General features: G+C 38.9%; 8 protein-coding genes and 1 long non-coding RNA gene across 12 annotated transcripts; 5 read left to right on the top strand and 4 right to left on the bottom strand.

Moving 5' to 3' along the window:
• Positions 1-11711: 11711 nt before the first annotated feature.
• Blimp-1 (PR domain zinc finger protein 1) lies at positions 11712-28203 on the top strand. 2 transcript variants are annotated; one of them, XM_071697089.1, is made up of 8 exons: positions 11712-12739; positions 15973-16185; positions 17724-17843; positions 18699-18824; positions 18935-19061; positions 20305-22218; positions 22709-23050; positions 23292-28203. In XM_071697089.1, exons 2-8 carry the CDS (start codon positions 15979-15981, stop codon positions 23450-23452), a joined length of 2997 nt encoding a protein of 998 aa, XP_071553190.1. In that variant the 5' UTR covers positions 11712-12739; positions 15973-15978; the 3' UTR covers positions 23453-28203. The 2 variants fall into 2 exon arrangements, with proteins under 2 accessions (XP_071553190.1, XP_071553191.1); XM_071697090.1 differs by having other exon boundaries at positions 11713-12739; positions 15973-16143.
• Positions 28204-28592: 389 nt separating this feature from the next.
• On the bottom strand, positions 28593-32594 carry LOC139767634 (protein FAM76A). 2 transcript variants are annotated; one of them, XR_011717190.1, is made up of 7 exons: positions 32135-32594; positions 31256-31320; positions 30955-31168; positions 30146-30282; positions 29730-29973; positions 29320-29654; positions 28593-29198 (listed from the first exon to the last, which is right to left on the bottom strand). XR_011717190.1 is itself a non-coding variant. In XM_071697092.1 (7 exons), exons 1-6 carry the CDS (start codon positions 32228-32230, stop codon positions 29421-29423), a joined length of 990 nt encoding a protein of 329 aa, XP_071553193.1. In that variant the 5' UTR covers positions 32231-32590; the 3' UTR covers positions 28593-29141; positions 29417-29420. The 2 variants fall into 2 exon arrangements, 1 of the variants encoding a protein (XP_071553193.1); XM_071697092.1 differs by having other exon boundaries at positions 28593-29141; positions 29417-29654; positions 32135-32590.
• A 911-nt stretch (positions 32595-33505) lies between these two features.
• Positions 33506-39484, top strand: LOC139767633 (stromal membrane-associated protein 1). Its single transcript, XM_071697091.1, has 8 exons — positions 33506-33984; positions 34552-34685; positions 35392-35559; positions 35696-35897; positions 36072-36341; positions 36431-36696; positions 36786-36929; positions 37120-39484. The coding sequence occupies exons 1-8, from the start codon at positions 33645-33647 to the stop codon at positions 37234-37236; spliced, it is 1641 nt and encodes a 546-aa protein (XP_071553192.1). The 5' UTR covers positions 33506-33644; the 3' UTR covers positions 37237-39484.
• A 743-nt stretch (positions 39485-40227) lies between these two features.
• Positions 40228-40808, top strand: LOC139767636 (small ribosomal subunit protein eS28). Its single transcript, XM_071697095.1, has one exon. The coding sequence runs from the start codon at positions 40297-40299 to the stop codon at positions 40492-40494; it is 198 nt and encodes a 65-aa protein (XP_071553196.1). The 5' UTR covers positions 40228-40296; the 3' UTR covers positions 40495-40808.
• A 415-nt stretch (positions 40809-41223) lies between these two features.
• Positions 41224-43147, bottom strand: Mrgbp (MRG/MORF4L binding protein). Its single transcript, XM_071697093.1, has 4 exons — positions 42762-43147; positions 42295-42416; positions 41672-42026; positions 41224-41579 (listed from the first exon to the last, which is right to left on the bottom strand). Exons 1-4 carry the CDS (start codon positions 42865-42867, stop codon positions 41425-41427), a joined length of 738 nt encoding a protein of 245 aa, XP_071553194.1. The 5' UTR covers positions 42868-43147; the 3' UTR covers positions 41224-41424.
• An 847-nt stretch (positions 43148-43994) lies between these two features.
• Rpii33 (RNA polymerase III subunit RpII33) lies at positions 43995-45422 on the bottom strand. Its single transcript, XM_071697086.1, has 5 exons — positions 45203-45422; positions 44981-45125; positions 44629-44836; positions 44336-44542; positions 43995-44269 (listed from the first exon to the last, which is right to left on the bottom strand). Exons 1-5 carry the CDS (start codon positions 45286-45288, stop codon positions 44085-44087), a joined length of 831 nt encoding a protein of 276 aa, XP_071553187.1. The 5' UTR covers positions 45289-45422; the 3' UTR covers positions 43995-44084.
• A 266-nt stretch (positions 45423-45688) lies between these two features.
• LOC139767626 (reticulocalbin-2) lies at positions 45689-49405 on the bottom strand. Of its 2 annotated transcripts, XM_071697085.1 has the most exons (5): positions 48954-49405; positions 47977-48242; positions 47323-47470; positions 46796-47251; positions 45689-46704 (listed from the first exon to the last, which is right to left on the bottom strand). In XM_071697085.1, exons 2-5 carry the CDS (start codon positions 48197-48199, stop codon positions 46533-46535), a joined length of 999 nt encoding a protein of 332 aa, XP_071553186.1. In that variant the 5' UTR covers positions 48200-48242; positions 48954-49405; the 3' UTR covers positions 45689-46532. The 2 variants fall into 2 exon arrangements, with proteins under 2 accessions (XP_071553186.1, XP_071553185.1); XM_071697084.1 differs by lacking the exon at positions 48954-49405 and having other exon boundaries at positions 47977-48551.
• LOC139767630 (uncharacterized) lies at positions 48356-90082 on the top strand. Its single transcript, XR_011717188.1, has 3 exons — positions 48356-48460; positions 49629-49751; positions 89364-90082. It is a non-coding gene; the product is annotated as an uncharacterized lncRNA (long non-coding RNA).
• On the top strand, positions 80773-84296 carry LOC139767605 (uncharacterized). Its single transcript, XM_071697049.1, has 2 exons — positions 80773-81044; positions 81819-84296. Exon 2 carries the CDS (start codon positions 81842-81844, stop codon positions 83195-83197), a length of 1356 nt encoding a protein of 451 aa, XP_071553150.1. The 5' UTR covers positions 80773-81044; positions 81819-81841; the 3' UTR covers positions 83198-84296.
• Positions 90083-121896: the final 31814 nt, after the last annotated feature.

Genomic DNA, 121896 nt, shown 5'->3' with positions numbered 1-121896 from the left:
TTACAAAGCGCGCGACGGGCATTTGATAGAGTCTCAATTTTCTCGCGGCCGTTCCGCGCGCGTTCGATAACCCCATCCTGAAAGCGAGAAACGTGTGCGTAAGATATAGAAACACTTGACCTGCCTCACTCTCTCACGCCACGTCGAGCACAATACCCGAATATATATAACCGACCGTTCTTATCTGTTCGCGACAATTTCTCCATTTCGACGTACCACGTGCTACTACCAGCGCGTTATCAGTTTCGTCTGGGAAATTTTATAACGCACGTGCCAGCCATCGCGGAAGCTCAAATAAAGGCGCTCAAACGTACATTATACAGCGCTTACATGTTTTTCAAGTCTTATCTGTGTTGTTTAGTTTTACTAATCTCGACTGTTCTTTCATAATTTTATTCTCGCACTGCTCTTACATAATATGATGTCTTTTGACAATGAATGTTATAATTTGAAAATTGTAATTGAAAAGTTTAATGGAAAGAGCCGAGAAATAGTATATAAGCCCATTTTTCAATAAATATCTATATTTAAAAAATTTTGAATGATTTGTTTTGCGGAACTGTTAAATTTCAATTAATTAATGTTTCCATAAGAATTATTAAATTCAATTACAAAAAGATACTTTTTTGCCATATATAATACAAAAGTAATTTAAAAAATAATACATTTTTCAACATAATTTTAGATGTGATTTTAAAACTCGGTCTTCTCTATTCCTGACTTTTGTGCCACTTTGCTACTTGCGAAAAGTCAAATATTCTACTTTAGCTTAAGTAAAGGAAACACATCGACACCGGACACATTCAATCGACCTACTTTATTCTAATCAAATAATAATCATGCAAATTCATTAAAGTCATACGCGACATGTCGATTTTTATAGAAAGATAAAGTTAATTTCCTTTTTTAAACAGAAATTTTGCGGTAAATTTACGCACAAATTCATATATCATTTAAGAGTTTAAGAAAGATAATAACAGTTAAAATATACGGAATTTGAAAGTTATTGCATTAAAAAAACCAGACATTATGGAACATAAAAATTACATACAAATATAATTTTTGAAATTAAAGAATAGAACATAAAATATGAAATTGGATTATAAATTTTAAAACAATAATTATTAAACTAAATAATTATAAAGTTAAAGCGTGGAATTAAATTAAAATTAAAAATTGTAGAAAATTAATGTATCTAATAATTTTCAATATACTGTCTCATCTCTTTCTCTCATCTCTCTCTCTAAGATTTCAAAAATCTTGAATTGGAAAAATTATGGAAGATAAGAAAGAAAAAGTGCAGGACGTTCAATTGGCAGCACGCCACGACGAGCAAGCGTGAACGCGCGCAGCCCATTTCGGAATGAGGATGCCGCGCTGGTGTACCGGTTAGCGCGGCACGAAGTGTGCTATTACAAAATAGGTTATGCAGCGCGCAAAGAGAGTCGGGTTCAACAACCGGCGAGAACGGTGAACCGTGAGGCGCGCAGCCCGGTAGCGAAAATGATATAGCGGTCGTCCGTGACTGTGCGCGCTCGCTCGCTCGCGCCAGCAAGTAGAGAGAGGCGCGCTTTGGTCGGCCGCGAGCGAACGCCGCCGCGGCCAAGAACCGGCGGCGGCGGCCGACCATGAGTACGCGCGATCACGTGTCCCCATTGAAAGCGGCCGTGCCGTACGGCCCGGCGTCGAGCGGCACTACTCGCCGAGGCCGGTGCGGCCGACGTCCGTTTCCACTTGTACTTTTGCGAAACGGCGCGGCGGCCGCGGGGGTCGATGTACTCGCGGCCGAAGGAGATCAGTTTCGGCGTGTTCGCCATGCTCTCTCGCAGGAGACGACGTTAAAGAGAAACATGCGGCAACCGAACGGAACGGCAATTTGTTATGTCCTGAGGCACCATGCCATACATTTTGGATCTCTTTCGAACAATGGAATTGCTTCTGAATGATTGAAAAATTAGAGAAACACGGTCAAGCAGACATATAAGTGTGAATATGTACGAATTACTCGGACACACACAAACCATAGTTAAAATATATATTACTTTTTCCTAAAATAAATAACATTATGGACAAAGTCTAAAATTTAAGAGATTTTCAATATTTCTCAAAGTTTTAATGAATCTCATCTAGACCTTATTATCTACAATACTTAAAATAACAACTTCACAATAATTTTAAAATTGTTTAGATTATATAGTACTTCCTGTACTATGAAATTCATTAGCGCAAAATAATTATTCTATTATATCGTAACGCGCTTAAGGAGGGCATCACATCGCGATTAGTGAACTACATCTTGTCTCGCTCCCATCATCCGTTGATCAAACGATGCTCTCCTTTTGCCGTTGCCATTGTATAAGGACCTTTGCGAAAGCGAAGTGCACGTAAGAGCGACACAGATGTAAATTACAAGCACGTCGTCCTTTTTAAGCGATTTCTATTTCCCTAATGCACTCGAGAAATGCGAGTAATTCAAAGTTAAGAAAATCCATGCTTTACAAATCAAGACTAACAGCTTCTCCTATATTTATGAAACGACTCATCTCGAACTCCTTTGACTATTGAACGTAAATATATACATGTAATTACAATTGTACAAAATATACATCAAATTGTATTAGTGTGAAAAAAAATTATCCCGGAATGATATTAAAAGACATTTAAACAAAACCTACTATTTAATTATTGCAAGCCTCTTCAAAGAGATTACTTTTTTTTCTATTGCTCTATGGCGTTTTTTTCTATTGTTGAAAGCAATTTTTAAACTTTTTCTTTTCAGTATTTCTCATTGCTTCTGCCAATTTTACTTGAATTTTGGCACAATCAGCAAATCTTTTCCTTTTCAGCTGCATTTTTATTTTGGAAATAAAAAGTCGCACGGAATCAGGTCGACAGGGGAAGTAAGACCTCCCCTGGTTTTATTCATGTCATTTTTTTGCCAAAAACTTCTAGACAAAGAAAAAGAGGAAGGAAAGAGAGAAAGAGAAAGAAGAGAGAAAATGTATCAGCACACTTCCTGCCCAGCAATTTTTAACAGAAAATAACGTGTCTTTGGTCTTTCATTTATTTTCCCGATCTGACTTCATGCGGCTTTTTCTTGTTCCTAAAAATAAAAATGCAGTAGAAAGTACTAGAAAGGGAAGATTTGCTAACATCGCCGAGATTCAAATAAAATCGCTAAGACATTGAAGAGTGTTGAGAAAAGGGAGTTTGAAAATTATTCAACGGTAGAAAAAGCGTTTGAATTAAATCATTCTGAAAACGATTGTAATAATTAAGTTTTAGATTTATATATAAATGTATTTTTTTAATACAATCCCAGTAAGTTTTGGGTAATATACCTATAATATACATGCATATATTTCAGAGATAAAAATTTCGGTCTCTGAAAAAAAATACAAAACACATGATAAAAAATTTATAATCTCACTTAACGCTGTTCGAACTGTATCTTTCCGTAAAGCGTAAAATGTTTTGTTAATTTATAGAAGTACGGACTTTAGAAAGGAAGATTTAAATATATATATATATATAGTAGCATTAAAGATTTTCGTGAGTGTCACATATTTGAAAAGCAAAAAATTAAACAGAGATTAAGATAACAATAAAAGATTAAACACGCAAAATTTGCGCAGTCTCAAGAAGGAGCTAGAAAGAGGCACTCGTCGTTCGGAGTAAGAATGCACAAGAGGGCAACATGCGTGCGTGCATATATTCTCTTATATAATATGCATAAAGAGAAAACGCAGACACGCGTGACAAGGAGGATCCGGAAGAGACTCGTGATAAGAAGATAAGCGAGTCAGCCGCCTCGAGCCTTACCGAAAACGAATTCGGTTTTACTTTTGGCCATGCCATCTCCTGCTCCTCCTTTTCCACACTTCCTCCTCCTCCTCCTCCTCTTCGCCGTACAACGGTGCTTTTACGCACCTGTACACGCATAGACTCGCGACGCGTGCATAGTGTGGGGCCCACGTGTCTTACTCGCCGTGTCTTCACGTATTCACGCGTTTTACGACCGTTCGGCCGCGGCGCACGGCGCTGTATGTACCTGTACGGTACTTTCGGTATATACACAAGGCGCAGGTATGTACAGTTAGGCGAATGACGTGCTCTCCGTCCGTTGGTTCTGTTTCGATGCCGGAACGTGGTAATATGCAGGGCCGAATCGCGGAGACATCACCCGTGTATGCTGGAAAATCCTCTCACGTTACGCACACATGCACACGTGCTGTGCAACCCCGCGCGATTGTATCTGTCGCCGTTGCAAGTAAATAATAGCGGTACCGTTCGTGCGCCCAATTCACTTCGGTTGATGCGCGTTCTCTATGACGACGCGTTCGGTTTTTCGCGTTTGAACGCGCCTCACGTCATCTTCAAGGATATGAAGAGCTGACCTGCAAACCGTAGCATTTGCCACGGTTGCCGTAAAATGAGATAACTGAAGAGAACTGCTTACGATTCAAGGCAGTCCTTTATCGGGAATTAATATTTTCTATTGTTTTCCTTATTTCTAAGAAAAGATCTATTGCTAAGAAAATAATAAATTCTCCGTTTTTACTCGTCGTAAAAATTCAGCATGAAGATTCGCGCTTCGTATTGTATTATTAAAATTAAAAGATAAAGTAATTATAAATTTAAAAAAATAATTATTAATCATTAATTGTTAGTCTTAATATTGTACATAGTAGCATACGTGATTATAATTATTTTTTATTTACATATACAGTAATACTACGCGGAAAACTTGTTATGAGGAATTGCAGAGCGATGATAATATCAAGAGAGAACGTTGCTCGATGCAGCGGAAATTACGCAAATCTACACGCGTTAAAGTTTGTTCACCAACGCGATACTATTTCTTCAACCGCTCTCCTGCGGCAATACACATATTGACATATTGGATGTTTTAAAATCTCACAATTATCACTTCACTTAAATTGATTAAAAATTAAATCTATAAACGTCTTCCTATAATTTTTAAAATCTTTAATGACATATTTTTTAATAATATTTTAAACTAAATTTTCATTGCACAATTTTCCGTTTCAATGATGTATAAGATTCCGTTATTATTTTTCATATCCGAAGAAATCTAGACATCTCGGCGTCTTTCTTAAAAGACAAAAAAAGCAAGAATCCGTGTAGACAAAAGTAGCGACGATAGTTCCGGGACACCCCGTATACGCTATGCAGGCGCGAAAGGGGTCCCCTATGGGGGTATCGGAACCTCGTTACTCAGTGCACCATGCCTATGGTGTGGTCCAAGTCCAAGTCCAAGTAGACCTCCAAGTGGGACAACGACCGGCAGAGACCTTCTTTCAGATCCGTGGCGAAGAGAGAATGGAGAAGGTGCCGTGGCGAACGAGGAGAAAGAAGGACGAAGCTCACTCGGGTGGGATGCGGGGAGAGTGAGGTTGGTCGAGCGGGGGGGGGGGCGAGAAGGTGGTGGCAATCGCGAACTCACTTTGCTAATTCACTTGCTCGTTGCTTTTCCGGTTTACATTTTGCTACCAGCCGGGTACGACGGCCTTTAAAAGCCGCGCTCGGCCGACTGGAAAACGAGATTTTCAATGTTACGCGCCGTGAATGAGAACTCGCCGAAATCGAACACGCGGATTTTTCGCCCGTCATTCAAAAATGGCGAGGATATAGGGCAGTTTATGAAAACGCGCTACATCCTGATGCTAGAGCATTTAATATGTTTCTACGGTTCTTCGTATACGCAAAATCTATGAAATAACGACTCTTACTTCGTTTCTCGCAAATTTAGATTATATAAGGTACGTAGCTTGAGTTTTCGTCCTCCAGTTTAGATTGATATTTTTCTTATTCGAAAATATTGGAATGGCTTTCAAATTATAGTCGATCGAAAATCTAAAATTAAAATTCAACTAAGTAAATATGTAATATGTTATGATTGAGACAAGAATATTTTTCTTAATAATATTTTATAACGTAAAAAATATTTATGAACATCAAGATCCGCGAAAATAACAGCAAGTTTTTCTGCAAATCATGAGACGATTCTTTAGATGCTGTCGGGATTGCAACTGTCGCGAGCAACACTGGACGTTTAGACGGGAAACTTTTTAAGTGACAGGAAACAACAACCGATAGTTCCTTGATGCTCAGGATGCTAAATATTTCAGTGAGTTTCCTGCTTGAGGCACCGTTATCGATAGGCAAGAGTACACAAAGTGTCCAAGCAAGTTAGACAGAAGCTAGATTTGGCGTCGTTAAATCGGCTTCGTAATAACGATATTTTATTCGCCGAAAATTCCCACCATTGATATTGAAACACATCAGGCATTTAAATATCATCAGATGAATAGCAGAGATTGAAATGTGTAAATTAAAATTAAAATCAGCAAAGTTTGAAATTATCGTAACAAAGTCAACCAGACTTTGTGCATTAAATACTTTCTTGAACTTTCTTCTGTTTCGTAAAATAGGAGAAATTATTCTAGCCAACGTTTCAATTAGCGTTTGCCAATTTTTAATATCTATAATAGCGGATGATGAGAAAAATCAGGGATTTTCCCGAAAGGTGGACAACTGGTTTTATATATATAATATATATGTGATCACAGGCGCATCAAATATTCGTTTCATGTCCTCCGCAGTTAAGAAAGGTCTGGACGTCTGTAAGAAGGTCGATGCTTCACCGACAGTGCGAGAGGTCGATGACCCATAAGGCTTTGAACCGGGACATGTTGCGTTTAAGCTTTTTGTAGAAAGTGCTGTTACTCCGCGTTACTTTTGTATTAAAGTGAATCCTCGCCGGCCTGCCGCGGAACAATTTACCGTTTTTCGCGTGCGATTCGTCTCACTGTGGCGTTTCAATTATTCCGCCCTTCAACTTGAACATGCACCTATGTGAATGCACACGAGAATCCAAGCTGATCTATTTGCGGTGGAGCAGTAATATTGGAAAGGCAAAATTATGCATTTAAAAACACATTAAGCTATTTAATTCGAGATATTAATGATCCAAAAGAATTGAAAGGGTGCAGCCCTTTCTCTTTAATCGGATCCTTATATAACAAGCATATATTCCTTTTTTAATATACTATAATAAAATTGATAAATATATTTTTTAAAATATATTTATAAAATGTTCTCCTAGAAAATTTATATAATATAATATAATATAATATTTATATTTCAAAATAATATTTTTTGATGAAAATCAAAATACTGAGATCTATAATTACATTTCATTAAATATAACAGGACTATATAATTGAAATAATCTCAATAATGCGAAATAATGCATGCCATGGAATCAAAACATACACGAAAATATGAAGAAAATAAGCATCTTGTTTACATTTACTACTGTGTAATTACTACATTTACTACTATGTAATTATGACTTTCTTAATTAGGTAAAAACAAATATAGCTATATCATACGTTCCATCAAATCAGAAATTCAATGATACAATTTCGTAGTTGAGCTCTAAGGACATCTCGCGCAGCAAACAAATTTCTCCCCGTTATTCGCTGTAATCTTTACGCACACGCAATCTACTTGATAAACACGCGAATATACGTACGCCGGACGGTCCGTTATATACTCCTAAAGTAACAGTTACGAGTGCGCGGAGCGCGGAGCGCGGCAGGCGTGCGCGAGGGGAGGCGAAACACCTTGCTTCGATCCGAATGGGTTCCATGGAAACGACGTTTCCGGTTCACATTCGGTTTTCTATCCGTGGTAGCCGCTATTACGCGTCTGATTAGAAACCTACGAGTGACGTGCGACATGTCGCCGTCGCCGATTTTCCGACTTTTTTTCACGCGGCGTCGTGCCATCCCAATTTCTCTCTTAATTGAAAATCGATATTTTTATATGGGATTATACAAATTTGCGGATGAAATAAATTAAAGATGCGCAGAAATTATCTTTGGCACCAATAGCTGAATAAAATATTTTTGTTTCATTGCATGTGGAGATTGATCGAAGATCTCGAGAGCGAGAAAAATTAATTTTTATTTGGCGCACAATTATTTTTATATCTTCAAGAAAAAATTTTAATTAAGTAACGTTGTGATAATCTTTTTAAGGAAATTTTAATTTGATATTCTATTTAATTAAGTATGAATTATCAATAAACATTCGTTTTTCGAAGAAAATTTCTTTAATTCATAATTTAGAGATTATTAAGAAGTTAAATATAAAATCTATCAATAAATTTTATTTTATTTATAATAAATTTTAATTCAATCGAAAGGCGGACACATTGAATATTAATTCGTCGGTTAACTTTATTTAGACAAATTTATTTTAGAATTTATTTTAATGATGGGACATTAAAATCAGATTGTAATAACAATTATAGGTCGTAACAAAAATTTCCGATTTGATTATAGCATCACTGCGATGCCAACGTCCGCGGCGACGCTCGGATTCTGCATCCGAGAGTATTGACCTACAGAAAACGAACTATTCTGAAAGTTTGCAAGCGCCGACGTTCGACTGCGATTCGTGTGCAAGAAGCGGTCGTGCCGTAGGAAATTAATATATCTGGTACACAGTCGTTCTCCTGCCGAGGAGAGAAAAGATCGACGACCCCGAGGAACGTATCTGGGTTAGTAGTCGTCGGCGATTCAGGCGGAAACTTCTTTCGCTAGGCGGGACTGCCGTTGTCGACTGGCTCGCCATCGTGGAAATCGCATCGAAGCGAATCGCACGTGTTCCTCCGTCGAAAAGTGAAATTCGGCATGAGCGCTGTCGTATCGCGTATATGCCCACGCCGAAATTTCGTCACACTGGCGGTGGAGGAGGTGAAGGAGGAAGAAGAGGAGGTCAATGGCTTCGTATCGCTACAGCCATATAATCGTAGCGTAATACGAGAACATTGTTCACACATAGACCGGATTTGCCACGGTGCATGTGTGAACGACACATTTTATTGGCACGTATAGTTCTGGGTCTTTATATTTACTTTATTTTATTTATTTATCTATATTTGCAATGCTTTCTCTGCGTATGAGAGAAAACATACACTTTTTTTAATGATCGCTCGCCACGTTTAACAATCGGTCAAATGTAAATTTTGTAATGGGAGTTTGGAATAAAATACATAGTCGAAACAGCGTTGGAGAAAAAGTCTTGCTCGCAAATAAAATTCTACAGTTTGCTCGATTTCGATAAAATTGCGAATAAATCATGTGTAACCCAATATTCTATTAATATCGGGATCGGGTACAACGCCAATGAATTATAGCGCTGGTGCTGAATCGTCCTGCGGTGAATATGTATTTTGCTGCTTCTGTTCTCTATTGAAAACCCCTATTCTTTTTCCGTATAAATATAAATATAATAAATCATGACACATGGGTTAATCGCTAAATAATGTTGAATTTATACGTTTTTGTGAGTATTATATATGTGTATATATCACATACTATATATGTACCAAGAATATGGTTAATATCAAAAAAGTGTAATATCTTTTATTATTCGAATTTATTATTCGAATTTTTATGACATTTAAATCTAGAAACAATGTTTCTCCATTTTCTCAGAATTTTATAGTAATCGACTTCTTTGTATTTCTTTTTCAAATTAATGATTGAATTTGTCGAAGTACGGATGGGCCCCCGGTGATCGCTCACGTAACCTTGCGCGATATGATCGAGAGACCGGTCTTTCGGATTAGGGTTCGAGAGTTCCGAGAGTTCGACGACCTTGCTTCCCGATGTGTCGCGATATGTGTCTACGGCCTCATCGACTAATCTCGCGATGATTCGAAAAAGACTTGTCAGAATCGCGCACGTTCTCTCGCATAGTCGAAGTGAACGGGGTTACCGATCTCGAATGGCCGTGACTCTGGGCCAGGGTCTGGGCCAGTCGGATTCCACGTACTCGGTGATCGCGAAGTCGACGCGCAAAAAACCGACCGAGGATTTGTATGCCGGCGGCGCGCGAGCATTATGTGTACCGTTGCTGTCTTCGTATAATTCGATAATAAATCGCGATAATAAATCGCTTTGTACGCGAAACAACGATATTCGTACAATAATTGCGATCGAGCACTGTCCTTATCAATTAAATGAGCCGCGCGTTTAGTTCGCAAAATGTTTTATAACGTAACTCGAGGGAAACTATTAATATTTTCATATCTTTCGCTATCGTCATCTTTAGATAATAATAAGCTTTCTACTGATTTGTATGTGTGCATCGTACATAGTCGCTTCATGCACCAAGTCGTGAATGAGAATAGATGGTTGGAGGGGTGGTCTGAAGTAGTCGGAGGGGTTAAACGTACGTTCTCTCCCGTAAAGGGGTTACGAGAGGGCGCTAGACAAGGAGAAACGCCGAGAGAGATGCACCGAAAAAAACATGAAAATAGCAAGATGAAAATAGTGTAAACAATAGGTGACAATAGTACGACGAGAAAGATATTTAAAGAGAAAACCATAATTCCTGAATTAAGACTATACAAGTCTCGTTGATAAAAATTAGAGAATATTTAATAATTGATATAAAGAGATGCGCATTTTACAATGAAATATAATATTTAGTTTATTATCAATAAAAACCAATACGTCGATCACAAATCCTTTTCTGAATTTCTTCAACTTAAAAGTGGTTAGAATTATTTTTTATATTAGCATAACATTTAAGATAATATTGAGCTTTTATATTGACGTGCCAATATTTTCGAATATCGAATTTCGAATATTAAAATTTCCAATGACACTTTTCATCCGACTGTTAACCGAGTTCCTCCTCGATCTTCTTTCTGCTTCTTACAATCGCAAAAAGTTATCTGAAGAATTAAACTTTGAAACCGAACGGCGCATGTCTTCTGCTGTCGTCGACAACGACGAGGGATGAACAAACAAGCGCCGCGATGATGGCAAGAGAAAGGGAGAAAGCGACGTATGGAATAGGGGTAGTGCGCCAAAGGGTTTGGTTGCACGCGCGTCGAAGCGGGCGGTGGGTTGAAAGGGGTAATGGAAGACCGAAGAGAGACAGAGAGGGAGACGAGGAAGCTATAGCGATAAACGACGAGACAAGGATGCAAGAGGGAAATGCACGAAAGAAAAAGAGACGGGGAGGGGGGGAGGAGGAGAATGATGGTAGGGGCGAACGAAGAGCAATGAGCGGGGAGTGGATCGGGGTGGTAGACGAGGTTGGAAAGTGGCGTACGGTGAAGCGAGACGCATAGAGGGAAGAACGGGAGGATTCGGGGTGGCGAGGACCGAGGCAGAGAGAGAGAGAGAGAGAGAGAGAGAGAGAGAGAGAGAGAGAGAGAGAGAGAGAGAGAGAGAGAGAGAGAGAGAGAGAGAGAGAGAGAGAGAGAGAGAGAGAGAGAGAGAGAGAGAGAGAGAGAGAGAGAGAGAGAGAGAGAGAGCGGGAGAGAGAAACGGGAAACAGAGGGAAAGAGAGAGAGAGAGAGGGGAAACCTCTGGCAACGGGTCGATCGAAAGCGCAGCGCAGAGAAATGCACCACCTCTGCTCTGGTCTGGCAGCTTTGCGGGCGCACCACCGCGTCCGCGTGCGTCAGAAAGAGAGAAAGAGAACGACGGCGCGAGAGGGGGAGAGACGGAGGAAGAGGGAGAGAGAAAGGAACTGACGGAAGCGGAAGGGAGATCGACGTATATCCGCCGACCAATACCGACGCAGGGGGAGGAGGACGAGAGGAGAGCCAAGCCGAGTCGCGTTGGGCTAGGTCAGGTCTACCCGAGTTCCACACACACCGCGCTCTCTTGCGTGTGCCATCCCGTCGAGGAGAACCACACGAAGGCGGAGGCGCAACCCCTTCGCGAAAGAGAGGACCGTCGCGGATTCCCAGTTTTTCGCGAGTGAGTTCTCCGTAAGCGCTCCAGATTTTTCAAAAGGAAAAAAAAAAGAAAGAATTCGCGCGTCGCGTTCGTCAGCTACACGGTCTTGACAGCGAGAGATCGGTGCCGAGGAGTGTGAAAGCCGGTGATAGTGCGCGTCGTCGAATGACGCTTCGAGAAGGGTAACACGAGAGAGATACTCCGATCGGTGGTGAATAATCGCTAGTGTTGACGCGCGTGTGTTAAGCCTTAAGCCAGAATCGATTTGCTCTCGATCCGCTCTCGAGGAAGGTGAAGGAAGTAAAAGAAAAGTGAGAAACGGCTTTCCGAGTAGGAGATTCCGATCGGCGATTCGCTCGGTGGCGGCGGCGGCGAGAATTGGCATTGTTGACAAACAACGAGAACGAGCGCGACGACGACACGGACCAGAGAAATGTCGGCCGATCGGTGGGAATCGATTGCAATTCCCTTTTTCCGATGTCCTGATAATCGATAAGCGTCGTCGACGCGTAGGTGGCCGCGTAGGGACCGCCTAGGCAGCGAGAGAGCCGGGGCAGCGATCGGCCTTACCGACGTAATTTCTCGCCCTCGTCCTCCGTGCAACCCTCGGCGCGATATCAGATCGAGCTAGATAAATGTTGAGGGTAAACGGCGCCCTGCGTCGCCCGCTAGCGCGAGGCCAGGAGGAACGGGCCCTAAGTGCAACCGGGGCCGGCGCGATGCCGGTCTCCCTGAGGAACCACAGGATCACGTAAAAGGCGGCCGCCGGTTTATAGAGCCCTTCGTACCGCGCACGCACGGTCGCGCAACGGCGAAGGGATCGCGACGGAAAAGGGTGTTCTCCGGGTGATCCAGGGTGGTGAACCTACCTACGTCTCCACCTCGAAGAACAACGCTGTCGTCGTGGAGTTCGTCTGGTGGCGTCCGATGCACCAAAAGCCGTGAGTACCATAAACCCGGCTCGCGACGTTAAGATTGCAAAGCATGAGGAAGGGAGTATATTATGTTCAAATTAGAATGCTATAAGAGTCAATGTAAGTCCAAAATAAAAATACGGTTTTTCGAGTAGTCCTTTGCTATATCCTGGAATCTAAAGTGAAAGATACAGGGATGCACGCAGCCGACATTGCCGCCTCGGAAATAACGGTGGTGAAAAAATGGAGTTCTGTGTAGAGCTCTTCGCTATTCCAAACTTGACACACACAATGGTGAAAAAAATAAGTTCTCCGATATACATAATACGTCTTCTTTTCATGTGCGGATAATTGTTTTAATAAAAACTACACGAGAGAGAGCAGTAGATAGATGGATTCGAATAGATTTATGGAGTATTGCGAAAGGATAATAAGAAATTGAGATAACAGATATTATTTTCATTACAAAAAGATTAATGATTATAAGTAACATAAGAGAAACAGAAAAATTCGTAACGCAACGCGTACCGCGACCGACCAAAACACCATATATATCCTTTCGCTAGGGGATCGATCCTGTCGCGGCTGCAATTTCTGCGATGTTGCGAGTGCAGCGATCTTTTGTGTAAAATGTGATGCATTGCGTGTTATTTGAACAATTTTTTGCAGTTTTCACATTTTCTGTTTGGGAAGTGCAAGATGAAAGATTCGGAAGGAAGAGAGCTTTGTTATAATTTGTGTCGAAATAAAATACCGGTGTGTCGACAAAAATATTAATATAGAAGTAATTTAAGTTAATTACTATTGAGAAACAATCGATTAATTCTGTGACATAAGAAATTAATTCTTCCGTTTAAACCAGAGTAAAATAGATACATAAATAACTGAACGTTGATGAAACATAAATATCACACGGGATATGGAATAACAGAGAAGGAAATTTCTGCGTCGGAACAGAAAAACTCATTATTACACTGAGAACCCATTACGTTGAATCAACTAAATCCTTGTTTGGATATGGGCAAACAAATTCTTTAGTTCACATTTTTTTTTTGAGGTTATTAACTCCGGGTGGAGTTATAGACGCCTTCAGCCCCACCTTTGGGCTATATAGCAATTTAGTTCACATAACAAAAAATTTGGTTAACATAACAAAAATGTTTTAACATAACTAAATTTTTTGTTATGTAAACCAAATTTTTGTTATATTAACTAAAGAATTTGTTTGCCCATATCCAAACAAGGATTTAGTTGATTCAACGAAATGGGTTTCTCAGTGTATATTCGTGCTTTCAATATTTTACGAGACAAGAAGAAATAAAGAAAACTTAGGACTTTGGATACAAAAATCCCAAGCTTCAAAAAAGCATCTGTAAAAAATGAAATTGTACAATGTTGATTTAAAAAGGATCGTGAAACACACTGCCTAAAAATCACGAAGCTTTCGGGATGTAAATTTACATTTATTACGGTTCAGCGAAAGAATTAATCTCGAAAATGTAATATCTATTTTGTAAGAAATCTATTTCCCCGAGAATTCGGGAACGTGATAAAACGCTTTTGGTCGGAAAATCGCGTCGAAAGCATACGCGAGCGAGCGGTTTGCGATATCGGCGGTGCGCGATTTTCATGGAAATCGAAATCCACCGGGTAGCGAAAACCCTCAGCGGGTGGTAGCGGACGGGGAGGACTTCGGAGTTTATGCCCCCGTCCGCCCTACCGCCCCCTGCTACTCCTTCCTTTCTCCCTCCCTCCCACCCCTGCAGTCGATCAATGCGTGGACGGGTTTCACTTTCGCGGTGTTAAAGTGTTGCACCACCGCAAATTGAAGAGTTGGCACTGTCGAGGAAAACTGGATCGCGGATCGCGATTCGTTCAATGACATTTTCCATACCAGCAATTATTTGATATTCGGAAAATTCGTTGTTATACTAATTTGATGTTTTAACAATCTTTAGCTGCACGTGTGAACGGATGAAAAATTCTTTGGAATATTAATTCGATGTTTTAACAATCTTTAGGTGCACGTGAACGGATGGTATTATTCGAATTTATACGATCATTGATTATACGTTATTTCGAGTGACTGTCTAAAACAAAGCATCGAGAAACAATTTGATTACTGACCGTTAACTTTATTTCATTTGTTACTTATTTCTACATCAATTTGGCCGGTTCCAAATAGTTCGTGTTTCGATTTGAGTTTATTGCAAATTTGTAATTTCCCGGAGTTGCGCGAATGCTTGAAGCAAGAAATAGAACTGAGCACCGCCAGGACTTTTAATTATTCCTTCGATAACGATCGCGCCGGTTAACTTTTGCGAGACTTAATGATGACGCTTGAGCTTAATCGAGTGTTTGCTCGACGATAAAAATAAAAAAAACGTAAATCTATAAAAAAAACAACATGGGTAAAAAATAGTGGGTATCAATGACGAAGCTTCGATTATTCATTCGAGGTGTTATTGAACGAACAAGAATGGAATATACGAGTTTGCTTCCTAGAGACCATTAGCCAGTAGGATTGAATAACTAGTGGTAGATAACACGCGTGTGACAGCGATATATATGATAGAATTAATAATCTCAGAACATATCATAAACATTCGAAGCCTCCTTAATGTATAATCCCCGCTTAAAAGGACATTTAATCCGTCACTCGACGATTATACATAGCTTTTCGGGGATGCCAGAGGGATAAATTAGCTTCTACTATTTACTAAGATTATGGAAGAGTTTCTAAGCTCTAAACGTGACTTCTGCTATAATTCATAACGATGACATTTAAGAGCATCTTGCGATAAATGTATGGCACGAAACATTCCGTGGAATATTTGTTACTTTTGTTAACCTAATTTATATAGTCTTGTGCATTGTAAATGCATCAGATATACCAAATATAGTAAATAAATACATTGTTAAAATAAAAAAAGTTACACTATTAAATTCGTAGTATCAAATTATACTCAATTTCAGTCATTTTTAACTGTTCCTCTAAGTCGCCACTGTTCCTACTCAATATGTTGTTAATTTAACTAGAACACTGTTAACTCAACTAAACCAATGGAGTTAAAATAATACTGTTTTGTGTTAAAATAACAAATTCGACATATATGGTAGTTGAAAATAACAAAATGTTATTTAACTCAAGGTATTGGCTTAAATTTTATCCTTTAACATCTAACAGTGTAGCAAATATTTTCGCGAAATTTTCCCGATGTCAAATCAAATTAACAAGAATTTTCCGGTTCTATTTGCAGCGAAGGATGGAGGCCAGCGAGTGGGATCACGCGACCTTGAGGGAGGAAGAATTCGAGCAGCATGCCGTATATTTGGTACCGGATGTGTCGGCATCGCCAGGCGATACCAATCGTGCGGAGGCGTCCTTGCCACGGAACCTGGTCCTCAAACCCTCTCAGGCCCTCAACGATGTATGTTCTTTCGCAGAAGAAACTTATTCCGAAATTACCTCGGTAGGCGAGCCGCATATTTAGTCGCGAATCGCATCGAGTTATTAATTTCTTTGCGTCAGTTTAATTCTTTAAACTCGCGCAAAATCACGCAAGAAAACTGATAATTTCCAGAAAAAGACGTAATGTCCTAGAGTAAAACGCTAAGCGCTATCAAATTGCAGAAATTTTAGAACTTAAACAAATATATTAATACACGCGAGTAATATTAATCGCGTGTGATATATTAAACTACAATAAGTACTAATGGAAACCTGGAGATAATCAGACTTTTAGTCTCTCATCCATTAGAGTTTTCCCTTTCTATCTGTTATAGTTTGTAATTTATAAACAGAATCTTCCAATACTAATTACAATTCATTTAACGTAACTTTGGTTTTACTCAACAGAGTATATATATCATAATTTTTAGGAAGTAATAATTTTTTTCAATTTTTTCAATTTCTCATCAAAAGTTTTCTTGTGAAGGGAGATAAACGAAAGATAAATGCATGAATTTCAATGGTTGACAAAGGAAAATAAGTTTTTTAGATAGGTTTTAGATAGATATGACATAGAATATGTAGCATGAAAAGGCGTTGGCCGAACGACGCCATGAAATCAAACTTGACCGAGAGACGAGAGGCTAATTAACTTACGAGGCATGACCTAGAGGCGAAGTCGAATCGCGTTACACTTTCCTCAGCGCGGCGGGAATCGAGAACGTTCGGTGTAATCGGCGCGAAACTTTTGCTCGAAGCTTTGTCTCTACGTCACTTACGAAATTTCGAGTCCGGCGTAGAAGCCGAAACGTTCGCGAATCGCAACGATGTAATACATTGAGGAGAAGCGCACGATGGGCTAATCGACGTTCGTCAGTCGAGCTTCCGTTTGTCAAAAGAGAAACAAAAGCATCGGAAGAGCGCGCTGGACTGAAAGCACCGAAGAGTTAAATTAGTTTTGCCGAATGGACGTTTCTATGCAATAGGGTGAATTCTATTCTATTTCTGAGTCGGAATGAAAATAGGTTCTATCTTCTGCCGATATCCGCGTATTTTAACACAACGCTGCGATAGGACGGGCAATGAGAATAACGGAGGAAGCAAACAATGCGCTTTTACCAATCACCGATCATTTTATACATTTTGGTAGTTTTTGCGATTTCCTGAAACGAAGCTTAAAGACATGAAGAAAAATTTTTCGGCAGCGCAATTTCTCTGCCGAACTTTGAGTTGCGAATCCATTATGTGAATTACAGAATTGATTTATGATTCCAAATTATTCAATAAGTGCAAATAACTATTTATAACTACTTATTAATCTTTTTTACTTTAATTATTTTTTGCAAATTTTTACAGTACCTTTTATCAAAAAATAAAAAATTGATCAAGTTATAAAATATTAAATCTTATTGGGGAGAATTTTCAATTATAAAATTTGATGTGTGGATGTATAAATTACGAGATGAGAACTAAGAGGCTAAATTGATATTTAAGCTTTCAAATATGCATCATCCCTCAATTTCAGTCGACTCGATTAATCGGAAATTACGTATGTGACAGGTGTTGGGTGTGTGGAGCACCGGTTACATCCCCAAAGGGACACGTTTCGGCCCTCTGGTCGGCCAGGTGTACACGAAGGATTCGGTACCGGCAGACGCGAACCGGAAGTACTTCTGGCGGGTAAGGCCAATTTTACATCTCTTATTCAACCGAGATATTTTCAGATTACGCGGCGAATAACTCTTCGCCGAGGCCGTTAACGTAGATAGATTCGACAGAACGCCGGTAAAAATTAAAAAAAGAAAGAAAACGTAGAAAAAAAGCTAAGATGGAAGGAGAAGCCAGCAAAGACCAGAAACTGGTTTCAACCGATCTAGCAAGCCTTAAAGCGAAACCCGCGAGAAGCCGTTGATGCCTCGTAACTTATCAATTCGTTACGACGATTACTTGGTTCCTCTACGATCTTCGCATACACACGATACATACAAATCGTGATGAGATCTAACGAACGCGAACGTTAACCAGCTTTTTAGTGTTTTCTTGTAGTAATAATTCAGCGTTTCATAATCATAATAAGAAAATTTGTGCGTATATATTTGTGCGATAAAAAAAGATTATACAGAATAAATATAAAGATTTGGATTGTAAACTTTTGAATTGTAACCCTGATTGAAAAAATAGTTTCAAGCACCTTTGATAATTATGGTCATTAGCAAAATACATTAATAATTACTGACAACATGTTACATTATTAAGAATGGGCTAGCAATGGGCGAGCAATGTTTAGCGTCAGCTAAAAATGCTATCCAAACTCTAAGAATATATAAAAAATTTACACGATTTTTAGATATTCATTTTTAGATATTCAAAAATTTATGTTATTTTTTAGATGTTTATATTTTTGGGGGACATGAGATTGGAACATATCTATAAACAACGAATATGCCTATAATTAAAAATTCATCAATCGTAATAATATTCTCATGGAACCGTTTCAATCATCGCGAATATAAAAATGATTTTCGCATTGTCCAGGTATACAAGAACAACGAGCTGTTCTATTACATCGACGGTTATGACGTCCAGAAATCGAATTGGATGCGTTACGTGAATCCCGCCTACTCGTCCGAATCGCAAAACCTAATAGCATGCCAGTATAAGGTAAAGCAATTTTGTGCAGCGCATCTTGCGAAGAAGTATATATTTTTAATCACGTCTAGATTATACGCGCAGGGAAAAAGCTTACAATTGTTGCTATACCCGTGTTTCAGATGAACATTTATTTTTACACGATCAAGCCGATATTACCGCATCAAGAGTTGTTGGTTTGGTACTGCAGGGAATTCGCGGAAAGGCTCAATTATCCGCTGACCGGTGAGCTGATGCTTCAGAGAATACGTAAGTAGATTTATATTCACCTCAAGTTAATATAACGCTGAAATTAAATCATAACATGGAAGTTTAATGCGCAAATCGAAATCTCGATATACCGCTGTCATTTGTAACAAATTAAAACGATTAGTGTTATAAAGAAGCTATCGCGAGAGGCGCGAAAGCTATCGTTTATAATTTGTATTATATTTCACTCGATTATTCATGTACTTCTTTCAAAATATTTTATGATATATCTGTGTTTATAACTAATCTTCTCTATAAAATAGAAATTATAATTACGTAAATAATAACTGGTATCATGATACAGTTTAATCAAATTAAGATTGTAAGAGAAGCTATATGTGCCATCATCTGTGTCCACTCATACAGCAGAGAACTTTTCAGCTATATTGAAGCGATTTTACAAGTTACAGTATAATATGTTACAGAAATATGTTAGACATACAGAATAGCAAAGTTACAGTGAACTTACGACAAATTCGTAATTGTGCACTCGACTATATATCTCCAATAGGTCTTATACATAAAATCCTAGCATAACTTACAAGCAGCACGGAACAAGCAGGTAAGTGTAAGACAATAGATACGTACGAGAATTGTTCCAAAATCCATATAGTGCAATCGAATGTCCGTATAATAAAATGCTATTTTGTAAACTTGTCTGTATTGTGAACTAAAAGCTCGTAAAATAAACCTTTTCTGTGCTGCTTTTTCACCCTTTATTACATTTGTTTCTGATCATGTTAAATTTTATTTTGCGCATATGTCATCGGAATGAGAATGTATATTGAGGGGAAAGTTCATAATAAAGAGGTTGTTTGATTCCAATAAATTCACAATACGATCGTTCGACCGTAGTGGAATAAAATAGTAAAATTTATTTAAATAGAAATAAATAAAAGGCGACATTTTTTTTGTTCATATGTCTGAATTGTAATCTTTCTATGCTGTATGGGTTGTATCCAATTTTATTTAAATATACTCGCGTAATTGATCAAACGTACTATGTAACAATTATCTACAAATTAACTGATTCGAAGATGGCAATCGATGAAAATGACCTTTTAATATTAACATGACATATACAACAAGTAAATATCTATGATTTTGGTACAGATATATTCGTTCATGAATTTTCAAAAGATAGTCGTAACAACAGTACAATTTGATCAGTTTCGTAATTTCACTGTATAACGATATTTATTATTGAAAGGATTTTTATATATTCATTATCAATTATTTTCAGGACAACAAGTACAACAATCAACGCTACCCACGGAAATTTCACCCGCCGTCGACGTGATATCGCCACTAAAAGACTCTTCGATCTACGAGAGGCGTCAGATGACGCCAACGGATGGTTCCGTGAGGTCAGACGAGGGTTATCACTCAAACGGCTATCACGACGAAATCCTGACACCACCTGAGGAAAGCAGTGAGTCTGACAGTGAAAATAACTACGTGCTGGATTTTAGTAAGAATGCCAAATCGTCAGTGTGCAACGATGAGATTCTGAAGCAAGACAACACTGCAGCGAAGAACGAGTACAGAAAAGTCAAGATCAAGATCTCCAAGACCTACGGTAACTTCCAGGCGACGAAAGGTATAGCTGACGGCCCGACGAAGGACAAAGACCAGGAGATGTCCAGCCGGGCGGTCACCCCGGAACTCCAGAAGCCGGTATCACCTATCATCCTGCAGAAGAGCACGGTGCTGTCGACCGTGCCTGAGGATGAGATATCCGAGAAGAACATGAAACCCTTCTACGAGCCGGAGGTCAAGGGTGGTAATCTGCCGATGTCCGGCAGACCCGTCTACCTAGCCAATCCCAGCAGTTCTATCCTGGAAAACATTCTGCTGCGTAACAGCACGGACAACAATAACAATAACCACAGCCATCATCATCACAATGGCGGCTCGCAGCAGCACCATCAGCATCATCAGATGCATCATCAGACTCACGTAGACTCAGTGACGCCGCCACCCTCCAGCCCCACCGAGATGGCGTATTCTTACAAGAAGTCCCATCGTTACGGAAACATTCTACCCTGCAGCCCGGACTCCAGCTCAAACTTGCCCATACAAACAGACTCGTGCGTGAACTCGACCAGCGGCAACGGCGGCGCGCTATCGAGCATGCAGAGCCCCACTGGCAATCTGCACTCCAGCACGGGAGGAGGACTGCATTCGAGCACCGGCGGAAGCAACGGCAGCCTGCCGCCGCATCCCGGAAGTTTGCATTCGTCCAGCAACGCCGGCGGCAGCATACATTCCAGCACGAGCGTGCTCTCGTCCAGCACGATGCTGACGTCCAGCAGCAGCCCGCATTCGGCGTCCACGACGAACAGTTGCCCGCTCAAGCGGAAGACCAAATCGCCGTCGCCGTCGTCAAGTCAGAACGGCGTACCTACCCCGACGACGATTCTTTACTCCGGCAGCTCGGGGGCCGCCGGCTGTCAGATCGAGTCCGCCAGTCCGGTTTACCCCAACTCTGCCGGCAGTAGTAGTAGTAGCAGCAGCAGCAATCAGAGCATCTCGCCGATTTCGCCGATCCAGTCGCCCTCGTCCTACAGTCCGTACGGTAGTCTGTACGGTCACCAAAATGGCTCGCTGCACCACAACATGGGCACGTCATTGTCTATCAATTGCAACGCCTATTCGCCCACGCCAAGTGGCAACGTTGTCTACGAGAGGACCACGGACGGCAGGCGACTGGAGGCCACCAGCAGCGGTGGCCATCAGCTACCCACCTCGTCGACGATGCAAATCGACAGTAACCAAGCGTTGATTACTGGCACGCACAATCTTCATCTCGGGCACCATCCGGGTCTCACCATTCATCCCAACTCCTCGTCATCTCTCAACAGATACTCGCCGGCGAGCTCCTTGTCGCCGGACGATCACGGTTGTTCCCAGAGCGGCGCCCTCAGCCCCAACTCTCAGGGCTCGAGGGGCTATAGGTCGCTGCCTTATCCGCTCAAGAAGAAGGACGGCAAGATGCATTACGAGTGCAACGTCTGCTGCAAAACCTTCGGTCAGCTATCGAATCTCAAGGTACACCTGAGGACGCACTCCGGCGAGAGACCCTTCAAGTGCAATGTTTGCACCAAAAGCTTCACACAACTCGCGCACCTCCAGAAGCATCATCTCGTGCATACTGGTAAGCTTACTAATCCGAGTATTAGTCTTGATGTAATTGTCGGAATAACAATCAAAGTAGTACCTCCATCTTTGTATTTCATAAGATCTTTGCTATGTATAGAGCGCTTAGTAGATTTATTTAAAATCTTTATAAATTATTTATTGTTTTTTTTAATTGATATCTAAAAATTACTTTCCTTTTTGTATGTATGTACAGTATATCGAGTTTGCAAAAATCTAATAAAGGCATTATGTTGCAAATCATAATATTATATAACTTTATTAGTAATATCAGGTAACTAATTGATATGTACAATATTTTTTATTCTTTTGTTCACATCTATTGTATGTATATTTCCTACACACAAAACAAAGGAGGTATTATTGTGACAAACAAGATTTGCTTATCAAGAGTTCGATCAAGACACAAAATATATTATTATCAGATCTACTGCCAAATATTTTAGACAATAATATATTTATACATTTATTTGTCAATGCGTCCTCAGGTGAAAAGCCGCACCAATGCGAGATATGCAAGAAGAGGTTCAGTTCGACTTCGAATCTGAAGACCCACCTTAGATTGCACTCCGGTCAAAAGCCGTACGCCTGCGACCTTTGCCCCGCCAAGTTCACCCAATTCGTTCATTTGAAACTGCACAAGAGATTGCACACAAACGAACGACCCTACACCTGCCAGGGTTGCGACAAAAAATACATTAGCGCGAGCGGCCTCAGGACCCATTGGAAGACAACGAGCTGCAGACCAAATAACATCGAGGACGAGCTCGCACTTGCCGCGGCCGTGGGTTCGCCGACGTATTACGAGTACGGTCCTGACATGAATGTTGGTAAGTACGAACTCTAGATCTACATCAGATAGGTCTACAATCAAAGTAGAATGAAGAAACAGCTTATCTTTCGTTGTTGCACGTCGCTAAGACAATCATAAGGAAGATTCATATTAATAGGCAAGCTTATCGACAAGTTTAGGACCTCGGAAAAAATTGATCGATTATTCAAAAGTAGAATAATAAATACGTTAGGTATTAGATAAGGGGATAACACTGGACGGGCATATTATCCTTGCAGGAAATATACCCAAGGAATGCGAGTTGGAGCACATCGATAATTACGACAGGCATGGATCGACGCATGGCCCGCACTCGACGTCACTCCACAACCTGGAAAATTCCGTGGGCCGACCGAGCGTCATAGAAACATCCCAACCACACATTATCGAGTGTACATAAGTACATCACATAATGCTACATAACTACATAAGTCGCATGATGGGGTATGAGCCCCCCTTCCGCTCGGGCGCAAAATGCAATCGTGGAAACGTAAGAGAGTCGCTCGCAACTGACCAGAAAAGAGACCGGAGATAGGAGCTTTCCCTCTCTGGAATGACAGTAAAGAACAGAGCATATGATGTCGCGCGCGAAATCTTCGCAAGTTTTCCTTCTTAATTTCGATGAAATTATGGTAGATTTTTGAAAACGATAAAAAAAATTTGAGAATTTAAACTCTATTTGTTGTCTCCATTCTGGAGACGAAAAATAATTTTTCTTGAAAACATTTTATAGTTTTAAACACATACACATAATACTATAATAAAATAATATATTTAAAAAATTTTCTTTGTTACTCTCATCATCTTCAATTTTTATAATTCTGGAATTTTGATGTTAAATTACGTTAGAATAATTTTAAAAACTAAACTTAAATGTTAGTAGAAATAAAGAAAAGACTCTAGATTTTAATTATTTCATTTAATCTGTTTTTTTTTTTTTTTATAAAACCGACCATATTTCATCAAAATTTGAGATGATTTGTGAATGATTCCTCAAAATAACGAGAAAACGTAGGAGAAGATCGTAATAAATCCGTAGAGTGATCGATCATTGTTAATTGCATAATAGAAGTTGTTTAATCGACTGATCAACAACCGCCTAATTTTTTAGCGGACACTTTGTTGTTTTAATACCTAAGATGATATGAAAAAAAGGGAAGATGGATTTTTCCCAGGAAAACCGACGAAGTTCTGTCTAGAAACGCGCATAAAGTTCCTTCCTTGTAAATTATCCTTGTAAATACTCGTTTCTATATTTTTTCTATCGTAGCGTTATCAACGAAAGGGAGAGTGGTGTTCGAAATAATTAGGTTTAATCGCTTGAGAAGATCGTAATGCTGTCATTTCAGGAGAAATAGGGAGGATGCTCGCATAAGCAATGGTACCAAAGTCACTCGAATCTCTCGATTACTCTTCCACGATGCATTTTAGAATTGCACGTCGAAGACGCATCATGATGAATGAATTCCCAATGACTCGAATAAATGTTAATCTAAAATGCCTCCAGTTAAATAATCTTATACAGTAATTTTTTATGTTTTTTACATTGCGATTTTCCTTTTCTCCGTGTAAAAATATCTGTGTATGCAAAAAGATGTATTATTATTTCTTAATTCATTCAATGCTGTATTTATGTGATGGAAATCTAAAATTGAAAACTATTAAAAAATCAATTTTAATTGTGTAAAAATTAAAAATGCAAGCTATTAAGAAAATTAATTTCAATTTTGCAAAAGTGATTCAAGTCTGATTCAAAGTTTATTTCTGTTAGACAGATTAATTTAAAATAATTTAGCAAGATTGTATTATATGTATATTATCGGAAGATCGCGATGATTGTCACGGCGTTAAATACATTGCGAAAACTAACTTGAAATATATTGCAGGCATAATTCTTAAAACGAAATTTCAGTCTTCGACGTGCTAAGATTTTAGGTCGGTGTGTAAAATGGCGGATTTTGTCGGCACCCGTCATAATATTCGCGTAATATGCGAACGATCAACAGCAAGAAACAACAAGTAAGACTCGAACAACTAGTGACGACACGACTGCAACTATACGAGACCTGTACCTGTATATATATTAATATTACTATTAATTATTCAATAATTTAAAAAGAAGTAATATAAGGAGCTCTAATTTATGAATACCTTTATACATATATACATATAAATATATATACCTATATATGTGTATATACATCCGTGTGTGCACATGTATATGCGTATGTGTACTTGTGTGTATACGCACATACATGCGTGCATACCGTCGTCGTCGGTTGGCGGACGGTAGACTGCGCTTTATGTTAACTTCCGCGAAGTAAATTTTATTAAAGATTTTATTAATGATATTAATTTATTGATGCGTGTGTAAAAAAGAACGTTGAAACTATCGACGTGCGCTTGTGTTATACTCGTGTTTTGTGAACACGATTGGCATTTATATAAGTTATATACTATAACTTTGTTGGCACATTGAAAGTGCCCTTTCTTTTAGCATCCCTAAGCAAGAGATTTTAGATTTACGATAATGGTCGTGTGTTAATATTTATCAAAATTTTACGTCGATAATTTATTTTCTCGTCGGTATATAATGGTGCATAGCTAGCAATGACGAGACTTCGCTCTTTTCGGGGTTTAATTACGGAATGAAGTGATACAAATAATCATATACGTAAAATCGTGCGCCGCAATTTTTAATCGCGCTTATTATCTCCGTATTTTTTTCGGCCTTCGATAAATACGTCCTCGATAAATACATACGTATTTTTAATATTGCTATTAGCTTCCACATGCTGCATGTTTCTATTTATTTCAGCTATGCTGAATCTTTCTTTCTTTAATGCTCATTAACTAAAGGAGGTTGTATTTTGTATAAGTTGGGTTTCGATCGCAAAAAAATATCTCCTTATTATCGTGCGGTTTATTGAAGATACCCGTGTAGCTTTAAACTATCAAAATTTAAAGGAGGAGAGGACAATCGTCCGTAAAATCGGAAGTTATGATAGAAAATCTAGTCAAAACGTCTTGAGAGAACTATTGTGCAATTACGGCGTTTCTTAAGAAAAATGTATATTTCGAAATCGAGTTAAATCTTCGCGGAAATGATTTCTCAAATCTCTCGCGTGCGCGAATCAATTCTTCGATTACGTCGTGCTTCCTCTGTACATAGTACAGAAAGTTTAAAAGCTAGAATTAACGAATTGTCGAAAATGCTGTCCTTTCCCGCAGCTTCCATTGATTTTACGCAAACTCGGCGAATTCGTACTTCCATTAACGCTAAGCTAGATCGAACGAGTTAATTCTGAGCGCAGCTTACCGTACGTGGTACGAAACAACTCACTCTTACTGAGGGACGACTCTGGGGTTTCGTCATCACGGAAGGGCGGGGACGGAGAGAATTTTTTAACGAACGATAAGAATTTTTAAACACGATATCGAGATCTCCGAGTCGTCGTTCTGTAAAGATATTAATCTTTAAGGACGTATCGCAGACTGATATACACACGGCTATCGAGCGTTTGTGAGATTTTTAAGGAGTCACGTGCATCGCGATACGATTCCGTACGAAGCGAGAGAGAGAGAGAGAGAGAGAGAGAGAGAGAGAGAGAGAGAGAGAGAGAGAGAGAGAGAGAGAGAGAGAGAGAGAGAGAGAGAGAGAGAGAGAGAGAGAGAGAGAGAGAGAGAGAAAACGAGAGCGAGAGAGCGCGAGAGTGAGAGAATGTGCGATTTTCAAGAATGCAAGAGTGTATTAACATTATCGTTCTAAATTTCGGCTTCCTTCGCAAGATCATCCCCCGAGGCTTCGGTTTCGCAAGAATCTCCCCCTCGCATCCAGACGTTGCGACGCTACGCCGCAACAATTTAAATCCAAAGAAATCCCGTTTTTAGCTGAATCCTTCATCTTTCGGGACGTAGCGGGAATACGCGACCACTATTCTCTCCCCTATGCCGAAACCGCGCGGCTCGCGTGCGAGATCCTTACGAAACTGACGAGATCCTCGTTTCTCCATACCCCGAATTACCTATTACCCTCGTACTATTCATCATCTACCCGCCGGGCACCGTCGAACGCACTCGAACGAAGAGTCTCCTCCTCGACTGTCCCGGCAATTATACCTTAATAAGTTTAACGAGCGTTCGAACTGGGTCTCGCGAAATCGAACGCGAGACGATGTATCGTAGATTCACAAGGCCTTTACACTGATTTGCTGATATACCCTTTAATAACCAGGCAACGTGGACGATTCGCGGGCATTCTACGGGATGCCGAGCAGTGAAAAAGTTTCTGTACAATGTAGCGTACGCTGTACTAGCGATAGTATTCTAATGACGCTGCCCTGATCACGCTTCAGGAACTTTTCGGATGTTGTATGAGGAATCTGCGCACGCAGCGCACGTGCTCTCAGTATCGTTCTATAAGGTGCCCACCTTACAGAACGACGCTGAAAGCACATCAGATGCGAGACAAAGTGGAAGCAACGACCTAGGAAAACATTTTTTTCAGGACTCGTTACACAATAATATCGCAATTACAAGCAATAATGGAAAAATTTCTTTTGGTGACGGTCGCGGATTCCTAGTGACGTTCTTCACGACCGGTGTTCGAGCATCATTCTGTACATTGCCTTCGATTCCCCGCCTTGCCTGTATTTTGAGAGCACTATTACGAATAACGAAGTTAAAACGGAGCTAGAGGAGAAACCTAGGTGCTTAGGACTTTGAACACTAATAGCGATACGGGAGAAGGGAGCAGCACACAGCGCAGCGCGTAAAGAGGCAAAACGGTGAAGACCATGTAAATATATACGCTGAAAGTAGAGAAATATCGAGAGGAAGCGACAAGCGCGAGGGCGACTAACCGCCTCAAGAACAAACAAGCAATATTTAGTTCTTATCATCTCGTAATAATTAAACGATAACGATCCAACTGTACCGTGCACGCACACGCGCGCGCACGCGTGCACGCGCTCGTACGTATTTAAACGACTATAAATTAAATGTTAATTATCCTTACACTTCGTATACATATATATATATATATATATAGTGAAATTGTTACGCATTTATTATCATTATAATTATTGAATAGGTAATGCTCAATTAGCATTTGTTTCTTAAAATAAAGAATAAATATATGGCTGTTGGATATTTATATGCACATATCACTACCACACCTACATATATGTCGTTATAATCCGATATCATTTAAGGTAAATGTACCAATGCCTGGACACCTTCAACATTTTAGTTTTTAAATAAGTATAACGCGAATTAAAATCAAAGATAAAAATATAATACAAATACAAGAAACATATTTTTATCTTTGATTCCTTGATTTTAATTCGCGTTATAACTTATTTAAGGACTAAAATTATAAAAATGTCCAGATATAGATACGTGTCCAGGCATTTACCTTATATCCTACCGCTCATGCTTGAAATGATCCAAGAGTCACGATAACGATCACACTCGAGGAAAAAAGAATAACGAACGACGTGGACATGGACGTGAACTGGATATGTGGAACCATGGGACAATAAATTTTTCAGCTTTTATTGTAAATTGATCTACAAGTCATAATATCCTGATTCAGCGTTGTTTACATCATCATTATCATAAATAATAAAATGCAACAGCTACGCTGCCACTTATTGTTTCCACATACATGTACAATCAATCCGAGTTTGCCTCGAAATCCCCACCAATGGTTTCGTATAACTTCGTGGCATAAAACGGGATTTGTGTTATTCAAATTTCGCTAGTCTTTCGCCATAAAAATCAATACCTCCGGCGAACAAGTCGCACAAAACTGGCAGTCGCCGAAAAATAAAGGGGGGGAGAAAGCTATTTCTAAATTATCATATATAAATTTTTTACTTGCATTATCGATCTCCCCTAAACGGAGATACGAATACGACCTTTCTCTGATGCACGTTGAGAGAATAATATACATTCCTATAGTAATTAGAAAAATAATACAATTTCGCCTTGTTAATGGAAACAATTAACTATATGCATAATGTATAATCATGCATGTTTTATATGGGTACGGTCATTTGAGTATGTTGTCACAGCTAACCAATTCTCTGGAAACAATACGAAAAATGGGGCTTTTCATTTGCAAGATATATCGGGTGACGCGACTTTGGCTGCGGTCCACTTGACGCTACAAATGCTTCGAAGCATTCCTCTTCTCTTTTCTTTCAATGAAGAAAGAAGGAGAAGAACGCTCCAAAGCATTTGTAGCGTCAAGTGGACCGCAGCCTTTATGTCGCTATTGCGAGTTCGTTTAATACATATTAATTTGTTCCATTAAAATGCGAACATTCTGAAGACGACGACGAAATTCAGATATACCTACCTTATCAAGGTATGGGACTGTCTGTTCCACTCCCACTGTTGGTCCCAGCTTCCGTTTTGGTGGCGGCCACCCTATCACCTCGCCTGGACGTTTTCGATAATGACGCTACTTCCTTCAACAAACTAGAGATCTTGTGCTGCATGTTGGAGATCTTTGTCTCGTACTCTTTCTCCGAAGCTTTCATCTTATTGCGCAATTCTGTTTCGGACGTGAAGTTCTTCGCCTTCAGTTCAGTAATCTATAATCAAAATGTCGGTTACGCATTGTCCACTTGAATCGTTTCTAGAGAACATCCAGAAAATCTTTCACTTACTTGTCTATCTTTTGCTAGTAATTGGCCCTCTTTCTGGCTGATTTGCTTTTGAAGATGCGCTATCTTTTCTTTGAGCTGCGTGACCGCTACCACGTGATCCGAGCTGTTCGGATCATGAGGGTCATGAACGCCGACCATCCGTGCCGCTTTCACGGGTGTAGGACCGTTTGTGTCTCCGCCTTCGGATTGCGGCGGCAGCTTTGTCACATCGACTCTGTGCGGTCTTTTATTGTGGCCCTTCAGTCTGCAACAGAAAGCATAAGATAAATAATTAAGAATTTAGTTGGTACAGTTTAAAATGTGTATTTATCGAATATGCATGTCGCATGGAACATGTTTGGAAAAAAATTGTGATGTACACGCAATATTAAGGCTATCAAGAGTTACCTTGTGATATTATGTATTTGGATAATTACTTTTGTTCTTTGTGCTTCGCAGCTCGCTGTTGCGCCAATTTCATATGCGCTCTTCTTTCTGCGTCCGATTGCTTTGTCTTGGCCAACGCTCGTTTATACGACAGTGTACACAGCCAACATAATAACTTGCCGTCTACCTAAAAACCAAAACATCACCGTAACCGATTAAGTAGCATTGCGGTAGAATAAATTCATTACCATGTACCAACAAGAGAGAGAGAGATAGAGAGAGGTCTTAGCTGTAGAAATTACACTTGATGCTTATTCGCTCTCTAAAAAAAGAAAAGAAGTCGTGACAGGAAGTCAAATGTATGGACTCAGAAAATATAAGTATCATAGCGAAATAGCATACACAGCTACTCTCAATTATTCAGAATAATAAGAGGGATAATAAAGTGTTGTATTTAAAGTCTTATTAGTTTGCTAAGAAATATGTGTATATAAATCTCACTAAAAATTAATTTATTACATACATAAATTTAGAACACAGTATTTATTATTGTTCAAGGAATATTTGAGATATCAAACTCTAAAGAATGAGATCAAGAACGTAATCACATTGTAGTAATTCACAGTATGTCAGATTTGAGAAATATAGTCAAGTATTCATATCAAGTATGTATATTCTTAGAGAAACGGAAGTGTTGTGTCAGTGTATATAAACAACAAAAAAGAAAAAACATTAGGGAGAAAAAAGATAATAGTTCTCAGTATAAAATCTGATTTTTATATCGGCAGATACATATCGCACAGCTAGAGATCGTCTCCTTCAAATATTGAGAGCTACAAGCATACCGCCTTTGCATTACCTTCTTATCTTCATCCTGTCTGTCAAAGGCACACTTCTGCTTGCATTGCTCGCACGTGACCGGCGGTCCATAGCGTTTCTCCGAATTTGTACACCGTTGGCATTTGCTACCGATAAATGCAGCAATGGTATTGCAGTACTCACAAGCTGACGGCTTTCCATAAGACTTGACATTTTGCTCACACTTTTTACATATGGTGCTTGTGTTACCTTTTCTGTGGAAATAATTGCAATACAATTTTGTCCCATTTTATAGGCAATTTTTATAAGAGAGAACAGAAGCGATTTGTTTTCTCACTTACATGGTTTGCTGGAATTCTGATCTGCAGTATGTACATTTTACTACAGGAAAGGCTCCCCTGCATTCCTATGTAAACAACAAATTTTTCTAATTATAAAAACTATAACAATATTGTTAATTTATTCAATATCTCTTTAACTTTTCCTATTCTCAATATCTTTTACAATTTAGTATTACACATTTACAATATAGTGTAAAATATTCTAACAAAATAATCTTGATAATAATCTATCTAAAAAATATTTATTTCTAAGCCATGTATTTCAAATTTCTTAATCCAAAAAACATTTTTTCACAACCACGCTACGATGCAATAAAGAAAACTAAAATCATCACAAATACAATAATATTGTTTATTTATTAAATATTTTTATTTCAATTTTTCATATTCTTCTAATATTTTTGCAACTTTTATAACTTGCTGTTATGCATTTATTTACTCCGTAGTAAAATATTCTAAAAATATAATCTTGATAATAATTTACAAGAAAATTAACCTCCTAAGAAATATTTTTAAGTCACGTATTTCGAATTTCTCAATTTAAACAATATTTTCTCGCAGGTAATCACGCTTTATACCGCACAATAAAGAACTAAAATTATCCGAGTGCTAAAAATGCAATTTATTGAATCGAATTGAAATTTCCTCTCCTCAGTTACATATGCAACATATTTACACAAAACCCATCGACCCATGACGCGTCGTGGAAAATTTTATCGAGGGAAAGAATTTCATCCCTACGGCACGTGATAAGTCACATTCTGTTCCACGGAAGGTTCGAGCAACATGAGGAATCCTTCCGGAATCCTCTCGATGCCACGGATTCGTCGCGTCGATTTGAGACCGACGAGGAACGGACGGAGACCGCGGTGTGCGTACCTTACACAATTGTTGACCGGGCGATAGGTCCTCGAAGGGATGCCTGGAGAAGCACCGGGAACATGCAAAGAGCGCCTGCACATTGTTGGTGCTCATCCTCGGCGACTACTCCGCGATCGGCGGCGATCACGACTGGCGATACGTTGCCGGACAACGGGACAACGGGACAACGGGGAGAGGCGGTAGCCGCGGCAAGAGACGCGATATCGAAGATGGGGAAAGTCACGACGCGTGGCACCCACGCCGTACAACCGGACAAGGAGACGCGGAGTAAACGTAAAACTCGACGATGACAACGCGGCAGAACGATTATCCCGACGAATCTCGATTGCGACTGCTACTCCGGCGGAACCGGTTGTTGACTTTCACGTAGCCATCTGTGACCGCTGCGACGGAGCAACATGGCCGACAGGCCGACCGTGGCGGCGGAGGTGGCCGTCCGAGGACGCCACTGCCGCCCGCGGCCACGTTCAGACCGATGCGATCGGCGCTAATGGCGCGACGCGCGGCGTTTCGAAAACCATCAAATAATCCGTGGCAATCCGTGCACTTCATGTGCACAGCTGAAACTGGTTTTCGTTGCAGCTGCATTTTCGTCTTCTTTTATGTCTATTTCTATCAATGCAGATTAACTTTAATTTCGGTTTAACTTACTTTTTCAAGTTTTAAGAATTAGAAAAAGAAAAAGATAAAAAGTAAGTTAATCGACATTAAAGTTAATTTGAAAGGCCTGTTCTTTTTTGCTGAACTTCTTGCACAGTTCATCTTTTCTCTTTTTCCCTCCAACGAGAAAAGAAAAAGAGGAAAGATGAATCGTGCAAGAAGTTCAGCTAAAAAGAACCAGGCCTGGGGTCCGTTCAGGTCCGTTCCGTTTCACGCATATGCGCGCATTTATCTATAGCATACGTAACGTTTACTATAGAAAATGCGCGCATATGCGTGAAACGGAACGGACCCCTGAAAGAACGGTCAAGTTAGATCGTGATGTCAGTGTAGCGAAAAATTTGAATGAAAAAATACTTCTGATCGTTTTAACACGTACACTTACATTTAAAATATTCCGAAAAAATATCCTTTTTTATTGATAGTTTAAATAAATTCGTAAAATGAATTAATTAATGTAATAATCTAATACGAGGCCTAGTCATGCAGGTTTATGCGCAGGCGGATTTGATAGCTTTAAAAATTACGATAGATAACTTCGAATCGGCTTATCAATTTTTATTCTTCTGGCTTGATCCTTGAATTCATTCACAGAGAAAAGTCGCAAGCTGATTGGCCATCGCATGGATAACGAAAACGGAGATAACCAGATAACAGAGATAACAGAGATAAGAAAGAATTCGGTCGATCCGCGATCGCACAGTCAGTTTTAAAACAATCTCATGGTGGAAGAGCAATCACCATGAACAATCCCTCGTCTTCGTGGAATGCTAATTGCTAATTGTCGGTAGGAGGATCAGTCGGTAATCTCGCTGGATAAACGACGTGAAATTTACCTACGACCAGAATGATACCACGTCAACCGCGCGACTCTGCTGCCGGGGCAAATGGGAATAATGGGATCTCCGCGGTGCGGAATCCGTTACGTGGTCGTACCGTCGCGCCGCGCTCTTGTCCTGCTTGTCCAGCGTTATCGCGGGGAGGCGACACCGGGGTGTCGCGGTCGCGCGTGGTCCCCGAACCCGTACTCACCGTCACCGATCCCTTCGCGAAGACGCTCCCAACGAGAATGACGTCCCGTCACGAGAAGGAGCGCGCCAAGCAGATCCAGGAGAAATGTCAGAATCTCCTGACGCAGATGCTACGCGACGAGGATAACAAGTACTGCGTCGACTGCGACGCGAAAGGTTTGTTCTCCGTCGGCCGCGGACACGGATGCGCCTATCTCCGCTTCCCCTTCGAGGAGTCCTCGAATCTCGAGCGTCGTTCCCTTCGCGTTGGACGTGCCGTCCGAGCGCTCCTTCCTGAGGGTCGACTCGTCGATATCGATCACGGGAACGACCTGCTCTGTATAACGCGCCGAGACGTTATGGATTTTTCATTTCCGCGTGACATATCTGTCAGCGCGCTGTCACTCGCCAATATCGTCAAGGTCCTCCCGAATTTCACATTAATTTCATCGGGTATCACCTCGAAAAAAAAAATCAGAGCGCGTTCCTTTGTGCGCCTCTCTCTTTCCCTCTTTCGAGGATCAGTGGAAAAAAACGCATCCGTTGTTGCGCGACTTGATATGTCATCGAGTGTTGAGAACTTATAATTAATAGTCATGAATATTAGATAGCTCGGTCGGCATGATACTGTTATTGATAGTTGTTTATCGCACTGCATGTGTGCGTCGAGTCTCCAAGCGAAATGCGTGGATGAGAGATAAGTAATGGAATTATTTATGTCTTTGATGAAATTACATTTCGCAGGACCAAGATGGGCTAGCTGGAATTTGGGGATTTTCTTATGTATTCGATGTGCTGGTATTCACAGAAACCTTGGGGTACACATAAGCAAAGTTAAGTCTGTTAATTTAGACACATGGACACCAGAACAAGTAGTGGTATGTAACAGACATATGGTTCATAGTTTTTTAATGGAAGATGATTTTGTTTACTTATTAAACTTTTATATCGAAAAATATCTAAAAATGTTAAAAATTTGTAAACTCATATTGTGAAATAGAATTGGATACAGTTATGCAATATGATTTGAGCAACATTTTCGTGATTTTTAGTTCTGTATTGATTTTTGTTCTGTATTGTGGACAGGAGTTTTTCTAAAAACGCATATAACATATGGAATTGTATTTGAAGAGGATTATAGTTCGGTCATTATATTTAAGATAACGTTGATAGATACAGAATTTTATTTCTAATGTTTGCGAAATTGCTCCAGTGGAAAAGTAAAATTTTGGAGTTGGTTCTGCATTGATAGAACTGCATCCAATTAATCTTTCGTAAAGAAATAGATATAAATAATTTATAATATTTGCTTTCTATGGAAAAATGTCAATTTTTATAATATTTTTCGTATTATATCTGAGGTTAATTCTTATTTTTTTATAAGCTTTACATTTTAAATGTTTTTTTTAAACATTTTATAAATTTTAGAAATAAAAGAAATATTTCATATTTTGAAGCTCTGCTTTTTTTAAATTTTTATTTGTTGTCATGTAACTTCGATAATTAATATAAGAATGTTTTAAGCATTTAAAAATCAATATCTAACTATATGTATAATGAATTTAACTATGTTCAACTTTCTAGAGTTTACAACAAATGGGCAATTCTCGTGCCAGAGCAGTCTACGAAGCCAATCTTCCAGATAGTTTTCGAAGACCTCAAACGGATTGCAGCCTGGAAAGTTTTATTCGGGCAAAATATGAACATAAAAAATATATAGCTAGAGAATGGGTGCAACCTCCTTTACCAAAAGTACGATTATCACATTCTATTTTAATACTTATCTCTTTCAGTATATAATATTATATATAAAAATGTATAAATGTTAAACATGCCAAAACTTGATGATATTTTGTTATATACTTTAACTAATAAATAATTTTCATAGGTAAATTGGGACAAAGAACTTGATGAAGAAGCCGAAAGACAACGTAGACGAAAAAAGGAAAGTACGGAAGCTACATCGACTGTACTTCCACCTGTAAAAAAGCCGGAAGTAGTGCCTCAATTGCCAAAACCTCGAAGTTCTGTCAGTCCTAAATTGGGCAGAACAAAAGAAAGTTCTGCAATCCTCGATCTCTTAGGTCTTGGTATGTTTTTTATATGTTTAGAATGTAATCTCATTTACTATTGCTTTAATGTAATTGTATCAGAGTATAGTTGCTTCTCGTACAGAGAAAATTGCATTGTATATTCTGTGTGTGTAAATTCTGTCACTATAATTCATGAAACATGAGCTTTCTTCACGTCATTGTCATTAACAGATGCACCAGCAACTAACCAAACAAATGTAAATGGTTCTGGAGACGACGTATTTTCTTCCTTTTTGTCTGCACCGCCTGCTTCGGTAGCTTCAACTGGAAATGACGCTTCTAATGGAAGTAAAACAACCACTATCGCAAGTAAAAGCGAAGAGGAAAGCTTCTTTAACCAACCGACTCCGCTACCTCAGGAAAAAAGCAAGATGACAAAAGACAGTATTTTAGCATTATACGGTACTCCGAGTCATCAACCAGCGATTTATGGTGTCTCAGGTAATGCATAAGATAGAAATGTGCAACATTAATAAGATTGTATAATTAAATATATCTCATTATGTTTTCTAACGCGTGATATATTTCAGGGGGAGTGTATCCTCAACACTCCTTACCATATAAACAGCAAATGCCTAATGTGGGTGCATTTGGGCAACAAAGCTCTTTGAATCAACTTGGCCAACTTCCTACGCAAATGCCGGTTACAAATCAGATACCTGTCAATCAAAATCAGATTATAGCGAATCCTAATTCGATAGGTGTTATAGGAGCCAATCCTTTAGGCTTGCATATAGGACAAATGAATCAACTAAATGGTGTACCTAATGCTGCCATTACAATGCCACCTCAAATGGTATATATACATACGTTTCTTGCGTGATATTGCTAAATACGTTAATAATTAGTCTCTTTTTATACTTCGTTTTTTCTCCGATTTCACAGATGATGCAGTTAGGACAAAGTAATGTTGCTAGCAATAATGGATGGAGTGGAATGCTGACACAGAATATTCAACCAGCTCCCGGCAGCAATCCTTTCTTTAATTTAACAGCACAGCAACAACAAAGCACTGCATTTGCTGCTCAGGTATGTAAATTTCAACGGTGTCTTGTGCAATTTACGTAATCATATTTTCCAAATTTATGTAAGTATAGTTTCCACAATTTACGTAATCATAGTTTCCACAAGACATGGATATAAATAAAGTAACAAATTTTCGTCGAAACATAATTTAAACGAAATTAATCTCATTTTTATGACATAATCTATGTTTCAGTTGCCACAACAAATGTCGCAGATGTCCCTGGGCGATATGAACTTTGCCTCTACGACGGGCAAGCCTGCCACTGCCGCGATACCCGGGCAGACGCTTTCCACCAACTTATGGCAGTAAAATTATTGCGGATATATATATTGTTAGCCTGTTGATTATCTCATTCAGTGTTGTGTACTAATGTCGACAGTTTATTATCCAATGTAATAACGTTTCCATGTTCACCGATTGGACATTGCTTCGGAAAGTAATAGAACTGACGATGGGGACACAAAAATGAAAAAAAAGAGCATCTACTCGAGAATGCTGTCTCAACACATAAATTCAATGTTTATAGTGCTTCAAGTAAATATATATTTTTGTTTGAAAGCCTTCATCAGCTTTCAATGTTACTGTTGGGGGAAAAAACCGAAATAAAAATAAGACAAGTCTTTGACTGAATGTAAGAAGTTCTTTGTGTGACACTAAATATGTACCTCATGGTGCAAATTATGTAGCTACAATAAGAGCTTCTTGTAATTGCGATTATAATATATGCCAGGGTCCATTTACAACAAAGTATTCATTCGAGTCAGTAGGGAGAAACGGTACAATTTTGATTAATTAGTATTTCGTTGCTATGATTGTTATGCTAAAATGTGTTCGTGAGTGTTATTCGTGAGAGTTATTCGTGAAAATGGAAATGCTGCGATTGACGTAAAGTAAATTTTCTCGTATTGAACAGCATCGAAAGTTGAATTTACTGGAATTATACCGATTTCAAACGCTGATTCAAATCAAGATGTACACGAATATGTACAAGTTTCGTTAGAAACGTAAAAAGACTTGGATCTTCAACTTATTTTTAAGGTATATCCGACACGTGCAATATGTGTCTACATTTATTCTATATTGGTAAATAAATACAAAATAATATAAATGCAAGATATAATGCATTTTACATTTGAGTAAGGTATATAATATATTACTGTTGCGACAATGATTTAAATAGTTCGGCAATTTATTATGAATCGCGATATCTACGAATCGTGAGAAAAATTCATAAGTCACACTGGTGCTAAGAATTCCGAAGCATCCTGATTGAGTACGTCAAATTTTAGTTAAGTTGAATTAATATATAAAAATCATACCTTCTATAAGTGTTCTTTTAAAAAGAAAATTTTGAGAAGATACTTTGCGATTTGGCACGTAATTAGATAATATATACATGTATAATTTATTGCATAAATTATTGATTATGCTTGTCTATGTATTATCATGAAACGATTACATATTACGAGAGAGAACAACAGTTTTTATTAATACATTATTCATATGCGGAGATAAATTTATTTAGTATGTGGGAGGCACTACTATACTTAGATGTACAACCTGTCTTTCAAAGTACCGATAATGATGATTATGCAGACTATCTAAGCATTGCGCACATTTTCTCATTTACAGGTTCTACGTAGGGTTACAGTAATTTACAATAAGTTAATAAGTTCAGGAATGTGAATGAAATAATCTTATTCTTCATGATTTTATGTTACTTTCAACGACTTGATTGCCTATACACAAAAGTTCAAATCTAATTTCCAAGGAACCTGTAGTCGAGAAAAAAAGAGCGCGGCACATAAGACACTGTATATGGATATTGCAAAACGCAGTATTTTTGACAAGTATTTGCGTTAAATGTAAACGGATAAATCACTCTAAGTGATTCCTGATAATCAATGAAAGCTATACCAAGAGGGACTTAAAGGAAGCTCATCTTAATTGTTGCCTACAGTATCAAGCTGTTATTTATATGAATTATTATTATAAGTGATTATGAAATAGTGTACTTGTGTCAAAATATAATGACATTTTATTGTAATTTGATTATTGTATTATTCATCACTCGCGAAACTTGAGCAAGATGAATAAAACTTACGACATTAACAGACGCGTTTAAAAAGACACGTTAAATCTGACAATACGTTGCTGACGCATCTCTCTCAACAATCCTAAATTTTTAAAAATTTTAAACTTATATATATGTTAATACCATTTATCACATAACGCAAAATGTTAAATTAAAAAAAAGTTTTAAGTAACATTTTTTTGAAAAAGCAGATTAATCTTTCTGTGAACCTTTTTGGACGTGTTCCGTTTGTTATACATAAAATAGATAATTTCGGTATATTGTAAAAAATATGTACAGATATATTAGATATGTTATTCGTGTGAAAACGATATAGAAACACATATTTCTCTACAGTTTCAAATTTTGACTGAGAAGCACGGTCCTGATGAGAGAGAGGTAGAAACGCGGCGAGTAGTGTGTATTCTATAATATTTAGCTGTATGATAAAATTTAGCAAATATATGAAAGATATAAACAGCATTAACTTTATCGAGCAGTTAATTCCATTTAGCAATTAATAAAATTTTGAAGTATTATAATTCAACTTAAATCTAATCGAAATAGAAAAATTACGATCTATTTGTACAACATAAAACCCTACGTATCTTCGGATTTCTATTTTTACATTTAATCGTACGATATCTTTTTAATAAACTATGTCAAAGTTTATAAAACTCGAAGTAAAGCCAAAGCTCTGACAATTGTATTAAAATTTTGAAAACGAGATATTAAGTCTACAAGAATTTGGCAAATACGACAAATAGATTTTGAAAAACTATAATAACGTAATAACTAATTAATTTATTAATATATCGATTTTGATAAAGAGATACAAGCTCTTATTTATATCAACGATGAAAAATCTAACGACATATGCTAATAATTTTTATAAAAAAGAAAATTAATTAAAAATCATTAATAAGTTATTGCAATTTCGATTTGTATTTAGTTACTTGCGACAGCAATCGATAAATTCAAATAAATATTTCTTGCAGTAATATATAACAATTATTTTATTCCTAATGTTTAATAATTTTATTTGATCTCGGTAAATATAAAATTTGCGCGCATTTATCTATATTCTATAGCATACGTAACGTTTACTATAGAAAATGCGCGCATATGCGTGAAACGGAACGGACCCTGAATTACATTTATAGACAGTACAGTGGCGACTCACCGGAAGTGAGTCGAGAACTCGAGCGTTTGTCTACGCGTGCTGTCGCGTGCTCTTCCATTTGCGCCAGACACCTTTTCCAAGTCGCAATCCACGTGTGAGAGAGGCGATCACTATGGATAAACCAGTCGTTTTGGCGCGCGTTATCAAGGTCTTGGGCCGCACCGGTTCGCAGGGGCAGTGTACCCAGGTGAAGGTGGAGTTCCTGGGCGAGCAGAATCGGCAGATTATCAGGAACGTGAAGGGACCGGTACGAGAGGGCGATCTCCTAACCTTGCTCGAGTCCGAGCGCGAGGCGAGAAGGCTGCGATAATGCGGGGCTTCGTTAACGCCGAAAGGAAAACCGGTCGCCAGCCGTCACCGCTACCGGACCTCACCAGCTACGCATTTCCCGAACGTGGATCCCTCCCACGCATGGATCATGGATCGTGGATCATGGATCGTGCATCGCAGATCATGGATCGTGCATCGCAGATCATGGATCATCGATCGTCGACAATGGGCATTCCTGACATCCGAGTCTCTAGAGGATGCTGGAGGATCACGGAACGGGATCACGTTTTCTTGGAAACATTCCTGACGCATGAGAATTCCACTTTTGCAATAAATCTCGGCTGGTAACCACAAGTTTCGGTGTTGTCATTGTGTCCCCTTCATCGAACGTAGCTTGTAAGATACTTGCGATGAGAACCGTAAACTGAACACTTCTCATAACTTAAGGATTATTGGTACAATATATCTGTATTTGCTACCTATCTTTTGCATTTGTTCTTTTATCCGTTTTTCTCTTAGCGTCAGAACACGATTACATATATATTCAATTTTTACATTTTTAAAATAGCACAGATAGATATTATTGCTTTTAAGGAGCGGAACAAAAGAAACATAGAAGAATGTACGAAATGTAACTACACAATTTAAAATATTCTGAAATTCGAATAGTATTGATTCAATTCTGAATATGGAAATTCCACGTTTTTTAGTAGATGTATCAAAAGTAAATATTTTATCAGTATTAAATACATCGACAAAGACAAGGCTGTTTAAAAAGATATAGATGATATATTTACAGCACATAGTATAAATTTTTTATAAAGTCAACTTAGTCTATATATACATCCATGTTATTAATAGACAGTATTAATACACAGTATCATATTGTGATAATTTTATACGATAAATTATGCAATTAAGGCTCTTAGTAAGACAAAAGCAATAATGCCTTTCTTATTAACGATGACTGTTATATTCTTCTTCGTTTCGGCGGAGGTGTATCGCGTGGACTGGAAGAAGCTTTGGAAGAACTATCCACGCTTTGTCGAGTCGGTCTCTTCGGGATCCTTTTCATGAGCTCGCGACCAGATTCGGAATCCTTACGCTCCTTCTTTCCATTCGATGCTTTAAAAGAAATGGAAATACAATTTGCGTGCAGCTAATCTATTGAAGAAATTTACTAAATAATTGAGATCAAAATATGTTTATTAAAATACCGCTCTCTTCCGAATCTTCCTTCCCTTTTGAACGACCTTTCGAAGATTTATGTTCTTTCCTTGCCTCTTTTACATCCCTAAACTTATCCTTTTTCATATCTATCTCCTTCACATATTTCTTCATCTCTTCTTTTTTCTTTTCCACGTCTTTGGTTCCTTTAAAATCACGCAAGACGCTATCTTTCTTAAAACTCTCTTTCATGTCCTTTTCCTTCTTAATCTCTTTATACTTATCCCTCTGTTCCTTTAGCTTCGTCTCTAATTCTTCCTTTTTCCTAGGCCTTCCCACAAAATCTGTCTCCGGTAAGGAAAAATCTATCTCATGACCGGGAAAAGGTAAATCTTCCATGTCATCCTATCAAAAAATTTAATTTATTTATATACACACACATCACACAAAATATATTAAATGTATTATATTGCATTCAAAATAATCTGGTAACTTGTTTATCTTGATATATCAAATAAATCAAATGTAACTTTATTTAAAGTAGACAGATTCTATTATAGAAAAAGTAAAATCATTCAAAAATAAATTAATAAAAAAAACTGCTCTAGATTCCATAATTTTTTATGGAAAAGCTTTTATCTGAACTCTTTCATTTCTTTACATCGTCACTTACCAAAGCCATAAGGTCGTACATGGACTCCAAGTGATCCCAAATTATTTTCAACGGAACATCTTTGTGGATGGCAGCACGAAATTTTTCCCATATACACACCATGTGGAAATATTTATTGATACCTTGCAATTGAACAATCCATTAAATTATGATTTCAAAGTATAGTGATCTTTTGTTAATAAATTTAAAATCACTCTAATTAACTTAATTGACAATTAATTCAAGTAATATCTGCAGCATTCTGTTAGCATTAATTTTTTGTTATTTAATTAATATATAAAAATAAAAATTAAATTACGGATTCTACAATCTGAACAGAAATCTATTAAGTTATATATAGTTAGAAATTTTGTTTTAATTAATTAATTGCTGATTAAGTTAATTGGAGTTAGGTTGAAATTGCCCGAACATAGAGAGGCGAGGTCGAGGATAAACATAACCTCCCGTCGCCGGCTTTCGCGTCTTACCGACTGGCTTATGTCCATTCATAGCGAAGAAAAGTTGGATCTCGTTCTCCACGTTCCATTCTATCTCGTCGAACGAGGTTTCGTTTTGTCTCTCTTTAACAGCCATTTTAATAAAATTCGCTAATGTTATGCGCTCGAGATTGGCTCTTGTAAGTTTAAACTGAATCAATTATGTAAAACGCTAGATATATTATAGTTAGAGATATATTCCCGTATATCGTATCAGCGATTTAAATTGTTACTCCGATTATTAAAACGCATCGCATGCAACAACTGTAACGACTTAACGCTTGTAAATCGCGTGTTGACACTTCGAAAGCATCAAGCTATCGATCAACAGAGAGAAGCGGACTTTTTCGTGCCTTTCGTGGGACCGTCGAAACTGTCGAAAGCCCCTGTACACTAGCGCCAGTACATCCATTTTCGAAATTGGTACTATTATGTAGCCATGTTCATTTTCCGACACTGCCGATAAAACATCTTACATCATTTTGGTGCGCGTCCGTGCTACACCTGCAAAAGTAGTAGTGTTTTATACCGGAAATAAGTTGGCGCTGGAAGTTCATAGTTTAATATGAATTATAGCTCAAACGATTGCTCCTCAATTGCTCCTTCAGAATCAAAAATTGCTCCCCTTTCAAAATTAATATTTTTAAAAATATTTACAAAAAACATAGAAATCAAAATTTTCACTCCAAAACATATTTCTAATAGCTTTGTGCAACTAAATCCGGCATCAAACGATTGCTCCTTAATGCCCCATCATTACTTTATGCCCGTTCTAGCTAGACTGGAGGATGATCTCACCCTGCGTTCCGTAACGCGCATTTATCTATAGTATACGTAACGTTTACTATAGAAAATGCGCGCATATGAGCGTTACGGAACGTGGCCTGAGAGAGGCCATCCCGGCCTTTTTCGTGGGACCAAAATGATGTTTTATTGAGTGTCGGAAAATGAACGTGCGGCTACGTAGTACCAATTTCGAAAATGGATGTACTGGCGGTAGTGTACAAGGGCTTTCGACGATCCCATGGGTCCCACGAAAAAGGCCGGAATGGTTTCTCTCAGGCTTCTCTCTGCCATCGAACTGGTCGAACTCCCGTGCGTGTCAGTGTTTGTAGCGTCCTCTTATTAGCTTCCCAGACTCGAATTTTCGAAAATACTCGACTGCGATTCTCTAAATTAGGTTACTTTGTGAAATTGGTATATCGAATCATTTATAGCGCACACTACAGATTTCCACATTTTATTTTATAAGATATAGTGTTCAATTTTTCCGATTTTAGGTATTCGATATTAAACACAAGCTACAATTTATTTTTAATGATGAATGCTCAATGCATCGCTTTGTACTTCGTGGCTCAATTGTGTCTGTAGATTCGATAATTTGTTTTTTAACGCTGCGATCCCCATCATGACGATGTTTTCAGGTTTCAGGGCCCCGCTGCTCTCCACATTAAAGTAATACTTGTTCGGTTTGGCTTCCCAGTTAAACGGTGCTTCATCTAAAACATATATGCTATAAGTATAGCTATAAAAAATTTTGGATTTTTACTAGAACTTATGCTCACATTGATCCTCCTCTAATTCACTGTACTCCGACTTGGGCCACTCGTCTGGTTTGGGATACAAAGTATGCCTCATAGAATTGTCCGGATCATATTCGAAGCTTACACCGGCGGTTGGATTCCACTTTGCATGCTCCTTTCCGAAACCTTTCTTTGCGTACGCCCTAAGTTTCAGTTCCTGTCCTTTTCTTAGTTTCACTATCAAGATCTCTGAAACGTTCCAAACACAATCATCGTAATTCCTTTACTTCTTTTTACGATAACTATAATTAGCACATGAAAAATAAGATACCAACCATCTGTTTCTCCATATTCGCTCGCATCGTCTTCTCTGTGTCTGGATGTCACGGGTAGCACTCTAGGATCGCTCGACTTGAAATCCGCGGTGGTCACATGCCTGGTTTGATCTTCGATGCATTTAACATCCAGAGTGAATTCCACGCTACATTCTGGACAGAAATCCAAGCACTGGCAATCTCTTGTATATTGTATCCTGTCAACCACCTAAACAAGGAAAGTTTTCTCTAATAATACAAGCCATGGTTTACCAGTGCTGTCTCTTTTTAAATCGTTGAAATTTATTTGCATTTTCACATTTTTGTTGAGAAAAATATATTAAATTTTTGACAAAGAGATGTTGATACATACATCATCACTGATCAATGGTATCATTCCAATCCTATGCGCCAAGAATTCGTCGCTCAAAACAGTAGAATTAGCTTCCAGTTGTATCCAATCAATGGCCATAGTCGGAGTTTCGGCGATAAAGACACGCCTCATGCTGTTCGCAACGCTGACGAGGAAACATTAATTGTAAATTAATTTACAGTTGCGTGTTTTGATACCACAGCTTAACCTAACCTATCTCACCTTAATTCAGTATCTTCCACTTGAAATTTAACATTTTCCTCGGTTAAATCCGAAATATGGACCGACGGTTGATTAGCGTACGGCATTTTATTTTGACAGCTTTACAGTTACTTTTTTCCTGTTTACTTACGGGAAAAAAAGGTTATAATAAATTTTAAAACACGTCTCGAATAGAGTCTCGAACTTTTCTCTGTTATACCAATAGTCAATAAAGTCAATACGCAAATACGCGCACGGCCGACGGGCGCAAGAATGGATAGTAACGACATCTGCACCAGTTTAAATATATATATTATATCATATATATGTATGTATGTTAAATATATATGCGTTATGTTTAATTGCTTGTAAAGAAATAATTTTAAAAATAAAATTATAATTGTTTTCCCATATGCGTAAACTACAAAACAAACTCGGAAACACAGTTTTAAACTTGAGGACATATTTATGCACGAGAATTTTTTTTTTTTAAATAAAGAGAATATGAAATTGTTAAAATATTTTATTACAATTAATCAATGCGTATATTATTTGTCGAAGACCTGTTTTATAAGAATAATGCACACATTCCTTTAATATCATCTACACTGAAATCATCTTAATTTGTCGCGAAATCAAGAAAAAATAGTGCTATATACGATACATACCACATACATATGTAAAATTCATGTATATGAGTGTATGTGTGTATTACATTATATATATATATATATATATATATACAGTATAACACATTGATGCAATTCAAACTTAATGACGCACTATATGTAATTACAATAAGAAATATTACTTTTGTGTGTGTGTGTGTTGCCTTAATATATTTTTCTTCCCACATTCTCTATTATGGCACTCATGTTTGATAAAAAGTGGAAGACGATGGTTCGTACGTTACGAATCGTCGTGAATGTACTAGATGTGTAAATTTCGTTAGTTTTGTATGTGCAATTTGTCGCTTAAAAAAAATTTATTCTAATGACTGCATAGATTAAAGATAAGGCTTGAAAGGGAGATGAAGAAAAAAATATTGATAAATATACTGCTCAAAACAATTAGTAGAACATTTCCTCTAATAAATTTATAATCTAGTTCTAGCAAATCTAGTAGTTTTTGAATATATTTTTCATGATTTTGAAGTCCAATAAACACGTTTATACAAACATAGTATTTTAAGCGTTTTGGATCCAAATATAGATACTATATAGAATTCTTTAAAAGAATGGTCTTGTTATTGTCTTGAGCAGTGTATTAAAAATATTTTCAATCATACATATCTCGAATGAGTATTATGAAAGATAACACAGTATTATCAAATCAAACTGATCGCTGATTTTCAGAGCTCATCATTAAAACGTTCGATCTCTTGCAAATGATCACCATAGTCCGTCGCTTCGCTACCTACGAAAGCATCATGATGATCCAAGATCTCGTCATAGGATAATCTATTATCGTGATCGTCATCTGAACCCGCAAACAGATGATCCACTTCGTCGTTTGCTATTTCTCTGAAATAAATGTCGACAAAAAGTTATGAAAAGGAGTGATATTGGATTATCATGAAATTTTATAACATTTTATGTATTATAGTGTACTCACTCATTACTTGGGACGAGCCAAGAAAGAATTTCGTCCGCATCGAGTCTGCCGTCTCTATTCTTGTCATGTTCAAAATCAAATTTGTCCTTTTCACTCAGCACCCATTCCTTATCTTTTGACTTGGCTCTGTCACCAATAAACTCCTGGAAACTAACGTATCCATCTCCATCTATATCTTTGTCAGCCAAGGCTTGCTTCAACAAGAGTGGAAACATTCTAGGTGTCTCCTCAGGATGTGTATAAGCTTTGAACTCCTCTGCATCTAAATAACCGTCTTGGTTCAAATCGGCAGCCTCGAATGTCTGCTTGTCATCTTGGATCAACTTATCGTCAAGAGCCAGATCTTCGGGATCGCTGCCGTAAGTGTCTTGCAGAATTTCGTCCCAGCTCACTTTACCATCTTCATTCGTATCAGCATCATCCAAGCGATCCTCAGATTCTTCTGCCGACAGCATGCTGTTTACAGAATTTAATTAACTAATGTCTTTCAATAATTGAACAAATAAAAATGACATCAACGATACTACCTAAATGAACGCAAGATCCAAGCTTTTAACTCGTTCCTCTCTATATACTTGTCCTTATTCAGATCCATTTTGGTCAGTAAAATCCCTAGTCGCCTCTTTGATTCTTCTATTGGAAGTCTGTCAAATTCTTCAGCTTCCTTTACGCTTCCTTCACACAAGAAATAAAATATTCAAGATGACTAGTATTCAAACAAAGCAAGTGTATTAGATGACAGTGAAACAGTTCTCATCTTTGTCCTTGTTGACAAAGAAACTAATTATTCTTAAAAGGAGCTTTCAAGCTTCAATAAGACAAAGCGATATACGGAACAAGCTACAAATCTTCTATTGGAAGTCTGTCAAATTCTTCAGCTTCCTTTACGCTTCCTTCACACAAGAAATAAAATATTCAAGATGACTAGTATTCAAACAAAGCAAGTGTATTAGATGACAGTGAAACAGTTCTCATCTTTGTCCTTGTTGACAAAGAAACTAATTATTCTTAAAAGGAGCTTTCAAGCTTCAATAAGACAAAGCGATATACGGAACAAGCTACAAATCTTCAATTATTATTCATAAATACTGAGGCAAAATATGAAAGATTCACAAGGATGTCAAGAGAACTCTAAAAGTTGGTCTTGGAAATTGCAACGTATCCAGTCATCTCATTCGCACCTAGGATGGCTTCGTGATCGAACTCCTGGTGATGCTCGCCCTCCGTGTAGTGGTCGGCATCCCGGGGACTGAAAGCACCGTCCTCCGTCCTCTCATTGCTGTCGATTTTGTTGTGCTGATGTGTGTGGATGTGCGCGGAGGCGGTGTCGCCCAAGGCTGGCAGCGATGCGGCGAGAGCGACGACAAGGAGCAGGAGAGGTCGGGTGAATGGTCGGGCAGCCATCGCGCGGCTTCTGGGAACGGCGGGGCGATTGAAAATAACGTGCCTGTAACGTTTATACGGGCAACGTGAGCGCATAACCTTGTGTCACGTCGGAGCGAGCTTCAACAGGCGCCGCGCGGCGCTTTGCCGTGCTTTGCCGGTCGACTGACGTTATGATGGTGACGTTCGGCACTTCGGAGGCTATCACGGCATCACGGCGGATATTATTGATTACTTTCCATTACGCATGACGCGACGATCGCACGAGGAAAATTTTCACGAGTAGGTATACTTCGTGTCCTGAAGATTGTTTTTGAAGCGGCGGGAAATGTACACGTTGTCTGGGCAGTCTGGGAAATGCGTGTTTGCGATGTTTTTCAGGTTAAAATATGGAAAAAAGATTGAAAAAATACTAGATATATATATACAATATTCAGTATTTTTTATATTGTATATTTCATATATATATTTAAATAACATATGAAATATACAAAAGTCACGTTAGGTTTACTTGTTTCAATTTATTATTCGCAACGTTCTAATGTCTAAAACCTGTGGTTTCTACGAAATAATTTAATAATTAATTACCACTTATCTCAGTGTCTTTTCAATTTATATCAAATGAACGAAAACCTAAAGCCCAAGTCTAACTTGGCAGCACGTTATAAAAGAAAAGCAGAGGAACGTTGCCTCAACGACAACGAAGAAGTAATAAATAATATAAAAATCGAATATTGAAATATAATATATACGAGTTAACGCAACGCTTTCGTACCTTTGAACGCGGCGCCACGCCTGCGCAATGACCGGTCGACTCCGATTGCTCTGAATATGTTCCTTACCGCGCGAAGCCGTTCTCGCCGATCGCTCTGATGTTGTCAACTTTTCACGGTTTTCGAATTTTACGTTACGAGTCGCGACGCAGCTTCCGTTGTATGTGGACTGACGCCGCTACGTGCTGACCCGAATCGCTGAGCTCTGTGGAAAATCTTGCCGAGTGCCAGCGCGGAGGCCGCCGAACGTGTGCCGTTTGCCGTTTTTCGCGCCGAGTCTTCACCCGCGACGATCGCACGAGAGCGTGTCGTCTCGAATTGTAAGTATTTAACTCGCGTCGCGTACTGAGTGAACGAGTGACTGTCGTGGTGGCGTCGGGTGTCGCGTATACCGCGGCAACGAAAGGGAAGCGATCTCGCGCCGGGCAGTCGCTTCCTTAGTCGTGACGCGTGTGCGAAGTCACGATCGCGTCATCCGGGGGATGGAGGCTCGTGCCGAGCGAGCGCCGTTCGAAAATAGTCGGGGCATCGGCTATCGACGTCGCGTATCGTCGCGTCTATTTTCAACCCAGCGAGGGTGCACGCGCGCGCGAGCGCGAACGCGAACGCGAACGCGCGCTCGGCGAACCGGCCGATCCTCTCGAGCGCGTAAAAATCTAAAGTTTCTTTATTTACAGTGCCAGATCGATAAGGGCGATCCAGTTGAACTCTCGGCGTGGGCGGACGCGTTTGTCCCGGCATCTTCTCCCTGCGTCTCCTCCAGTTTCGTCATGACGGCCGGCTCGTCGTAGGAGTTATCGGTGAGTGAATTTTCCGTTTCTGTCTTTTCTCAATTTGGGCATAACGGATTGAACGTTGTGCTCGCAATATTGCAATGTCGCGATGCTCAATATATCTGTAAAATAAAGGATTATCGGCTACTCGAGTATAAAATTTCCTACTTGCAAAATGGCGGTTGCGAGAAATTTGAATTCGTGAGAATTGCAAGCCGCGCTGATTCAAATGCGCGCGAGTTGCTTCTGGGATCGTCATTGATTAGCACTGTCGGTAAATGTTACGAAGTGGCGACAGCTTAATTTTTAGTAAGTGTTGGTCGATAAGAAACGTATCTTTTTTCGACTGTCGATAGTTCACCGGTATGCGGTATATCATTGAATATGACGATTTTTTTTATGATAAAATATATATAAATTGGAAAATGCTTTTAGTTGGTAACACAGAAAAACGTTCTCGTATATATTTAAAAAATATTACTTCCGTCGTTTAAAATCATTTACTCGTTATAATGAAGAAATATACTTTTACATTATATATTTTACAGTATTTTCCTCATATTTTTATGCTGATAATATAGATTTGTGTATCATTTATTTTTGAATTATTATAATGAATCGGGATTATTATTATGTAATAAAATTAATCTGTTTCTGCAAAGAAACAGAACGGAAAGAAAATATATAAACTTTTAAGTGTATGTATCACATGTAAAAACTTCGTAACTGCATTATTTTTTAATGACAGAGTCTTTGGCTAATTTAGAATTCATTTTCTTTAAAGAAAATGTCGAGGCATCCATTGTTCCCAGGTAATTAACGATCGAAAATAAATAACTTCTGAAGAATTAAACTTTGAAGAAAAATAGATAATAAAATTATATCCTCCATATTATTTTCTGATAAATATTTTATTTTAACAGATTTCTTAATGCTGACTTAAAAAAATTGTGATAAATAATGACAATTTTTTACATTTTTGACCTGAGAAAGAAGGAATCTAAATTGGTTACTTATATATATAAAACGTCTGTTATTAAAATATGATGCTGTGACAGAATGTAACATTCTATATATTTTATATAATTCTATGTATTCTCTGTATAGACATTTTATATATTCTCTAGTGACATGCTATATATTCTCTATATTATATATAATTTTGCATATATTTTTTGCATATATTTTGACATATGACATTATACATAACATATATGTGCAGGTAAGAAATTAATATTAGTAAAATTACACAACCGCGTGCAACGCAAATTACGTACCACTTTTTAAATGTAATTTGAATTAATTTCGCGTCGAATCTTGTCACAGCCTTGCTTGCGCATTTACATTATTTTCATCGCATTTCCGCAATATTCCTTTTATTATGTTAATTAAATTCTGAGCGTATTAATCTCTCCCGTATTTACCGACACGCGGGAACTCGAATATAGCGCGAAATCTGTTAACGGCTATGATTATTGAAATATGCGTTTAATTTCGCAGAGCATGACGCATTGATACACGATATTTTACGTTTAAATATATATTCCGTGCCAAAAATTCGGAATTGTCGCTATCTTTTGTGTTCATCGGCCAATCGTATGTAGATTTATCAAAGGGCGAGCGGTCAGAACTGATTGGCGAGACGGAAATACGGCTGTTTTGCATCAACGTACCGAATGTAAACGGGCTTCCGGTCTTTTCTGGGGTTCCGTAAAGATCTAGGATCAAAGGAGTTCAGTGTTGTCTCTCTTATCTCGAGGAGATACGGTTCTGTTTTAGATTTTACCTCGGAAAATTCTTTCTTGCGTTACTATTCGCTTCGAAGCCCATTAGATATGATATTTCATGAAGTATGCACAAATATGCAGTTAACAGAGGGGCGATTTTTCTTCGATCCGTAATAAAATTCGACCAGTTTCGCATCGCGAATATCTCTATTTGCGTAATTTCTCGCGTTTCGTTCCGCCCGAGCGTTCTCGCGATGAGACGGGGATCTACGGCGACGTGCTTGTATGCGGATAGTTTCTCGGCGGGGTAAGAGAGATATCGAGGAAACGCCAATGCGAACGGGCGCGTTGCGGCGTTCCTTCTGACATTCAAATGTTGGCCGCCGCCGACGAAAAAGGATACGTACGAACCCGACGCCGCCTATTCATCGCTCAAAGGGATCATTTATCAACATATTTGATATGCTCCCCACACCCACCCCCTTTCTAGACCGATATAGCAAAGAGTCGCGAGCGCGTTACTCTCTCTCTCTCTCTCTCTATCTTTTTCTCTCGTGCGCTTTCTGTTCGCTCTCGGCTTCCATAGAAATAATATGCTAATCGCGCGAAGGCGGAGTTTAAAAAGTGCTCCGATAAATTCTCGAGACTTTTGACGTAATTTCGTCCCTTCTCACCGCAGCCGCAACGTCTTCCGAAAGATTCTTTTTGCGCGCGCTTTCCGGCGTCTTGAGAGAACTTTACCTTACCGCGTAACGTGCCCCCGCTATACATATATCATCGGAAGGATATACTTTTGCTCGTAAGAGATCCTCCTAGATCCCTGCATTGCGTCACGTTTAGCGATTCTCTTTTTTTCTCGATCAAAGTATCTCACCAACAAGTAGAGAGTATAACAGACGTCTCTGCAATAAATATTAATCGGTGAAAAATAACAACAATCTGATTTTTAGAAAGCTGGAATTAACTTCATAGTACTGCAATTAGATTGTTATGTCAAAAACGTTTCTTGTTGGTTTTCTAAAATATCGTACGTTTGCGAGAAATTTGTTTACAACGCACGAAGATTCTTCTCTCTGCAGCTAAAATTTCTCAAGAAAATATATTCGCATAAGTTTGCTTTTCAACTCGAAACGAAAGTATTCGCGGAATAAGTAGGAAAATTGAGTTACACGCCTGATCGGTTAACAAAACCTCGTTGAAAGTCGAAACCTTCCAGTTTTCTGTACGCGAGCGTGCTCGTGCGTGCTCGGAACGGCGTAAGTGATTGACGCGGAGCGCTAAGATCATTTACAAATCCCCTCATCGGCACTTATGCGCGCGGTGACGCATACGCACATATTTATGCACCCCTGCCTCTTACATGCCGCGGCCTCATACATACATCGGTCATATTAGCCGCTTTTGCGGTTAACCTAAACGCCTCGACGTCGACAAGAGACGTTCGTTTATTTAAAAGCGCTCGTGTTTCATTGAAACTCGAAATTAGCACATCCGACGAAGATTATAATAAAGTAAACATTACTTTATATTCTTTATTATATTTAATATTTCTTGTATTTGTCTCTTTGTTCTCTATTGCCACGAAAACTGACTTGGCCCCTTCTTAACGCATCTTAACAGCCTTTTTATCGCTATTCTCCGAAGTAGTAACAAAAATCTGTCAATTTTGCATCGTCATTGATCGTCATGGATGTTTACGTCGGACTATAATCGTCCGAACGTTTAATTTCGAAGCGCCACGTCAGCGAGAGACACTTTCAAGCATATTGAGACGAAATCCGCGGCCGAGATCACCATTTACTTTAAGCTCTCCTTTCCATATTTATCTCGATCTATTTCATTACGGCCACTTCGGGCGTTCCTTCTTCCGTCTTCTTTTCCGCCGAGTGTCTTTCAGTTAGGATTACGACTCACTCTCCCGGGTGAACGAATGGCCGCACGGTTATTAGGATCACCACCGGCGCAGATTGCTTTTGCGCGAGCCCAGAATTTATGGACGGCGTTGATAAAGTCCCATGGAATCATAATCGAATGTCTTTCACGACGATCCCGCTGGAAAGTTCCCCAATGTGACGACGACTGTAAATTCCTCATCTCGTTGGATTTGCTTTCTTAAACAGAAAGAAAGTTGCGAAATTGATTTCTAATTTGATCGACGATGATCTAAATTTGTTATATATACAATAAGTTTATGCATTACACACACATATTTCTTAATGATAATTTTATACTACAATATTAATTTATAATATTAGAAAATAAAGTAGCATCTTTTTATATTTGATATTAATGATTTTAATAGAAAAAAGTAATTTAACTTCAAGTATACGATATAATAATTTTGAAAACAACGCAGGCATGGATAAAATATAAATATATAATTTATAAAAAACTACCATATATTAATATATTGACTATATGAAGATAAAATACAATAGTTATATTTTAATTTTTTAAAATAATTTACATATTTTTTGGTTTTATAATGTAATAGTGATTACTTACAAATTGCGATTTTGAAAACGTGAAAATTGTATCTTCTTTGAGATTTTTTAAAACTATTATTCAATTCCTCTTTTTCTTAAAAATAAATCAACATATCCCAAATACGTCGAACAGTATCTACCATAGTATTCGAGGTTTCTTCCTTCTCTCCGACGGGGCATACGCCCCGCGATTTAAGTCGTCAACTTTTATGGGGGTAGTTTTCGCGGAGACGGTCCGCGACAAGCCAACATAAAAGGGGGTGGAAGTTTCCGGTAATATGGCGTCTTCTCGCGGAATATGGCGGCAACTGTATACAAGAGATAGCGACAATATTGAGGCGCGCGAGAGCGCTCCAAAAAAATACCGAGTTGACCCTATAAACTTGCATGCGTTACAACGTCAAGATCGACGTTCTTTCTCAATATTTCTTTTTTATTTAATAATTTATTTATACTGTATTTATCACGTAATTATTGACGCAATTATTTTTACGTAATACAACAAGTGGAACGTATTTTTATATGGTTACATATTTATAAATGCAGAGTGTCTCAAAACTATTGGATCTTTTATTTAAGAGAGTATTCGATCGATCTTTTATTATCTTCCTTTAGCGATAAAATCCAGAAAGAACGCTATAATACTATACTAAAAGAGACAGAAGGTATATAGGAATAAATCTTTATACACAGAATTTCGAGATGTGGAAAGGATATCATAAGCTGCGTAAACATCCTTCTCGTTGGTTGAATAGGGGGTAGAGTAACTGCACTCGATGATCGTGGATTAACACAGGGATTGCGCTGAAGTGCGCCTTCCTTCGCAATCCGTTGATTGCATCTGGCATTTGTGTCACGCTCTTGAGCGTCCGGCCGATATGCCCGGACAAATTGGAAATTGGTATTCAGCCCGTTGCCCACTGCTGAACGGCCAGACGGATTTGCGAAGGAGCACCTTAGTCCTCGGGTACTGGGCAAGAGTGCTCGTACGTGCTGGTTGTGGGCTGCGGAGTAAGCGACGTTAAAGTTGCTCAAATCGCTTCTCGACGACCGCCTAACGCCGGAATACCAACGGAAAAGACGGAAATAAACGGAGCAAAACGGGTCTTTTCCATTACAGATCCGTACGACTTAAAAATTTTTTTCATCAAAAGAAAGAATGCAAAAGTATAGAAAAGTGTCAATAAAAGAGTGCAAAGTAGAGAAAAATCAATAAGAAAAGCATGAAAGGCATTCGATAATTATAGCTAGGTGAATATAGCAACATACTTATTATGGAATTATTCTGTATAACATAAATTATTATGTGTTATGCGTTAATAAAAAGAATTTTTAGTCCAGGTAGGAACATGATAGAAAAATAACTTGAATAAACTATTGCGTCAGAAATATAACTTGACTGCTTATAAGAAATATTTTAATATGCATAGTTCTTCAAACAAAACAATTTTGAATAGAAACAGGTATTGCGTTTTACAGGTAAATTCGGGCTCATTGCGCGCCGCAGTGGAAAAATCCACGTATGTTCGGCCAAGTAGAAATAATCGCTAACAGGATCCAGTGTAATTTATGATCGACCCAATTACGCTTTCTCTCCGTACCCATTGTTGGGCATATTTGCAAAATGCAATTCATATAGTGTTATTCATTACTCTTTATGCGGAATTAAAACGGAATATATTGCATTAAAAATTTTATGCGTACAAAGACATAAATTATAGATAGGGGAGACCGGGGCTAAGCCGACACTATTTTTTCAAAGGCAATTTTTAATATTTAATTAAAATTTTTAGGCAAATTCAATGGTACATATTTAAAGAGTGTTTCTTCAGGTACAAAATTGATTCAGGAAGTTTTGCTGTACGTCGCTTTGTTTTGCCGCCAGGAAAGGAAAAGTGAAGCGAAGACAAATTTTCGAATTGAAAAATGCCGGGGCAAACTCGACACCCCGCCGGGGCAAACTCAACACTTTGTCTGATCGACACAATTTGATCTGGAACTTATTTTTTACTGTCTGAAAATGAAAATACATTGTTTATTGTGTATTTAAAAAGTACAAAAATTCGGAATAAAGTAGCTAGAACAATCATTTAAAATAATGAGAACAAAAATTGTTGAACTTTCAATTATCTTCATCTAAACTCATGTCTGAAAAACAATTAATGCAGGTAAACTCGCGATCGGACGTGCGCATACATTTGTCATGAGCCATACGGCTGCATGACAAGCATCGTTTGTTACTGGGAGCCGACGAAACGGCGTGGTGTTGACTTTGCCCCGGACGTCGTTTTTCACTTTTGTCACTTCAAAAACATGAAAATTTTGAAAATATGCAAAAACGATTATCGGATTCATATAGAGCATCAAATTTCCCATCAAAATCACTTACCGGTAGATTCGCAAGAGTAAAGTTCGATGAAAGAGTAGACATTTTCGAGAGATCAGAAAAATTACTTTTCACTATCAAAAACGCTTATGTCGCGTTAAAAATTACACTATAACTCAGAATTTTACCAAATTCCGTTGATAATACTGGCACATAAAGACGCATTTACAGTAGGAAAGGCAAGTTTCTACGATAGATTTAAATTGGCAAAAAGCCTAGTGTCAAGTTTGCCCCGTTGTCGGCTTAGCCCCGGTCTCCCCTACTTGTCGATCTTCAAAATGTTTGTTTTTTTCGTTTTATCTTACTTCAACTACAAAAAGAGTTTATTATTTTTTATTTAAGTAAAATATGTTATTAATGTATTAGAAATTATATGGATGTAAAACATCGGTATTGATATATTATAAATTCTAGTACTCTTATACGCGCATTTTTTACTTTAATTAATTAGATCATATATATATATATATATATATATATATATATATATATATATATATATATATATATATATATACATATAATATAATGAAAGGGAATAGATAAAATATTATTTAATATATAAATTTTTAAGAGTATTATTTTGACGAGTTAAATTTTTCAATAGAATTGTTCTCATAACCTATATAAAATATTTGCTATATTATATATTTCGTATTTTATTGTCACGAGTAAATAAGTACGAAGTTATTTTTGTGCTTTTGAGGCATCAAAATTTAAATTTACTAAAACCAAAGCGAAATTATAATTATATATTAGGGCTTATATATAGGAATTAACATATATTATATTTCAATATTTAATTTAATCTCTGATAAATAGGTAAACTATTAAACACAAAACAAAAAGATTACTATGAAAATAATAACTTTTAACACAGCAAATAAATATGTAGAATCTACATGAAATCTTATATAATTTATATAATTTTCATATAAGCAATACATTAACTGCATTTTACAACGTAGCCGAAGATTTCATATAATCTCAAATTAGGTCACTGAGATTTATTATATTATAAAGTATAATTTGCAAATATCTCTTGTTCAAATATCTCGTTTTAATATAGTATATAGAAGAATACTTTTATGTTGTCAAAAAATTCATAAAAAATTAATAATTACTTATACAAAATAATTAACAAGTAAGGTATATGATAGCATAAATAATTAACCGATAAGCGATAATTGATTAATGAGTGATAAAATTTAATGATAATTTTTAATATGATTTTTTAAAATATATTTAGTGCTATCTGCAGAGCTTCAAATTACAATAAGTATTATTCTGATAAAAATGTTTAAGAATATATCAGCATTGTGGGATAAACTTGGATTTAAGGCGAGAAGCATTTACGATAATATCGCGAGACAATCGGCATTATGCATTTCGCGGAAATTATGACGGTGTCTTGCAGCGAATTTTGCCGACGACTGTACCCTGATTTACTTCCAACCGATTCGCCAGGAAATCGAATTACCCCCGCGGCGAGCACGCGGAGAAACCTCGAATTAAGAAACACTGAGACCTGCGGAAAATATCGACGCGATATAAATCAAAGCCTCCTAGAAACCTTCTTTTTCTCGTCCCTATTCCACATTCGTTATTGGCGGTGGCGATCGATAACCGTCGCGCGGTTCGTCTCGCGAAATGAATGCGAACGTGAACCTCGAAATCGTTCATTTCTCGGGCAATCGAAGAAACGACTTTAATGCTTGTTACTGGTGATTTTGCGATCGCGAAACGCATCACCGACCGCGATAGACGAGCACGTTAATCGTCGGCCATCAACGCGGCTCTCGCGTTCTGCTTCCGTCCTCGAGGCAATCGATACGTGAATATCCACGGAAATTTTATGTCCCGGAAAGGAGAAACATCTAGACAGTTAAAAACTTGATTCGATTACCCATAAAGTATCCTCGTTCGGCATTCTGTTTCTGGGATACTTAAGTAGATTTTATTTCGCGTGTTTTACGACCACCCGTCGCACTCCTTCATGTGATTCGGAATGTAAAAATTTTCAAATGTGAAAAAAAATTTCGAAAAGAATACCTCTATGTATTATTAAGTAAGTTGGCTATTATGAAGGAATTACAGTTTTGACGTTAGTGTTTTCTTTATTTTCACGAAACCTAATCGCAAATTTGCGACGTTCAGTTTTGCGTGCTGAAGCCGCAAGAAGTTCCATCGTCGAATCTTTGTAGATTTTAAAAGTGAAGCGATTCTTTGATTACCAAAGTGACCTTTTTACCTCTTAGCGAGTTTAAAGAGCCGGGGCACTCTCACGGATGTGCCAAGTTAGGAGGAAATACGGGGTAGTGTCCTTTAGAGAGATCCTGTGCTTAATGGCGCTGAATCACAGATTGCGCGCACCCCTAAATTTGAATTTATTATCAACCCTTGCCCGACGGAGTGCCGTGCGGTGGCGGATGGCGATCGTACGCCCGAAAGAATAATTTTCTTTCGTTGCCAATCGTCAGCCGTCTGTTCCGTCGAGATCAGAGAGCTTAAGCTTCTAAATGCCGAGATCATCGTTTTCTTATCAAAAGCAGCAGCGGGTACCTCCAATTGATTTCGCGGAGTTTGTCCCGAGAAATTCATTTGTTTTGTTTGTTCCTCTACATATTCGTGTACACAGTTTTAGTTTATAGAGCTTCGAAACCATATGGATATCTTCAAAAGCCTTTAAAATAAAGTAGAAGAATATAAGGTATTATAAAGAAAGAAAAACTATACGCCTAAAATACGCCGTTAACGAACAAATTGATTCCTATTATAGTAAATGTTTACTTGATAAAACAATATACCTCGGAATAATTCTTTTCTCTAATTTCAACATCCGCGGATGTCCCTCAAAGCTAATTGTTTACCAGTGCATTTATTCCGAACACGCAGGCGACGGCTAAATGAACACGTTAAATGAAACGACACTTAACGCGGTTGCTGAGCACGTTGCATATCCGAACGAGCCGTGTCAAATGAATGCTCTCGCAGGCAACGCCGAGTCGACCGGAAGCGGTCTATCGTCGATCGCCGTTCCGTTCGATCGGTTCCGCGGCGCGTCGCGGAACGGCTCGGCGGAACGGCGCGGCGACGGGACGGGACCACGGGCTGATAAATCCGACGTGTGTATCGCGTTGGCGCGATAAATCAATTATAATATTCCACGGCTAGTTTGGGTTATATCGGTTATTAGTAAAATCCGTCGGCATTACGGAAGGCAGCCACATATATCCGTCGATCGTTTCTCCCTAACAAATTTCGTGTTTTCTCTCTCTCTCTTCTCTCCTGCGGATCTAATGGCGAAGAACGGTCCATTATCTGCGCGCTCTCCTCTCCAACGATATATCAAAATATTCTGTAATTCTAGTATTAATTTTATATATGATTGTTAAAAGAATAGTAACGTAACGTTAGTAATATAATAAGCCTATCTTAATTTATGTTTTTAAAAATAAAAACTTTGTGTTAGAGAAATATTATATTATTTATATTGTACATTATCTTATTAATATTATTATTAGAACTGAATATCACATATTACAATAGGGAATGGATTAATTTATTTAGAAATTCTCTGAATTATAATAACTCACTTCAAAACTCTTTCATATGTGAGACCTTAAATCATATATCGCGCCTAATGGATAATCCGTCATTATTCCTCTCTTCTCTCTTTTACTTCTTCCCTTCCCTTCATCTCTCGTTTGTTTCGCTCTTTCTCTCGAGCCTACCTCACTATACATTATGTCCTCTCAACCCCGTTCTTCTTCTCTCGCTTCGATAAATACGCGATCGGCCACCCCCAGCCAGAACATCATCGGACGAACCTACGGATTCGCACTTCGGTAACGCCCGGCATTATTCACCCTTTATTGGATTTACCGATTCTTCTCGCGCGAGTCGCGACAACGCGAAACGCGCGCGCGATGCACCGTGACGCTTCACTGCAACGACCGCGCGATCTGTAACAACGTAGCGACGTTAGCCGATCGTTACAAAACACTGGGGGCATAAATCCTTCGCGGTCCTTTCCGTGGCGATGCGCAGGGCGGAAGGAGGCCGATAATGGTTTTCAGACTCGCGCCGCGGTTGATGCGTCGCGACAGTCGCTCGCTCCCGAGAAATGTTTTCTGCACCCGTCGCCTGACATTTCCACCCCGTTTTATGTACTTACAATGTTCTTGTATTCTCCCGAACTGAGACAACAGTCAAGTAAATGTGTGAAATAGATTCCGCGTAATAATCGATGAATGTATAGAAATGTCACGGTTTTATTGTTGCGGATTAAAAGGAATCTAAATGCTAAATATAAAAAGGATTAAGATTTAGTTCAAATCATTTGTTATGTGATTATCGATAAATATCTCAAATTATTATGTTATGTCTGGACATGTGAAGCTGCCAGTGTTTGTAATAAGGCATCTCGTTACGAAAAGCAAGTTATGGGCATAACGAAATTTCCCGGACTGAATCTTTCGCGTATTTTTGGCGACGATATGGGAAAGTAAAGAGGGTTGGTTCGGCACTTCCGAGTTATTCGTCCAGATCTAAAGATTTGGAACGCACCGTGTATTCGCATTTGCATACCCCGCCGATTCCGCCGGTGTCTCCCGTTCCCCGCGACTCTTCTACACGGTCCACGACTTAGTTCTTTCCGCCGTCTCCGATGCAAATTACAATATTCCCGTGCCGTTCGTTCGGATATGAAAATATATGCGACTCCCGATAAAAATAGGATACGCGTTCCTCACCCTCCTTCGCGCGGCGGAACAAAGGAACTCCATTTCCATCTTTCGTGACTGCTTACACCTGTGCCCTTGCCAACACTACTCATTATGCTTTTGTTTCTTATTAACTCTTTTATTCAAATTAAATACTGCACGCATTTTTCACATCTCTAATATTTTTATAAAATATTTATCATAACTAAACATTTCAATTCTTTAGATACTAATGCTATTAAATTGGAGCTAAATCGATAACTAATGTTACTACGAAGATACATTTTTTCTCGCTAATTAAGATAATTGAAAAGGTATTGTATTGGAAAGAAATGCATATAAAGTTTCTAATTTTATAGAACATTTTTTGGATGTAATTACAATTTCATCGAAGTGATTCAAGTGTTTTGTGTAATTAAATAAAAAATTTACATATTTCTTTCTAAAATAGTATTTTTACTCTTTTTACGATGGCAATATAATTTTCATAGATTCCTATTCAATGCGATTACTATTACGCGAAAGGCGTACGTGAGTCGTAGCTTTAACGCAAGGGCTTAAGAATGTAAATCGGGCTTTGCAGCCATTGAATCACGCGAAGCGTGCTATGCAGGTGTGCAAATCTTGGCGCGTTTTAAAAGATTAAAATTTTACTCGGGCCCAATCGGTTCGCGCCATGCTAGAGATCGCACCTCGCGCCCGCTTCTGCAGAATAATGTTTCCCACGCGACCGATAGGGCGACTCCCCAGGCAGAGTCGCTTCTTTTTTCCTATGGCAATATTTAGATAAACCTCGCTACGTGTGCCGACTAGAGAGCAGGTAGAAGAGATATGTTGTAAAACATTATGTATTACCGCCCCAGCGGTCTCATTTTATTGGCCCGTAACAAACTTTGCCTCGAAACAACCATTTTCTCATGGGAGTGTCTGCCAAGACTGGACGCACAATATATAGTTAAAAAATATTATTTTTATTACTTATTTATTAGAAATATTTTTGAATAGCAGTATTTTTTAATTAATAATTAGTAGTAATCGTATTTATCACGCAGGTACTTGGTGAAATATTAATGTAATACTTTTTCTATTTTATACACCAATACCATTTAATACATTTAATATGTTATAAACTTATACTATTGTGTTATTTTTTATTTACTATAAGAATAAGTGCACAGATATTAATGATATTATCAACTAAAAAAATGTCTCAACTATTTTGACGCTGATTATACAACGAAATCGCGGTGCTAATTCGCAAAAACCTCCGCTTCGGTGACGAACGATCTAATTATTTTCAGACTTTCCTCATTAGTTACCCGCCTCTTCGGCGGTCGGTACAAATCGTTTCTTTTGTTCCCGACGCGTCGCGCCGGCGGGTTATCTAAATCGCGTCGAATATTTCCGCGGGTAGGTCCGCGGGAGATCCGCGGCGACGGCGCTCACCGTTATTCCCGTTAAAAAGCATCTCGCGTATCAATTTCACGGGACAACGCGGTGCATCGCGGGTAATCCGGCGTGGTGGATCGTCTTTTTGTTCCTGGCCGCTTAATATTGCTTGTCCCGCCGTAATCTCCAACCCCCGACACCCTGTTACACCCCGTGCCATCCCCCTCGCTGCTGCCCTCCTCCCTCTCCGCGTTTCGCTCCACTACGTCCCGCTGTCCTCTACCTCCACGTCGCAATAGCGTAGTCGAACTTTTCCTTCGCCAGTAATCCTCTTCGCGCGTGAAGGCTTGTATTTTTCGCGTGCATACAGATGTGGAGAAATTCGATGCAGTCAGAGCAGTGCGTCAGTCTTTCGTGATCAAAGGCTATGGAAGCAGAATAAATTTAATTGTATTAAATCGATAGTTTCTTGGAGATTATGACAATATCGAATATGAGAGAAATTGAATAGGAAGCGTTTTAAGACAGAATAAGTCCCTATCCATCTTGACAAAATCGCAAATACAATCGAGACGACTTATAGACGCGCGGAACGTTAATGAGCTAGAAAAATGTAAAATCCACAAATTAACTGTTTCTTACTTTCGTTTATGGTTTTTCGTGAAGACGCTACACCGCGCGCGCCGTTTTGCAGCCGGCTCGCCTGCGATGCGAACCGCTACACTTCCGCGGTACTTAACGTAAGTACGCCGGGACTTCGGCGAAGAAAATAAAGAAACTACTCGCCGCGCGCTCTCTCTCGCCCGGTCCATCCCTTTCGCCACCGCCATCGTCTCACCCCCCTCATCTCCTCGTTGCTCCGTATCGCGGGACAATGTTATTTTACGGCGTGGTGAGTTTGAGCCTCTTTCATCCGGCGACACGGTGGTCGTTGCGATGGCGATGGTTGCGGCGCGGTGGTTTCTAGCAAACCGCCACACCCTCGTGACTGCCTCCGCCTCTACCTCTGTCTCCCTCTCTCTCTTTCGCTCCCTCACTCCCTTTCTCCCTCTCCCTGTGCAACGTTTAATCTGATCAAGCGCGGATTATATCGGACAGCACGCTGACGAGGAGAAAAAAAATCGTTGCAGCGCGACAAGAGACGATCTTGTGCGTCGTGTCGAGCTTCCGGCAAAAGCGCTGTTTCAACTATAAATGAAGTACAGCATTATTTCATGAAATTAGAACGCCTTACGTTGAGTCAATTGGACTTCGATATTATGTAATCGTTGTAGTTTAAAAATTGTTTAAAAATTTTATATTTTTAGGTCGTTATTTGACGAGAGTCAATCTGCAATGATTTTATGTTATAAAGCTATTACCTCTCTTAATGTTTTTATTTATTAAATAAGAAACTTTTTGCAAACTAATTTTTATAGATGCACACAAACAGATAATATATTATATTCTTTAATTAGAAGTTTATTTAACAAAATTTTGATTTAGATCTAATTGTAAAGATATAGAATATCGAGGATTTTTTGCAAAATAGAGACAAATGACTCAACATTTTCATTGGTTAAAGATGACATCTGTCGTTAAATGAGATGCGGTAAAAAGACACTTTCTCTATATTTCACTAATTCCTTGTGTGATTATGTCTTGTGCCATCTTATGCCAATGAATAAGAATGTCATCAATATATTTATAGAATTGATTATCGAGATATTATCCCACATGTTAAAAAGTACGCGCGTTCTGACGAAATTGGACGGTGTTCTTGTGAAATCGCACGGTGTCGGGAAAATTGGAGAAGGATAGCTGGGTCTTGCTCCATTTTATTAGATCAAACGGACTGTGACCAAGCTGTACGTTCTACTTGACTCGGTCACTCGGCTCCTGTCCGACCGAATAAACGTCGCCGTGCCTTATTCCGCACCAACCCCCTTTTCGCCTTGTCGCTACCCCCCGAGGGCACTTTTTTATATCATTGAGAGATCCGAGTGTCGTCCCGGCAGCATTTTATCGGCCAACGTGCTCGACCGGCTTCTCAATTTCATTTTTCTCGCCCTCTTATTGTCAATTTCTTGATACAACCGAGCTACCGAATAATTCGGAACGCATACATGATTCAAAGCAACTAATGTAGCTACTAGTGTACACGAAGCTAGATCCGCTATTTAAGTTTGAAAGAACAAAACAAAACAAAACAAAACATTCTTTATGGATCTTAAGATTAAGACAAACAATTTCTGTAAATTACATACATGTATATGTAATAGATAGGAATTGTTTAATATCACACGTAGAATACACTTTATATATGCTAGAAGGGATTGATCGTTTTTTTATGAGGAAATATCATTTTTGACTTTAATAGTTCTTAAAGATAAAGATATTATTTCGTTAGGGACAACTATTTCAATTTATATTTAATTGTATTGTAAGAGAACGATAGATAATATTGGCTCAATCGGTCAATCGATCTACTCGATCGCAAACTACTTAGGCGATGTAACAGCCATATATCGCCTCGATACATCGCCTACGTCGCTTATTGCAACGACGACGACGAGGATGGCGTTGGCCGTAACTCGATTTTGCGTTCCATCTGAGACACTGAAAGTCCCTCCGGCCGTCCAGCCTGCCCGTCAATAAGGCAATTCGCTGACCTGAATTGGCTCCATTACTCGGAGAAGAATGACTTTCGAGACGATATTTCACTCCGTAAGAAAATATTGAGGATGCCCTCGCGACGACACTACAAAGAAGTGCTAAATGTGGCAATCTAGTCCTTCTCTCTCCTGTCGATAAAAGGTCGAGTGGCGTTATCGAAACGATTGGCTGAATGAGACAATATAATGATTTCTCAAGGATAAAAAATACTTATTATAGATTATTATAGATTTATCGATAAAATTAAAATCTAAAAAAAAAACAAGTATTTAAATTTGTTAAATATTGCTTTTAATTAGATAGTTATTAATTTTTATTATTAGACGCAGATTGGATATGTAAAATATCTTTCACATAATTAGCTTTCGTGATTTTGTACAGGGTACAAAATTTTGCGAAATTCTTTGTCGAATCTTTTTAAATCCTATATCGAACGCAGACGAGAGATTAAAATCAAAGAGTCAAATTCGATACTTGCTCGACCAAATCGCGCTTTTCACGTCCTTGCGTTCCAACTTCGTGCGATCAATTCGCATTAACTTTCGGGAGACACATCGAGCACAGCTCGGAATATTGCGGAGAACATTTTATGCTCTCATGCCAGGAAAAAAAGGTTGGGGCGGGGACGGACTCTGATCCGCAAAATATTCGTTTGGACTGCTCGAAAGATCGTTGTCGCGGTTATTATTTTTCGAGGGATAGAAGCCCGGCGGGCGCGAGAAGCACGGAAGCGAATCCAGGATCCTTATCTAACCATAAAGCTTAATCCCTCGACGCGGAGGCGCTCGTGCGCTAAAATGTATTTTACGAGCTGCTTATACGTTTCAGCGGTCACCCTGACACCGAATCCAATTTTCTCGATAGGATCTTTAGTAGGGATCAGGTGTTAGAGGTCCGAAAGGTCTTCGCATGATATGTCCGCATTCACACACCACACACGTGCACATTGTAATGTACTATTCCCGTAAGCAAATCTTTTTCTCGCGATCGATGGATGGCTCGTTTGAATCTTTGTCTTTTTTGTAGACAATAACCATCATATGTAGCAACATGTCGATCTGATTTACTACAAGAATGCATGATCTTTTTTCAATCTTTTTTAAGTAATAATTATTTAAATGTTATAACATTTTTAAAAGTAGTAGATACCAATTTTTTATGCATTAAAAGCATTAAAAAATGATGAAGTTTTACAATCGCCGTACATAAATACGTAAAAGAGAACTGCGGTACGGATTTCTTTAGCACTCAATCGGTGTGTTCTATCGTCTATCGCCATATTTGAATATTTCTCGTTCCGGCGACACTACTGGAGGCAGATAAAATGCTTTACGACGCCGAGGAATTAACCCTTGATTTCCGCGCATTACTCTCACCGTCTACCGAGATAAAGGGGTGGCTGCTTCCTTACTATCTCCGTGGCATAATGGCCGACGAAGAAGGGCACCGTTCATCGTGAAAGATATAATGGAGCCGTGGCGTGGTTCCTCCACGGGCTTGTGCATCCACGATTTATGGTTTCTTTTATTTAGGGAAATAATGGTGCAAGGTTACCGGAGAGCATCGAGCCACGAGCCGTCAGCTTTTGGCTTTTCAAAGCGAATTGCAACGTGTCGCAATGTTGGAGATATTTAAGCGCAAGTTACTTCTCTCGTTCGCTCATAAAAAAACTGGGCAGAATCTTGCCATTCGTGATTGAAAAAAAAAACCATTAATCTTTATTAAGAATGTGTCTTTGATTTTGTTTACTTAATCTTTTTCGATTTATTTATATAAATATAATTTGCCTTTAATCAAATGTAGTTTCTCGTATAGTTTCTATATTAAATTAATTATACGAAATTATACGAGTTTCTAACAAATCAGACACCATTTGACCGATATATGCAATTTATCTCATAAAAATTAGATATTGCGTGTTTTAAAAGAAGCTTTTCTCAGATGAACGACAGTAATCTTCGTAATCTCTCTTTTATCCGCGAGATGTTATGCATTTTACGCATGTAGCAGCAGGAATCAGCGAGAGAAAAAGAGAGCGTCTTGCATTTTCACTCCCTCCTCAGGTGTGAGCGAAAATCGAGAAGAGCCAAGGCGGATAGGTCGCTCGCTTGCACGCGAAATCTGTGTATAGGTGCGAGGTGGTCCGTCGAGTCGGCGGTATCAATATTCATCAGCCATCCTATGTTCGGCTGGCTCAAATTCGTAGGATTAGCCGGAAACTTCGCGCCGCTCCCTCCGTGTTGTAACCGCCTGCGCGATGATACACGCACATACACGCACACATACGTACAGATATGGCGAGATTTAGAGGAAGAGGGATGCTGCAATGCGCGCTGTACCGAGGGAGACGTGCGTAGGCGGGCCGCGGGGCCGGCCGGCGTTCACCACCGTGTGATGCTCCACCGCGGGATTCTAATCCGGGTAGGTCGGGTAGGCGTGTGTGACGTCATATTGCATAACAATTAATCAACGGGCGATAACAGCTAGCCGGTTCTCTCTCGACGGAATGGGAAGCCCTGATAATCATTTCAACGGGCAGCTTAAAGTGCCACTAGTTAACGCTAAGCCGATTTAAAAGCGATTTAATATCCGGAATATTATACCTGGTTGTCGCGCGGCGCGCGGATGCTCGACAATAGCGATCGCATTGGAATGGATCCGCCGACGGTTTCTTAGCTCACTTCTCGTCAGACTCATCATCTATTACTGTAGATGCTTTTGCATCATGCAATTTAAGTTTCTTCCTTTTTGTGTTTAGTTACCATGTTTTAGATCCTTAGTTTTGATAAACACGATTCTTATATTAAATAAACATTTATAGTTTCAGATTTAGGAAAAGTTTTTAGTTGAACTTCAGTTGCACTCCTCCTTCGGTCAAGTGAAAAAATTCAACGTGAGTGTATTCTCGCGTAACTCCCGACATCGCGTCGCTAATAAGCGGTGGCACCAGCCACATGCTCTCTCTTGCTTTTCTCTCTGCTAATACATAATGCCGATCAAACAACTGTTTAAGCAGTCCCGAGTTAAGTGCGTTCCATTCTTTCGCGAGTACCATGTCGTCCTGGTTTGCCCCTAGTCTTTAATATCTACTGGCAGGGATGTTTTTGACCCTACAAGGGTCACTATACGTCACCGTACATTTTCTTTATGTTTCCGATAGTTTTTCCGTTCGAGCGAATTTAGTGCGATCTATTTCCGATTGTCAATCCACAGTTTTCAGTATTATTACATTGAAATAAATATAAAAGCAATTTGGATAGTTTTTAAATATATAAGGCAATGTAAAAATTAAATTTGTTTGTAAAAAAAATTTATCGCGTTCGTAAAAATTTTTTTAAACGAAAAATATTTGTTAGTTATTGAAAGCTGTAAATCACACAGAGTTGCCTTGTCACCCGTTGATCTTTATTTATCGCCCTCGCGGCGACGACTGGAATGCTCCCTCGCACACAGGGTAGGTCAATAGTTTCACGCCGACGAAGACGTGTATATCCCATTTTCGTAGGCCGCTGATTGAGGACAGATGCACGAGCAGGGGAAGTGCACTGTGTGCAACGTGGAGATGAGGGTACAGTCGCTTACAATGACCCCGGCGAGAGAAGTACAATGGCGCACCAGCTCTTTCGAACTCTCGGGGCCACGCTGCCGCCGATCCGAAAATCACTCGTCTATGACAAAGAGCCATGTTCGCGCTGCCGCAAATACGCCGTAAATACGCCAAGGTGGAGTATCGATTGTCGAGCAGCGACTCGATACTTCTAGGTAACCATAAATCCAACCATGAGCCGAGTACTTGATGTTAACACGTAGCGCGATTTTCTTTTGCGATATTTTGCTCAACAATGCCATTGCGTTACGATATATTAATATTGTGGGAAAATATCTCTATATGCCATATTTTATAGTAAAATTTAAAAACCTATTATATTAATTAAAAAAGAAATAATTTTCTAGCTGCGTCAAGTTCTAATAGAAAAATCACACACACAAATCTTTTTATATCATATAAATTTCATGAAAATTTGTAATATTCAAGTCGGTCTGTTTTATTAAGCACCGTAAATCGGTTTGAAATTTGTTATTTGATATTAAATCATTGCCACATGGAAGAGGGATTTTCCCGAATGGGTGACGTTTACTCAACAGCGGAAAGTATCGAAATAAACGGTCGATTGTGGCACGGCCTGATTCGGCAGACCAGGAACGCGGTTCGTTTCCATAAAATCTGTTGCTCGCACCGACGCCCGAAATCCTAATTAAACGGCAGATTCGAAATCGTCGACCGTCCACGTACAAGCTTAATCCGCGCGCGAGCGCCGATAATATCGATCGATCGATGCGCGAGCTGAGTTAATTAAATTAAAATACTCGTATAATAGCGCGCCAGATGGCACGACCAGGACATACAACCTGGTATTGAGTAGTCCACCCCACTCGGCTATCCCTTGGCATAATACATAACTCGTTTAGCCTTGCAGGTTGGCAAAAAAGCCGGGGGGGTAGCTGGTAGGATTGTCACGGGGTTTTGCTTGGCCAAAGTGTTTAGGCTCTCCCTTCGGTTACTTTCTTGCAATGTCAAACATCGAATGTTTTAACACATTTGTTTCGCGATTATTTTATAATATGAAATACTAAAAGCTAAAGAAATAAAAAAATATAACTAAATAAAATTTATAGATATGATAGGTATAAGAGACATTATCTCGTATCTGAAAAGCAGAAGAGAATAATATATTGGTTTTTATATTTAATTGTTCCTTTTAAATTTGTGTAAAAATGGAAAACAAGCTTTGTAAATTAGAAAATAAAGTAAATTTAATCGAAACGTTCTGATATTTGTTTATGCTTCTTCAATTTATCTTGAAAGTGGACATAATTCAGGACTTTGCAGAATTCAGAAATAAAAATCTGAACATATTCTTCTGCTTTGCAGATACAAAAGTATTACTGAAATTTAATATTACCGATTAAATCGGAGATATTCTGTGATTCGAGATCGTCCAGAAGGCAAAAATTCGCACGTCCTAAGGAGGCTCTAGTCGATGCTGTCATGATTACCTATTTACCAATGACAATCGAATGGTTACTTAGTTTCATGGGGTGCGGATCGAACCGCAGTTTAGCATTACGAAGGCCCAAGGCAGGTCGTTAGCGGCGTTGTCGTAACATATGCGCTGGGCAGGCTCCATATGGGCTACCATGGACCCAGATCCGAAGCTCCCGGTACCCCCTTACGCGGGATCGATACCATTTCGCTCCTTAATCGGTCTGCTTTGCGGCTTTACTCAATGCTCGCCACTACATTCGAAATGCATTCTAGTTGGATTTATTTTTGTCACGAATAAAAAAAAAATTATTAAACAATATTTCCAAAAAGTACGTAGTAATACATTTATTTATTCGCTTTTAAATGGACTTTTCTGTAATACGATTTTACTGTATTGATCTGAAATTCGGCAAAATGTTTTTGCTTTTTAAATACCCGATATGCTATAACGTTTTTAACCGATGTATTGGAGTTAAAAGACATTTGGGGAGAGGGATGTGGTCAATGAAGATTTTAAATGCGACCATATGATGCTGGGTGGCTAAAAACCTGGTATTTTCTATAATCGTCACGCAACGTGGAGCCGGTCGGCAAAAGCGCGGAGATGAGTTTGTGCGGCAAGTGCATGTACGGTGTATACACCGAATAGTCGGGTGACGGGGGGAAGAGAACGGTAGCGACCCCCGTGGAGAACGTACGGGCAGTGAGCAGGTTGACTAGCTTTGTCCATGGTCGATGATGACGATGGGGTCGGTCTCGGCACAGATGGGCCGCTAATCTCATTGAAAACTCATGAGGACTCTCGAGCGGAGGGAAGGGGGTGGCCGCGATGGTACTGCGAGGGGGTGAAAGCCCCCCCGAAGTCTCAGCGAGGCCCTCCTCGCTTCATGGGGGCCCAAGCACCGTGCTAACCACCATATGTCCTACGTATATGCATACTCGTGTACGCTCGTGATGCATGTTTACGAGAATATGCTGCGGAGTTCTTCGGCAGGCGGTATCTAGTCACGCATCCCCATGTGGCAGAAACGCACGATCCACGATCGAGATACCATGATCGGTCGTTTCACCTGTAGAATCGAATGCCGAACCCCTTTTTATCTCGAATATCATCGAGAAATCGTTTCGAGATTACGACAAATCTTATGAGTTAAATCTGTTAAATGATTTGCCAGATAGAGGATTAGGAGATGATCCAATAGATTTAATCCTAGATTGTTCCAAGGGTCGGAATAATTCAGCATTTCAGTTATGAAACATGTTCGTATAATTATTTTCTTACATGTTAAAATTCGCAAAATTCACGATTGTGTTTTTACTGGTCATCAAAGAATATCTATTTCACGAATGTTTCTTTTCTTGGAACAAAATCTAGTAGCGAGAATATTTATATATTCGCGGCGGTGTCCTGAACGAGAATCGCTCTAAAACGGTATCAAACTCACACGAGCCGCTGCTGGCTCCTGTTTCTGTGGACAGTCTTTGATTGTCGCGTTTCGCAGCGTGGCGCATATACATATTTAAGGTCGCGTCCACCGTTAAGATCACCGTAGCATAACTCCGCCACCGGCTCTCTTCTCCTACCTCATGCATATTCCTTCTCGTTTAACAAACACTCCGCGTAGACGTGAAGCGAGAGGAAGGAGATGGAGAGAGATCCGGCATCGCCGAGACGGAACGTAACGGAGAAAGAGATAGCTCCGGCACGCACTCCCAGGCATACGGGGTTGCTTTACGAGCGGACAACTAAGGTATGCTCTGGATTTTAACCCTGCCCGCGCCCCGCCGGCCCACCGTAATCACCGTACCTTTCGCAACGCGACCGTCGCAACGGGCCAGAGGTTTTATACCCCGGCATCTCCCGGAGAGCCTGGCGCATCCACCGTGACCGAGCGTCGTCTCACTCGCTGCGTCCGGGATGCTGCGCGTAAACCTTCGGGAACTAAGCAGCTACCAACTGGTGGCCGTCTTTGTCCTTGCAGACGATAAACCGCTAAATGGATTCTCGGTAAAAATCTTCATAGAATGTAACATTCGCGGGCTACTCATTAAATTTTGCGAAATCCTTCTTTGCGAAGCAAGCAACGGAAATCAGTCTTCAGGGATTTGAATTTATTTCACTGAAAATGTAGGTGATACCTTTCTCGAGAAGTGAATTTTATGTATCTTCTTGGACACTGGAACTTACGTTTCAGTACTTGCGCGTAAAAGTAACAGACCTGTTACATCGATATAAAATCGAGAAGGGATCCATCAGGTTGACAAGGGTGACTCCCGAAGATCAAACGTGATCGTTTCTGACAGCGCTGTTAGGGGCGATGGACAATCGGTGGATCAAGAGATAGTGAAACCCGATATCTCGTACATATGCTCGGGCGTAAATGCATTCGCGAAATATGTTCTACGAATTTACGATCTATGGATAGCTGTTTCATCACTATGATTTGATGCGCGTAATTCTGTTTAAAAAATATACATACTTATTGTTAGTTATGTTTGGCATGGGTTTTCAAGTTTTAAGTTTGATAGAAAACCAACAGTAATAATTGTATTAATAGTAATTATATACAGCGAATACTAATACTTTGCAGAAAAATAGTATTTAATTATTAAATGTTTTTTTAATAAAAAATGTTTTTTTTTAATATTTTAAAAAAGTTTGAGACATTTTTTTACAATATAAATGTTGAAAGACATGTACGTATAAAAAGTGCATTGGGCGTTTAATGAAATGTAATATCGTTTAATTGCTTTCGACAATGAACTTCTAGAGAGTGCCGTATACGCAGATAAAATCCGACGTCAATCGAATCGGTCGGAGAAGGGTGTGAGTGTTCGATCCGTTCTCGGTCGCGGAATATATATGACCTGACCGTCGCAGGAAAACCGAGTGACGTATGCGATGTTCTTCACGCATCACGTCGAGATACATACATATGTATGTACGAACGAGCATATGTGCCGGCAGCCGATCATGCATGCGTTCGGTCGCGAGCAATCTCTGAAAATTCGCCATTGCCGTACGTTCGCTCGAGTACAGGATTTATTCGCCGCCGCGACTGAATAGTTTCGCGATGTATCGCTATTTTATAACTAGAATGTATCTCGAAGGTAACGAGAAAAGAGTTTATGATCGTATCAAGAAGGATGAAAATCCACGATAACGCCAAGTTTTAAGCAAAGTATCGAAATTCCAACATTCCGCGTTTGATATTGCAAAAATCTAAAATTTCGTGATTAATTAATAAAAAATTTTTGATTAATTAATATTGCTATCTTATTCTTTAATTTTATTAATTTCATTAATATCACATTTTGCGGTAAGATTTTCTGGTAAGTCTTCCTTGAAAAAGCTTATAATCTTAAAAACTTTATTATTTCGTGAAATTAAATTATGCAGACGATTTTTAAAATATCTAGGAGTTTTTGTCTTGTTTTTCAATTTCTGTTAGATAAGCAAATGAGTATTATGGATTTTTTAATTAGTCACCGTCGAAAATATCAATATAATGCAAGACGAAGTACAGAGTTTAGAATAAAGATTCTTATGACTGAGCGAAAATCGGGACACTATCGTGGTTCATGATTTCTCTTGAACGGGAGACCACAGGTGTCCGCCTGCTTTCAGGGCATCCAGCATGTCGAAGATCGGTCGAGACTCGGACAAATTACTCGCGAGATCAGACTTAATCTACGTCGGTACCTCTAGGGAATGTTGGAAGAGAATCAAGGTCGCATCTGTGAGATCCGGAACGACACTCCGCTTGTCCTGGAGTCTTTTCGCGCTAAGATTGATGACGCCGCACGTCCTCTGCTCCTCTTTCTCGGTCGGTTTCTCTCTCTCTCTCTCTTGCGCTGGGGCAACGCGATATAGGGAGACTGGGCGACAGTAAGGGAAAGACGCGATTTCTCGGTGCAAATGAGACATCTCCCGTGCAAGCAGCCGGAGAGCTCGCAGTTGATCCTTGGAGCAAGTGGAACGTCGTGACAAATGTTTCGCGACATTGGTTCAAAAAGTCTCATGATATATCTCCGTCCATCCGTTTCGCATGGCATAAATAAGTGCCTTAAACTACTTATGTCTTAGAGTTGATGGAAATTTTTTTCGTTTATTTTATAAACGAAGGAAGGAATAAACTTTGATGTCTGGTGTTGAGAAAATTTGATGCCATTTAGATGATCGAATTGACTTATCAATAGTTCAACAATACAGTTATCGTATTAATTTTCTTAGCTAACTTCTTTCGATATCTATTCCTATTTCCGTGTAACATTCTTTTATATATATATATTTTTTTGTTTAATGTTCAACACATTGAGATTTTGATAAAATTAGCAAGTTTCCTAAATTGCATGTTCAATGATAGTAAATTAATGCAATTTTTGATAAACGTTTTAAATTCTAATACTTATAACACTTGAATTGCGAATTGTCCTGCGTGTGTATTAGCCGTATTCGTTTCTTCGTATTGTAAAAAGATCGCTGCGCGATTCGTTCATAGATCCGACTGGAACGCGTCGTCCGCCGAGAAAAGGAGCCGCAGGAGGAGCGGATCCCTCGGCGGATCTCTCGGCGTCGTCCATCATTCGTCTGAACGGCGAAACGCTCGGTAGGTTCGGGTTTTCAGCGAGCAGCAGAGATCTGCATAGCGCGAGCCGGCATCTCGGGACGAGCGAGCTAAGTGCGGGATTATGCAAAGCAGCGGCCATACAGTATAAAAATACGGAGCGACTCCGCGCCATCTTTTCCGGACCATTCTAATAACTCCCTCCTCTTACCATCCACCTTCCCTCCGCCATCCGCCGTATCTACAACCGACTCCTGCCGTTGCCGAGGGGAAGAGTCAACCGACCGACGGACCGATCGACCGACCGACCCCCCTGATAGCGGGGTAAGATTTCGGCAAATATACTCGTAAAACTGTCAACGAGTGGTTGCCACGTGCTCTCCGTTCTGCGAACTCTGACCTACGTTAGGTGGACAAATTGCTGCGCTGACGTTAATGAAGAGAACGGGAGTTCTTCATAGTTGCCAATGAACGATTCTTCCTTTATTCGCGTTTATTCTTAGTACATCCTACGATTATTCGAATTGCAATTACATGATTAATGTAATATAAAAATATATTAATTTTTAATTATTACTATAGTTAAATATTGTAGAATAAAAAATACGAGCAGTAAAATTTTACTACGCATGCAATTAAATTAAAACATAATTAATAATCGCGATTAATAAAGGGATCGTTGTATTTACTTGTTAATCATGGTAGATCATTAATTAGGAAGATAGAAACCGATTCGCGTTCTTTAGCTCAGAAATATCGTGAGCTTTATTTGCAATTGTAATGTTCGTAAATAACAAGTACGCGTCGATACACGTCAGCCCATCTTTTTCTTTTCTCTAGGATCATCAATACGAATTAAACCGGCGTTAACAGAATGCTTTTAAGAGCACATGGCGCTTCCGTCTACCGAGTCATCGTTATGATAAACGAGCAGCTTAGTACCTTCCCGTTAATTTCTTCGTTCCATTATATACCGTTGGTCTTAGTAGTAGCGATAGACGTAGTTCTTTGACAACAGATGCAGTTGTCGGCGGGACACATTATTCTCCAAGACATCGGGACAGTTCATAAAATCTAATTCAAATTAGTTTTCTTTCACATTTATAAAATTACACTTATATGACATTCAAGAAACTGATTTTTATTAAATGTAAAACTAATCACTGCTTAACGCCTATAATTGAGTTGAAATGAATGAAACGACTAAATTCACCATATCATGGAACTATTCTGAGAACAGACGCGACTGCTCGTCGAGAAAGACGCTCCAAGATATCATGGTGTCCTAAACGCGCGTTCTCCGTTCGCGTGAGGCCACGATCGCACGGCACTTTCGGCGCATCTCCGTCGCTTAAATTCGGGAACTTCTCGCCTAGGCGACTCACGTTTACGGCGCGCGGTCGAGGCGCGAGATAGCGCCGTCTGATAGCGCCCGGCTGGAAGTCGCATTAATTTTCCTCGGTCGACTCCCTCGCGCGATGCTGCGGTACCGTCAGCTCCCCCGCGCATCGCGAGAGGGGTGGCTGGTTCATGAAATGGGTACGCAAGGGACGTCTCTCCCGCTGCGGCATTTAGGTAAGGTATTCACGTAACACATAAGCAACCGCCACGCGCAACCCACCGTGTGCACAGAGATAAGAGCCGAAGGTGGCATCTTAGGCGGTGCTCCGAATAGAATTAAATTCCCCGGAGCCATCGCGACTCGGGTGGGAGGGAAAGAGGGAAAGAGAGAAAGAGAGAACGCGACTCGATATCGTCGGGGCGATATCAACAAGAGCGGATGCGGGGCAAACTTCTCTCGTAGAACAGATAGACGGATAGATAGGGGGAATAAGGGGGCGTGAGCGGAGAATGGCGTACGTTGATAATTCTGATGTGGCATATATACAGGCAGGGTTACAGAGTCATTGCCCAAAGAGCACCATCGCGAATGCAGTTTATCTATAAGTCAGTTAACTGTCGTTCAGTAAAGCATCTGAGAGAAATTGTTAAATCATTAGAAAATACAAAGTGCCATGTTTTTGCTGACTTGGATATCTATATAAAAAATATCAACAATTTGTTCTTACGAAAGCTTTGTTTCGTGAGAGTTTCGACAGAGCGAAATTACGAGAACGTTTAAACAGCAGTTGATTCATTTCGTATGCATGGTCCCGACTATAAGTTAAGGAATTGCCTAAACGTCCGTAAAATCTAAATCTCCCGCACTCTCATCTCGCGAATCTCCCTCCTTTCGCCGTGAATATGTACACCATGCCAAGTTATTTCAACAATCCTCTGAATTTATCGCACATTCAATTTGTCAGGCCAAGGCCACCCTGTTTCAAGAATTCCTGAAGAAGTATTACCTTTCCTCATCTTTCACCGTATTTTCTTATTCCTCGTATGTGTTGCTCAATTCTGTAAAAAAGAGCAAGATAAATTAGTATCAGATACAGATGAGAGATATGCTTCATAAAACCTTACATTTTTAATACAACTTAGATTTCTGAGTTTCAAAATCTTTGCTTTTAAATATTCAAATTTTCGAAGAGCTCTACTTTTTAGTATTTTTAATGTACAATTGTGTCGGTTGCTATATAAAGAAAGAAAATTGTTATTACGATATATTCATCAATATTTAGTTATTATATTGATTGAATGACTTTCCAGTAATTTAAATTTTTGCTTTTACACGTTGCTTGCTTTTGAACAACATGGATAGTGAATTTTAATGGAAAACCGAACGTGCGGCCAAAGCGACCGGAAGGGAATCGCGATGATTCTGTGAAATATGGCTCAGGAGCGAGCAGGTTTTCGGTGGGGCTGCGTTAATGGGTGATTGATAAACGACCTTTTCTCATCAACTGCATCGGCTGCATATTTATCACTATGCAACCCCGACAAAAACGCGCGTGCACTCCATGCAGCCGCGTCAGCGATGCGAAAAGCGGATGACATTACTCCCTTCGCGAAGCGCAAAGCATGGCATAAAAAAAACATCAAAAAGTAAGCTTAAATAAATAATCATGGAGTATGCTTTTACTATGCTAACGAGCTCATATCATATGAATGTTATATCCAACGATGCAATTAAAAAAATTTCAGAATTTCTCCTACGATTTACTTTTTTTTACTTTATTTATTTTATTTACTTTATAAATATAGTGGAGAGAGAATATGTACAGAAATTTGTATAAAACATTTAATACAAACTAATTGGCGAAGAGTTCTAAGAATATTTTCTTCTGATTTATTTTCAAAAATAAAAGAGCAAATATGCCAATTTTCTTGTAATATATATCTAGATGATACATACGCAGATCATGTTCGCTCGATGACATATTAATTCCCGTGTAGGAGTCAATCGAGCCGAAGTACACGCGTCATGTAAGGTGTCCCTTTCGTGGACCCACGTAACAGATACAGTGTCGATGTTAAAGTGCCCTTCGACGAACTCACACTCGGCGCTAACAGCTCACGCGTGTCCGCCACGTGTCGAGCGTCGCCGGCTCGCCCGCTCGTGCGTTTAACTTGGTCGAATTAGGCAACACGAAACTTGCCCTTTCTGGCCGATTTGCAAAATAACATGGGCAGATGGTGACAAAGTGAGATTCTCACGCGCGACGTATTTTTCTACTTGAAGATTTAGGACGCATACCAAGCGAGGCGAATTTTCAGTTTATGCGTTACAGTTTAGTGAGAATACTAGTCGGAGAGAAAAGATAAATTGGTGAAGGAAACAAACGTGACGCGCGAGGAAAGAACTTGAAATATATCATTTAAATTAATTAACGTGTTTTTCAATATTTTTTTTAAACCTGCATAGATATATTATTTGAAGTTTATTATCTTTATTTCTAAGAAAGAAGCAATTTGTAATCTATTGAAATTTTAAGTATATAAACGAAAAACATTATAAATATGATGTACATATCTCTTTCACTTTCTTGTCACTACACATCATATCATTGTGAACGAGAGGAAAGAAGGAGGAAGTAAAGCTTCTCCGCGAGAATACTCTGTTTTACGCGAAGCGAAGCAGAGGGGCGCAAAATGGAATTAGAGATCGGTATATCGCCGTTTCTCCGAGTTCGCGGGGAATGGCACTGTATGATCGGCAATAAATATGGTTCATAATCCAGGAATGGCTGCGCCAAGATACAGAGACGTTTCGTAGCCGCCCCGCCGTGCGACGCGTGTCACACGTAACGTCGTCGTAATGACTCTTTCGACTTTACGACTCTGAATTAGGATTAGACTCGGCTGTATCGCATGCTGCACTATCTGCTGCACATGAGACGGGTCGTTTAATTTATTCCGTGCATGAACCGAGCTGAAGAGAGTTATTGCCGATACAATCAAGCTTATCAAATCACCGAGATTGAGTCCACCATTCTGTTATTCATTGCCGCAGAAATGAATTTTGGTGCAATATTATAATTTTTCATGATAATGCAAATGCATCAATGATTTTTTTTCCAGAGATATCTAGCATTCTGTGACGAATTTAAGATCTATCAAAGAATATTTAAAGATTTTTAATGTAGATAAAGAATTGTAGTTAAATAATTTTAAATAAAAATTTTGCGTCACACGAATATAACAAAATATAACAAAATTCCATTCAAAATGGACAGTGATATTTTTTTATCTATATCTATATTATCTATATAGGTATGAATGTAAATTTGTCAAAATCTTCTTAATTCTTCTTCGGATTTATTTCTCGACACCTGTCGCTTTTCTTAATCCGATTTGCAGTATCTGTGGACAAAAGATACTTTGTTTTTGAGACACTCTGTGTATAAGATATAAGAAACTGAGATGTTCTCTTCCACAAATACTCGTTTGCGAATCTTCGCCGGGCGCGGGATAGCGCCAATCGAAAAGTCATTACAACTTTTTGCCGACTCAATCAAGAAGTTAATGTCCTTTAACCTCGCGGCGTTCCCCTTAGGATTTGTCGGGATCTCGGGAATCGCGTAAGAAATCGACGGCTCTCACATGCCCGGTAAAATAGATCACCGGCGTATGATTGATCGCCTATTGGCTTCGCGGCGGGTTTTTGTCCGCTGCACCCACTTGTATCGGAAGTTATTTTTCCGGCATGAAACTACGATGCCACCCATCTTGACTTATTTCGAGGTTTACGTACGTAATCTCACAAAAATGATTAGATAATTCGCAATGGCTCATATTTCAATAATTGTGCACTCGAAATGCGCAAACGTAAGCATTTTTAAATAATTATAAATAAGCTGAGAATCTTACAGAATTGAAAATATGTTATAATTATAATTATGAAAGAAAATTATTATAGTAATACTATAAACAAAAATAATATAATGTGTAAATGTGTAAAAAGTTACTTCTTGGTCAGCTTATTTATGTAATTGATAAAGCTTGTTTGAAAGAAATTATTTTCAACGTTTCTATCGTTCGTTTTATTAAGTAGCATTTTTACATATTTTGTGTGCGCGTTTTTGAAACGACTTTCTTTGCTGTTGTCGGACCTTCTCTCATCAGCAGACCTGGGTCGTCTGCCGAACGTCCAATATAGTCACGAAACGGCCATAAAAAAGGAGCGAAGATCGGGGCGCGGGCGTTAAAAATATTCAAGATCGTTTGTCAGGCTGAATTACAGTCCCCCGGTCGTATCCTCTCCCCGCCGTCGTCTTTGCCACCCTGTTCGCCACTCTGGCAGAACGTGATTCTGCGGTACGCGTTGCGCAACGCGGAGAGGGTAAGGCAGTCGGACGGAGAGGAAGGGGGTGGCAAAAGCCCACGACGACGACGGCGGCGACGGCAACGACGACGACGGCGACGACGACGATCCCGGGCACATGTGTCGAACCTGAAATATGTAGGCGTGGTCTGGACGGTGTTAGCAGACGCGTCCCGACGAGCGAATATGTTCACCCCGTTGCTACGCTCCACCCCCGTATAACGCTGCAGACACTGCTATTGGCCAGTGCCACCCTCGTCGCGCCTCCACCTGCCACGCTCGCGCTACCCTCCGCGACGGCTACCCCTAAATACGGGGGATGCGCGAACAGCACCCTCATTTTAACGCGAACCGCCGATACGGCACCGAGTGTTCGCCACTTTAGTGCGCCCCGGACTGTACACCAGATCGGTGGGTCCGTTAGGGGGTGTTAATTTTGCTTTTTATGGTTTATTTTCGACTCGCGTGCTTGCGAGGATCGGTTTCAACGAGATAGCCTTGTGAAAAAGTGCAGTATGATGCTTTAGAGAAGATCGAAGAAGATCCATCCTGAGATATGGGAAACGTGGTCCAATTAGTATAGCTTGCAGACCGCGTGTGTTTAGAAGAAAACACTTGCCATCATAATCTGGTAAGTAGGTACTATTCTGTCACTTATGTGATTATATATAACGGAATACACAAGTGTCTAAAATAAGTCATACATTTTTTCTAGAAGCCTTTTTTTATTTCTTTTTATTACTTAAACCGGTACCCTAATTTGTAATGTCATTATGGATAGTCATATTACAGTTCTTACTTATATTAATAAAATTTAGTTTTTACGAGTCGCAATATAAAAAAAGGACTTGTATACAATAATTATTGAAAGAGATATTATAGGAATAAATTATATCAGATTGATAATAATGTTACGATTATGTGATTAAGTATGATTTTTTACTATTATACTATCAATCTGTCGCCTAATAGCCTTGTTACAAACAAAAGAAATTTCTAAATTTAAAAACTTTTTGCTAACACAATTGTATATAAATTACAGATTATAATATGGACTGTATATTAATTTATAATATGTGTATCAATATTTTTCTAAAATAAAATTTGGAATGGTAGTATATTTTACCTAACGCTTTATGTTTATAAAGTATTGCACTTTCATTACCGGTATCACTTTAACTTTCATAATGACAATTACAAGAACATTTGAACTTGATGTTACATGCGTAAATAAGAAGAAAACGTGCTTAAATTTTTCTCAATTATTTCGACAAACTTGCCTCGCTCCGATTTATGCTTCTCGAATGTAGGACATCTGGGCCGAGTGTATCGAATTTTGGTCGATCAATCACTTCGAATCGCTGCAACGTTAGCACTCACTGTCCACTCACCGTCATTGTCGTAGGTCGATCATCCGGAGCGAGCAGGATGACAATGGAAGATCGCACGGGTGGCATCGACCGCGCCACCCCCGCGACCTCGACGCCGGCCACGACGGCATTAACGTCGGCGTGCCCCGCGTCCATCAGCGACGTCACGCCCGACGCTTCGTACCCCCTTCAACGAGCTAGCAAGCGCTCCTTCGATGTCGCTTTCCTCGTAGCGCCCGATGAGAACCTGGCGCGTCGTCAGCACGAAAAATTGCGATTGATAACCGGACGGAAGGACCGTTCGCGAGACGACATCTCCGTGGACAACGTTTTGGACACTGACAGGCTGCCGCAAAACCTCACTATCAAACACTACGACAACGAGTCTGGCGGTGGTACAGACAGAAGAAGATTGCTGCAATGCACGGAGAACTCACTCAGTCCACCATACGTATCACCCAGAACCTTAACGCCAACCTTGCCAGGGCTTTCGCCAGATTCTAACGGAAGGAGATACGCGCCGATCGGCGGTCGGCTTCAGAAGACCCCGAGTCCGCCTACCTTCGTCGGCCATCATCAGTCTATGCTGACCACCTGTCCGGAATCGACAGATTCTTCGATCTTGGCCTGCACGAAGGTTTACGAGACTGGTATCTCCTGCGCGACCGATCGCCACGGGGAATCCCGCAGTGCCTTCACGAAGGTAAATCTGGTCGGGCAGCGGAACGGCTTCAACGACGACGGCCAAGCATCGCCGAGGTCATCGATATCGCCGGATGATCGCGCGAGTTATCAGAGCAGCGTCAGTCCGCCGGTGGTGTCGCTGCCCGGTGCGACGAGCTACAAGTATGCGCCGTTTCCCACCAAGATGGCGTACCCCTTTCTGACCATGGGAGCAGAGGCCGGTCAGACGGGGCTGTTGGAGAACTTGAAAATCCCGCAGATCGCTCAGCCGCCTAAGGTGCCCAGTCCTAAGATGCCCGCTTTCCGACCGGATCTTCCGCCAGTTTATCCCAATCTCTCCTACAACCCTATCTCCGTATTCCCACCGATGGCGGACGCTCTCGCCAGGCCGAGATTCCTGGCTACGGCCGCCGGGGTGGCCGGCCTCTTGCCGCCGTCGTTCGCCGCTCTGGCTTTACCGGCGCAGAACGTCTGCGCCAAGTGCAACCTGTCGTTCCGTATGACTTCCGACCTGGTCTACCACATGCGCTCTCACCACAAGAGTGAGAGTGCGGGCGAGGCGGCAAGGAGGAGGAGGGAGGAAAAACTCAGGTGTCCCGTCTGTGATGAGAGCTTCCGTGAGAGGCACCATCTCACTAGACATATGACCGCCCATCAAGATAAGGAGAGCGACGGCATTGTTGACCAGGTCGAAATCAAGAGGAGGACTACTACTGTTCACAGTAAGTGACGACGAAAAATGCCGATCGAAGCCGATATTCTAACGGCTGGCTATTCCTTTGAGAACTGAATTGGTGCGCAATGAGACGTAGCAGATTATGGAATTTGTGATAACGGTGAAATTGTTGTCCATTTATATCTTATTAAATTGAGAGAGAAACTGAGACATTACTTTTTGCGAAAAAATGTTTGAGCTATCAGAAATATATAAATTTAATATTATCATATTATCATATTCTCAGTAATTTTGGTTAAACAAATTTTCCACATCTTTTTCATCGTGAATATATGCAATGTGCAGATTTACAGAGGCATTTTTTATTTAATAAGTATCTGTTTGCTAATTTAGAATCGATTTTTTCTTAACAAAAATATCGATCGATTAAGTTTTTAAGCTATGAGCGATTGAAAACAAAGACTTTCCGGGGAATTAAATTTCAGGAATGCAAGTATATGAATAATCTTGTTTTTTATTTAATTTGAATAGATTCAAGTGGATACATTTATAATTTGAAGATTGATTATAACATATATTCTTGCTAAGAACAAATCGATTTGAAATTGAATACAAAACTCAAAAAAGGGCCGCTCCTTGAATCCACACTCTGTATAGATGTATACTATTGCGGTATTTACATTGTATACGTGTATAATAAGAAAATTTTAATGTCTACATAGAACAATTAATATCTACGGATATGTCGATCCATATACAAAAATACCCTAGTATAATTCATGCACTGCGATGAAGACATTCCCTGTCTAGTCAATATTAGGTAGGAACAATTTGTAAATAAATTTAATTCATTAAAGTAAGTAAAATAAGAGTTATCTGTGAAGAAAGAAAGAAAGAAAGAGAGAGAGAGAGAGAGAGAGAGAGAGAGAGAGAGAGAGAGAGAGAGAGAGAGTGTGTGTGTGTGTGTGTGTGTGTGTGTGTGTGTGTGTGTGTTTGATAATTGAATTTGATCAATTTAAAACATAGAAATTTATAATTTTTAGAAAATAAAGGAATTATTGAAACATTTTAAATCATAATTCTTACGTTTCTTTGAGAAAAAGGTTGAAATATCAAATAGAATAGACAGACTCTGAGATGTAATTTCGATTTTCCGCAGAAAAATATAAAAATTTAAACTATATGATAATTTACATAATTAGTATTTATGTATATGATTGAAATACACATTAAAATACACATTAAATTCATTAAATACACATTAAAATTCTAAAGTACTTTTAAACGTTTAGACCTTACATATTACATCCGTTTTTATATTTGAGTGAGACAATGAGTATTTGATATTTCTATCTCTTTTTTTATATAAATTCTCAAAATTTTATAAACTTTAAAATATATTGAAGATTGTTCAGGAACGTTTAATTATTTTAAAAATAAATAAAATAAACAATCTAAAAACACGTAGCTCTGGACACGAAACCAACTGTAGTAATAAAGTATCCTAAAATCATGCAGTTATTTGAAAAGCAGCGTGCTAAAATTGTCAGAGATAAAATAATCGCAGTCGTATTTCGATATACTCGCAAATTACATACGGTCCATTCGAACGACTCCATTTCCACGATGTATTGTAGAAAGTAAAATATTTGCCGCGTATTTACAGCGGCAGACAGGTGAAACGGGTGTAGTGGGTGCGAATGTGGCGATAGTAGCAGCGCAGGGGGCGGTCGGGGATGCGGAAGGGTTGCGCGTGTTGCGCGGAGGGGTGGTGCAAGCGTGTAAAGCGCATTTCGGCCGTGTGTACGGAGGTGAGGGCGGCGTGGTAATAAATAGATCGTAAACCGTAACCCGCGTCACACACAAACCGTCGGAGCGCGCATAATGGTAGGAAACAATGAATGCCGTAATCGGAAACAGTGCCGGTTTGTTATCTGCCATTTACACTCCATTTAACTTCAAACGGCGAATCGGCCTGCGCGCATTCGCGTTTTAAATACAGCCCGGTTTCCAACCACCGTCGAGAGCCGCCCCCACCATCGTTCTCCACCCCCGTCGCACTCCCACCGACGGTATGCGGCTTAACATAGGGTTAAGCTGTCGTCGAGTGGCTTAATATTGTCCGAAAATTACGTGAATTATCGCCTCGCGCATCCCGATGTCACTGGAAGAACTGAATCCGTACAGAAGTAACATTTTAATCTGCATTTAAAGAGTAAAAAAAAAACAAATTATTATTTCTGATTGAATTAATCGTTTAATTTTGATTTATATTGCGATTCAATACAGTGGAATTTTGAATAGGGTTATTCATAGAAATCTTGAGGAGAAAGGCGTATCATTAGTACGACCTATGCAGTATTCTGTACAGCAATAATCACAGTAGCGTGTAAATACAGGTAGTAAAACTTTTAATACAAAAGAGAATGCGTTTATAAATTATGGAACTATAAGTAAGTTGGATGTATCGATATTGAAAGAAAGGGACAAACTGAAATATCGTATTGATGTTTAACGAACGATTCGATATATTCTACAATTGTCAGAAATATTATCAGAAATAATATTGACAGAAATATTAATTAAGATATCGCAATGTGTGTGTGTACGAAGTTGTTTTAAGATTAAATGTAATATATAAGTCTGTATAGTAAACTATTAATCTCTCTTCATTATAGAGATATCGATGTTCTGTTTCGTTTTATAAGAATTGATTTATCCAGATATCACGTTGTATCACTTTGTTGTAAATATCACATTGTACATAAGCACTGTATGTAATCTAGCTTGTTGTTAATTAATAAAAGAATATCCGTGATAATTAAAACCATATATAATATTTCATATCCTCTTGATTTATTATTTGCTGATAGGTTATTAGTTCATAGATTTATATTAGTTACTAATAAAATATTAATTGGAATTTATACCTACATATATTATGGAGTATATTTTTATATTTTTATTATTATTTATATTGTCTGTGATAAAAAAATCTTTTTACACACAACAGATACGTAAAGATCTTTATATATATATTTTTTAAACAATTGTTCTTAATTGATTTTGTTGGGCACGATACGAGTTCACAATGACTTTCCAGATATAGAATCGATCTTGCTCTTTACTTCATCGACGTCGTCCATCCTCCTCTTGTCTCCTCGGTGCTAAATCACCGAAAGCCGATTACGCGGCAATAGATTAATTTCTGGCCACTCAGAGACCTTTCCCTGACATCCGATTCGCGGGTGCCGGATCGATTGTTATTTCACCCTACGTTCGAGTAAAATAGTACATAAAACATCAAACAATCTCTCTCACATATTTATTTGTAAGAGTTACAAAGAATCTTTAATTATAGAAACGGTTTGTGCATCAAATGTCTTTGTAGTCTTTAAACTTTTTAATCACTTTAATTTTTTAATCACACCTGATATTAAAATACTTGCGTTAAAATATAATATGTATATCTCAATTATATATTCCAATAATATAGTTTGAAATTAAATATAGGAGAATATTGTGATGTAATTGCTGTTGTGATGTAATTGGTAAGTTACGTTAAAGTAGAATTATACATTGACACTTATCGCATTATGTCGTTTTCATGAGTAAAAGATACCTCGCAAACTCTTTCACAAAGACACAACTGGTTCTTGTCCCTCTCTTGAGAGAAAGTCATTGCAAAACCCCCTAAACGGGTAACGTTAAGCTCGTCGAAACCGCGGCCAATACGACAAACAATCTCTTACCGCCCTCGTTCCGGCTTAAGCTCGCCCCTTCACCACCCCTGAAGTAAGTGTACTTACCCTCTGCCCAAGGTCCATAAAGATAAATAACATGGAGCACCCGAACCTCGTAGTTGTATCCCTTACAGAGCGATGAAGGGACCCCTGAGGACTCCCATCATCCCTTCGTTCCTTTCATCATCCCTCTTTCTCTTTCTCATACTTTCTATCGTGGCAAAATTCTTTTCTCTTACTTTTATCCTTTCTTTTTATTTTAACTTATTCTTCTTCTGACTTTGATTCTTTTTAGATTAGCAAATATATTTCTCTACAGTCTTAATAAACATAGATCTGCGAATTTTGTTTTCTAAATTTTAACTTTATTTAATAACAATGGTTTATTTTCTTTACATCTATGAAGATAAAATTCATAAAAATAAAGATAATTAGTAAAATAAGAAAATTAATTATTATAAATTATTTGAAAAGCAAGAATAAATTAATGAAACAAAAGCGTTACGAGATCGGGGCCCCACGCTTTCATTTAAATCGAGCACCCTGTATCTGTCTTCCTCTATCGCGATCAGTCCGCTGCTCTTCCCACCCTTGTTAGCGATACTTCCCGTGGAGAATCGCGCGCATGCTTGTTCTGTCAGTGAAATAATGACAATGTCATAGCCCGGGCCCGATTCGCCACGGCACCCTTGCCACGTGGGCGACGATTGGACGCGGATATGCTAATATGGCGTCCGTTCCGAGACATTAAGTTCTCGGTTTACCGATTCTCGCCAGACGAGCCGCGTCTTGACGTCCACATCATCTTCCGCCATTGTGCCTTCAATCACGGGATACGCATTTTCTTTGGGGATATCATGGGGTCTTCACAAGGGAAGACATGAGTCATTGCTTGCATCCATATAATTTGATCTATAGATTTTTCTAACTTGGAATTATTTTTACAAAATTTTCAAAATTAAGTTATATATGTATATAGAAAAGAAAGAAATTTTAAATTAATCGTATTAAATTGCATTATTTAAATGTAATATTGCGAAATATTGCAATATACAAATACCGATTAACTTTATTCACTGTTGTTTTCAATGTAACTCTTCCCGATTTTTAACTAATATGCAAACACAACGATTAATCGAGTCTCGCGCATCGCTTTTTGCCTTAAGTACTTGTCTGTCCTTTATCATTGGCCACCCCGATTCCCGTTTGGTCACGGTCTTCCGGTACGATTATGTAACTTGACTGCGAACACGCAGCTTACATCGGTCTCACGATGCAGCCGGTTACAGCATTTCGGTGTCAATCAGGCGTCGCTAAACGATTTCGTTCGCGCAAGCTAGCACTTTTCTAGGGCATATGTTGTGATTTGCTCGTGGAGCTTCGCACGTATATTCGGTACGCTAATACTGCTAATAGTGTCTATGAGATCTTTATATTATGCTTCTGATTTAAAGCATCTGTCGTTATTATCTCCAGAACTTTCTCTTAATTTGAAAAACAAAAGATTCAAGAAATTTGACAAGAAGATTCCTTTTCGAGAGAGTGTTTCCATATACTTTTTACATGTCTGATAAAAATTGGAAGTGCTTTTCATCGATATCATTAAGATAATATAAATGAGTATATATTCTCACTAAATAATATAAATGAGTATATTCTCACATTTGTTTTGCTATCTTCCTTATATATGTAATTAGGACCAAGAGAATATTATTTCGCTCGCTGGATGGATTTTCGGTCACGGGTTTTCGCAGAACTTGACTGCTCCCGAAGCGCAACGGGCTTACGGGCGATCGAAGCTCGCGGTGGCAACCTTGAAACGTTGAAGCGGCGAGCTGTCTCGGCTTATTTACGACGTACGTATGATGAAAAACGGAAGCGAGCTCCGGTGCGATCGTGCGGCCGCCCGGAGCGGATCGTCCGGCGGAGGGATGAAAGGGGTGAAAGGGCCTGCTCTCTCTTCTGCCGGAGCACCTTGATTTACTGTCGACGATATTTTCTCGTTGGTGCTAGTTGGCGCCTACCGCACCACCGCGCCCGACAATGGCGGGCTCGCTTGACATTTTGTTTCGAATTATTGCCCGCGCTCGCGCGGCCGGTCCTTTCTATTTCGCCGCTCCGACCGCTCCTCCACCGAGCGCGACAATGCTCTATTTTATTCTGCTCTATTTTTATTCTGTTTTGCCTGTTTGCGTTTTTTTTTGTCGCGTTATTTTTCGGCAGCCGCTTGCTCTTTGTTGCGCCGTCGCGGAACGTCGACGCGTATCCGCCCGAATTTCGCGGCTCTCGTGGCACAGATTTATCATCACAATTACGCCGGGAATAGCCGCGCGAACGATCTTCTAAGTGCTAAGAATATAAGTGCGCAAATAAGGCGCCGTTGTATACATATGTGTAGATACTATGACGAGAAAATAAATCTTCTAACTCCAAGATATATTTTAATAATAACAAAATCGTCATTCTTTGTGTTACAGGTACACGAGTATCTTCTGTAACTGAGCTTCTGTGTGTTTGAGAAAATGAAAGACCAGAATAAGCCGTTGCTGTAAGAAACGCCCGTTTTAAGTCTTTAGTTTTCTTTCGGTGAGTCATTATTTAATATATTTCTTTTTATTCATTTTAATTGCTATTTTTAAAGAACATTTAAATGTGTTTCCCGCGAATCAATTGTGATTTTTTTCCATTTTTACTTCTTCTCTTTTTGGTCAATCTCATAATTTTAAGTAGTTAATTTGTGTTAATTGCGATTTTTGGAAAAGCAAGTTGTAACCTTCTTTCATCTAAAGTGTGAATAGAGAAGATAAGAAAGGATTTTAAAGAATCAATGGCGTATTGGTACACTAGTATATTATAAAAACTATTCATATAAGTATATTTATACAATCATATAATCGTATGATTTTGAGAAAGATATGAATATTGTATAATGTATATTGAAGACTCGAGTTTAATTCTCGCATTATTTTCCTTTGTATAACGAAGCGTATATATTCGTATTCAATCAGCAGCTGGCGTGGCACGAATTTCTAATCTGCGAAGATCCATTTTCGCGAATAACGGCGGAAAGTTAATAAAGGGAACCGCATCTTTTCTCCCTGTCTCTCTGCCGTCGGATCACTCGACAATGGAAAAAAAGACTTTCGACCCTGCTTAAATATGTCCGACCGCAAAGCAATAAAATATCTTTATCTTACTCGTGCCATTACCCCCTTGATTCGGAGGGTTCCAATTTACATTCCTATCGGGGGGCTTCGGCAAGATAAGTCCATTTAAATAAATTAGTAATGCTATCTCCCGCGCCGCGGAGGCGTAGAGCTGGGGAGGAGGGGCGGATTAAACAGTATTTTATCAATTTTCGCTGCGATTCGTTACGCGGCGCGATGCCACTCTCCATTCAAAACCTCGTTTTGATCGCGTGTTTTCGCGCGTTACGCAACGATGAATCACGTTGTCTGAAAAATATTTAGGGTGACCGCATTGTTACCAATGTGACCAAAGATGGCAAAAAATGGCGTAACATAAGAACACTGGTTACTTTGACGTAATATTTTATAAAATATAAAAAAAATTGCAATATATATTATATCGATACGTTTTCGAACTGTTTAAAGACTGCATTTTTTCTTCGTGTATGAGCGATACGTGTAATGGATAATAAATACAAATCTAGAACGGAAAATGTGCCACGATAACTTACAGTTTACGTAATTAAAGTACAATATAGCCAACATTCCGTATCTTTAGTAGAATCGGAAAGAATGCATCGTGTGAGAAAGAGAATGCAGGGATATAATAACACACGTTTAATTTTTCAAAACGGACCGCACGGCGAGCCTTTTCGCGGGCCGTGACGCCCATCTCTACACGCAATTGCCTTTTCCCTCCGTGTGTTGGCGTGTGTTGGTAGGACAATATAATGGGGCATAACAACGGCGTTAACACGCAGTGGCCGACCCCGGACACGACCCGCGACCCACCCCGAATGAAATACACCTCTGATAATTACTAGAAATTAATGCGGCAGCCTTACACAGACCGCCCATTGTAAGCGAACGGCGTGCGAGTTTAACCGGCGGTCGAGTTTACGCGACCTCGTATTTACCTGCGTTAGGGGTGGTAATCGCCACGATTCTAACACCAGATTAGCGAGGCTCGCTCATGTTAATTACCTCTGCTCGCCAACGGGAAGATGGAGCACGCCGGTAAAATAGAGAAAGAAAGGAAGAAAGATAATACAGAATGGACCGTGCAGTTCAAGTCTTTTTTGTCATATATTTGGAAATCTAAACATGTGTTTAATGACACGTGTGTTTATTAACATTTAATGAGACACGTTTTAAAGTGATTAAGTAGAATAACTGTAATCCCATTTGAAATAAATAATGATTTTCCAGCGATAGATATCGAAAATGAGATTCGACGAAAAACATTATATCTTTATTTAGCTAAAGATAAAGTTATTTAATATTTTGTAGGTCAGTGTAGGTCGCATCTCTTTGTAGTTGAGAACTGATGAAAAAGTGTAATTAGAAAAGAGAAAACAACAGCGCAACAGTGACACGGAGAAGATCGTAAAATCAGAAAATTAAAATCGGCGCCGACAACGAAGCCGGCTGGACCATCCGTTGTTCAGGGCGGCGCGGCGGGGGTGGTTTTGCACAGGAGGGCACAGGCGGACTACGGTGGGGACGCGGGCGGGGACGGGATGTATTAAAGCTGCGGCCAGGACCATAGCGGAGCAGATAGTTTAATGTGAATTTATTGCGATCGAGATATCGCGCCGGCCAGAAAGCAGAGTCGCGTGCTACGCGCGCGCCGTCGAGCCGATAGCCGGCCGCGGTAATGCTCGCGATGGCCGGTCCATTGTGAGCGACTTCAAACTGACCCCAAATCGCTCGAAATGAGACCCGGGCGGGCGGCGTGGCAGGGAGACATCGAGGGGAGATCGCGGGGCAACCGTTTTTAAAACGGGGAGACGCTATCGCGGTATCGAAGTGCCCGGCACGTGCAGCGTCTCCCCGGGGTTGCGCGCGATTTGTCTTCGGCAGATTTTCTGCCGCGACAAATTTGCGTCCCGCGCGCACGCTGGCAAACACCCAAACAATATACAAAAGCCCGAAAACTGTCTAAAGGATGTCGGAATCGCTGCCCGGACTCATTCAAGTTAGTCAATGAATGTAAAATTGACGATCAGTTGAATTTTTTAAGGGAGTATTATCAAAAACGAGAATGTCTTGCCGTCAATAAAAGATAGGATAAAATTGTTATATTTTAAACTTTATATGTATATATATATAGCAACGATTTTGTATATAAAATGAATTTCACAAATAATCAACTTTTTCAGCATTAAATATATCAATGCAGCTAACTAATTTTAGCTTTCTGTTGATGTTATAGTTACTGCTACGATTCAGAAAGAGATATTTATTTACCGTGTAACTTTGTCCCGATGATTAGCAAATTAAATGTGAAGAAATGGGCCGACAGTTCACTCTCGCTCCGAAAATTTTAGTTCATTTTTAGGAGATATCTCTGATCTCTAGAAATTCGTGATTCTTTTGTAACCGGAAGTACGATTTTATTCCCAGCGACGGTTCTTGAAAGATCCAGGCTTTCGTGACTCGCGATTCCGCCTCACCGGCGCCCTTTCCGCCTTTTGCGTTTCTTGGATCCGCAAGTGTCTTCTTCAAATGCGGCCGCGTTGGACGTGCCCCGTGATCGTATATCACATTACTTTAATTCATATGGTAATTCACGCGGCTCAGTCGCTATGCCGGCTCGCCGAAAACTTTCGGGACAATACGAGGGACAATGCCGGAGGGGGGTGTGTGTCGGCGGGGGTGACGGGGGAGGAGGGGGCACCGGGCACATAGAGGTGGCTGCGGAGGGTACCAACGGGGCCACTGGAGGTGGAGGAAACGGGGGGGGGGAGGGTTCGACAGTGCGAATGCGATATTGAATTCGCCCCCTGGCGACGTGCCTGTTATCGACAATGTCCGACCGCTGGACCGGAAGCCATTTGCTCGCTCTGTGACGAAATTTATGAAAGTTTCCAGCGCTCTCGTGGTGGACAATTGTCGGTGAGAGAGACAGAGACAAAGAGACAAAGAGAGAGAGAGAGAGAGAAAGAGAAAGAGCGCCCGTCGCGTCGGTCGCGCGCGTACGGTAGAACGTGCGCTGGGTGTCTGTTCATACGAGCATCGTCGCCGGGAACATGTTCCGCTCGTTCCTACACTAGTGTTATGTCAGAGTGAGGGAGGATTATCCGGGTGAAGAGTTGCTCACGGGTTTTTTGAAAAGGAAAATTTTTGACATTCGGGATGTTTTCAATATCTGAAATATAGACGTCAAAATTAGTATATAATCGTGGAAAGTACGATTATTTCTTAATATTGTTAATGATATTAACTGTTATCTCGCAGCTTTAGAGCATTCTCTAAAAAAATATACGATTGTTTTTATAGTCACGTATGTTGTTATGTAATGCCATGTGAAATTAATATTGACATCTGATTTAAAAGAATAATTTTAATACGCGAGAAACTGTCTCGTATAAATTATCTTTTGACAGTTTGCATTAAATATTTATTAAAATGCAATTAATCTTTTATCATGCACGTGTTTTAGATTAATTTTTATATTTTTAAAGATTTATCTCCAATAGAATGTACTTCATACTCATAAATCTTTTGAAAACTATTTTATATAACTCCAGAGAATCTGAATCTTTCTGAAATGTTCTTTGAAAATTTGCGAAATAAATATATTAACGATATTATTTACAATTATATATTTTTATAATTTTTATATTGTTCTGGAATCATTTTTGCAATTGGTTTCAAGGAATTCACAAATTATTGCACAATTCTCATATTTCATATGGAATTGATTCACATACAAATCAATAACAAGCGTAAGATAGGAAATATAAGTTTTAATCAGAGCGATTTCATAAAGATCGCGTAATTATGACGACGACGCGACGATTCGTCTCTATTTACATACGAGACCAAAAGTCGCGGAGTAATCTCGGTGGCGGCTACTCCGCGGCAAGCAATCATAGACATGAATTTCCCATTAGGGGATGGAAACCGCGGGTCAATCCGCGACGAATCCATATGCCGAAAAGCGCGCTATCCAATCTGAAAGTGGCCGGTTAACGCAAACAGCTTATGCGCCATACGTTGCACGCGCATATACCTACACATGCACATACCATCGTGACCATCGTGTCTTCGATCACGAGCTATGGAAACCACTGAGGGAAATGAGTATTACCGCTCATGAATTTCTACGTTCTTTCTCTTTCTGGGGGAACGATAACGTTTCGATCTCGTTAAAAAAGTTGATATTTACTTCACTTTTTATTGTCGTGTTTTCTATGGATTTTGATGTCGAATAAACAGTTGGAAACGATTTAGAATAACGGAAATATTTTTAATGAAACAAATATATACATTTTGTTTTATGTGACGAAATTGTCATTATCAATAATGGAAATGATCTCTTTTGAAAAAGTGAATTAAGGGGTTTTTTAACTTAGAATTTTAGATTAATTCGTTCTTTCTAACTACGCGATTCGAAAGTTGATTTATTCAGAAAAGATTCTAATAATCTCCGGGAGAAAAAACTGAGCTTCGTACTAGGCGAGAATCTTCTCACTACATCCGGTTTCGGTGTTTCAGCACGCGAGGAAATTGACCGGTCGGCCATATGCGTCGACTCTCGTGCGCGCAGCAAAAGGTGGCGACGACGGGGTGCGAGGGTGGCGCGGCGTGACGCGCGGAACAGAAAACGGGGGGAGGGGCGTGGGGAGGGCAGGGTGTTCCCGCATTACAAATTTAATCTTACAAATGGATCCGAAAACTTGGAAACAATGGAATATATGAAATGCGGCCGCGTATATCATGCCGGTGGAGACGCGGGGTGGTTCCGACGGCAATATTGTCAGGGCCGATCCATATTCTCCGAAAGCGCGACGGCGAGAGGGCCGTCGGGGGTCGAGGGGGCGAAAGTGGTTCCCGCCCCGGGATGGGGCAGGATGGGCGAGCGGCAAAACATGCTTTTGGCACGACAAGAAGCCGCGCGCTGAGGTAGACGCACGGTTCCTGTCGCATTCGAATCGTGTCGCGCAAATGCCGGTATAAGCAGTCTTGTTTCTCTGTTTCCTATAAGGCGAGAATGATTTTTTCCTCAAAACGTGATCACGAAAGTTGGATTCGAACGACCGGACGTTGTTGAGATATATCTATCAAATACGAATCTGCGAATGATGGTACCATCGTAGACTACAATCCTTTCAACGTTATTACATATGCTTTAATTTATAAATTATAAAAAGAATATTATTATTCGAGAAAGACTCTATTTTTATATTCGACAACGTTTGGCTAATGTCGTGACAATTCGACCATTGGTTTTGGTCAGATTAATCGTCAAGACTTTTTCGACCATGGGTTTTGGTCGTTTTTAAATTGATTTAATCTTTAATACTTACATATAAGCATCTCATTTTTATTAAATTAAATTATTAAATTTATTGCGAAAAATATTACCTCAGCCAGGGTTCGAACCTGGAACCTCCCTCATTCCGTGTAGGGCGTCGTACCAATTCGACCACTAAAAACGACCAAAACCCATAGTCGAAAAAGTCTTGACGATTAATCTGACCAAAACCCATGGTCGAATTGTCACGACATTAGCCAAACGTTGTCGAATATAAAAATAGAGTCTTTCTCGTTTATTAATTATTAGCGAAACAAATACATATACTTTCTAATATTATTATTGTTTTTACTACTAAGACGTTTATATGCATTGGTCCTTCTTAATGCACGAGGTCGCAAATACATAAATCTACATATTATAATAATAGAGAGAACTGTCTGTTTTATTATCTCTCATAATCCGGATAAGTGCCATTATATAATGCAGTTTGGTCCGTATTAAGTGAGAAATAGCGATAGAAACTTTGCCAATTATAATACAAACTGAAAGAATACTTTGAACACACAAAAACAGCATTAGCTATTAGTGTTTTAGATAGTTTTCTTTTTGTAGATAAACTATTTCGTCGAAAATAGGGAATATTGCAAGCACATATGAATATCCATATTCATTTTCCATCAGATTATTATTTTAATTATATTAAATTTAATTAGAGAGATTATACATAATGTATGATACGTATATTTTATGTGTAATTATAAAGTAATCTGATTCGAAAATGAATATAGATATTCATTTATGTTTACAGTATTTTATATAAAGTTTATATGTAAATTCACAACACGAAATAAAAGATAATATAATTAATATGCAACAGAAACTAACATTCAAAACATTTTATATTATATTGTCTCATTTGTTATCTCTTAATCAGTATCAGAAATTAGTAATGCTCAACATAAAGAACCAGACGATGCATCGCGTTATGCTCATCTCAATTCCAGCCACTATAAAAGAACTGAAATTATAAGAAACAGTGATCAGTAATTCATAAAAATAGCAACTAATTTCATCGCGGAAATTCCATTGCAATTAAATCACGGGATCCATTCAGCGCGACACCCACGGAGGAATCTGCGTTCGAGAAGTTTGCGTACCGAAGTACCTGTCTCGTGACTCGAGGAAGGGAGGATCCCGGGGATGATTTTCTCGGTGCCCTCGGCTTCTCGTGTATCTACCAACCTACATCGGCGGTTTCCTTCCTGCGGGACTCCCGCCTGCGGTGTCCCGCGGGGAATACATACCAGCTCGACGATTCACAGGAGTGTGACTGGGCGAGTCCCAGGAAGCGTGTGCTTTGCTAACGATGACAAACTGCCCCGTTCTAAGACGCCATATTTATGCTAATCTCGGCGCAAGGGTAGAGAGCCCGCCGCCTCGAACCTACGAATTTACTTGCGTCCTTCTGCCCCCCTCGACGCTTCCCGTCGTCTCACCCCCCTTCCTACCCTTCCTTTGGAACGTCGGAATGCTCCGCACCGGCGATTCCACGCGACGTCGAAAATTCGGTGAATTACGGATTTCGCAAACGCACAAGTTAAGTTCTTGTTCATCTTCGTTTTGTCACTTATGAAGCTATATTCTTCCAAATTGATCAAAAGTTAATTAAAAATTTTGAAGGTCTTTTTATGGTAATTAATCAGAGATTGAAATCGTTATAATTTTGATGCTACCAGATACATGAAAACGATCCTTATATCTATTTCAAATATTGTAACTTCTAATATCGTCGTAATTACATAAGTGCACCAATAGGTATAGATTATTGTTCTATATATTATTATATTTATACTAATGAATCTTCACATGAGTCACAGAGAATTATTGCGCAGATTTTATCGGAATGAGGCCTTCTTTCTTATTCGGAAAAATCCGCTCGGTCCGCATTATTATGATCGGCCGTTGCTATCGTCACCAATCTGCTAAAACGCATCGCCATACTTCATAAACACCCCTACAAGCCGTAAGGCATATTATCCAGGAGACGAAGAGGGTTAACATTACTTTTCTATTAGAGTGATTGAATCAAACCGCAGTAGAATCGATATTATTCCACATGCGATGCTCATGTTGACATTGCAAACTATTTAATTTATATTCACCGCGTATTTGCCTCTAAAAGCAATTAGCTAAATCTATATTCTGAAGAAAGATATGCTGTTTAGTTATATTTAGCTAAATGAGCGGTGATGATACGAGCTCTTCTATTTGAGTGAATTGTTAAATGTTATTCTAAATCTAGTATTCACATATAACTATCATTGTCAATTACATAATATAATAAAATTCGCAATTATTTAATACAGTTTTTAATTACTAAGTTTTGCGCAAAATATTTTACTAATTAAAAAAAAAAAACAAATTTGAAGTAATATATGTTTAAACATGTGTTTAGAAAACTTGTTCAGAAAAATATTTTTTCATAAAATATGAGATAATATTATCATCACACTTTTTTTAAATTAGGGGAAGTGCTTACAATCTAAAATTCATAAATAAATATTTATCATATTTCATGTAATTAGAAATAAAATACTCAAATTTTATGATATCAAATAGCAATCACAATTGAAAAGCGGTTAATACTGCATTAATAAATTTAATAACTCCGTGTTATAACAACTCGCTTTATTAAATTCAGTAAATCCGCGATCATATATTTAATAACTTGCATTATTAAATTTAGTAACGATGCGTTAATTTGATAAGTCGCGTTATAATAAATTGTGTTATTAGATTTCGTAATTCTACGGGAAAATATATCACTTTTATAATCGTATATTCTAATAATTCATTTCATTAACGTCGTATTAATTAGGTTAAATTTGTTAATATTTTTATTACACTGTTTTGGAGCTCCGCGTTATTAAGTGCCGAAATCTGTCGATAGCTTGATAGTCGGTGACGTCTTAGAATAAAATCGCAGCCGTCTCTCGGTCTCTTTCCATTCCTCGTCCACCCTCGAGGGAGCGTTTACCGCGGATAATTCATATTTATGACCGAACGCTCTATCAACCCCACTTGCCTCGTATACATTTAATTGAGACGTCCGTGTCGGAGGCAATAGGGTGCGAACCCCGTTGTCTCGGGGGGTCGTGAGCACAATACTCGTCGCGTACGGGGCACGATGGACTTTGTGCTCGATTCTCAGGGCTGTCGTTAGCGGTCGGTTCAGATATTTCAGACACGCGAGCGTGTCCGGTATCATCATTGTTTGGGATCATTGCGGTCGTACTGTGAAGAATCCGTATCTATGAGATTAGCATTCTATTTTTCAGAATTCCGATATAATTAAGAGTTTTACAATTTCTGAAATATTTTAAAAAGAGTTTTAATGATTAAATGGTATAAGAAAAAAGATATGAAATATTAATTTCACATTTTTGTTACACGGAAACTAATAAGTGATCGTATTTAGAAAATATATCTAATTAATCGTCTTACTTTGATTTAATTGAACATAACATCGCAATAAATCTTTCAACTCATGATTGTACAAACAGACGACACACAACAGCAAATAGTTAAATCGTAACTCTTCGGAGAGTTTGTTTTCGATATCCCGTCGTCGATTTCTCTCTTCCGACTTGCCGGTGGAAGCAAAGATTTGTCGCCGTGATGGTGGCCGCGGTAGCCGGTAATTTTTTTCTTTGCCTGTTATTTTTCCGGCACGGCTTGTAATTCGAAGGTTGTAGCGAGTAGTAAATTTTCTGCAAGGCAATACCGATAAACGAGATCGTGCCGCCGACGACCCAACCCGGACAGATCCACTTAGTTTTTAGAGAATGCCCTCTCGCGTCCACCGGCCCCTCGAGTATTAAATACTAATTCCATTAAAGCGAGGAAGGGTTGCGCGCCCATATCTCTGACCCATATTTCATACCGAAAGCTTTTCAATCTGAGAAAATACTTATGGATCCGCCGTCGTCCCTCGTAGTGTTCGCGGCGAAATATGGCACGCCGCTACTCAACGGAAGAAACGCACTTCGACGTCGGAATCATAAATGGAGATCTTTTGTCTATCTTTTGCTTGAAAAGCAAAATAATTTGCTCTTTTTTACCAAGTAATAAAAAACAAACTTTAGCTTTTACTATCCTGCTTTATCTATATTAAATAAATATATATCTTTTTCTTACTCTCATTATTTTCATTATTCTTATTGTTCATAAGCTAAATTATTTGTTTCTAACTTTTATGAAATTCTTTATTGTACTATCACTTATAAAAACGTAAATATGGGTGTATATGATATGTAAATATATATGAGTGTCCGCGATATTGTGCTCGGGTCCGCGAGTTTGCTAAGCCCAAATGACTGTATCACAGGAATTAGTCATCCCTGCGGAAAAATGATCTGCTTTCATACATTGGAGATATGAGTATCATCTTCTGTACGATTATCTATTTATCTTCTGTATGAACAAATCTTGGGGAAAAAATTTTCCGGGATAGAGAAAATTTTCAAGTAATTTTCGATCTAGTCCTCCCTGATGCTGTAGATACGCATCTTTATATCGAATGTAAGATTGCGAAGCTTCCGTAGCATCTATCATGTCACCGCAACGCGTTAATTCGACTAGCAGGAATAAATCCTCGAATTGCCAAAGTATTTGGTAGGTTTCTCTTATCTGCGACACGGCGTATAATGCCAACTATGAGATCGGCCGTAACTCAGGCTCGATTAAGTCGAATACTCCAACTACACGCCGGAGATCGGCTAAAAAGCGGCGGTTTTCGGACGGCACTTCGCCGTTGCTCTTCGATCGCGAAGTTCTTGCCGAGGCAGATAAATGCGAGCGATTCGCCGTCGCGCGCTCGATGCAATCACGTAGAAGGCCGTGATAACGGGTTATTCAATTATCGGGCGATTCGCGCGCGGTAATGGGGAATGATCGCCGCGAACGGCCGGCCGATCCGGGATCGAAGATTACGGGAGCCAGGAAGGGGATAATAAAAGTGTCCTGGACCAGGTCGCGTCGCCGACTTCCGTCGGACACACTTGCCGTCGTTGCCTTTCCTTTGCTCCTCACGACGTAGTCGCGCTATCGGCACTGCGAGGGCAGAAAGTTTCGTTTCAATTACTTGGAGAACCATCTCCAAAACTACAGCGTGATAACTCAGACGACTCAGGCAGATACATGGCTTCAATCGCTAAAAGGTCCTTCGACGGTGACGCGACGGTGTCCTCCAAGCGAGAATGCGATGACCTATATGACTAGCGACCAATGTCGCTTTATGAACATGTAATAACGTAATAACTCGCTATAGATTATTCTTATACTAGATGCTTTAGAGTTACTACCTCGTTTAGCTTAGCTATATTTTTAACTTAAACATAAATCAATAAATGATTTTTCTTTTCTTCTGTTTTCTTCCAAAGAGTTCTCGTTTAAAAAAGTTACATGTATCTTATTACATTATCGCGATATTTTTTCTTCAATCTTCTATTTACATAAAATACATTTAAAAAATCTACATAAACATCATAAAAATAAAAACAGTATTTTTATTTTTTATGCAATGTATTAAAATCCACATTCTTAAGATACTTCTCTTATTCAAGATTTAGGAATTATATTAATTATTAAATTACGTTGCAGAGTTTTAAATATTTTATAGATGCACAATGCAAAAGCTAATAAATTAATAATAACGAAGCTATTACAATATTTTCAAATTTGCTTTGACATTTTCTGTTCAGAATTAAAAATCCTAGATCCTGGCGAAGCATTCGCGAATCGGGTAGCTCCCGTCGATGATACTTCCATATTCGTTATAATAGTGTAACCAAATGGTTTCTAAGTCACCGCGAATCGCATCTAGCTCGGTTTTAACTCGCCCACGCTTCTGCTTGACACGCCGGGGGTTGGCGGTCAATGAGCGCAATAAACTCATTCGACGGTTTACCGTGGATCGCTTTATAACCGTCAGTTATGGCGGCACCTATTTCTATCCCCCTTGTAGCAACCACCTCCTCCTCTACCTTCACTCGACCGATTTCGTCGTTCTTTCTGGTCTGGTTCTCTCCGAAAGGGGAGAAACTAGTTACCGAAACTGCGCTAGTTTAAATTACGAGCCGCGGCGCCTTCGCGATATATTTTCAAGGGATGGTCGTCATCCATCCTTCCCTCATCCTCTTCCCTTAGTCCCGTTAGCACGAAACCTTGAGTACTCGCAACTCCGCGCGGCTGGTGATATCGAGTACTTTATTTCTCGCGAGTCGCTCGTTTCAGTACCTACTCTTTCCGATCCTTCTATTTCCCGCCCTTCTCCTTTCGCTACGACAACGTACTGCTTAACGGCAAACTTTCTTTGTGGAAGTTTCAGGAGACGACGGTACGGCGACGATAACAGGGTGAAAAGTTTGAAAGTGTTCGAAGATTATGTGATACGGTTTTCTATTGGCCCGTGACAATAAAGCGCTCGACGTGCTGCTTTATGCCGGTGTTTGACGATCGGGGCGCGACGAGGGGTAGTTTGGTTCAAAAATTGAGATTGCTGATATTTGTTGTCGCTATATGGAATTATGGACATTGCGTGTCGTCCGTGATCCCTGATTAACGACTATTGTAATAGGTCATTAGCCTCATTGTTAGCTCGACATAAATTATATAGGACATGAACTATCAATATTTAGATTTTTATTTTCAATATAAATAAAGATAATATAAATGTAAATCATTCTCGATTACATGATTGGCAATTCTATGTTCGATTATTAAAAGACACACTAAAAGGAAACGAATTTTACACATACATATATTTATAGTAGCTTTTCTTGTTGAAATTCAACTTAATTTTAATAGGAAATATTTTACCATTATTTGTTTCGTAATATTCGATATTAAATATATTATTTATTATTGATTAAATATATTTATTATTAAATATATTGATAATTAAATGCGACAAATTAAAATTCTATGAAAGTTAGTCGGATAGCTAATCTCGGAAGGAGTAATTTCTTTCGAGTAGCATAGTTTGTTATCAAGAAAGAAGATATCTTAAGGTATTTTAGAACGAGTGCAGCTGAAAGCGATAACACTTTCAAGTCGATTTCTTCTTACGTCAGTGCGACAAACTATACTGACGTTCATCATACTGTTGCGCATTTGCTATCACTTTCCGCAGTTATCTTCAGCTACTTCGGAAAGATTCTCGGGAGATTCGTGCAGGTGCGACAACTCGTGGATGGATCATGGAAGTCTCATCCGCCCCTTCTCGCTCCCCCTCTCCTCTTCCCTATCAATCTCGCGCAATCGTTCCCTCTCGCTCGGACATTTACATGGCAATAGCTGGTGCACACCTACACCACCGGCCGGGGTGTGCGCCCCGAGGCCAGAATTGAAACCACCTCATTACCACGGCGGACTGTGGAGGGCTGCGGTAGATCGGGGGAGGTTAGAGGGGACAGGCGGGTGCGCTCTGGATGAGGCGGCTGCCGGAGAATCCGTTTTGCGAATATTGGAGGTAATGTCGCGAGCGGTTTTATACAACACCCGTTCCCGCCCTTTCCAAAGCCGCCCTCTTTCCGCCCCCCCGCCCTGCGGCCGCCGTGGCACCTCTCTCTCTACCCCCGCATTACGAGGATCCTGATGAAAAATGGAAATAGCAAACCCGTCGGTCTTCCCGCCGACGTCGTTTATATTTAAGCGGCTAAAGAATTTTTTCCTCGGGCGGTGCCGTTGCACAAGCGGAAGCTAAATATACTTGTCGCCGCCTAACCGGAAATCCTTACGAGATTAAAGCTTCTGCGTGGAAAAGGCTACCTTTTGAGTTACGCCACTTAAAATATCCTATTGTTATAAAACAAATTTGTTTCATTTTTACCTGAGCAAAATATTTCTTAAATGGATATGATTATCTTTCTCTAGGGAAAGTTGCATTACATAAAAGTATTATGCATATGCGCAAATGCATTTACATTTATATAATTAACAATTGTGTAAATTAATTAATTAAATAAAGCTACGTTGTAATTTTAGAAAATAATTGTAATTTGAAGTTTACAAAGCATCCAATAAACTCATATTGCTAGAATAAAAATTAAACTGATAAGTACCATATAAATGCTCAAATATCATAATGCTCGGAATTTTTAATTGATTGTGAATGGGAGTTTAGTTATCTGTTTAGTAAACACTTTAGTAAAGACGTTCCGTATGGATTAATTGCAATTTCGATATTTGCGAAAATTTCGTGGGACGGGTACAAAGAAGCCAAGTCTTCCGTTGCTTACCGGAAGGCAGCGGCTGGGCAAAGGCATTGGCGGGAGCGGAAAGAGCCGGAGAGCAGATGACACGTTCGTCCGGGTCGAGATAAGAAAACGACGGGTCGTAACACGAACATGAAGATGCCCGTATTACGAAACACGGCGCAGCAAACCGGCAATCGCCTTTACGACGCCGTGACACGGGGGTCGGATTTCTCTACGCCCCGCGCATAACAACGGAGAGAATCCCTTAACCGCGAGAAAGTGCGACGAGGGGGAGGAGGAAGCGGTGCGTTATTACAAGTTTAATTAAATGTTTGCCATAACGCCGCTATTAAAGGTTGCCGAAGAAAGCACGTCTGGATCTCGGAACTTTAGGGTTGAGCCCAATGTAGCGCCGCCTCCCCCTCGCTCTACATCGCGAGTTTGCGTGCTTTGCGACGTTATCAACGTCAATTGACCGAAACAATTGCCCAATTTTATAAATATGTGCAATAATTTGGATCGATCCCTTTTAGGACGTTACAAGTTCTATTAAGGTAAATATATCAATGCCGCGACACTTAAGGGGTAAACGCCACTCTAGAGTCCCAAAAAAGCCAATTTTTGATAATTTTTTTCAGAAATACAATAATCATAAATGAAAATCGGTTTAATTCTATTTATTATCTATATATTAAAGTATAAAAAAAAATTTTTATTAATTTTTTATTGACAAAATGGCTGCGCCAGAGCCATTGATCCAAAGTGCCAAGTCGTCCAACGGGCGGAATCGAAGCTCCTATAATTTCTGAACCGGAACAAAAATTCAAAGATTTTTGAAAAATATATAAGATTTTCTATAGAAGTACGTATGGATTTTGCGATAAGTTGAACAAAACTTTTTTTATAAACAATTTTGTGCGAAATTTTTTTAGCGAAAAATGAAACATTTTTTTCCAACATGCACCATTCTTACAAAAAATGATATTTCGCAATTCCCATACGTATTTCTATAGAAAATCTGATATATTTTTCAAAAATCTTTGAATTTTTGTTCTAGCTCAGAAATTATAGGAGCTTCGATTCCGCCCGTTGGACGACTTCCGCAAAAAGGCACTTTGGATCAATGGCTCTGGCGTCGCCATTTTGTCAATAAAAAATTAATAAAAAATTTTTTTTATACTTTAATATATAGATAATAAATAGAATTAAACCGATTTTCATTTATGATTATTGTATTTCTGAAAAAAATTATCAAAAATTGGCTTCTTTTTGGGACTCTAGAGTGGCGTTACCCCTTAAGACCTATGTCTGGACACCTTTATCATTTTAGTTTTTAAATAAGTATAACGCGAATTAAAATCAAAGATAAAAATATAATACAAGAAAAATATTTTTATCTTTGATTCTTTGATTTTAATTCGCGTTATAACTTATTTAACGACTAAAATGATGAAAATGTCCAGACATATGTACGTGTCCAGGCATTGATACATTTACTTTACGTAACCAACAAAATTGTGATAGAAAAACAGATATTTATAGTGCAAACCACAGATTTATAACGTATATCAACATATTAAAAAGTACATTTCTCCAAACAAAACGATATAAAAAAAATAATATTTTTGCTGCTTAGACCTTGCTGATATATAAATCTACGAAAAATAAAGTCTCTTATTATATAGTCTATGTTACAATCCTCTGTTGACAAGTTCGACATCAAAACTTTTCGGTACACAAAGCGAAGGCGATATATTTCAACCGCGAGCGTGCCAAGTTTCGGAAATATCTAAACGGTAACTCTATTCGTTCACCGAGAAAGAATGGACTCGCCGTGTCGCGGGCATATTGGTAATCTCGGGCACGGAGAATATTTTTGCCACCTCTTGCCCCCGGACTCGACAAGACGCTATCACAGTCAAGATGGCGGAGTCCGTACAGCGTGCTCAATTTTGTGTTAGCATACAAAACACGCCGGACTCGAGAAACCGTTTTTCATTTTTATGACTGCGACGCGAAGGTAATTTGAATGCGCAAAATTTGGAAAAAATGTCATGCATTCTTTTCTCGTTCAAGCGGATTGACTGTTTAACCGACTCTTTCCGTATCGTATACAATTCTTCATTGTCTTTACGAATTATATATCTTTTTGCAAAGTTATTTCTGTAATTATAAAAATATAAAGCTTTTAACAAATTGCGTTTTAAATATTGTTTAAAAAAGTTTATCACACATAGAGAGATTAAAAGAATAAAAGTAATGTTCCAAAATATTTAAAAAATATTTTCTGTTCTGAGAAATAAATATGTAGCCATATTGGTAATCTCGGAACATTTTGCGCTGTAAATTTCCAAGACGCTACATTGCGGTCAAGATGGCGACCGGCGCGGCGTACAGTGTGCTCCACCTTATATTAGCATATAAACTCCTAGCCTCCAGCAAGGGCCACTCGGGCTTTGATTTATGTACTAAATATGCCTTCCTTGCAACCAACCACCGTAGATGCTGTGCACAAGAGGGAGCCAACTTCTCTTTGCTGAATTTCCAGACTGAACCCTTCTTGGAATTACGATTTTCGAAGGGAAGATCCTTTTCTAAGTTTCACGCAATTTTTTGAAATCTTTATATTTTTTGTAACGATACAAAATTTATAAAATTCTTTTCTTTTAAATAAGCGCTTTCAAATTGCCTTATACATTTGTGATGTATTTTCAAACTATACATATACGTACGTTTTATACGTACTATAATTCTGACTAACAGCATTTATTAAATTCTTAAAGCTCTAAAAATAAAGTTTTTTTTCAGAGAGATCGGTATTAAATGCGAAGCAAATAAAATAAATCAGTTACGTATACGAATGACAAGCTTTGCTTTTTTACATCAAGAAGCAATATTTCTTTTTAACATTATGCGTTAAAAAATTTTCATTATTCCTCGTTTTAGATATTCTAGCGAGAAACACGCCAAAAAGGCGGTCGGATCGGCCTGGCGCGGCTCGGCGAGACGCGAATCGCTCGTACGCTACGATAAGTATGGTAATACGTTAGAATTAAAAGTCCGGTTAAGCCGGTAATAATTCAAGATCCGCGGGTGTATCAAGGCGAATAAGCATAAATGAATAATTGCGCGATAGATAATTTAATGTAGCCGTTGCATGTTGCTCTTCTGTGCCGTGCCAGGCCGATTCATCCTCCGGATGCGACTGGAGTTGGACGGTCGTAGGTCGGATCGTTATCGAGTTCAACGTTCTTTCATTCTCGGTACGCACATGTACACGCGTGACACGTAACAATGCAAAGCGTGCATATACAAATTTTATTGTAGCATGGCAGGAGTGGGAATTTATTTTAGTAATGCGAGCCTCGTCGTATCAGAGCGCTCAGTGGCACGACTAGCGAAATATTATAAAAACCTTGTATAATAATAAACTACCAGTCTGCAGTCATAATAATTTAAGATATTCGAAACAATAGATTGGTGAGTCTCTTCTCATAAAAGGAAAAAAAAATTATTACATCTAGCTTTTAAGGAAAGAGTAAGGCTTAGCTAACAATTTTGAATTGATAAAGGGCGTTTTTGTATATAATTTTATTTGAAAATTTGGCAGTAATGCAGAACTCACTTTATAAACGTTTCATTTTCAATTACTTTCAAGATTAAAGTCTACTGCGTTCAAGATTGAAGTCTACTATTTATCGCAGTCGATTTTTATTTATTTTGACAATAGATGTTGAAAGAGAAAAAAACGTTGATGTCCATCGGCTATCACGGTAAAAAGGCTTCCGGTTACAACTCCGCTCGAAATGATTTTGCATGGAGGGGTTGCGCGCGTGACACGGGCGCGCAATCCCCGTTTTGTAACCGAGTTTGCGAAGTCGTTTATGCATATCACGCAATTTTCTTACGGTTTTGCCGGTGTTAAAATATGTATGGAATTGAGTTAAGCCGCGCCGTGCACAACACAGTCGGCGTGTCCGTCGCGCGGAGAATACAGGCGCGGAAGCTGTTACCGGGCCATTTGCATGGCATCACCACGATTTCGTTAAAATCCCTCCATTCTCTCTCTCTCTCTCTCTCTCTCTCTCTCTCTCTCTTTCCTTCCTTCTCTCTCCACAGAACGCCGCGGTAGCGTCTACGTTGAACTCGATTTACCGAGCGCAATCTAAATGCATCCATCACGTTCGTGCGGGGCGATATCACGCTTTATTCTAGCCGGCGTTGAAATTGGATATCCTGACGCCGTCGAAATCCATCGCCGACGTGCAAAACGTCAAGATATCCTCAATACTCTCGGTCGGAAAATTCTACGGGACATCGGGTACAGAAGATGTCTTCGCGATAACGCGCTGTTGCCGCAAATTCTTTAACGAAACTAGAATATGTTTCTCTTTCGAGAAGATAAGTTAAGATGTGAGTTTTATTATTTATCATAATCTTTTTTAATATTAGTTTGATAAAAATAGATTGCAAAGTCGTGCGTTGCAATTAAAGACATGGTATTTAAGTTTCCGTTAAATTATTATATATTTAAATATATTATTATATATTTAAAAAATTATTGTATTTAGAAGATCCCACCCGATTCGTGCCTATGACAGATTAAAAATGATCATGTGAATGTGCCAGTTGTCACTCTGAAACTCCGAACGAGAGAGAGAGAGATATATAGGAATGCTTAGCAGCGCGCAATGAAAGTCGCAAAGTTGGATACGCGCCTCGCGACATTCCCGATGCAATATTTCTCGTTTCCGGAAGACATATGCACGACGTGTCGAAGAGAACCGACGTTACCCCCTTTCCATACTCCTACCCCTTTGTGAAAGAGGGGCATATCGCCAGAAGTTACGGCATCAGTGAGCCAAAGAACGGAGGGGTAACGGAGAGGGAATCGGATTCAAGGGTGGAGACCAAGGAGAGAAAGAGATAAATTGGCGCCGGCAGACTTTTGTTTCCGAAGAAACATAAAAATCGTTCCCCCTCATCGCCCCCCCCCCCCCTCTTCCCTCACCGTCCCCGACGAATTCCAGAGACAGTTTTATGCGTCTCATATTAATTTGCATAATCGAATATAAAATTTGAATAACGCGTTTCCGCGGCGCACGAAGTCATGTGTCACGCCGTGGAGACTGCCCTTCACTCTCGCCGTATTTTCACCCCCGTCTTCGATTTCTGCCTTCTCACGCGGGAATGACTGCCTGATTGCCTGATGGGGACTTTGGTATTCGTTGTTTTCGAGGGAAATCCGCGAAATTGTTTGGCGAATAATAATATTGATTATTGTTGAAAGGGAGGATTACGGAAGGTAAGGGGATAGTATCTCATTATCATTTTATCGTGGGGATAAGAGGGAAAACATTAATATCCGTACGCGTTTACATCAGTTGTCGGTGACGAAGCCTCCTAGAAAGTTTTGTTATTTTTCATCATATATACGAATTTTTAGGAGAAATACTCGACCGTAGGATACGCACCGAATGTCAGTAACTGAGCTACAGTTGGCTCAATGCTAAAGGGATGTCGAGGCAGAAATTTCCCGAACAGAATTTCTACCTTATCCGCGGTTAGTCACGTGGCTTCCTAAAAGAGATTCTCTGATAACAAGGATTGCACACAATTGAAGTTCAATACAAAAGATCTAATCTATTTTCTCAAGAGTTTAAAGAAATTTATTTAATTGAGAAAAATTAATCATTCTTTACAGAAGAAATTAAAACATAGTTGCATACTAAATCTCTTTCCTTTAATTCCAATTAATATTTTGCTGAAGGGTTGTAATAGTTTGCTGAGGTTGATTGCTTTTAATAGAATTCCAATAGATGTCGGCATGTTATCTTTTGTCAAGAGTTGGATTTTATTTTTTTTATATTAAAAAAAATGTTTAATAAAAAAGAAGAAATTGTTTTCTAAAAAATACCTATTACATATGTATTACTAAAATATTACGTATTTAATATAAAAATATTTAAAATTAATTTACATTTTAATTAAGAAAATATTGTAGTTGATATATTTTACGTTAAAATAACACATTCATGAATTACGCTTCTCAGTTTTTGTTTTTAACAGAAAGTAACTTTTATAATGTGTTGCGATAAAATATTGTAAAAATAATTTTGCTATAAAATTCTACAATCAATTTGTTTTGATAATGGAGCTTTCACGAATTTAAAATAAACATCACCACACGTGCAATAATATTTTCATCGTGAAATTATGATCGCGTTTGATGAGGCTGAAAATAAGCTGGGTTTTGCACATGCCGATATTAATTAATCCCGAGAAAAAGTGATCTCGAAATATTACAATATCAAGTGGATATGCTAAAAACGAAATATCATTAACCTCAATGAATTTATCGGCGTTCTCTAATTCGTCAGTATAATATGTAAAGTAAAGGCATAAATCGATGATTAAACGAATTAATCAAGTGATCGGGCTAATTCGATATAATTAGAATTAAACTACTGACTTTAATCCACAAATTACATCGGCGCAGTAACCATGCAAAATTTGATAACACGGTGAATATCAAATATTTTAAATGGAGATCGGGTAAAAGCCGCGCGATCGACGCGTATGCATAGTAACGAATAACAAGCATGGCTTATCGCGCGGTTGACACAATTTTCGACTAAAGGTGTTTTCATGCACTGCATTTATTTTACAAATATTCGCCGATATAACTATTCCATCATGTAGATAAATTTTATATGTACCTATAGATACACGTATATGAAATTATGAATGCAATTCTGTGTTGAATTTGTGACGCGAATTATAGATCGTCTAAAGTGGATTTTAGGTGAAAATAATAAAGATTAAACGTTTATTAATTATAAAAACATTGTTACAAATAAATATTGTTCCGCTTACTTTTTATTTTATTTGTTGTTCAGTATTGATAATTATAAAAAATAAGACAAGCACTTGTGTGTACGAATGAAATGGTTGTAAATTACAGTGATGCGTGTATAATATTTATCTCCGCGATTTAAAAAGTGAAATAATTTTACTTGATGCTGTGCGAAACGGACGTATATTTAAACGTTCTCCTGCAGGGAAAATATGATTTACATAATTAAGCGATTCACGTAGAACGCAAAAGAAAAGGTGGCAAAATTAAAGCATTTGTCGATGTTTAATTTTTACTGGTAGAATTAAAAACTTGTAAATTGAATAATTTATTTTAGAAATTAATTTCTATTTTATACATTTACAAAAAAAAAAAAAAAAACTATAAGGGCCTTCGCACAATGAAAAATATAAGGAACAAATATTAGCGATTAGGACTAAGGAATCAGGGGAATAAAGCTGGTGTAGCATTGATTGATACACGGCTTCCGATAGGTTAAAAATCTATTGCCCGTGTTATTCCCTGTTTCTGTTGCTTCTGTTTTTTATTGTGCATCCAGTTTTATTTCTGATTCCTTAGTCCTAATCGCTAATATCTGTTCCTTGTTCCTTATATTTTTCATTGTGCAGGGGCATTAAGAATTAACAAAAGACAGTGATAATGATGAAACATCTTGTAGATACCTCGTGTGTGTTTCTAATCTAATCACAAAAATATCCATGTGTATGAATGGAATGTTTGCGAGTCCAAATGAAAAGTGTACTCGACTCAAGAAATTGAGAAAAGGAATCATTGGGAGAGACCACATGCTGCTACAGAATTCTGGAACGAGGTTGGGGGTGGAATGAAGTGGAAATTGGCAAATTGCCTATCAACACGTATCACCAGACCATTCAATATCCGTGTGAGATATTGTGGCAAGAAGGTCATCGAAGATCGAAAGGGTTAAAGGCGAAGGTGGCTCAAAGTGTACCAAGCACGGCTGGTTTTCACGCGTTCAAAGAAATCGCATTGTTCAAGCAATTTCCTTCCTATACGTGTCGATTGATGCCACTATCTATAGGATATTTCTCGCGATATTTTGTCATTTGGAAAATTATCACTTGCAATTTTTTCAAAATACAATCACAGTTCTTTGAATTTATTTCATATATCTTTATACAATTTAATAATTTTTTTATTAAAATCGGTATTAAACTAATAGAAAAAATAAATTCATATACTAAATAAAAAATATTGTTAATATGTATAAATTTATACACATCTGTATAAAAAAATTTGAGAATATAATGAGCATTTAATAGAAAAGATCTGTTTGCACTTTAATTACGCTACTTTTGGTGGCTTACTATTTACATGACTATGTTAATTTAGTTTAATTCTGCTCATTATCGTGTGTACTTTGTACCTTCAGATGTGTCTGTGTGCTTCATGGAATTCTATCACCTCGAAAATTGTTTCCTGCAATTTTAGCATTTCCAGAACTATAATTACTTTGCAGCAATTACACTGCTTCTGATAGCTTTATCATGTTTATGTTATTATCTTAATTTAGTTTAATTTTACTTAACATGTTAACATGTTACTGGTAATTACGTGATAGTCTAGGTGTTGCATCGCTGTAAAAAGAGCTATCAATAGAGTTTCATTGATCGCATGTTTTCTGTCACGATAATTAAAAATGAATTCGAAAGCTACAGTTTACATTCCGTGAACATGTACATACATATGCATCGATAACAATTTTACACTCTGCATTCAATCCCCATTAAACTGTCTTCAATCACAAAATTTAACATTTTTATTTCGATTCTGTATACATATAGAACATTTATACTATATTAAAACGTACATGGGATTTTTTTAAAGTGCTCCACCATTATTACCGTTTCTTATTAAATTTGATTAAAAAAATATAATTTTTAATTTTACGTGAATATTGCAATTAATTGCTAAGATAAATTTTGTCAATTAAGCAACGTGCTTTAGTTTGCCAGCTTTTATTTTGCGATTAATTACATATATATAAATAAGTCGTTTGTTGCCAACACCGTTTCCGTGTCTCGCGTAGTGCAGCTGGGTAAACGGAGGGAAGAACACGGAAGAGGCGGTTGTGCATCCGGTTTGCGTACCTCAGGTACAAAGGTGTTCCTTACGAGCTTGCGTCGGCACGTACTTCCGGACGTGTCGGACCTGATTACATCCCTTCAAAGCGGAACGCGATACCTCTTCAGATAGAGCCTCCCTGTATACATCTTCATGTATAAACGTGTCTCTGTCGCCTCCTAAGTTTCGGCAAGGGCGAAGCGACATTGCGTGCGCATCTGTATTCCGGCGACTGTTTTTCAATAAATAATACGGCGCGTTTAATAATTATCCAATAGTTGCGTCGCGTGATCGATGACGCGCAATTTCAGCTCCGTTCGCAATGGCAGTTTCACGTTCCGCACTAAATGCCAATATTGATGGCATTAGCGTAACGAAGCATTTCTGGGTGATCAAATATGCAGGAAGGCCATTGCGATCACGCACGTGCACATCGCCGCTTACATCTTTTATGTGTCTATATATGTAAAAAAGCCAATTGCGAATTCTATTTTTTGAATGCGACAAGTGATGAAGCTAACTACTTTCATCAAATGTTACATTACGATCGCTTTAAATCAGCGTTATTTTTACATAAAAAAAATCACCTGAAATGTTATCAATGGATGGAGAAAAATAGTTCCAATCTTCTGTCATTTTCATGAATCACGATAATACTTTCATAGGTCAACAAATCCGTAAAATTAAATTTAATGGAAATAAGTGAAATTGTGGAATTGCTATTTCTGAATTGGATGTTACTCAACCGTGATAAACATCAATTCTTTGTTTGAAAAAAATAATTTCAAGATAGCGTCACGTTTGAGCGCTTAAAAATAATACTTTTCCAACGTGCATACGTGTACATAATTTAAAATAATACCGCTCGCACCTTGTAACTTTCATTCACCAAAGAAATAAATTTACGCAATCTAACGTCGCACTCGCTATTGCCGTGGGCTACATTTTATTGGCTTAATTGCTCCAAACGTGAAATTTGCGCTTTAGTATACAAATATTACTACGTTATGTATCTACTACGTTTCTGTATTTCCGTATTTGAATATTGAGTTATCACTCGTGTATATTTACGCTATCACATCAAAACTCGCGCACAATCAGTGCAATTGTATTATCAGACTCGTGCAACCAAAGGATTAATTACGATTCCAGGGAAACCAACTTTTAATAACTGCAGGCTTCTTCCAATTGGAGATATAATGTTCTATCAATGTATATATAATTTTTTCTTTTTAACCACCATTTTTGGTTAATTATTGAAATTTTTATTTAATACTTTAACACGTTTTTTTTGTAAGCTATAATTCATTATGTCACTATTAAACGTGGCAATATTATTACAACGATTCGTCATTGCAATTAAAAATCACTTTTGCATTTCGTTTCTTCGTGGGTCTCTAGAATTCCACGATTGTTAGAGCATTGTCAAGGAATGAATAGATCATGACAGAAAGGATTGCGTGACCTCGTGCGCTGTCGCATTATGCCCGAATTTTTCTCACAAACGTGCATTCGTTTAACATACGATGAAGGCCGCGATGTGCGTGTACATGTTCATTTTACTGTCTCCTTTCTCGCGTGGCATCTGCTCGTTCGCCGCGAAGAGTGCAGCTAGTTTCAGCGGCGTAGAGACGTAAAAAAGGACGATTCGTCGAAAAGATAGCCTGGCGCGGACTATGTCGGGACTTATGAGCACGAGCGTACACGTGGCATCGCGATTCCCGTCCGCAGCCATTTAGAGTCAGCCTTGTCTTCGGCTGTTTATGGTATATTGCTTGAAAAACCGCTTCTCTCTCTCTCTCTCTCTCTCTTTCTCTCTTTCTCCTTCTCGACGACGCAGTTCTCCTGTCCCACAATCTTCGTCCCGAACCCTTAATCCAATAACCGAAAGTTTCTGTTTCGGATTTATTGATAAGCAGGTTCTAAATAGGTATCTTACAGTTAAATTCGATGATCACAGTTGTCAAAATATAAAAATTTCACGGAATATCTTAATCATATTTAGTAGCATATTTAGTATTATTATAAAGAAAGATTTTTATTTTCTTGTAACAGGGCGATAAACTTTCGCAATTGAAAAGAGCAATTTAAATTATGTAATATAGAATGCCTACTTGTTCCGCTTAAGATCCCGTAAGTTCTAAATTTATTACTACTTTCTAGATTTGATTTGTGCTAATAAAATTCATTTTTCTATGAGAAACTTATTGTTAGTGAAACTCGTTTGGTCCACTCATATTTTCATTAAGTTTTTGCTGAAAGTGAAACTTGATGAAGATCTAAGTAGTGTGTACAAAGAACATGGAAAAAATTATGCGATGAGATTTGACGCGGCTAGTGAGCATATATCTTTAAATCCGTAAAAGGTAGGAAGAAGAAGAAGAAGTCTCTTTTCTGGCCGATGCCCGTGGTGGCCTCGCCGGCTTCCAGGTGGCTCCGTGTCTCCGTTTCTGGCACGCATGCATACCGCGGTGCACCTTAGAAGGCGTCAGGTCGTCGTAAACCTTTGTCTGAGATCTTTCGAATTCTACGAAATTTCCGGGAAACGTATAGCGATAGCCTCGAATAGAACGTGGTCAGACGCGGGGGCAGGGAAGCGATGGTTCGAGTATATGAATCATAGATTTCGAGACAATCATCTTATTAATGAGATTCCGTGAAAAGTAAATCTTTATCTTATCAACGTATTATGCGTGCGATTGTCGCAACGTATAGCATATCTCTCAGAAAAGACAAATGCTTCGATTTAAATGGATTTTAGAATCTACAGAAATTTGACGTATCTGTGCTATGCTATCCCCCTTTTAATTAATTTCAAATTAGATATAAAATTAGAAGGTCGAAAAGAGCTTTGTGCACACACGCGCAGATAGCTTCTGTGTAATAATTCGGTGTGAACTCATTTTCTCGTCTGTCAAACTGACTGTTCTCGTTCTGTCGGAGTGAAGCTTTTAAGGCGCAAAACCCGTTCTCACAGTGTCGAAGCTTTTTCTTCGGGCTACGCGATATGGCGACGAGGAGCACTTTTCACGCGACCGAAGACAGTGCATTCGCTTCAGTAAGATTGATGCTCCTGAAGACAGTAAGAGCCGCCGGCAAAAGGTGCGAGGTCGCAAGATCGGCGGCAGTGGTGGGCCGAGTCGCAACACAGGGAATGAATCTTATACAGGGTGACACGGGAGGGAATTATTTTAAAGAGTGCGTTACCCGGGGAAGACGTTAAAGTAAGCAAGAAAATTCACATAATCGTAAGTCTCAATATGTCTCAGAGTTAAATAGGAGATATTGTACCTATTAAATAAGTTGACTGTCTCCTTATTTATAAAGTATAAAGTACGAAATATTAGATTGCCAGGTAAATGTCGCGATTATTTAGGACCCGTACGTACCTCACCTAGATTAAGAAATAAATAAATAAAAGATAAATTTTTTAGACAACAAAAGTTAATAATAAACAGCTCTGCTTTATTATTCTTTGAGATAGCATATATAATTGAATATTAATTTTTCCGATAAGATATCTTAAGAGTTTAATGAATATTTGAGATAGATATTTATAGTTAGCGTTATTTTCAAAAATACCAAATTTTAATAAATTTTAGATTACACATACAATTCACATTAATGAATTACATTTAAATTGATGGTTGGTCTTAAAAATAATCTAGTTTTTCTAATACATTCTATTCAAAGTAAATATATTTTTCTCTCTGTCAGGTTTATTTTTCTGACAACTAATTCGACTACTTTTACTATTAACACGCTCTACTTCTTTTACACAGCGGAGGTTTGAGCTTTGAACCTATATTTATTGAGACTTTTCTCTACTTTTATTCCCTAGATACGTTTTTCAGGTATTGCGGTTCTCGAATCACCCTATATAAATCGATCTATCCCCGAACGTATCCGCCCGGATTTTGCACCGGTTCTTTTCGTAATAAAATAAAGCTACCGTAACTTTTTACCGTAGCGTTCTTATCGAGTTTACTGCACTAACGATATTACCAGAGGAAAGGAGACGAGTCTCTGTCCTCCTGTTTTCGATTCTTCAGTTCTCCACCCGAAGAAATCGGCATCAGTATCGTCCATATGTTGTACTAATTTTTTTCCCTCAGTTTGCGGAATAGAATTCTTCGGAAAAAGTCACGATTCGAACATTTCACGTGAATTATTTGCGAATATGACGGATGATGGACTGTATTGGTTAATTAAACCGCACTGATGAATGGTACAAATGAAACTGACGACGGAAATAGACCGCGCTAATGCTAAAAAATTAATATTTTTTGCTAGCACTTAACAAAACGTGCTTTTTTATTAGTCGCGTATTTATGCTTATTTTTTAATCCATGAGCAGATAGATTTGGGTTTCCTGGAGAAACGTTATAGAGATGTGCATATTAATATGACACGAAAAATACGGAATTTAAATTACTAAGAAAAGGATTAATGTTTGATAAGAGAACTTAAAATTATCTTCTAGCGAAATGTTAACAATATACAAAATAATAATAAAAATGCGCATCATACATTACGCGTCACATCTTCGGAAGTTTCTCTTGTGAGAATGGGCATTCCGCTCGGAATCGCTTAACGGTGACGTTCACGCTCTCGCGGGGCTCTCACTCTTGCTCAAACATCCCCTCTAATTCGGGAATTATTTGGGCAAACATCGCTCGCGCACACTACGATCAAATGCTGCCGGCTCCTTCCCGCCGGGACGTGAGAAATTCAAGATCTACTTGAAGCCGCCTTGCATGTGTATGCATAGATCCAAAGCTTCCGAACCTACGGAGGAGGTCGGAAGGTACTGTCGCGCGGACCATCGTCTTACGAATTCCGTATTCTTGAACGACACGCCTCTGCATGTCTGTCTCCCACTCTCTTTCTCTCTTCTCCTCCTCTTCGAGCGTTTGCCTATCTCGTTAGAGCGCGGCTTTTCAAAGAATTTGAGGTAATATTATGAATCACGCAAATTCGCGCGCGCTTTAATCCGTTCTTAATTAGATAAGCGGGTTCTAAAAGCTTCGCTGTGACGAATCATGTTCTACGTAACGAGATGTACGTTACACCATAAAACCAGCGAAGAGAATATAATTTTTAATTTTTTAATTTATGTTATGAAGATATATGGAGATTATGCATTGATGATTTCCATAACTTCTTCAAAAAAATTATTATTCTAATACGAAGCAATATAAAAATGCAATTTAACTACACTTTTTTAAACTTAAACTTCCGCGTCTTTTTATCGTACCAAGCGTTCATAACATCGACTCAGTGTGCAAGATTATATTGGCTATTTCGTATAATTTATATTTTATAAAATGTTACTAGACTCAACCAGCACGGCCGACAGTGTCGTTTGAGATCCAGAAAATCATCATCTAGAGATGAGAGTCGGGCGATAAGATTCGTCGCCTAGAAAATCTTTTTAAATGCATGGCACAATGGCGGGATACGTATTTACAAAGAATAATGCATATAAAGTAAGCCAGCGGATACGAGGTAGAGTAATACAGTGCCGCAGCCGTAATGGGAAAAGCGCAGAAGATAGAAAAAAAAGGATCGCGCACGTATATATATATATCTATATGTACAACATGTATACATATGTGCCGGTCTTCATTTTTCAGTTGAATTTCGCCAAAACGAGACCTGACATAACGAATTTAAGGAGAAGCCAGGATAATCTCCTCATAGTATAACCAAAAGACATCGTTACGTACGAGCTCACATGCGTTATGTAAATCGGCGGAGACATTTTCGCGGATTTATATCAGTGACTAAAATATCACTAACAAAAACTAATATCATAAATGTCGCCACTGTTCTACACTGTTGTATGACCTATGTTATATATTATTCGAGATTTTTGCTATTGTTCAAGATAGAGGAGAAATTGGCTTAAGCTCTTTTGGAAACAAGCTTCTCAATTGATTTTCGATACCGGGGAAAGTCGACACGAATTTCAACGCGACTGTGGCTTGTGATAAAATCAAAAAGACGATTGAGCATCGTGAAAACGTCTATCGGTGCACATTGCTCGTACTTTAGTTTAGCGGAGGAGGAAAGTCGGCGTTCATTCATCGATTTATTATTCAAACTCCAATCAGACGGCGGAGTACGAGGAGAATTGCGTTTCCGTACTCTGCTAACAGGAACACTTACGACTTTGAAAGAACAAATTTCTTCTCATCTGACATTTTCCTTGCATTTCGCAACTTTACGAACGCTCGTTTACTCTGCTGCACTGAGACACATAGAGGTTACATCGTCGTGTGTCGCTTCTCAAAGTTCTTTATTTGTATTCATATTCTTTAAACATTCCTTTTTTAATGAAAATTATATCATGACAAGCGTTTTTTGACAAACTTAGTCTTGTATTCCGATACATATTCTGACGTTTTTTACGTGAAAGAAATTAGACGACTCGAAACTGAGTTTCTAAAGTTCTCCTGCAGAAAGGAACATGATAACGTCTTACGTCGTAAGAATAATTTATAATATGATAATTCAAGCTGTAATCTAGCAAGCTCGGCTGTACGCTTTACGTTATCACTAAAGAGATGTACTTCCTTCTTTTTACATAAATATTTGTAATGAACTTGTTCGAAAATTATGTGGAGAGATAAGTAAGTTACCTTTTGATATATCTATTCGTTAAATAAGAGTAAAATCTGCATTCATTTAAATGTACTTTACTCTTGAAGCTTCTCCCGTGACTATATGTAATTATATATATATAGTCCTATACATTTTTTTACTAATTATTATACAAATCTTTACTTACAGAAATGATAATGTGCTTATATATATATATATATATATATATATATATATATATATATAATAGAGTCATTAAATGCGATAGGACACAGAATCTTATAAAAAAAAACACACACACACACACACATATATATACATACAGCATCCCAGCAAACCAGGTCTACACGAGATCTCCGCGAAATCATTAGACCCCCCGAGAACGCGATTTAAAAGAGCCTTACGGCGGTGGGCCAAATCCACGCCGGCGGTCGGTGGCCGCGCACGGGCACGGGCCCGTTCGGACGGACATATATAATAACGTAAACTAGGTGGCAGGCAGGACCTGTCCAGAGTAAACAACGCGGTGGCCCAGGACTAATCGCCGTTCGACCGTGGTTATGGTTCCCACATCGAACACCGTGGCATTATAGGACCCATCGTGCTCTCACGCCTTCACATCCCTCGCTTTCTCTTTTCCCCTTTCGATCTATCTTCGTCCTCTTTTACCTGGATTCGGCGGCACGACCGCTTCTACCTCTTGTCCACACGTTGCCCGGTTCTATAGCCTAGCCGCGCTATGCGCTATGCCTAGACCAGTTTGCCATACGACCGGCTACCAATAACTACGTACGTGAGGATCGAGTTTAATGTTGTCAATACACACAGCGATCGTGCGGAAGGCCGAATGGCCTCCTCCTCCGTCCCGGTGCGACCCAAGTTCCAAAAGTTCCGATCATTCTGGAAGTCGGCGCGATGGCGACATTTGCTGCCGCAATTAATTCTTGGGTCACGTTCCCGATATCGCTTACGCTCCCGATATTGCATACGGCGGCTTATTTAATCGCGCGCAAGCCTTTAGGGTGGGTTTCTGTCTGTATACGCCATCAGCGCACGTTGCTATGAATTATTTTTGCGCGAAAATATAACGAAGTTAGAGTGTCGAATTAATTTCTTTTCGAATCGACGCTATATATCTCAACCATCAGAGCCTTTGACGTTCTTAAATTTCCATCAATCGTTTAAAATTTAAATATCAAAGAATTAGGGTAGAAGCGCGCGTGAAAGAGAGAGAGAAAGAAGCGAGACAAAGTAGTTTTGTCATTAAACGATTCCTGCATTCGAAAATTCTTCGATAATTAAAAATAGCATCAGAAGATGGATTATCTCTTATGTTTCCCAAACTCGGTATGACGTATCAGCGGTATTAAATTTAACGTTTATTGGAAGAATAAGATTTATCTTCGTTTTGATTGGAAAAGTAATTATGGCAATTATTGTATTAATATGCTTTATTATTTTTAATCTGAAAGTAATAATAATAAACTAATTTACACAAATAATTTTCCGAAAATAAAGATAAATTTTATTTTTCAAATAACAGTTTTTATAATCCTTGTTAAACAAAGTCTAGTATTATCTATATAAATTAAAGGAAAGAATTAAAATAATTAAATAATTCGTGTGTGATAATTAAAATTTGCTATTAGTATACATTTATATGTACATATTAACCTGATTTAAGTCCAAATTCTTTCGTCAATTTGGATTCAAGTAACAATATTTCAAGTAACAATATTTTAAAACGTTTTCGCAGTCAAACAGAACTCGTTATCTTAGGCAATACTATAATGAGTCCACATCAAATAAAGCATAAGTTAGAAAATAAAAGCTGAATTATCGAAATCAATTTAAAATACAAGAAACAGTTATAAGATAGTTTAAAATACAGAAATAGTAATCGGCATACATTTATTTTATAACGCGATGTATATTTCGTGGAAGCGAACCTTCCTGGGGCAAACGGCCTTGTTTTTTTTTTTTTCGGTAGCGGCGTAACCGTTAACCGCGTAAACATCGAGGCGTCGCGGGCCGCGCGCCGCGTTATCATTCGCAAAGTGAGACTCGAGCGGGCAGGCAGTGGCGCGAGTCGCTCCGTGGGTGCGTCATTATTATTCCTCGAAATGCGATCGTTTCTACGAATAGCGATTCATTAACTCGTACGATATGTAACGACGATACATAATAACTTACCAAAATAACGTATCAATAATCAAAGTAACGATTTTATCGAAGCTGATTTCGCGCGATTTATTTAGTTGCAATAGAAATCAAGGCGATTTAAGACAGGATTATGAATTTTTGTCTTATTTCGATAGCTTTGATCGACGATTAGTGTCAATCGATTAGCATCGCGCTTTGAATTTTTCGCCAATTTAAATCCATCTTTTACTTTGTACTTTCACAATCAGATTTGAGATCGTAAAATAATACGTCAATTACCCGATCGAATTATTTAAATAAGTCGCGTGACATATTAACGTGACGTTTAATTAATATTAAATGTAAGAAACAGAATATTTAGGGGAGATATATATTTTATAAAGCATTAAAATTTCGAGATGACGAGTCTAACAAGACGGTTAGTATATATATGGCCTTAATGTTTGTTTTTACGGAATACAGTGCGCCCTGTTTACAAGATATATTAAGCTATCTAAGCCAAATTATCAGAACACAAAAAATTTTATATGGAATTAATTTGCTTATTATTTGCTATTTTTTGCTTTT

Source organism: Temnothorax nylanderi, unplaced genomic scaffold (genome assembly GCF_030848795.1).
Source record: "Temnothorax nylanderi isolate EJ_2023f unplaced genomic scaffold, tnyl_v1.0 TNYL_tig0011_pilon, whole genome shotgun sequence".
Lineage (NCBI taxonomy): Eukaryota > Metazoa > Arthropoda > Insecta > Hymenoptera > Formicidae > Temnothorax > Temnothorax nylanderi.
This window is presented reverse-complemented; position numbering and strand designations above follow the sequence as displayed.

What these genes read in the sequence shown, in the direction of transcription:
- Blimp-1 (XM_071697089.1), top strand. Translation starts at nt 15,979, where the DNA reads ATGGAGGCCAGCGAGTGGGATCACGCGACCTTGAGGGAGGAAGAATTC. An exon ending in CTTATTCCGAAATTACCTCG is followed by an intron (nt 16,186 to 17,723) that starts GTAGGCGAGCCG and finishes CGTATGTGACAG; the next exon opens with GTGTTGGGTGTGTGGAGCAC. An exon ending in ACCGGAAGTACTTCTGGCGG is followed by an intron (nt 17,844 to 18,698) that starts GTAAGGCCAATT and finishes CGCATTGTCCAG; the next exon opens with GTATACAAGAACAACGAGCT.
- LOC139767634 (XM_071697092.1), bottom strand. Translation starts at nt 32,230, where the DNA reads ATGAGCACCAACAATGTGCAGGCGCTCTTTGCATGTTCCCGGTGCTTC. An exon ending in CCGGTCAACAATTGTGTAAG is followed by an intron (nt 31,321 to 32,134) that starts GTACGCACACCG and finishes TTGTTTACATAG; the next exon opens with GAATGCAGGGGAGCCTTTCC. An exon ending in TACTAGCAAAAGATAGACAA is followed by an intron (nt 29,655 to 29,729) that starts GTAAGTGAAAGA and finishes TTTTGATTATAG; the next exon opens with ATTACTGAACTGAAGGCGAA.
- LOC139767633 (XM_071697091.1), top strand. Translation starts at nt 33,645, where the DNA reads ATGATACCACGTCAACCGCGCGACTCTGCTGCCGGGGCAAATGGGAAT. An exon ending in CCTCGATCTCTTAGGTCTTG is followed by an intron (nt 35,898 to 36,071) that starts GTATGTTTTTTA and finishes TGTCATTAACAG; the next exon opens with ATGCACCAGCAACTAACCAA. An exon ending in TTACAATGCCACCTCAAATG is followed by an intron (nt 36,697 to 36,785) that starts GTATATATACAT and finishes CCGATTTCACAG; the next exon opens with ATGATGCAGTTAGGACAAAG.
- LOC139767636 (XM_071697095.1), top strand. Translation starts at nt 40,297, where the DNA reads ATGGATAAACCAGTCGTTTTGGCGCGCGTTATCAAGGTCTTGGGCCGC.
- Mrgbp (XM_071697093.1), bottom strand. Translation starts at nt 42,867, where the DNA reads ATGGCTGTTAAAGAGAGACAAAACGAAACCTCGTTCGACGAGATAGAA. An exon ending in GAATGGACATAAGCCAGTCG is followed by an intron (nt 42,417 to 42,761) that starts GTAAGACGCGAA and finishes TTCAATTGCAAG; the next exon opens with GTATCAATAAATATTTCCAC. An exon ending in GGAAGATTCGGAAGAGAGCG is followed by an intron (nt 41,580 to 41,671) that starts GTATTTTAATAA and finishes TTTCTTTTAAAG; the next exon opens with CATCGAATGGAAAGAAGGAG.
- Rpii33 (XM_071697086.1), bottom strand. Translation starts at nt 45,288, where the DNA reads ATGCCGTACGCTAATCAACCGTCGGTCCATATTTCGGATTTAACCGAG. An exon ending in GTGGAAGATACTGAATTAAG is followed by an intron (nt 45,126 to 45,202) that starts GTGAGATAGGTT and finishes TTTCCTCGTCAG; the next exon opens with CGTTGCGAACAGCATGAGGC. An exon ending in CGAATATGGAGAAACAGATG is followed by an intron (nt 44,543 to 44,628) that starts GTTGGTATCTTA and finishes GGAACGTTTCAG; the next exon opens with AGATCTTGATAGTGAAACTA.
- LOC139767626 (XM_071697084.1), bottom strand. Translation starts at nt 48,274, where the DNA reads ATGCGCTCACGTTGCCCGTATAAACGTTACAGGCACGTTATTTTCAAT. An exon ending in CGATCACGAAGCCATCCTAG is followed by an intron (nt 47,471 to 47,976) that starts GTGCGAATGAGA and finishes TCTTGTGTGAAG; the next exon opens with GAAGCGTAAAGGAAGCTGAA. An exon ending in TGGCTCGTCCCAAGTAATGA is followed by an intron (nt 46,705 to 46,795) that starts GTGAGTACACTA and finishes CATTTATTTCAG; the next exon opens with AGAAATAGCAAACGACGAAG.
- LOC139767605 (XM_071697049.1), top strand. Translation starts at nt 81,842, where the DNA reads ATGACAATGGAAGATCGCACGGGTGGCATCGACCGCGCCACCCCCGCG.